The sequence below is a fragment of the Phoenix dactylifera genome, chromosome 9 (assembly GCF_051530095.1).
Source record: "Phoenix dactylifera cultivar Ajwa chromosome 9, Ajwa_hap1_PhDact_Kaust_v1.1, whole genome shotgun sequence".
Classification (NCBI taxonomy): Eukaryota; Viridiplantae; Streptophyta; class Magnoliopsida; order Arecales; family Arecaceae; genus Phoenix; species Phoenix dactylifera.
Genome location: NC_143198.1, coordinates 21,973,981 through 22,116,176, shown reverse-complemented (window position 1 = coordinate 22,116,176; position 142,196 = coordinate 21,973,981). Strand labels below are relative to the sequence as shown.

At 43.4% G+C, this 142,196-nt stretch overlaps 12 protein-coding genes, 1 long non-coding RNA gene and 1 pseudogene across 14 annotated transcripts in view; 4 read left to right on the top strand and 10 right to left on the bottom strand.

The window, feature by feature from the left end:
• The first annotated feature begins 4,942 nt into the window (after positions 1-4,942).
• On the top strand, positions 4,943-6,132 carry LOC149752878 (uncharacterized). Its single transcript, XR_016396462.1, has 2 exons — positions 4,943-5,048; positions 5,936-6,132. It is a non-coding gene; the product is annotated as an uncharacterized LOC149752878 (long non-coding RNA).
• A 3,206-nt stretch (positions 6,133-9,338) lies between these two features.
• LOC120107667 (S-adenosylmethionine synthase 1-like) lies at positions 9,339-10,083 on the top strand (annotated as a pseudogene).
• Positions 10,084-11,606: 1,523 nt separating this feature from the next.
• On the bottom strand, positions 11,607-12,685 carry LOC103721422 (NDR1/HIN1-like protein 26). Its single transcript, XM_008811622.6, has one exon. It carries the CDS (start codon positions 12,463-12,465, stop codon positions 11,815-11,817), a length of 651 nt encoding a protein of 216 aa, XP_008809844.1. The 5' UTR covers positions 12,466-12,685; the 3' UTR covers positions 11,607-11,814.
• Positions 12,686-25,737: 13,052 nt separating this feature from the next.
• Positions 25,738-27,758, bottom strand: LOC120107665 (peroxidase 1-like). The gene is made up of 4 exons (XM_039121035.3): positions 27,501-27,758; positions 27,220-27,408; positions 26,939-27,101; positions 25,738-26,362 (listed from the first exon to the last, which is right to left on the bottom strand). The coding sequence occupies exons 1-4, from the start codon at positions 27,717-27,719 to the stop codon at positions 25,953-25,955; spliced, it is 981 nt and encodes a 326-aa protein (XP_038976963.3). The 5' UTR covers positions 27,720-27,758; the 3' UTR covers positions 25,738-25,952.
• A 15,632-nt stretch (positions 27,759-43,390) lies between these two features.
• Positions 43,391-45,566, bottom strand: LOC148700339 (uncharacterized). The gene is made up of 5 exons (XM_089925414.1): positions 44,863-45,566; positions 44,638-44,761; positions 44,227-44,550; positions 44,010-44,117; positions 43,391-43,903 (listed from the first exon to the last, which is right to left on the bottom strand). The coding sequence occupies exons 1-5, from the start codon at positions 45,207-45,209 to the stop codon at positions 43,541-43,543; spliced, it is 1,266 nt and encodes a 421-aa protein (XP_089781540.1). The 5' UTR covers positions 45,210-45,566; the 3' UTR covers positions 43,391-43,540.
• LOC149752877 (uncharacterized) lies at positions 45,390-49,071 on the bottom strand. Its single transcript, XM_089925651.1, has 5 exons — positions 46,778-49,071; positions 46,384-46,695; positions 46,199-46,298; positions 45,706-46,117; positions 45,390-45,562 (listed from the first exon to the last, which is right to left on the bottom strand). The coding sequence occupies exons 1-5, from the start codon at positions 49,069-49,071 to the stop codon at positions 45,390-45,392; spliced, it is 3,291 nt and encodes a 1,096-aa protein (XP_089781777.1).
• A 17,378-nt stretch (positions 49,072-66,449) lies between these two features.
• On the top strand, positions 66,450-70,577 carry LOC120107670 (uncharacterized). The gene is made up of 5 exons (XM_039121038.3): positions 66,450-66,668; positions 66,876-67,043; positions 67,225-67,318; positions 67,594-67,771; positions 70,036-70,577. Exons 1-5 carry the CDS (start codon positions 66,648-66,650, stop codon positions 70,115-70,117), a joined length of 543 nt encoding a protein of 180 aa, XP_038976966.3. The 5' UTR covers positions 66,450-66,647; the 3' UTR covers positions 70,118-70,577.
• Positions 70,578-73,336: 2,759 nt separating this feature from the next.
• Positions 73,337-74,980, bottom strand: LOC149752876 (uncharacterized). Its single transcript, XM_089925650.1, has one exon. The coding sequence runs from the start codon at positions 74,978-74,980 to the stop codon at positions 73,337-73,339; it is 1,644 nt and encodes a 547-aa protein (XP_089781776.1).
• Positions 74,981-81,134: 6,154 nt separating this feature from the next.
• Positions 81,135-82,201, bottom strand: LOC120107669 (folic acid binding / transferase). The gene is made up of 2 exons (XM_088704408.2): positions 81,811-82,201; positions 81,135-81,666 (listed from the first exon to the last, which is right to left on the bottom strand). Exons 1-2 carry the CDS (start codon positions 82,199-82,201, stop codon positions 81,155-81,157), a joined length of 903 nt encoding a protein of 300 aa, XP_088560534.2. The 3' UTR covers positions 81,135-81,154.
• LOC103721438 (uncharacterized) lies at positions 81,135-84,031 on the bottom strand. The gene is made up of 2 exons (XM_089925413.1): positions 81,811-84,031; positions 81,135-81,666 (listed from the first exon to the last, which is right to left on the bottom strand). Exon 1 carries the CDS (start codon positions 84,029-84,031, stop codon positions 83,597-83,599), a length of 435 nt encoding a protein of 144 aa, XP_089781539.1. The 3' UTR covers positions 81,135-81,666; positions 81,811-83,596.
• A 2,066-nt stretch (positions 84,032-86,097) lies between these two features.
• LOC103721439 (putative disease resistance protein RGA4) lies at positions 86,098-90,884 on the bottom strand. Its single transcript, XM_026810168.4, has 2 exons — positions 86,813-90,884; positions 86,098-86,311 (listed from the first exon to the last, which is right to left on the bottom strand). The coding sequence occupies exon 1, from the start codon at positions 90,695-90,697 to the stop codon at positions 86,846-86,848; it is 3,852 nt and encodes a 1,283-aa protein (XP_026665969.4). The 5' UTR covers positions 90,698-90,884; the 3' UTR covers positions 86,098-86,311; positions 86,813-86,845.
• Positions 90,885-100,023: 9,139 nt separating this feature from the next.
• Positions 100,024-116,790, bottom strand: LOC103721426 (gibberellin 2-beta-dioxygenase 8). The gene is made up of 5 exons (XM_008811625.6): positions 116,432-116,790; positions 105,500-105,820; positions 101,784-102,241; positions 100,803-101,124; positions 100,024-100,490 (listed from the first exon to the last, which is right to left on the bottom strand). Exons 2-5 carry the CDS (start codon positions 105,557-105,559, stop codon positions 100,251-100,253), a joined length of 1,080 nt encoding a protein of 359 aa, XP_008809847.5. The 5' UTR covers positions 105,560-105,820; positions 116,432-116,790; the 3' UTR covers positions 100,024-100,250.
• Positions 116,791-129,820: 13,030 nt separating this feature from the next.
• Positions 129,821-131,963, bottom strand: LOC103721427 (polyubiquitin 11). Its single transcript, XM_039119851.3, has 2 exons — positions 131,828-131,963; positions 129,821-130,736 (listed from the first exon to the last, which is right to left on the bottom strand). The coding sequence occupies exon 2, from the start codon at positions 130,734-130,736 to the stop codon at positions 130,047-130,049; it is 690 nt and encodes a 229-aa protein (XP_038975779.2). The 5' UTR covers positions 131,828-131,963; the 3' UTR covers positions 129,821-130,046.
• An 8,582-nt stretch (positions 131,964-140,545) lies between these two features.
• Positions 140,546-142,196, top strand: part of LOC103721428 (protein translation factor SUI1 homolog) — a 3,646-nt gene continuing 1,995 nt past the window's right edge. The window contains exons 1-2 of one of the 2 annotated variants that reach the window (XM_088704406.2): positions 140,550-140,695; positions 142,027-142,196. The exon at positions 142,027-142,196 is cut by the window's right edge and continues 484 nt beyond it. The gene's annotated coding sequence lies outside the window, so the exon portion shown is untranslated. Of the gene's footprint in view, positions 140,696-142,026 lie in introns of both variants that reach the window. The other variant, XM_008811628.5, reaches the window with a different exon arrangement.

The window sequence follows — 142,196 nt, the reverse complement described above, 5'->3', positions numbered from 1 at the left end:
AAAGAGCGGAGTCGACTCTCTCAGAGAATTCCAGAAGACATGTTTTTCGGAGTTATAACGACGGAGTCGTCCCCGAAGCAGCGGAGTCGTCCCCATGCAAAAAGCGCAGACAAGCCGAGACGTCCCCGTAAAGTGCAGAGACGACTCTCTCAGAAAAACAGAAAAACAAGGATTCAAACCATTCATCATCGGAGTCGCCCCCGTAAAGCGCCGAGTCGACCCCAAACAACGTCAAAAGTAAAATCTTGTAGCCGAGACGTCTCGCGTTGAAGCGGAGACGTCTCCGGAGCGCCTGGGACGCGACTGACAACTTTTTCAGGTTTGGTTTGAATTTCAAATCTCCTTTACTTTATCTCTAACGGCTATATTTGCTTTTTGGGCTATAAAAGGGAGCTCTTAAGTGCTTCTCAACAAACCCAAAAGCTAGATCATTTAAGAGAGAAGCAAGAGAGAGAAGTTCAAGGGAGTGAGTGCATTCAAGTGAAGAAATCAAGTGCTTTCAAGCTTCCCAAGTGATTTCAAGCTCAACCACTCTCTTCCGCTCGGGATTCAAAGCTCATACTCAAGCCTACGCAATCCACATCGGAAGAATCATTATTTCCCACGCTTCCAACGGCAAAAGGATTCTTCCGGGTTCTATTGTTTATCATTGTCATATTTGCTTATTTGGAGCTTTTCAATCCTTTGTAAAACCTTTCATTGTGGTGCTTGTTCCAGTCAAGGGACTTGGAACAAGGGAAAGGCGTCCCAAGCCTAAGTGAAATTGGGGGTTATAGGGTTTGTTGTTAGCCCAATGTAAAACAACGAGTTGGGTAGTAAACTCGCAAAACTACCGTACTGTAATCGTGGATTATAGTAGAAATTCCCAAAGGTGCTTTGAAGAGTGGATGTAGGAGCAGTGGAGGCTCCGAACCACTATAAAAGCTTGTGTTTGCGATTGTTTGTTTTCATAGCTTTATTTTAGCTTTAGCTCATACATTTGTGTGTTTTATTTTTTAATTAGACAAAAGTTTTAAAACACCCAATTCACCCCCCCTCTTGGGTGACCATCTCTGGGCAACAATATGGCCAACCAATGCTTCTACAAGATCACTACTCCTCGTCAACCTAGAAGTAAGGGTCCTGCCACTTCTAGTGCCTAGGCCAACATGGTGACATGTGGGGCTGACTCCTCTGAGACTGCTATCAGGTCTGTTTCCTTCATATCTGAAGTTAACATGACACAATTAGCACTTGACTGGTGGATTGATACCGGAGTTAGTATACATGTTTGTTCTGATCGCTCCTGGTTTTCATCTTATCATATCTCATGTAGAGGAACTGTGACCATGGGTAATAATGCTGTGGCGCGCGTGCTTGGAGTGGGACGAGTGGATCTGACATTTACCTCTGAGAAGATCCTTACTCTGCAAGGCATGCACCACGTTCCAGACATCCGTAGAAATCTAGTTAGTGGATCCTTGCTTGTCTAGCAAGGATACCGAATTATTTTTGAATCAAATAAAGTTGTAGTAACCCATGGTGTCTTTTTCATCGGAAAAGGTTTTCTTTGTGATGGATTGTTTAAACTCAATGTAATTATTCCATCTATGAATGAAAATTCTATTGTTCTTCATATTGATTCTCCTATTGTCTGGCATAGTAGGCTGGGACATGTAAACTATAGTTCAATTAAAAGATTAATGCACTTGAATTTAATCCCAAAATCAGAACTTAAGAATAATGATAAATGTGAGATATGTGTAGAGGCCAAATTACCTAAAAAATCCTTTCACTATGTAAGTAGAGATTCTGATCTCCTTGAACTCATACATAGTGATGTGTGTGACTCAGGGAGAACCTCAAGGGGTGGAAACAAATATTTTGTAACTTTCATAGATGACCTTTTTAGATACTGTCACCTCTATTTTATCAAAGCTAAAAATGAGGTCTTAAATAAATTCAAAGTCTATAAAGCAGAGGCTGAAAACCAACTAAATAAAAAGATTAAAATCTTAAGGTCTGATAGAGGAGGTGAATATACCTCATTTGAGCTGACCCGGTTCTGTAAAGGACATGGGATAATTCATGAAGTGACAGCTCCTTATTCACCCCAATCTAATGGAGTAGCTGAGAGAAAGAATAGAGCCTTAATGAATATGGTTAACTCTATGTTAATTAGTTCAGGAGCACCAAAAAATCTTTGGGGGGAAGCACTAGTAACTGCATCTTATATCTTGAATAGAATTCCATTCAAACATAATGATAAAAACTCCATATGAAATCTGGAAACATAGAAAACTTAACTTAAAATACTTAAAAGTGTGGGGGTGTTTAGCTAAAGTAAAAAATTTTAGAAAATAAAAGAAAGAAAATTGGACCCAAAACAGTAGATGCAATATTTATAGGATATGCAATTGAGAGTAATGCTAATAGATTTTTAGTGTTTAACTCTCAAATAAATGAAATTAATAACAACACCATAATGGAAGCAAGAGATGCAATCTACTTTGAAAGTATATTTTCCTTTAAAACAAGGATAAATGATCAAATAAATACCAATAATAATTTAGGGACTAATTCTAGCAGAACCAGATTTAGAGAAGAAGAAGAAGAAACTGAACCTAGAAGAAGTAAAAGAACTAGAGTTGAAAAGAACTTTGGAGAAGACTACTACACATTCCTAATAGAAGACTCTCCTACTTCTTTAGAGGATGCCTTGAAATCTCTAGATGCCCCCTTCTGGAAAGAAGCAATAGATAATAAAATGCAATCCATAATCCAAAACCACACTTGAAAATTGGCAGACCTACCCCTAGGAAGTAAACTCATAGGGTGTAAATTGATCTTTAAGAAGAAACTTAGGCTAGATGGAACTGTAGACAAATATAAGGCTAGGTTAGTAGCCAAAGGTTTTACTCAAAAATTTGGAATTGACTTCTTTGATGTTTATGCCTCTGTAGCTAGAATCACTACCATTAGGATTATTGTTGCCTTGGCTTCCATTCATAAGCTGGTTATACATCAAATGGATGTTAAAACTGCTTTTTTGAATGGGGACCTAGATGAAGAGATCTACATGAACCAACCCGAATGTTTTATTGTCCCAGGTCAAGAGAAAAAGGTATGTAGGTTGATTAGATCTCTTTATGGTCTAAAACAAGCCTCCAAACAATGGCACCTTAAATTTGATGAAATAATCCTAACTAATGGATTTAAAATTAATAACACAGATGAATGTGTATATTATAAAAAGAAGAATAATAAAATTATAATCTTATGTCTATATGTAGATGATATCCTAATTTTTGGAACAGACTTAGAAATTATTAATGAAGTAAAATAATTTTTATCTCTAAAATTTGACATGAAAGATTTAGGAGAAGTAGACCTAATCCTTAATATTAAAATCATGAGGAATGAAGATGAAATAACTTTGTCCCAAAGCCACTATGTGGAGAAGATTCTTAAAAAGTTTCACTACTCTGATTGTCATCTTGTATCTACTCCCTATAATCCATCTCTTCATCTAAAGAAGAACTTAGGTGATCCAGTCAATCTAAGCTTGTATGCCCAGATCATTGGTCCTTTAGGATTTCTTGCAAATTATACCAGACCTGATATTGCATACTCTGTGAACCGACTGAATAGATATACTCACAATCCTAATAATGATCATTGAACTGCTCTAGAAAGAATTCTCAGATACCTTAAGGATACCGTATGTAATACCCCATGAAAAAAAAAAAAGAGAAAAAAAAAAAAGGAAAGAGAGATGGGCCGGCCCGAAAAGACCGGGCCCATCCCTCTTTATACGATCGTGCCCTAGGCACGATCGTGGATGAAGAGAGGAGAAAGGGGAGGGGAGAGCGGCGGCGGCGTGAGCTGATCGCCGGAGGAGACGAGCGCCGGAGAGGATCCGGCCGGCCGTGGGGGAAGCTCCACAGCTTCCTTTCCTTCGGTGAAGACCATCCACAAACCGGGAGAAGAAAGAAGCCGAGCTCGATTCCTCCGATTCCTCGCCGGAAAGGCCGCCGGAACACCCATCGGACTGAGGTAAGCGTGGATCTTTCCCTTGCGTTTCATTTGCTAGGTTTTTTTCGGGTGGTGTTGTGGGGGTTTTGGTCGGAGAATCGTCGGAGAAGAGCCCGAAACAGGGGTACCCTGTTTCGGCCTCTCTCCTCCGGATTTTGCCACCGCCGGCCGTCGGGATTGGCCGGGATCCATGGTACTTGGGCGTTGATCAAGTTTGTATGGAGTTTGGTGAGGGACTGAAGGCTTGGATAGAGATGGGGGATGGCGGATCCGAGGCTTTCTTCCTCGTGATCCCGCCCCTTCCTCCTCTTCCTCGCGTCGGATGACCATCGCCGGCGGCAATGGCGGTCGGGGGACTGTTGGGTTGCCGTCGGGTGGGGTGGGAAAGGCCGAGCCACCATCACGGTGGCCTTTCCGTGGAAGAAATGGAGGAAGGGGGAGGGGTCAGTGTCGGTTGGAAAGAAGAAGAAGAAGAAGAAGAAGAAGAAGAAGAAGAAGAAAAAGAAGAAGAAGAGGAAGAGGAGACCCCTTCTCCTCTCTTTGTCTTGGCCGGCCACCATCGCCGGCGACTGCAGCAGGGGTGGCCGGCGATGGTTCGGCCAATGGTGGCCGAGGGTGGGGAAGGTGAGGGCATAGCCACCCTGGCTGTTGCCCTTGGACCAAAGAGGCGGAGGAAGAACCCTTCTCTCTCGTCCATCCTTTCTTTTGGTCTCTTCACCGGGACCGATTATCGTCGCGGCGTGGTTGCGGCTATGGCGGACGACGACATAGGCTGGTGGTACAAGAGTGGGAGTCGGGCCACCCCGACTGCCCTAGAATTGGAGGAATTGAGATGTTTGGGGATCTGGAGATGGACCCCATAGTAAATGTCAATTATGGTTTAGAATATTTAAATATTAAATGATTTAGTTTGTAAATTGTAATTGATGTTGTAGGGGAGGAGTCAGCGGTGCCAGGAGATTTTGACCAGGGGACTCAGCACCCCAGCTTGTAGCTTGTGATTCGGACCGTGTTTGAGTCAGTCGACAATTTCTGTAAGAATCCCTACATCTGAGCACTTCTATGCATATATTGACATTTTGGTTGGATTTATTTTACGGTTGTGTTGTTATTGCTTGTGAGCTGATATGACACATATGAGATGAATGTTTATCAACATATTTTCATTATTATGTTGTTATTGTTTATGTGTTGATGCGGCACCTATGAGGCGTGCATGTTGTTTTTAATGAATATATTGAGATATATTCATTTGGGAAGAAATAACATATTTTTGAAAATTTATGAAAATATGTGATGTGATGGGAATGTGATCGAACATGTAAAACTAGACATGTAATATGGGTTGGACTAACCTTGTCATGAGATAGCGGCCACGAGCTGATGCGTGGGATAGCCTACACAGGCTTACGGATAGCGGCCACGAGCTGATGCGTGGGATAGCCTCCACGGGCTTACGCGTGGGATAGCCTCCACGGGCTTACGGATAGCGGCCACGAGCTGATGCGTGGGATAGCCTCCACGGGCTTACGCGTGGGATAGCCTCCACGGGCTTACGGATAGCGGCCACGAGCTGATGCGTGGGATAGCCTCCACGGGCTTACGCGTGGGATAGCTGCCACGAGCTTATGCGTGGGATTTGTACAGTCTTGGACTGGGACATGATCTTGGTTAGTCCAACGCCAGAAATGAAAAGTTTGAAAACTTTGGAATTTGAGTAATACGGGAATGGATCACATAATGTGAAAAAGGATTTGTGTATATGTACTGATTACATATATTTGTTGTTTGTTGAGCTTTTGAAATGATGAAATGATATATATTTTTTGATACTTGATTATTTTATGATTTTGTTGTGTGTGGCTGTTGGGATTCTTACTGGGCTGGAAAAGCTCATACTACACTTTCATTTTTTTTTCAGAGGCACTGGATTCGTAGAATCTGTCGGATGGGACAAGAAGTGAGCTCGATCTGGAGTCAGACTGCTAGATAGTTAGAAGTCAATTTATCTTTTATTTATGGACATTTGAAATTATGTAATAAATCAGTACATTGTAGCTGGATTAGATTGAATTACATCAATCTTTGATTTTGGCATTTATGGAATTATTGGAATTATTGGAATTGTTGTTTATCTTAGGTCTTGCATGATCTTTAGGGCATTGCTCTAGGGCTCATGCGGCCGGTCGCGTGCCGGACCCGGGTGACGGGTTCGGGGGCGTGACACCGTACCTCTGGAATTACACTATTGTGGTTATCCTGCTGTTCTAGAAGATTATAGTGATGCCAACTAGATCAGTGATACAGTTGACACCAAATTCACTACTGGTTTTGTCTTTCTTTTAGGAGGTGCAATTGTATCATAGAAGTCTGCCAAACAAACTGTAGTGGCTAGGAGCACCATGGAATATGAAATGATTGCCCTAGATACTACTAGCATTGAGGCCGAGTGGCTTAGAGATCTACTGATAGATTTGCCTCTTGAGACTTCACTATTACCTTCTATATCTATTCATTGTGACTGTAGATCTGCTGTAGATAAATGCAATCAAGAAAATGCAAATGTGAAAATCAATAGGCACTTTAAAGTGCGTCATAAATCATTGAGATACAAATTAAAGAATAACTTGATTGCACTAAATTTTGTAAGATCCGAAAGAAATCTAGCTGATCAGCTTACTAAAGGATTATCTAGAACAGTGGTTCTAGAGTTGTCGAGGGGGATGGGGCTACGTCCATAGTAAAATCACCACGGTGGTAACCCAACCTGAAAAGGTTCAATAGGTAGAAACAAGCTAGATAGGTGACTAATGAGGAGCACTATTTGTTTTTTCCATCCCTAGGGCAATAGTGCTCATAAAAAGCAAGGGTTAGGTTGAGTTTACTCTTAATGAATCCGAAACCCATGAGGCAGGGTACCTACTTGCTCGTACCCTTTTTAGGATTCACATATATGCGTGTAGTCGTGAGGCCGCAACTGTGGAAACTGGGCTGCTCCCTAATAACACACATGAAGAGATACCTGCGCATGGCCGTAAAGTGCAAACCTGCTTCGAGCATGTTCACACTATATTATGTGTGCTGTTGATGAAATCTGAGCCATGGACCAAGGTTCAAGGCATAATCCACCTTGGCTCCACAAAGGTAATCAATTGTCACTAAGTGAAGGTTCAAACCGAAAGGTACATACACCTATTACATAATATAAGATACTCAGCATTTTATTTTGATTTTTTTTAAAAATTTTATTTTGATTTTAAATTTTTTAAATATTTAATTTATGTGGGGGATTGTTGAATTAAATTAAATATTTTAAAATTTTGAAAACTAAATTAGTCAACGGCCAAGTGGCAAGCATCCAGCGCAAGAGCAAATATGGAAAAATTTTCAAAGAAAGCAAACCATGACAAGTGGCATGCCGCATGCATCCAGCGCAAGAGCAAGCATGGAAAGGCCCCTCGAAGAAGGAAGGAAATGTGGACGGCCAAGATGCAATAAGCCGAAGGATCAAAGAAGCACAAAAAGACATGTCATCAATCCGCGGGAGAGGAATCTTCTTCTTTTGACGCACCTGAGCCTATATAAAGGGCTCTAGGGATCATTTCAAACCACAATCAAAATTTTCTCTTCTTCCTATTTCAAGAGTCTAGATAAAAAGAGCTCTAGGGATCATTGGGGAGAAAAGAAATAAAGAAAATTTTTCTTCTCCTCATAATTTTTCTAAGTTTCTTTTGAGGTATCTGCAAGCGTGAACGTGCTCTTCTTTCTTCTCTAGAGGCATACTGACGGGGAAGACGTAGTTCTGTATTAGGTCGTCGTATCTCTAGGAGATCTGTGCCAGCAGATCCGTGCGTGGGGGGCATAAACTTTCCTAGGACAACGCATCAGCATGCTTCGATCCACATGCCATCTTCTCTCTCTTTCTTCATTTTATTATTATATTGTCAAGTTAATTATTTGCTAGTTATTCTTCTTATTTATTGTTTTTGAATATTAGAAATATTTAATTTATCAATTATATTTGTGCATCTAGGCTAACAATATCTCCCTTGCATTATATTTTGTTGTCTAACTCTTTGGACTGTACTCACACCTATTGTGTGTGAGCTGCCGATTTATCCAAAAAAAAAAAAATAGTGGGTAAATAGTAAATGGAAGGATTAAAATGAGAGAGTTTTGAGTCCATGACTATAGAGGTCATTTTCGATAAGGTTGGAATATAGAAAGTGGGATTAGAGCATTTAAATATGTAGGGGGTTCGTTTGACTACAAAGTGGGTTCTCCCTGCCACATACGATCATTGATAGAATCAAGAATTACAATTCTAAATTGCATGTATCCAAAGGCTTTTGTGTGATTAATAGGTCTCTTTTAAATGTAGGGGGTTTGCGTTTATAGCATTATTCTTCTTTTAAGTACATCCTCTCAAACGAAAGTCACGCACGGCATGACACAAAAGAACCATTGTATGTAACTTGCAAAGAATAATGAATCATCGCTAGTGATACATGTTTGGAAAACGTTAGCAGTACTGCGTTAGCTCAGTGGTGCAACCTTTTGCTTTCCTGCGAGATGTCAAGAGGCTCGAGTTCGGAAGGGATCTCATCCATCGAGGTTTCAACCCCGCGCTTTCCAGGGAACTTGCCCGGAACACAAAATCCTGGTCCCATGAGCAGTAGATCTCGGATCATCCACGTACTTCTTAAGATAGTAGTGGGTTGGTACATTTCTTTTTTATTTTTATTTTTTTATTTATTTATTAATGAACCCTTCTTCCCAAGATTCCAGAGGAGAATAAAATCCTTGATTCATCTGGTCAAATATCAACCGTTGTAATGGGATAGCTGTCGTTAGTCTAAACTTTGGTTCCACATGGCTCAAAGAGTCCATGATAGCAGGCATCTCATCTCATGGTCTCTCAAATTATAGGAGTAAAGTAGATGTATGGAGATCCATACAGACATATGTTCAGCCTCATATTAACTATATATTCGATAGTACTTGACTACTACGATCAAAAATCTAAATAATATTTTTTGGCTATTTTTTTTGGATGAAGTATTCTAGATTATTACAAATGGTAAATCTCACCTATGTCCTATATATGTGAACTAAAAAGATTGCTTTAGGATAAGGATCACTAGTAATTTAAGATCATCTCGGTGATCTTATTTGGGTTACCAAACACCGATTTATAGTGTTTGTGAATGATTGGCATACTCCATGTTTTTTGGCAAAATTCTACACTTCATTTTTGACAACTAATAATGGTTTGGCATTCGTATTGGCAATAACACATTCAATTTTCATTTTATTCTATGCAGATGGACACCTTCCTCTACACTTAAGAATCTGTTAATGAGAGGGGCACCCTAACAAACTCTGGGACCAAGTGTCAGATGTCATACTTTATGCCTTCATATAGCAAGATCCTGAAAGCAAGGTAGCTTGTGAGACCTGCACCAAGATCAATATGGTCATGGTATTTGGTGAGATCACCACCAAAGGCCAGGGCCGACTGAGAAAATTGATAGCGATACATGCCGAGGTATTGGATTTGTCTCACCCGATGTTGGTCTTCATGCTCATGGCTGCAACGTTCGTCAGCATTGAGGAGCAGAGCCTCACAAAGCACACGGTGTTGATGTCACCTCATAAAGAAGCCTGAGGAGATTGGTTCTGGGGAACAAGGCCACATATTTGGCTATGACTCCCTCTCTGATGCCACTGACCCATGTTCTGGCAACAAAGCTTGGTGCGAGGGTCATATAGGCCCGGAAAAATGGGAAGAGTATCGAGTGTCAAAACAATGGTGGTGCGATGGTCCCAATTCGGGTTCACACTGTGCTTATCTCCATCCAACATGATGAGTCTGTCACCAACGAGCAAATTGCAGCTGACTTGAAAGAGCAAGTGATCCAATTAACGAGTGATCCCTTCCATGAACAGACCATCTTCCACCCGATCAAAACTTTGATTTCAGGCCTGGAATGGTCGCTATCAACCTTGACTTGAAGAGAGGTGGGAATTTCAGGTTCCAGAAGGCAGCAGCATGTGAGTCAAGGTTTTGAAGAGTTACCAAGCTTGATTCAGTCATTAAAGTGCTAGTCCGTAAGAGAGATGCTTCCATGAGATTTTTTTGTCCTCTTGGTTTTGCAGTCTATAACTATTCGGGGCTGCCTGCGGCCTTTTCTTGGTGCAAGTTTTTTCTGCCATTCATGTTGGTTGAGTGAAGTGTATCTTTAATTCCTGATCTCTCGATACCTTTACCTGTTCTTCATGTTATTGCTAATTACTAAAGATTGAGTGAAGTTGAAACACCTTGTCTGTCTATTTTGCATATCTTAATTTTTTAATTGGCTTTTGTATTACTTTATTTTGATTTTATTGTAATTCTGACTTCAGATCATCTTGATTTGGTTGGTTCTGGTTAAGCTGAACCATCTTATTTTATTCATAAAGCTTCGGTTCTGGAAAAAAGCACCTGCCTATAGAAAAGTGTCTTGATGACTATATGTCCATATGACGTCTACACAGCAGTTTGCACTCTGGATAATATGCACAATGATGGAAGTCAGATAAATCTAATCAAGCTCTCTTGTTTTAGGTTTGGTTATACTCTCTAGATAAATGGTTGTTGTGTTCCCTCTTTCATCGACTGCATGGTCTTTAACCACCACAAGTTTTCTACTGCTGTTTTATGAGCGCATATTGTAGCTAAAGAAGACTTTTGATTGCATTTCCTTTCAACCCAAAAAATGGGATGGAGTCTGACCTGCTCTTCTTGTTCCAATTCTGAAGGCAAATTATCTACATGCTCTATGGGAATGCCATGACTTCTCAGATTTTGTAACATGTGTCTTTGCTAGCTTAGTAAATATTTTCTTACTGTCATTGCCTGATATCCTCTCATGGACAAAACTAATAAAAGAACTAGAACTAATTTTGAAAGGGTTAAACAAATAATTATCAGAAAGATAAAAGGTCTGCATTTCTGTTTGACAATATCCAGTTCATGTAGCAAGCCTTGATGGGTACAAACGAATGGTCAAAACTACAATGTCGGAAAATAAGTAAATTATCACATATCTAGTTCAGAAGTGAATAGGAAAACTTGAAAACTAAGTGAACCAATGCCACTGATCTTCTGCCGCTCCTTTATCTAGTTGAATTGCTCAACAAGGAGCAAAATGACACCCCTTTTCCTTCTCTGAGCAAATATCACCCCTATTCTAAGTGCAAGCCTTATGAACAAGGCCGGACTCGTGTTCAACATAGGATTGATCTGGCGTTCAATTCTTAGTGCCCTCACCTTTCTTATTTTCCTCTCTTCCTTCATTTTCCCCTGTTTTCATCTTTTGTTTCAAGTGGGGGTTCTCTTCCCTTCATGGCCCGTGCCCACTTCAGTATTTCATAAAAATTTCTGGTGGATTCCTCCATATTTTTCTCTTTTTTTCATATAAAAGTTAATCCACTTTGTGCCTTTGTTTTTGTTGCATGCCATAGGCGGCTCTTCTTTGGATATGATTCATAGTTTTTTTTAAAAAAGAGAAAAATCCATTGCATCCATCTCTCTCTGAGAGAGAGAGCCGTGAAAATCAAATGAAATTTGGAGTCTCTTCAATGGATCACATGAAAAAAAAGAAGAAGAAAAAGTAAATAAAAAAAATCATCCATATACCAAGTATTCCATATTCTTGATACGACAAAGTTGTTGTTTACACATTCCCGAGCGAGAAGAAACGTGAGAGAGTGAAGTCAGGAGGGAAGGGATCACACGCAAGTTATTTAATGTCAACACTAGAAGTAGATGGAGCACTTCTCGTTCGTGTAGGCAGCCAGGAGGGTTCCGTCGGAACCCACCGCCAAGTCGCACTCGACGTGCAAGGTATGGTGGTGCGTGTCCCAGGTCTTCACCTTGAACCGGATGAGCGATTTCAAGTCGAGCCGGAACTCGACCCGGCCAGCCGCCGCCTCACCCGACAGCTGGGCCGCCAGCGCGTCCCCGGCCGCCGGCGCCGTCCCGGTGAGGTTCCCGGCGACCTGCGTCGTGTTCTTGGGCGGCTGGAAGAACGGGTTCAGGACCGGACCGGACGCGACCATCCTTTCCTTGTAGTAGACCGAGCCGTAGACGACGTCGTAGTAGATGCCAATCTTCCGGTTGGAGTTCCGGTCTGTGACGTTGAAGGAGATGGGCGAGTTGAGGAGGCCGGCCGACGGCTGGGCGACGGCGGGGGCGGAGAAGGAGGAGAGATAGAGGCGGGGGCGGTGGGGGCGGAGGCTGAGCCAGAGGATGAAGACGATGAGGCCGGCGAAGAAAAGGAGGGAGAGGAGAACGGAGCAGACGCACATGGCGAACCGGGTCAGCAAGCCCTCCCGGACAAGGTGCCGGGACCGGCGGGGGTTGGACCGGCTTTGGGTCTGGGGCGGTGACTGGAACGCGGACGACATAGCAGGCACTCTGGATGAGGGTGAGTTTCTACGTGAAGGGAGCGGTGACGGGACTCTTTTATAGAACTGGGAACAGGACGGAGATGGCGAGCTTTGGAAAGGGGTTAGGCGGTGGGAGAATATAGAGATCCTTCAGCTTTTCTCCTTCACTTTGCTGTTCGGGTTGAGGAAGAAAGGAATATTAACTAGCTGGACACTTTTGCTTCTTTCTGTTCTTGAACCGACCCAAAGCGGAGTTGGTCTAGTAATAATACCGGGGGCTGAACCAAATTAGTTTTAGGTCTAAGTTTGAGCAGCTTCAGGTTATCTTTGGTGTTATAACATGATTCCTCAGAAATTTCAGCTGGTTAAAATCATTGAACTAATCACATGGGTCCAAATTAAACTTGTTCGCGTTTGGTTTTAGCATGATGTTTTCCGCATGCAGTAGTTCTTAAAATATAAAATTATATTGAAATTTCCTCCATGATTCTAAGCCCTGTTAATACTAGAGCACTACACATACAACCTGCTCATCCAGGAGGCCACTAATCAATAAAAATCTAAATTTTTCCAAATCTTTCAATAAGGAAACAAGACAAAATCATTTTAAAATATACTTATTAGATGAGAGTCGCATTCATGCATAGTTTCTTTCTGTGATCACAATAATTCTACTTTCTTTTATATACATCATCTGAGCTTAGAACCAGTATATAAGCGGTTCACAAGTTTTGCGAAAGGTTGCGCTCAAAAGGACTATTCTTGAGTTGGTTTTATGTGGATTTGATTTAAATCCGGTCGATTTTATTTATTATGGGTTGGGTCGGTTGTGATCCAAACAGCTGAAGTACCAAGTATCCCTTCCTTGGGGCTGTGGCACAGTATGCTCCAAAGCACCAGAGACAAGACACGAGATCTGAAAAGCGAGCACTTCGACAGTTAACCAGCTTTTTTGTTTTCATAAAGGATAAAAAAAAGAAAACAAACCAAGGAGAGAATGAAGTGCCAGCTTAGGTTTGTAATGTTGTAAAGTACTTTTGATATAGCATCCTTGGGTGCTTTATAACCTTTTGATGTGACTGAGAATTTCTGCGAAACTTAGGCCTTGGGCAACTTGGGGAATCAAAAGTGGCAGGCTATGGACAGGACTTCTTCCCAACAGCGTCTGAAACTGAACTGAGAACAGTTCTCCGTCACTGGGATCAAATATCGACTGCCTCAGACTGCTTAAAATGCTCAAGTCACATTGGATAGGATACTTTTTGATTATATTCTGGTGCTTTAAAGAAATTAATCAATCCGTTCCCTTAAAAACATAGAAAGGAGAGGGAGATAAAGAGAGAGGTTCGAGTCATTGGATGACTAGATATTTGATAGGTCCTTTGTGCTCATATTTGTTTCCATCACTCATTTAATTTAAATTAGTATTCTTTCTTTTTTATTTGTTGCTTGGATATTATGTCAATCTATTTCATGATTCTTAGTTTTATTTAAATTCTATTAACGGCTATTTAAAATCTTATCCAGGATTATTTTGGCCAGTAAATTTAAAGGCAAAGACAATGCTGAAAAAGTTAAAGCCAAAATGCCAGAGCTTTAGCTAAGTTGTTTTGATTTTTCAATCTGTGATAAAAGCATCATAGGTCATTATGGTTGTAATGGCCCACGTCTTCATTTAAAAAACAAAAAAGCGCTAGCCAAAAAAATATTATTGGAGGTCATTGGCACTGTATAAGTATTCAAGAACTTTCTAGCACGTAATCTATATTGGACTAAACATATATCTATACAGTATTTATATACTCTCTTGTTTAAGTTTTCGGGTCATTGTTAAAGTCTATATCCTATTAAATTCAATCACAAATACCACAATCAGATCGTAGTTAGTCTCAAATTGGCCATACTGCAGTATCCCTCCTAGTCCATATGGATTACAGATCGTGTCTGCTCTGATACTAATTATAATAACTTACGATCTGGCTTAAAAAATAGCTGGAAAGTATCATTTGAATTCTTCATTTCCACATAAATACCTATCCCTGGCACACTACCGACCTGAGATTAAAGACACCCATACAGGTCCTCGCTATAGCATCATCCATCTAGTAGATTTTATTATTGTATATTTAATTCAATTGTACTTTTCGCTAAGTTCTTAGACCATGCAACAACATTGTTCTGTAAGCTTTCAATTTGTAAGTTATTATGCTAGTCACAATCATCACCTATACACCTACACACAATATAAAGCTCATATTAGAAAAATCTTGAAAGAAAACTTTGAAGATAATTTGATGACAGATTTGAAGTGAAGGAGAGTACTTAAAAAAATTATGCCTGGTGATGATATAATGGTGACAGAATCATTAATATTGAGATTCAATCATTAAAATTTCTGGTGTTATTGACCACAAAATATAAAATATAGAAAAGCAGAATTGCAGCTTGTTTCATTTTGCTTATGAAACCATCCATGCTGCATTGCAATAATAATGACGCATTAAACTTTCTAGGTTCCTGAACTTTTCGTGTTAATAATATTTTTAAGAAATAGTTATGCTCATAATTGAAAAAGAGTCCCCTTTGCATGCATGATTACCATCTATCATTAACATGGTATGGCTGATTCTGTTAATTTCTCCTTCCAACTTCAGGTGCTCATAGTGTTGGATTCTGTCACTGCACATTCTTCATCGATCGACTTTACAACTTCAGGGGTATTCATTAAATTATCCGCCGAATGAACCTAGCTTGCCCAAAACCCTAAAACAGAAATAACCTCCTCATGTTAACAGAAGTTGCTAACTCTAGATCCAACAGTCTCCATGAATCAAGTGGCCTCCACCCCTTTTACTCTAGACAACTCGTTTTATCTCTATGTGCTCAATAAGAAGGCAATTTTAAAGTTGGACCAAGATTTGGCTCTCACAATCTCACAAGTAGATTAGCTTCAAGATATGCGAATAATCAGAAATTTTTCAGGGGATACTTTTGAAAATTCATGATCAAACTTGGAAATGTGGGTGTACTAACAGGACAAAAAGGTGAGATCAGACTGTCAGAGTAAATAGTGACATGTCCAAGAAGTTGAGAAATTAATTGTATCCTCATAGTCTGTTTTATATTCTTTTTTCATCATCTCAGTTCAAGTCTCATATATTTATTATTGTTGTAACTTAATTCATTAATGATCTGAAGATAATAAGTAGAACCATGTGAGGTTCAGAATACATTGAGTAAAAAAGAGCTTCTATTCTTGTCACGCCCCGAACCCGAACTTAGGCCCGGGACGCGCCAGACGCCGCACACCCGCACGGCGGACCGCACGGGCGTGCAAGGCTGAATAATCAGACACTCAAGTCACAACATCAGATCACAATATCAATACTAAAAATCTATCATTTATGATAATCAAATCAATAATTCAATTTCAAATGTCTCAAATAAAGTTGGTAACATTTATTTACAAGATCAATTACTTATGACAAAATGAATCTAAATCTATCTATGTCCAATGTCATAAGTCCTCTCCTCCCGAATCCCCCATCAATCATCTCCTGCAATTATGTCAAAAACAGGTATGAGCTACAACAGCTCAGTAGGTAACAACATGCATAAAGTCACGATAACATGTATTAAAGCATATGCAATATAACTACAGGTCATGTGCACAAATAAATATGATTATCCGCAAACCAATCCGATACTCAAGTAATATATATATATATATACCATCTTAGTCTATCATATCACGCATAACATAATCCACATATCTACCGCATGACTACGGCCACATCACCCAGTGGCATGGTCACACCGAAGTGTCAACACTCTGCTCCAAATGGAGCCCTGCACCGCGGTGCTGCACCCTAGGGTGCCCCAATCTCTGCTCCTCAGAGCATGCTCCGCAGAGCCAAAACACCCCATAGTGCCGGAACTAGCTCCTCATACAAGTCGACAGGGCCAACGTTTCCACCCCATTGGCGGGAATCCTAGACAATAGTCACGCGGTCTCCAAAATCACATCCACAAATTCCAACAATCAAACTTAATATAAACATAAGTTTTCAAAACCAATATATATGCATAATAGATTTTCAGATGATCGATTTACAGTCAAAAACATGCTTCTAAATGATAATACTGCCAAGAATATAAAACATATCAATATGCTGGAAATAATCACACATATGCATAGTACATGTAAATCATACTTTAAGCAAGGTTACCTACCTGGGTTCGCTTAAAAATCCCTGCCACTAATATCACGAACCCCTGATTAAAACACAAACATTAATTATTTAATTAACTAAGAAACATAATTTAAACTATTCCCAATCCCTTAAATTTCTAAGTTCATGGATCTAAGAATGGGCCCCTAAGATCAAACATAGACCCAAAAATCAGGATCCTTTAAACCCAAGTCAATTGTGGCCCAAACAGATTAGGCCCAATTGAACCAAACCGGCTAACAGGTCCGAATCAGATTTCGGGCCCAACCCAAACCAGCCCACAGTTCCAATTTGGCCCGACTCAGCCCAACACAGACCCCCAACCCAACCCAGACCAGATCTGATCAGACCATAACAAAACCCATTCACTTAAACTCAGACCCAACCCAATTCAAGAAATGGGTGGAACCGGTTCACGGTCTGATCCACACTACCCAACTCAAGTTCAGGCTAAATCCCATGGTTCAATCGGATCAGGGTCTGTTTGTGTCTGGTTTGAGACCCAAACAGGCAACGGAAATCAAAGCAAGGTATACACCCAGGAAGAAGAAAGAAGAAAAGAAGAAGAAGAAGAAGAAGAAGAAGAAGAAGAAGAGGGGGGGGGTGTGCCTGGTGGTTCCGGTCGGCCCTCGGCGGCCGACTGTGGCCCTCGACGGCGGCGCTCGGTCAGCCGCCGTCGGCTACCCCACCTTCACAGGCGGCACCGAACGGGAAGAAGAAGAGAAGAAGGAGAGAGAGAGGAAGAAAAGGGAGGAAAGAGAGGGACCGGGGCTGGGAAGCCCGGCCCCTTGTTCGTCCACCTCCGGCCGAACCCGTTTCGGCCGGATTGACCCCGGCCGGCCACCGTCGGCCGGCCGAATCCCATCAAAAAAAAACATTTCCAAAACAGGGGATGAAAACCGGTTGCCATCCCTCATTTCTCTCCCCCTTAGATCCTTAAAAATAATGAATGGACTGTCTTTCTCACCTCCGGTCGTCGACGGGCGGATCCCCGGCGACGTTGGCGGCTCCGGTGGCGGCGGTGGCTCCGGCAAACCTCTCAAGAAAAGGGAAGAAGATGAGGGGAAAACTCAAAATTTTTTTTTTTTTTTTAGAGGGATGGGAAGAGGGATGGGCTCGGACGAGGCTCTCAGAGGAGAGAAAAGGCGAGAGAGAGAGAGAGAGGGAGAGAGGGATAGAGAGGGAGAGGGAAGAGGGGGGCTTGCGGAGATCTCGCTGGCCGTTCGGCCGGCGTGGTCTTCGTGGGCAAACCACGATGACCCAACTGAAGTCGGCACTCCTTGCCGACTTCAGTTCGGGTCTTCACACTCTAACCAACTAAAAAGAAATTTCGTCCTCGAAATTAAAAACATACCTCAATCCGAGAACAAGGCTGGATACTTCTCTCTCATCTCCTCCTCCAGCTCCCAGGTGGCTTCTCTCTCACTGTGATTGCTCCACTGCACCTTAACATAAGGAATAGTGCGTCTTCTCAAGACTTGGTCCTTCCTATCCACTATACGGACAGGCTGCTCCACATATGTAAGATCGGCGCGAAGCTGCAAAGGTGCCACATCAATCACATGATTTGGATCAGCAATATACTTCCTCAGCATGGAGATATGAAATACAGAATGAACTCCCGATAGTGCAGGTGGAAGTGCCAGTCTATAAGCAACAGATCCAACTCTCTCGAGAATCTCGAAGGGTCCCACATATCTCGGACTGAGCTTGCCTCGAACTCCAAACCGCATGATCCCTTTAGAAGGGGATACTCTGAGGAACACATGATCTCCGACCTGAAATTCCAATTCCCGCCTCCTGATATCTGCATAGCTTTTCTGTCTGCTCTGAGCTGCTCGGAGTCGTTCTCTGATCAACTAAATCTTTTCCACTTTTGGCTGCACCATCTCTGGACCCAAGATCTTCCTCTCCCCCACATCATCCCAACAGATAGGCGATCTGCACTTCCTACCATATAGAGCCTCATAAGGAGCCATCTGTATGCTTGCCTGATAGCTATTATTATAAGCAAACTCTACCAGTGACAAGTGATGATCCCAAGAGCCCCTCATATCAATAGAGTAAGCTCTCAGCATATCCTCTAGAATCTGGATGGTCCTCTCAGACTGTCCATCTGTCTGTGGATGAAAGGCTGTACTGAAGCTAAGGGTGGTCCCCAAAGCTCTGTGCAAGCTGCCCCAGAAATGTGCCACAAACCGGGAATCTCTGTCTGATACAATGGATACTGGAACTCCGTGCAGCCGTACTATCTGCTCGATATATAATTCTGCCAGCTTCTCCAGTGTCATTCCAGTCTTGATTGCCAGAAAATGAGCTGTTTTGGTCAGTCTGTCTACGATCACCCAGACTGAATCATGACCTCTAAGGGTACGAGGTAGTCCTGATACGAAATCCATAGTGATATGCTCCCATTTCCACTCTGGAATCGGCAGAGGCTGTAGCATACCTGCTGGTCTCTGATGCTCAATCTTAACTTGCTGACAAGTTAAGCATTGAGATACATGCTGGGCAATCTCCCTCTTCATGTTATTCCACCAAAACACCGCTTTCAGATCCTTGTACATCTTGGTACTGCCTGGGTGCACTGTATATTCCGTACTGTGAGCTTCATCCATGATTTCCTTCTTCAGACCAGGATTATCTGGAACACAGATTCTGTTAATAAACCTCAAAGAGCCATCTTCATGTATATGGAAATCTGACTGTGTACCAGACTCGATATCCCTCCTGATCTTCTGGAGTCGAGGGTCATCAACTTGCGCTGCCTTAATTCTATCAATAAGTATAGGCTGGACTCGCAAGTTTGCCAATTTCATAGTAGCCTCATGTAGATACACCTCTATCTCTGCTCTTCTCAGATCTTCCAGAATATCCTTCTGAGTAGTAATCAAGGCTGCAATATTCCCTGAAGATTTCCGGCTCAGTGCATCTGCTACTACATTTGCCTTTTCAGGGTGATAGTGGATAGTCAGATCATAATCTTTTAACAACTCCAACCACCTCCTCTGTCTCATGTTCAGCTCTTTTTGAGTAAAGAGATATTTCAGGCTTTTATGATCAGTATATACCTGACAAATCTCTCCATACAAATAGTGCCTCCATAACTTCAGAGCAAATACAACTGCTGCAAGCTCGAGATCATGTGTGAGATAGTTTTCTTCATAAAGCTTGAGCTGTCTAGAGGCGTAGGCAATAACTTTTCCATTCTGCATCAGCACACAGCCCAAACCCTTCTTGGAGGCATCACTGTAAATAGTATAATCAACACCCGTGACTGGCAGAGTCAAAATAGGTGCTAACACTAGCCGGCGCTTCAATTCCTCGAAGCTCTTCTCACACTGATCTGACCACTCGAATTTCACTCCTTTGCGAGTGAGTCGAGTCAAGGGCCCAGCAATACTAGAGAAGCCTTCTACAAATCTTCTGTAATAGCCGGCTAATCCAAGGAAACTGCGGATCTCTGATACATTTGTCGGTCTGCTCCAGTCAACTACAGCTTCGATCTTCTTCGGGTCAACCATAATTCCTTCTTTAGATACCACATGTCCCAAGAACATCACCTGATCCAGCCAGAACTGACATTTCTTCAGTTTCCCATACAATTGATTCTGTCTCAAAATTTTCAAAACAATTTTCAAGTGTTGCTCATGCTCAGTATGACTCTTGGAATAGATGAAGATGTCATCAATAAACACAATTACAAATTTGTCCAAGAAAGGTTTAAATACCCTGTTCATCAGATCCATAAATGCAGCTGGAGCATTTGTCAACCCGAAAGACATCACCAGATACTCATAATGGCCATATCTGGTGCGGAAGGCAGTCTTGGCTATATCAGACTCCTTTATCCTCAACTGATGATATCCAGATCGCAGATCAATCTTTGAAAACACCTGGGCACCCTGAAGCTGATCAAACAAGTCATCAATCCGGGGTAGGAGGTACCTGTTCTTGATAGTCACTTTGTTAATTTCCTGAAAATCAATGCATAGCCTCATACTGCCGTCCTTCTTCCTCACAAATAACACTGGTGCACCCCAAGGAGAGACACTGGGTCGAATGAAACCCAGATCCAATAGCTCCTGCAACTGTTCCTTCAGTTCTTTTAGTTCAGCCGGGGCCATTCTGTAAGGAGGTCTAGATATGGGTGCCGTACCAGGGTTTAGATCAATGGCAAATTCCACCTCTCTAACTGGTGGTAAACCAGGAAGCTCATCAGGAAAAACATCAGGGTATTCCCTGACCACGGGTATGTCTTCAATTTTCTGTTCCGACTGCTCAGAATCCATGACGGCTGCCATATACACAGAGCACCCCTTCCTGAGAGACTGAATACCCTGTAAGGCTGCCACTATCTGAGGGGAGACACACCCTCCATCACCCACAAAATAAAACTCTTCAATGTCAGGGATTCGGAAAGTCACCCGCTTCGAGAAGCAGTCAATGGTAGCGTGATATATAGCTAACCAATCCATACCCAGAATTAAATCAAATTCATGTAAGTCCATGACAATAAGGTCAGCTTTCAAGTCTCTACCCTCTACAATTACTGGGCAAGACTTGCATATCAGTGAGGTGATCATCTTACCCCCAGCTGGGGTACTCACACATAATTCCTTCTCCAAGGGTGAGCAAAATATATCATGCTTATGCACATATGTAGATGAAATAAAAGAGTGTGTGGCCCCTGAGTCGAATAGTGCATATGCATAAGTAGAATGTACTAATAAGGTACCTGTCACTGCCGTGTTGGATGCCTGAGCATCCTGCTGTGTCAGTGCATATACCCGTCCCTGGGTGCGAGACCCTCCTCCTGTCTGCTGTCTGGGAGCGGCTGGCTGAGAAATCTGTGCTGGATCAGGGGGAATCTGCCGCTGAGGAGCCCTAGCGCTCGGTGGCCTCTGCACAAATCCGGCCCGGGGACAACTAGAAATCCTGTGGCCCGGTTGACCACACCCATAACAGACAATAGTCCTAGACTGGGTCTGAGGACACTGAGCCATCTTGTGGCCCTGTTGGCCACATCTGTAACATGCTCCAACCCTGGGCAGTCTCCGGGGACAATCAATGGCCTTGTGTCCAATCTAACTGCAAAAATAACAGGTTCCTGATATCTCCCGGTGCTCTGGTGCAGTCCTCCCAGGTGGAGCTCGCTGTCCTGCTCCGTGACGGATCTGCACGGGTCGGCGTACATGCCGCTCATTATCCGAATCAGAATCTCTGGCCCTCTTCAGCTTCCCTTTATGTGCTTCCTGCGTCTCTTTCCAGATAATCTCCATATTCTTCGCTCTGTCTACAAGATCATCATAGTCGGTCCAATGGATAGCAGCCAAGCCTCGACGCAGGTGGGGTCTCAATCCCTCCTCAAATCTACTCATCCTGGCTACGGGGTCCTGGACGAGGGAGGGCGCAAAACGAGACAGTCTATCGAACTCTGCCTCGTAATCCTCAACTGACATACTCCCCTGAGAGAGACTCAGGAACTCTCTCTCCAACTCTCTGACACGGCTGGACGGAAAATATTTGGAATAAAAAGCCGTCCGAAATCCAGCCCAAGTCACAGTCCCGATATCCTGTATCATGGTCCGCTCCACTGACTCCCACCAGTGGTGTGCCCGGTCCTGGAGCATATAAGTAGCATATCTGACTCTCTCATCCTCGGTGCATCCCATGGCTCTGAAGGCCTTCTCCATCTCGTCAAGCCAGTGTTCGGCCTCCTGGGGATCTGTGGTTCCCTTGAAGGCCGGAGGAGCCAACTTCCGGAATTCTGCAATGCTCCTCCCCTGATCCGACGAGCTAGCAGAGGGATGCTGTGGCTGTGGGTCCCTCTGCTGTCTGACCAGCCCAATCACCTCCCTGACCAGTTCCAATACTGAGGTCGATCCTCCCGCCTGATCCTGTTCTGGTCGGTCTAAAACTGTCGGAACAATCTCCTCTTCCTGAACTCGCTCAGCTGGGCGAGGAGTCGCCGGATCATCTCCCATCGTCTCAATCAGACGACGAGGTGGTACACGAGCACGGCGGGGCGGCATCCTGATACAGACATAATACCACAAGTTAGGGTTAAGTCAAAAATCATCCTATGAGTTTACTACCCCACTCTCATTTCCTCACATGTGTCCCTATGCTCCTAGGGTTTTCATTAGTTATTGTTCTTTTGTTCTGATGTCCCTAGTGATCGTTAACCTAAGCTCTGATACCAATAAATCTGTCACGCCCCGAACCCGAACTTAGGCCCGGGACGCGTCAGACGCCGCACACCCGCACGGCGGACCGCACGGGCGTGCAAGGCTGAATAATCAGACACTCAAGTCACAACATCAGATCACAATATCAATACTAAAAATCTATCATTTATGATAATCAAATCAATAATTCAATTTCAAATGTCTCAAATAAAGTTGGTAACATTTATTTACAAGATCAATTACTTATGACAAAATGAATCTAAATCTATCTATGTCCAATGTCATAAGTCCTCTCCTCCCGAATCCCCCATCAATCATCTCCTGCAATTATGTCAAAAACAGGTATGAGCTACAACAGCTCAGTAGGTAACAACATGCATAAAGTCACGATAACATGTATTAAAGCATATGCAATATAACTACAGGTCATGTGCACAAATAAATATGATGATCCGCAAACCAATCCGATACTCAAGTAATATATATATATATATACCATCTTAGTCTATCATATCACGTATAACATAATCCACATATCTACCGCATGACTACGGCCACATCACCCAGTGGCATGGTCACACCGAAGTGTCAACACTCTGCTCCAAATGGAGCCCTGCACCGCAGTGCTGCACCCCAGGGTGCCCCAATCTCTGCTCCTCAGAGCATGCTCCGCAGAGCCAAAACACCCCATAGTGCCGGAACTAGCTCCTCATACAAGTCGACAGGGCCAACGTTTCCACCCCATTGGCGGGAATCCTAGACAATAGTCACGCGGTCTCCAAAATCACATCCACAAATTCCAACAATCAAACTTAATATAAACATAAGTTTTCAAAACCAATATATATGCATAATAGATTTTCAGATGATCGATTTACAGTCAAAAACATGCTTCTAAATGATAATACTGCCAAGAATATAAAACATATCAATATGCTGGAAATAATCACACATATGCATAGTACATGTAAATCATACTTTAAGCAAGGTTACCTACCTGGGTTCGCTTAAAAATCCCTGCCACTAATATCACGAACCCCTGATTAAAACACAAACATTAATTATTTAATTAACTAAGAAACATAATTTAAACTATTCCCAATCCCTTAAATTTCTAAGTTCATGGATCTAAGAATGGGCCCCTAAGATCAAACATAGACCCAAAAATCAGGATCCTTTAAACCCAAGTCAATTGTGGCCCAAACAGATTAGGCCCAATTGAACCAAACTGGCTAACAGGTCCGAATCAGATTTCGGGCCCAACCCAAACCAGCCCACAGTTCCAATTTGGCCCGACTCAGCCCAACACAGACCCCCAACCCAACCCAGACCAGATCTGATCAGACCATAACAAAACCCATTCACTTAAACTCAGACCCAACCCAATTCAAGAAATGGGTGGAACCGGTTCACGGTCTGATCCACACTACCCAACTCAAGTTCAGGCTAAATCCCATGGTTCAATCGGATCAGGGTCTGTTTGTGTCTGGTTTGAGACCCAAACAGGCAACGAAAATCAAAGCAAGGTATACACCCAGGAAGAAGAAAGAAGAAAAGAAGAAGAAGAAGAAGAAGAAGAAGAAGAAGAAGAGGGGGGGGGGGGGTGTGCCTGGTGGTTCCGGTCGGCCCTCGGCGGCCGACTGTGGCCCTCGACGGCGGCGCTCGGTCAGCCGCCGTCGGCTACCCCACCTTCACAGGCGGCACCGAACGGGAAGAAGAAGAGAAGAAGGAGAGAGAGAGGAAGAAAAGGGAGGAAAGAGAGGGACCGGGGCTGGGAAGCCCGGCCCCTTGTTCGCCCACCTCCGGCCGAACCCGTTTCGGCCGGATTGACCCCGGCCGGCCACCGTCGGCCGGCCGAATCCCATCAAAAAAAACATTTCCAAAACAGGGGATGAAAACCGGTTGCCATCCCTCATTTCTCTCCCCCTTAGATCCATAAAAATAATGAATGGACTGTCTTTCTCACCTCCGGTCGTCGACGGGCGGATCTCCGGCGACGTTGGCGGCTCCGGTGGCGGCGGTGGCTCCGGCAAACCTCTCAAGAAAAGGGAAGAAGATGAGGGGAAAACTCAAAATTTTTTTTTTTTTTTTTTAGAGGGATGGGAAGAGGGATGGGCTCGGACGAGGCTCTCAGAGGAGAGAAAAGGCGAGAGAGAGAGAGAGAGGGAGAGAGGGATAGAGAGGGAGAGGGAAGAGGGGGGCTTGCGGAGATCTCGCTGGCCGTTCGGCCGGCGTGGTCTTCGTGGGCAAACCACGATGACCCAACTGAAGTCGGCACTCCTTGCCGACTTCAGTTCGGGTCTTCACAATTCTTGTACTGAAAGCTCCTAAGTATTATCACTGTGATAATAAGCCATCAATTCATTATTGTGGGTTTAGTTTGTCATGCTTGTAGGTTATCCTGCCACCATAATTTGTCTATGAGAAAATCATTAGCTCAAATTTTCAGTTGACTGACCTAACTGTGATGCATGTTACTTCTACCTATCTTCTATTCTCCCTTTTCCAAGAATTTATTGTGCTCTATCCTTCATTATATTGCATCCAAAAAACAGAACCATCGTTATGTTTAAATTATATATTTTCGAGGAAAAGGGAGGAATAGTTAAAAATATCACTGAGTAAATGGAGTCCAATAAAAGTTTTTTCCTTAATTTCAGAAGTCCCTCAATTAATCTTCTACCGATCTTTTATACAGTATGTTTTGAGAGGAAATATTATTTATAAGCCCGGTATAGATATGTGATTGCTGATTGGTTCCAAGTTAGAAGCCTCATAAGAGCATGTTTTAGTGCAATGGACAATGGTAAAGTTGTTCTATTATGATATGGACATCGAGGTGTTTATTTCTGTTCTTGGGACCATGGTAGAACAACTGTGGCATCTCAAACCTTTCATTACGATAACTCATTGAAAATTACTAGCAACTAAAAACATTATTACTCACCCGCTTAAGAATCAAAGAAATACAAATACACTCGAAACTCTCATCTTCACATCACTGGATCTCTTAAAGAAACATAACGCAGCAATCCCAATATCCTAATAATCTTCCGTAGGATCAAATAACAAGCCTGGCTAGCTAGTTAACAAAAGCACACGTCTTCCTGATCTCACCCTGCGTGCCTGTAAGGACTTGGATGCTACCCATGTTAATCATGGAGTCCCCGAAATCTTTGAAGAACTCCGTTCCAAAGGCACCACCAGCTTGACGCAGAACATAAGCCCTGGTCTGGCTGTTTTGAAGAAGAGCTGCATCAGACTCGAAGAGCCCTCTCCTCTTTGACACATCGGTGTAGTAGCTTGTGTCGAATGTTCTGAAGCTCCCTGGATCCATCTCCACAAGGGTCGTGTTATCATTGGGGGCGCACTTGGCCTTCAACTTTGGTATGTAGTTGCCATCAAGGTTGGGGTCTGTGTCACCCCTGCCGGTGTAGTTGTATATGCGGTTCGAAAAGGCTGTGCAGTGCGAGGTCCCCAGTGTGTGCCCACCTGGTTGGAAAGGAGCCCAGTTAGATTTATGATCCTTAGTTGTTCATATAAAACTTTCAAATCTAATCCAAAATGTTCTCACTACAAGGAAAATGGAAATTCTCGACTTTGATATGCTGAAACTAAATAGACGCGTTGGTAATTTGGTTCGTGCGCCAAAACTAGCGCCGCCAACTAGCAACTCCTTCAAAAAGTGCCGGCAAATTGATTTTTGAAGCTCACGTTGCCGACGTTTTTGCGACACTTTAGAAAGTGTTGGAAATAAAACTACCGACGTGGATAAGCGTCGGTATATACATTAAAAAGTGTCAGCAATGCCTGTTTTTTTTTGTAGTGTCTCCAACTCTTAGTTTTAGAGTAAATATAGGACTCCTTGAATTTTGGCATGTCAAAGAATCAGGATTTGATTGTGCATAACATCAAACGTAATTTTCCATGCTCTATTTGATATAGGTATCTGATGAATTGGCTTAAGTTGGCATACGTAAGTTATGCAAACAATGAGCACAACAGAGTTGTATGTTGTAGGTAAATCAAACTTTTGTTTTCTCAAAAAGTAAATCAAATTATATGCACCTGATAGAACTACTAGGTCTTTGACACTAAGACCCTTGGAGGCAAAAGATGATATCAGTGAAGAAATGGTGGAATTGGAAGGCGGAAGCTGCCTGGTCTCCTGGGCAATTGATACGCGGCCATCTCTTCGGCCTGTCGGTACTGGCCAGAATGGTCCTTTGGTCTGGAAGCAGATAATTTTTTTGGTTAGAAAGGCCCTTAATTTATCAATCAGATAAGCTGTAGAATTGAACTAATACATGGCATTTCTTTTTCATCAAAATATACATGGCATTTCTTACCAAGAACACTGCATCCCTCGCAACCAATGCAACGATGTCGGCACAGGAGACTGTCATAGGACAAGCTTTCTCCAATCTAGCCTTAACACGGTCGATCACCCCAAAACCTCGGAGGCTTTGATTTGGGGGTGCATCTTTCTCAGCTACATTGTTCTGAGTAGAGTTCAGAAGGACTGAGCCATCACATCCCTGCATGCCGATCATTTATATTAAGAACACATCTTCTTTCATCTCTTGAATGATGTGCAAGAATGTTTGGCATGACAGGTTTAATGACATACCCTTACAAAACAATCATGGAAATGCATCCTAAGTAGAGGACCAGCAAGACTTGGAGCAACCGAAATGACTCGAGTCATCTCCTGGCGAACGATGAGTTCGATATCAGGACATGTCTTGCTGTAGAACCCAACCTGCAGGCCTTGTGCTGCCGCTGTGCCCAAGCAGAGAAGCACAAGAGCCAAAGAGAGCAAGAACATGGAAAAGGTTCTTGAGGCCATCTTACAGAGCAAAGGTTATAGAACTCTAATGCTGAAGTTTACAGAACTTGAAGCACTTATATAGTGTCTGGTGATCATCAGACTTGTACTTTGAAATGCTCATCTTCTTTGCAGTTTCATTTGTTTCTCTTACTTCTTTAATGGTTTGAAGAGTCTTTTAGTATCAATAATCGAGGTACGATTTTATGAGAGGAGTTCGGTGAGGAAGAAAATTTAAACATTTCGGCGAGAGGGTTGACTTAGCTTATGTTAGAAGCAATCACGTAACCTCGAGGGCTCGTGCTTCCAACGTTTAAGTTGGTATTAAACATGGACGTCAACTTAGCGCAACTCATCCATGCACCGGGAAAGGTGGCGGGGGGTGAGGAACTTGAACATGAATATTGAAAAGGATGAGTTCATGTACTCAACCATCAAATTAAGTTATTTGATCGTGTGGAAATCGAGCTCGAAAGACATTTTAAAATTACAGATCCAACTAGCCATCATCACTTATTGGTGTGGAGATCGTGCTAGTTTCGTGCTGGTTTCATAACATAAAAATGAATCAAATTGCTTAAATAAAGCGGCTTATATTATCATGCCCTCGTACTTGATATTTAACTAGAAGGGTCGTGGATTGCAGTTATAATGACAAGCGGATCTTAGTGAATAAACTATTGGTAACAGTCGTGCTAGAGTTTAGAGCGCGATTCAACTTGGTTCAGCAGTTTATTTTGAAAGGTAGAATGAATGTTAGGGGTTTGCTTGGTGGATTTTTCCATAATTTTAGTTGTCTCTAAGCATTAAGAGCCTAAATTTCTATTTTTTTTTAAAGGAAATCTGTTGCTGGAAATTGGACTCGGGGGCGGCCGTCGGCTGAGGAGGTGGAGCTCCGGCGAACGCTGGCGGGTGGCGATCCGTCGGCGAGCGGCGTTCTCCGTAGGGGGCCTGCAAAAGAAAACCGGTGGCCGGGGTTTCCGGCGCCGGCCCTCCGATGCTCAAGTCAGAGGGGGGCTTAATTTTGGAGAAGGGCAGAGGAGGAAGATATATTATGCTGGGCCTTTTTTTCTCTTTCCCCCCTCTAAAAAGGAGGGGTCCTATTCTTATAGGGAGGGTCGGATTTCCTATGATGTGATGGGGCGAGGTCGCCGTACGACTTAGCACGTTGCTTGAGTCGGTGCGCGATCGGATGAATTAATATCTTGATGTCGGAGGTAAGGCCGGGATCATAGAGTTGTCACGGCTGACCGAACGCTGCTGAGCTGATTTGCCGTGGAGAGCTAACGATCCGTAGATAACCGGAGCCACGCGCATTAATTGTTGAGTGAATCGGAGATATGTATTAATTGTTGAGTGAATCGAAGATATGTATTAATTGTTGAGTGAGTAGGGGGTTTGCAGAGATCGTGCGCATTAAATGCTGGAGGCGGTGGCAGAGCATGGCCCTTGACCGGACTTCAGAAGGGCGCAACCGTGGTAGGTGGGCGACGAGGTCGGACTTCCGAGGTCGGGCGTTCTGAAGTCAGGCATCAAGTTCGGTCGCCTGAGATCGGCCGTCATCCTGCTCCGTATCGGCAAGGTTCTCATGTACTCGGGGGGACTTGCATTCCCTCAACACTACCCCCCGACTTCCGAGTTCGAGCTGCTCGCGAGCTCGGACGTGGGAAGTAGTGGTCTTTATTATGGTGGCAGGGATCGAGGAGAGTTGAATTATGCTGGCGCCCTCATGCGTCCCGAAACGTTTATAACGGAAGGGAGGCGGGGGGTTGCGCCTCTCGACCCTTCGTTGCCGTCTCGTATGGTGAGCTCATGACGGAGTCCTGGGACCTGGTGGGGCGGCGCCTTGATTCCGTATTCGAGGCGTCCTTCTTGAACAAGTACGCTGTCTCAATCTTCGAGGTGGACATGTGGTGTGATCTGGGCGGAGGATATTTATTGAGCCGGACGCCTTGGGGTCGGATGTTAGATCAGCCGTTCGGGGCCTAAAGCCAAGTCGGTCGTCCGGGGCTGAGAATTAGGCCAGTTGCTTGAAGTCGGACGCACTTAGTCTCGCATCGGCCGAATGGGGATTTGGGAGGCTACAATTATGTCGGCGCTCCGCGCGTCCCGGGGCTCCTTTAATAAGGGGAGCGGGGGCGGCACTTGCTCGCCTTTCGAGGTGATCCGGTGTAGCAGGTCCATGATGAGGCCGCGAGATCCGATGGGACAGTGCCCCGGTTCTGCACTCGAGGTATCAGCCCAGAATGAATGTGATGCTTTGACTTCCGAGGCCGACACGTGGCGTGATCCGGACAGGGGGTGGAAACCAGCCCTACCGATCTGGGCCGTTAGAAAGGTCTATATAAACCCCCCAATCTGGCCCTAGGAGAAGTCTTACTTAGTTGCTGTCTCCTTTCCGCCGTTTCTATCCTCGTCTTCTTTTTTTCAGTCACAACAGAACCTCCCCGGCGGTGCCCGGAGCGATTTCCGGTGGCTCTTCCCGTAGGTTTTCTCCTTGTGCTGGCTAGGGGGTCTTCCTTTTTCCTCCCTTTCCCCATCTCCTTCGTCTTTCGGTCATTATTCTTTCCTCTAAAATGGGTCTTGGTCCGGATGAGGCTGGATCTAGTTTGTCGGCGGAGAAACTAGAGTTGGTCCGTACCCGGTTCTTTTTCCGGCCTGGGTTTGGTCTCGAAACTGCGGGGCGGGAGGACAGGGTGACGCGGCCGCCCCCAGGTCGGATCAGGATTCATCTCGAGTCGCTCTGGGCCGGCTTGCGGTTCCCCCTTCACGAGTTCGTGAACAGCTTGCTGGTGGAGTACCAACTCGTCCCAGCACAGCTCGCCCCGAACTCATGGAGGACCATAGTCGGATTTTTGTCCCTTTGCCTTGCGCACGGGATTCCGACTTCGGTGAGAGTTTTCCGCCGGTGTTTCTTGTTGAAGACAAATCCGACGGATGGAGAGTGGCTATACTTCGCCTTTCGGGGCGGTATGTCACTTTTCCAAGGTGTCCCTTCCTCTATTTATAAGTGGAAGGGAAAATTCTTCTTTCTTGCATCCGAGGGGCCATGGGGATTCGACCTGAGGTGGGGGCACCCCCGGCTGAAGGCCCTTAACAGGCTCTCCGAGCCCTCGGCGAGCGATCAAAGGGTCCTTGACGCTCTGCGGGGCCTCGAGAAGGGTTTTAATCTGACCGACCTCCTAAAAGAGGATGCCTTGGCGAGCGTTGGCCTGAGTTCGGCGCATCCCGAGGGTAAGAACAGCCACATTGTTTTGTCTTCGCCTTATTCGTTTCTTTCTCTCATTCTTTTGATGTTGGTCTAACACTCAAAAGGATTTCTTTGTCTCAGACATTCCTCACATGCCGACCAGCAACACATCCCTCTTCTCTCGGTTGAAGAGGCGAGAGGCCGAGGCCGAGGCCGGCAGGGCTATTCCTCAGCCCCGGAAGAAGTCCAAGTCGGCTGCCACTTCTACTCCTGCCGGGATAGGAGGCCCGGAGGCGGGGACCTCGGCAGCCATTCAAAGGCGAGCGTCGGCCACCGGGGACGCGGGCTCGAGCTCCGCGAGGGCATCCGACTTGGCGGCCCCGCCCTGCCCTGCCCCTGTCTCCCAGCGGGAGGGGCGGACGACCATCCAGTTGCAGCGCTCGGAGCCCGAGCCGAGCAGGGCCCCGAGGCTCCAATTTCGGGCGGGCCGAGCACTTCGCGGGGCCCAAGGGGAGAGTCGGCCGAGCCGGGGTCCCCACTCCTCGAGGGGAGCTCGGCCTTTCATGACGCCAACGTTGCGCGCGCGGTGTTTCGGCGCGCCATGCTTCCGGCGGACCGGGCCGAGTTCCGGAACTTGTCACTGGAAGAAATTATCGACAGTACTTACTGCAATACTGTTCGGGTAAGCCATTCTCTTAATTTTCCTTCGGCTACTAGTGTATATATATCCTTTACTTATGATTGCTTTCTCTCTTCTTTTTTTTTTTTTTTGCAGCATGTTCACGAGGTCGACACCCTGGTATTCATTGCCCAAGGATGTCAGGAAAAGACTCGGCGACTTAGCCAGCAACTGGAGCCGGCAAAAAAGAGGGTCGCCGAGTTAGAGGCCGCGCTAGCAGAGGCCGAAGCATGGAGGGAGGCAACGGAGGCTGGGCGACTGGCCATTGTCGAGGAGCTCGAGGAGGAGAGGGCTGCTCACTCTCTGGCCAAGTCGGCCCTGCGCGCTTCGGAGGCGCGCCTGATGGAGGCTCGATCTGAAGTTGCGGGCCTAAAATATGAAGGCGAGGTCTTGTGCTTGAAGATCGAGCAGCTTGAGGCCCGAAAAAGGAGGGCGCTCGAGCGAGCCGAGCATGCCGTGGACTTCTTCAAGGACTCAGAAGAATTCCGCGACATGCTGGAGGAGGAGACCGTGGATGGGTTTCTCTGCGGCTTCGATAATTTTTGGAGGCAGATGGCTCGGTTTTGCCCCCAGCTCGATCTCTCAACGATCCGTCCGAGGATGAGGTTGGACGCCGACTCTGATGACGACGTTCCTGCAGCCCTTGCGTCCGAGGAGGAGTTTGCCGAGGCCGAGGCGGACGCCGCCGCGCCGGCGGTGATGGAGGCTCCCCGCGGTGGAATCACCGAAGACGCTCCCGAGGCACCCACCGAGGTCCCTGTTGCAGACCCCAAGCCCGCGTCCGCTGAAGGCCCTCAGGTCATCGCCATAGATGACCCCGAGAGTGACGTCGGCGCGACTGCCGCCCCTTAGGATTTAGATTCTTTTTCTCTTCTTCATTTGTTTTCTTTAGTTGTAAGTGAGGTCGGTGTTCAACTTATTGTTCTACCGACCCTAAATTTTGTATCCTAGCCTTTGGGCTGCTTATTAATGAAAACATGATTTGTGGCTTTGTGTTTTGCTTTTCTTTCCTCCGACTTGTTCAAGTATTCGAGTTCTGGTTATGCTGATTAGGGGGACTCCGAGCTCGGACTCTAGGAAGATTCACAAAGTCTTGGAGCTCGGATTTGAAGCTCGCAGGGGTCGCCGGGTTTGGCTTCTGGATTTCCAAGGCACCAGGCTCGGGCCTCGGACCCCCAAAAGGGGTATTGTTAGACTTGCATGGGTCTCTACTGGGGTATTTGGCCAAACTTTTGAGTTCGGCTTTTTCGAGCATAGGTCCATAAAAATGTTAGGGTTGATCCCAAAAAGGGGATCATGAACTGCCGTCGGGGCTTTCATGGTTGTTGGCCTCGGGCTCAGCCGAGGTTCTAGCGAGCAGAGTCGAAACCTATAGAGAGTGCCTTGGCCCTCTTGAGCTCGATCAGCGCACATGTGGTCGAGGTCGTTTCCGCGGGTTAACGTCGATATCTCAACGCATGGGGGCTGAATCGAGCCCTTATGCAGAAAGGTTTGTATGAATTGTCATGGGAATTATCAGTATGGAGCATACATGAGATCGGTGGAATCTTGGTCTTGGATCAATTCGGAGGGGCGACCCGGCCTTGGCTGGGATGAGGTCCCGATCTCAATCGGGATTTCGCTGGCAATACATAGGTAGATGAATATAACAAAGTGGGACGTACCTCTTGCACCTCCGAGATCGAGCGCTTCATAGTGGAGTAGGTCGTTTTGTTTCATGGCCGGCCTCCGGAGTCGCCCTTTAGCTTGGGGTCTGTTCCAGGAGTACCAATCGAACCAGGAGGCATTGCTGTTGTCGAAGGTTTTTGCGAACGTTGTTCCGTTGTTGCTGTCGAAGGTTTTCGCGAACGTTGTTCCGTTGTTGCTGTCGAAGGTTTTCGCGAACGTTGTTCCGTTGTCGCTGTCGAATGTTTCGGAGGACCATCAAGGCACTATCCCCGGTCTCATTAGGTTAAGAAAGTTTAAGCTCGCCATCGGCCTAGCGGTACTTTCCGAGGTCGAGGGAGTTTGGAACTCTACGGTCGACACACGGGGCATCCCGACCTTGGTCGAGGTATCGAGCGCGAAGTCGAGGGAGCTTGGGCTCGCTATCAACTTGGCGTCGCTTTCCGAGGTCGAGGGAGTTTGGATCTCTACGGTCGACACTCGGGGCATCTCAACCTTGGTTGAGGGATCATACACGAGATCGAGGGGTCTAGGACCGCACTGTCGACCCGCAACACTTTCCAAGGTCGAGGGAGTTTGGGACTCTACGGTCGACTCTCGGGGCATCCCGACCTCAGTTGAGGGATCATGCGCGAGGTCGAGGGGTCTGGGAACGCACCGTCGACCCGCGATGCTTCCCGAGGTCGAGAAAGTTTGGGACTCTACGGTCGACACACGGGGCATCCCGAACTTAGTCGGGGTCTCGAGCATAAGGCCGAGGGAGCTTGGGCTCATCGTCGACCTAGTGGCGCTTTCCGAGGTCGAGGGAGTTTGGGACTCTACGGTCGACACACGGGGCATCCCGAACTTAGTCGAGGTATCTGAGGATCACAAACATCCCAATATTAGGAGTGTCATAAAATAACCATTAAGAGGAGGTAAATCATTGTAAGGAGGAGACGGGATTCATGTTCCTAATCACCAGGGGCCCCTTAGGGTTTTATTGATAATACATCCGTAGGTTCTCGGAATTCCAGCTTCGTGGGATAGGGGTTCCTTCGAGAGACTCCAATTTGTACGCTCCGGATCGTTGTACTCGGGCGATTCGGTATGGTCCTTCCTAGTTTGGAGCGAGCTTTCCCTGCTCGGTAGGCTGAGAAGCTTCGGCTCTTCTGAGGACGAGGTCCCCTACCTTGAAGAGCTTGGGCTTGACTTTGGAGTTGTAGTATTGGGCCGTTTTCTGCTGGTACCTTGCTATGCGGATTCGGGCGACCTCTCGTGTTTCTTCAACGAGGTCCAAGTTATTTCTGAGCCAAGAAGAGTTGGAGTCGGCGTCGTAGTGCTCCACCCTCCAGGATGGGAGGCCGATTTCCAGCGGGATAACAGCCTCCGTCCCGTATGCCAGGTTGAAGGGAGTCTCGCTAGTGGGTAATCGGAACGTAGTCCGGTAAGCCCAGAGGACGTTGTACAGGTCCTCGACCCACTGTCCTTTGAACCGATCAAGCGTAGCCTTGAGCCCCTGCAAAATGGTATGATTTGTTATCTCAGTTTCTCCGTTTGTCTGGGGATGGGCGACCGAGGTGAAGCGGTGGTCAATGCCGAGTTCGGAGCAAAATTCTCTGAAGTGGATGTTGTCGAACTGACGGCCGTTGTCAGATATAAGGATACGGGGGAGTCCGAATCTGCTGATTATGGATTTCCAAACAAAGTCCCGCATCTTTTGCTCGGTGATCCGGGCTACAGGTTCGGCTTCGACCCATTTGGTAAAGTAGTCGATGGAGACGACCAGGAATCTTCTTTGCCCAGTGGCTAGGGGAAAGGGCCCCAGGATGTCAATCTCCCATTAGGCAAATGGCCAGGGGGCGATAATCGAGGTCAGCGGGGCCGAAGGTCGGCGCTGGATATTGGCATTCCGTTGACACCGATCACACCTCCGGACGAAGTCCGTTGCGTCTTTCTGAAGTGTGGGCCAAAAATAACCTTGGCGCAGGATCTTATGCGCGAGTGCTCGGCCTCCCAGGTGGTCTCCACAAATCTCTTCATGGACCTCTCGTAGAGCATAGTCTGCCTCCGAAGGGCGGAGACATTTAAGGAGGGGAGAAGTAAATGACCGGCGATAGAGCCAATCCTCATATAGCACGTACCGGGGAGCTTGACGCCTGATCCGGCGAGCCTCCAGCTCGTCGTGAGGGAGGGTCCCGTGCTGGAGGTAGTTGATGAACTCGTCGATCCAGCTTGGCTCGATGTTGATGCACATGGTCGATTTAGGTTCCTCTGTGCTGGGTGTTCGGAGGTATTCGAGCGCCGTTGCCTTGGAGAGCTCACTCATGCGGGAGGTTGCCAGCTTTGACAGTTGGTCCGCCCTGAGGTTCTCCGTTCTGGGGATATGCTGGATGCTGAAGGAGCCTAGGGCGGATGTAAGTTTCCGCACTTTTTGAAGATATTTCTGCATTGATGGCTCCTTTGCTTCGAAATCCCCCTGGACCTGGCTCACTATTAATTGGGAGTCACTGAAGGCCTTTAGGTTTTCTACCTTCAGCTCCTTTGCCAACTTGAGTCCGGCAATGAGCGCTTTGTACTCTGCCTCATTATTTGAGGCTGGAAACTCAAGGCGTAGGGCCTGCTCAGCCACCACCCCATCCGGGCTGGTGAGGATGAGTCCCGCTTCGCTACCCCTCGAGGTCGAGGAGCCATCCGCATGTAGGACCCATGGCAGCCTCGGGGTCTTCTCTGTGGGTGCGAGTGGCAGCTCGGGATCGTCTGGTAGGGTGCACTCCACGATGAAATCGGCGAGTACTTGGGCTTTAATAGCTGACCTGGGCCGATATTCAAGGTCGAACTCTCCGAGCTCAACCGCCCATTTGGCAATCCTTCCGGCACGATCCGACCTTTGCAGTATTTGCTTCATAGGCTGGTCGGTCAGTATGGCTATGGTATGTGCTTGAAAATAGGGCCGGAGTCTCCGAGCTGAAATAATCAGGGCAAAAATTGTCTTCTCAAGCTTAGAATATCGGGTCTCAGGATCCCTGAGAACCCGGCTAGTATAGTAAACTGGCTTCTGGAGCTTGTCCTCTTCCCGGACCAGGACCGAGCTTACTGCGACCGGGGAGACGGCCAGATACAAATAAAAAACCTCGCCCTGCCGAGGCTTAGTAAGCAGCGGGGGGGAGGCCAGGAGGCACCTGAGCTCTTCAAAGGCCCGCTGGCATTCCTCCGACCACAGGAAGTTCTTTGGCCGCTTTAGGATCTTGAAGAATGGAAGGCAGTGCTCGGCCGACCTGGAGACAAACCTCCCTAAGGCTGCGACCCGCCCAGTGAGCCGCTGGACCTCCTTAACCGTCCTTGGAGGTATCATCTCTTGCAGCGCTCGGATCTTCTCAGGGTTGGCTTCAACTCCACGCTGGGTCACTATGAAGCCCAGAAATTTATCCGAGGTGACTCCGAACGCGCACTTCGCCGGGTTGAGCTTCATTTGGTATTTCCTGAGCTTGGAGAATGTCTCATTGAGGTCAGCTACATGGTGCTCCGCCGCTCGGCTCTTTACCAGCATGTCATCCACGTAGACTTCCATATTTCGGCCGATCTGATCTCCAAAGATTTGGCTGACCAGCCTTTGGTATGTGGCTCCTACATTCTTCAGTCCGAATGGCATTACTTTGTAACAATAAGTGCCCTTGTTGGTGATGAAGGCCGTCTTCTCCTCATCTTCGAGCGCCATTCGGATCTGATTGTATCCTGAGAAGGCGTCCATGAAGGTCAGCAGCTGGTGTCCTGAGGTGGAGTCAACGAGTTGGTCGATGCTGGGGAGAGAAAAACTATCCTTCGGGCAGGCCTTGTTCAGGTCGGTGTAGTCTACACACATGCGCCATTTCCCGTTGGCCTTCTTCACGAGGACCACGTTGGCAAGCCAATCTGGGTAGGCGACCTCCCGGATGAAGCCGGCCTCAAGGAGCTTATCCACTTCCTCGGCTGCCGCTTGCTGCCGTTCCGGGGCAGAGCCCCGTTTCTTTTGTTTTACAGGCCTGCAAGTCGGCTTCACCTGGAGTCGGTGGATCATAACATCAGGATCGATTCCCGGCATGTCGGCGGGCGACCAGGCGAAGACGTCGATGTTGGCCCAGAGGAATTCGGTCAGGCGCCTTCTTTCGCAGGGGCTTAGGCCGGAGCCGATCTGCACAGTTAGCTCTGGGCAATTTTCTTGTAAAGGAATTTGATTAAGAAGCTCACCGGGCTCTACTTGCTTCTTCCAGAGGTCATCCCTTGCGTCCAAGGTCTCTATGGGCAGCATGCGGCCCATCGCTTGAGTTGGCGCCTCGGCTGATAGCTCTTGCCGACTCGACGCTTCAGTTGGTTGCTTTGCTTTGCGGGTCGCCATGTAGCACTGTTTAGCCATCAGTTGGTTTCTGCGGACCTCGCCTACCCCTTGGTTGGTGGGGAATCGCACGAGTAGGTGGCAGGTCGAGACCATGGCTCGGAGGGCATTTAGCCCTGGTCGTCCGAGGATAGCATTGTAGGCTGAGGGTAGGCGGACCACAAGAAAGTCCGTCCTCATAGTACTTTCTCGGGGGGCGAGGCCGACCGTAACAAGAAAGCTGACCTCGCCCTCGACCGGGACCGAGTCCCCGGTAAATCCAACGAGCGGGGCATTAATATTCCGAAGCTGGCTTCCCGTTGACCCCATTTTTTGGTAGGTGTGGTAGTACAGAATATTAGTTGAGCTTCCATTGTCAACTAAGACACGTTTTACATCAAATTTATTTATAATCATGGAGATGACCATAGCGTCATTGTGAGGGGTCTCAACCCCTTCTAAATCCTCATCCGAGAACGAGATGGCTTCAGAAGTGCGCAGGTGCTTTGGGGGGATTCCTTCTTGGGCTGAATCTCCAGCCGAGGTTCCTCTAATTACATTGATGGTGCCAGCGATAGGCCTGTTGTTATTCGGATTTTCGGACGGTGCGGCGTTTTACACTGGCCTTCTTTCCTCACATCGGTTCCTTACGAACTGATTGAGTACTCCGCGGCGAATAAGCGCCTCAATCTCGTCTCGGAGCTGAAAACAATCCTACGTGTCGTGCCCGTGGTCTCGATGGAAGCGGCAATACTTTCTGGGATTGCGGGGAACTCCTGTATCCCGCATAGGAGGCGGAGGTCGGAAAAAGTCCCGACCTTCAATCTCCATCAGAATCTCGGCTCGGGGCGCGTTGATAGGAGTGTAGTTTTCGTACCTCCCCGGGTACATCCGAGGTCGTAGTGGGGACCTTGGCTGAGGCGGGGACCTCTGTCGAAGCTGTCCCCGCTGTCGAGATGGGCTTCTCAGCCGGAGAAGGTTCTTCTCCCGGCAGGGGGACCGGCTTCTTTGACGGCCGCGCTCCTCGTGGTGTTTCTTCTGCTTCTTTGAAGCTTGTTCGGTTGTACCCCGCCTGGAGGCAATAGCCTCCTCGGCCTTAGCATACTTTCAAGCTCGGGCCAACATCTCGGTGAAGTCGACGAGGAAGTTCTTCTCGATAGAGAAGAGGAATCTGTAGGAACGAGCCCCAGTTTTTAGTGCCGACATGGCTATCGACTGGTCAAGCTCGTGAACTTCCCACGTGGCGGCGGTGAAGCGGTCAAGATACTCCTTAAGAGATTCCCCCTCCTTTTGCTTGATATCTAGGAGGGAGTTCGATGTCCGCCGCTGGCGCCGGCTGGCATCAAAGTTGGTGGCGAACTGCCTGCCGAGCTGCTCGAAAGAGGATACCGTGCTCGACTTTAGCCCGGAAAACCAAAGCCGAGCTGTCCCTCGGAGGGTCACTGGGAAGGCCTTGCATAGCATGGCCTCCGAGGACCCTTGCAGTGCCATAAGAGCTCGGTAGCTTTCCAAATGGTCAAAGGGATCGGTGGTTCCGCTGTAGGGCTCCACTTGAGGCACCTTGAACCTCAGGGGGACCGGCTCGTCCTCGATTTGGCGGGAAAAGGGGGACTTGGTGGTAAATTCAAAATCCCCCTCATGCCTTGCCTTCCTGCTGTGGAGCGCTTCAGGTTCTCGACTTTCCTGTCGAGCTCCCCAACCCGGAAAATTGTCACCGTAGTTTGCTCCGGCTCACGGCGGTCCGGGGCCGACTCGGCTTCGGAGAGCTGAGGTCTTCTGTCTAGACTTCCCCCCGGCAGCTCTCTCTGGGGGGACACTCGCTTTTCGTTGTTGGCCCTGGAAGAGCCATGAAGGTTCTGGCCTTGGAGAATCGAGCCGTTCGGAGGAAGCACCGACAGGATCTGGGCCTGCGGGGGGAGCGTAGGTAAGGCTTCCTCACGCCGCAGACCTTGGACGGCGGCGGCCAAGGCCTGGACTTGCTGCACCAGGGCGTTGAACTGTTCCGGCTGAACTTGAGGAACCGGATCAGCCGGAAAAAGCAAATTCTGGACAGAGTGTCCAGGGCTCTGCGGGAGACGCCGGGAAGCGTTGGAGGCTCCCTTACTTCTGAACTTCATGACCGCGACTCGGGGCCCTTCCTCTAGCGCCAACTGTTGCTGGAAATTGGACCCGGGGGCGGCCGTCGGCTGAGGAGGTGGAGCTCCGGCGAACGCTGGCGGGTGGCGATCCATCGGCGAGCGGCGTCCTCCGTAGGGGGCCTGCAAAAGAAAACCGGTGGCCGGGGTTTCTGGCGCCGGCCCTCCGATGCTCAAGTCAGAGGGGGGCTTAATCTTGGAGAAGGGGAGAGGAGGAAGATATATTATGCTGGGCCTTTTTTTCTCTCTCCCCCCCTCTGAAAAGGAGGGGTCCTATTCTTATAGGGGGGTCGGATTTCCTGTGATGTGATGGGGCGAGGTCGCCGTACGACTTAGCACGTTACTTGAGTCGGTGCGCGATCGGATGAATTGATGTCTTGATGTCGGAGGTAAGGCCGGGATCATAGAGTTGTCACGGCTGACCGAACGCTGCTGAGCTGATTTGCCGTGGAGAGCTAACGATCCGTAGATAACCAGAGCCACGCGCATTAATTGTTGAGTGAATCGGAGATATGTATTAATTGTTGAGTGAATCGGAGATATGTATTAATTGTTGAGTGAGTAGGGGGTTTGCAGAGATCGTGCGCATTAAATGCTGGAGGCGGTGGCAGGGCATGGCCCCTGACCGGACTTCGGAAGGGCGCAACCGTGGTAGGTGGGCGACGAGGTCGGACTTCCGAGGTCGGGCGTTCTGAAGTCGGGCATCAAGTTCGGTCGCCCGAGATCGGCCGTCATCCTGCTCCGTACCGGCAAGGTTCTCATGTACTCGGGGGGACTTGCATTCCCTCAACAAAACCAATCTTAAACTCGAATGAGAAACATAACGTTGATCAGTGCACTTTGCGTGGGTAAATATATGCTTATAGGTAACATCTGAAGTCATTAGTTCTTTCATTAGCTTGGTTGCCGTGGAATCAATCCTAGCCTACTCATAAAAAAAAGAAGCACTATGTTTGAATGTACTATGTTACCTTCGCTTGAAAGACTATCATGAAGAGTTCCTATATTTGCATACCTAGTGATCCTTTACGCTCGCATCCTCCCATTTAAGCGTAGCTTCTGGATAGTCTTAATTTCTAGCGAAGAAACATAATCATTTAAGCACTGGCATCCTTTCCAGACTAAGGATCGAAATCCACTCAAATATAATCATAAGCATAGGTTATGACCCAAATCTACTCTGATACTATTTATAACGACTCAAAACCTCATCTAAATAGGCTAGTTAGAATTAATGTATTATTTTAATTTTTTAATCTTATATATCTATCTAGTACGTAACTGATATGGGAATGAACACACCCCCATGGATCCTCACAGCTATCTACGAAGGCACCGCACTCTGTAGTATAAAAGCTGCACTATAGAGGATCCCGTTCATATGAACCTAATTGGATAGTTTATTCTTCTAAGCTCATGATCCACTATGGCTTTTTTAGCTTAGTTGAGTTGCGCCCCATTCCACCATATGTATGTCATGGGTGCGATCGTGCACTTTATAGCATGGAAGACACATCTCCTACATTTCTCGGATTAATCTATGTTCTTCTGGGTAGGTATGGTCAGCCTTGATTGAATTATACTTCACGGAGCTTATTAGTAAGTTCAGCACATGGGAGATCATCATTACTTCATAATCAAACTGTGCATTCACATATCATAGTAAATTTCTTTGTATTCTAAATCAATGTATAGACTATTAGAAGAATCTAACATGAGAGCTATTAATGATCGACGCGAACAAACTACTTACTCGGAGGATTTTATGCAACTATCAAGCTGCATGTGAGGTTAGGTTTAGTCTGCTTTTCATCCTTGAAGGCATCGTTCTTGTCACTACTCAAAGCCTTGTTGACAAAATCCCCTATGAGTTGTGCCCTGCTTTCAAATATTGTATATCACACGTTTCTCCTAAGTTTCATCAAGGGAAAGGTCATCTTCTCTGGTTGACATTGCTTTCCCTTAGTTTTTTTTCCCTTTTAATTCAAATAGTTAGGGTTGATACCCAATATCCAGCGAAGATAGGAAAACAAAACACTTTCTGACTCCCTTGCATGTGTGATCTCATATATACTCTGGGATACGATGCATGAAAGCATGCCTTCCGCTGGTAGAACAATAAATTGAGTAAGATTAATTGACTCAATTTCCGTAATGCATGAAATAGTTTAAATCTACTGCATTTCAGGATTTAAATTTATATGTCTTAATTAGTTTGGCTTCTCTATATGTATAACTGCCTCTTACTAGAGCTTGTTACTAATATGAGCTTCCAAGTAACATATAGTATTACCTGTGAAAGCAAATTAAGATTTGTATGGCATATAATCTAAAGACATTGTCAGTCATGGCTTGCATATCGTTGCATTCGAAATTATGATATGAAGAAAAGTAAGTAAAACTATCGGATTTGGTAATATTTAAATAGCCTTTAGATGTGAACTGTTAAAGAAGAGGTGCTGGTGCATCCAATAAAGAGTTCTATCTCCGGCCCAAAAATAAGATATCGGTGGCCAATTGCGGTCCTTCCAAACAACCGAGCATTAGCTGACCTCTCTTCAACATTTGTAAAAATAAAGCAGTTATGGTGCTCTGCAAACGTTGGTGGAAGGACTTACACAAAGCCTATGAGGAAGTGTTTAGAGAGAGGTGCTTCAATTCCTCTGGAGTGTGGATTGAATTAGAAGCGAGTTCTTTGGAAGACAACTTCCCCCTACTGAAGTGAAGGAACTTGCTTTAATTTCTGCTGCTAATGGACTAACTTTAGACCTACCAGGCTGGACAATGATTTAGTTGACCTGAGCACCTCTCCGAAGCTTGGTTATAAGCCCTTAAGTACATGTATCACGCATTTTTCTTATCCATTAATTAAAAAAAAAATAGCCGGATATCTACGTAGGGTGCTTGTGTGAGGACCCGTGCGGGCGTGTGTTTAGTCCCATATCAGTTATTCGCTGGGTAGATCTTGGGTACTTATACAGGATCAAGGAACCCAAATAATATCTTCCGGCTAGCCATTTTGGGTGAGGTCCTGCGTTGTTACAAATGGTATCAGAGTGGACCACTACCAGAAAACACGCGTATAGTGACGGAGATTCCCGTCACTATACCGTGTTTCCGGTTACTAATATGGAATTTGTGACCGGAGCTCCCGTCACTGACTTCGTTGCAAAAACACGCGTCGCTAAATTCTCCGTGACGGCGGCGATTTCCGTCACTAACCTCCGTGACAGAACCGCCGTCACTAAGCCGTTACAAATTCAAGAATTAAATATTTAAGAAATTATGTATTTTCCGTCACTATCGAATTGCGGAGTTAGTGACGAAGGCAACTTGGTCACTGATTTTGTCACAGAATGCGGTCACAAGTTTGGTCACTAATCTGTCACGACCTTTAGTGACAGATTTAGTCGTCACAGACATGGTCACATATTTTGTCACTACATTTGTCATTAATCCCGTCACTGACCTAGTGATAAGTTTACGGTCACTAATTGGTTACAAACGCGCTGAGCAAAATCAATTTTTATTGACCAAAATCCTGTCACTAAGTTTATGACTGCTCGTCACAATAGTTGGTAAACAATTTAGTAACCAAAATTTGGTCACCGATCACAATCTAATAACCTGGTACATTTGGTACATTGATTGGCACATAATAATAATAATCATTAATAGCAAAGGCATTCAACATTACGCAAAAGTCATTTTAAATGTCATTCAAAATTGGCATCAACATGTCCTGAATCCATCAAAATCAAAGTCTAAAAATATGTCATAAAGATCAACAGAGATTTCATTCCTCCTAGGAATGCAAAGACCTATCATCTAAGGCAAAAACAATTATAATGAAGCATGATCAGCAGAACCAGAATCACCATTACTCCCCCGATCTGCATGCCTTGGTCCAAAGCCAATCTCTTCTCTCATCTTTTGAAGAACCTCCTCTTGCCATTTTTTCTTTTCCTGCTCAAGAATACGTAGAAGGTCTTCATTAGTGTACAGCTCTGGAGCTTGACTTGTAGAGGTGGAAGCAGATGATGATTGCCCAATAATTCCAGTGAGATCCTCTAGGGGACTAAAGCCATAGACATGGCCATGAGTTGGGACACCAGTTGCCTCAAACCACAAGTCATAATCACGTGGAGGAGCATCTGAGGTGGAGGCATCACCATATTTTTTGGAGTATTCAGCTGAATACTTTGCCTGCCAGTTGATTTAAAAGAAGAGAAAAACATTATGGTGGATCAAACAAGAGATAAACATGAGCAAGCTCAATAATATTTATGAATCATAAAAAAATTATACTTACCATGACAGCTTCACTTCTCTTATCTACATATCCTCCCATGCCTTGCTTTGTCTTATGCGTCCGATTAAAAGATTCAACTATTGTTGGCTCCCTGCCTAACTTTAATTTCTACAAAAGAGAAAAGAAAAAATTCATTAACATATAATGGGCTAATTTAAGATGACTGAACAATAATATAAAAATTATTATAGAAATCTAATTGAATAAAGATATGTACCAATCGTTCGTCATGATTGACAAATGTGATTGATCCTCCACAGTGTTTAGAGATGCTACCGTTCTTCATGGTGTTTCTATTATTTTTGTTGGCTTCTGATTTCTTCTTCCATTTTGGGGAGATCCAAATATCAATTAGCTTATTCCAATTTTCTCTAGAGATCCAATTAGGGGGTTTATCACGGGCTTTGTTTAAATCTCCTTTTGCTTCCAGAAGCTTTTGGCTTCTGACCTTCCCTAATGAGGTTGTCAATCGTCGCTGACAATGCTTGTTCCAAACTTCATGCACATGATGCAATTGTCCTGGAAGAATTGTGTGTATCTCCTAACAATATATAGATCGCAAGTAATCAGACTTACTATTTGTTAAGGGCAAAAGTTAATGATAAGAAATATAAATTAATTACATCACCTCAAATTTGTTCCACATTCCAACTTTAGCATGTGTAGGGACCTCCCTCCATGACAACCACGGACCATTAAAAAATTGGCGCATGATAGCAACAGCTTTGTGACTGACCTCATAATCAAGAAACCTGCAATTTAAAAAATATTCATTAGAAAATAAATTAAATACTTTAAATGCAACAAACACATAAATTCAAATTAGTGATATAAGAAAGTGATATTTTCATACATTCCTCTTTTGCACCTAACAATCACTTTTCCATTTGCATCAACAGGGGCTTTAAGGGTTGGTTCTGGGCCATTGCTCTGTCTTGGATCAATTCCAAGTTCATCATTCATCTGATCCTCATTCATTGTATCCTCATAATTTTGCACTGCACCATTCATTTCTTCATCATTTATTTCTTCATTTGCATCCAACTCTTCAATCATGTCCCCATCAGGAATGTAATCATCATCATCATGACATTCCTCGACACGCTCAGGCAACCTAGGAGGTTGAGGAGGAACTTGAGTAGCAGCCAGTATTAAAGCTGCTTTTCCATTACCTATTGCTTTCCCTTTTTTCTTGGCCATAACTGCACAACAATAAAAAGTTATAGTTATTTCACAATGTAAATGTCAACAAATTCAATCAAAGTAAAGAACAATCAGTGGACCTGTTGCTTTCCCTTTGCTCTTTCTCATGTCTGCACAACTATAATTTATAAGTCTAAAATTAGTTATATTAGCATTCATAAATATGCATGTTGTATTTTAATCTTCCTCAGCCTCATGCTCCTCTTCCTCAGTTTGTTCATCTTCAAAATCTTCTTCTTCATCCTCAAGATCCTCTTCCATTTGGTTAGTTGTCAACTCAATTTCTGCTGCATCAATATCTTCTGCATCTCTATTAACACCAACCAAAATGTCTGGGTCATCAAGCTCATCTGTCATCGAGATTGGGGTAGGAATCCTGTAGTTTTCTTCTTGATAAAATCAGAAAAATTTTCTTCTGTCCCACTAGGAAGGAACCTACCTCTAGCTTTTGTCTTAATTACTGCCCACCACAATCTTCGATTCTTCTTCTTACCTGGGTAACCAGTATAGAACACCTGATGTGCTTGTTGAGCTAATACAAACGGATCATTGGTTGGAAGTCTTAGTTTGTAATTGATCTCAACGAGGCCATGTTGAGGATGCACTTTCATACCCTTATCTCTGTCATACCAGTCACATTTGAATAACACTACTTTATTACCAATCCCAAAATAGTCTAACTCGATAATGTCAACCAACATCCCATAATAGTCACTCTCAAAGTCATTGTAACTGCTTCCCTTAATGCACACACCACTGTTGAAGGTTCTTTTATCCTTTCCATATTCTTTGGTGTGAAATCTGTACCCATTCACAAAGTAGCCTTTATAACATTTAACTTTATTCCCAGGGCCATATGATAGGTCCTTTAAGCGCCCATCAACATGATTTTTACTGTCATTAACCTAGCATGATAAAAATAATATCGTAAGAATAAATCAAGTGAAAGTCTAATTTATTATTATATTTATGAATTTACAGCTCACATATGATCTAAACCAAGCCGGAAACTCCATTTCGCGTCGTCTTTCCAAATCAATTTGGCTTATATTTGGACAAGATTGACGGATATAATCATCAAAATACCTACAAGACAAAAGCTATAATCACATATATTGTACTCCATATGCATTTTTAAGCATGATTATAATTAAGTACTTGTGTAACTTACTTTCCAAAAGGTTGAACCTCTACACAATTAAGAAGAACATATAACTCAGCAGCATTAAACTCCTGAGTAGTCAAATGCCTTGCAGAAGGTTTTCCAAAAGGTCGACCTTGATGAGTAAAAATGGATAGACGATCCACGAGATCAAACTCCCCTTCATCTTCATTACGGGGAACTTGATTTAACCTCGTTTGTATAGAAGGCTCAAAATAATGCGAACAGAAAGTTGATATTTCTTCTATGATGTAAGCCTCGACAATAGAACCTTCAATCGATGCTCGATTCTTTACCTTCTGCTTTATATCATGCATAAGCCTATAAATAAGATTAATATGTTAATTTCTCAAATTTAATGGATACAAAGAAACTATATTAATGGATTTACAGAAATTGTTACCTTTCAAAGGGGTACATCCATCTGTACTGCACGGGCCCCCCAACCTTAGCTTCATAAGCTAGATGAACAGGTAAGTGCTCCATTGAGTCAAAAAATGCAGGAGGGAATATCTTCTCAAGTTTGCAGAGAGTTACCACAATATTTTTCTCAAGAACCTCCATATCTTGGACACGCAAAGTTGTGCTGCATAAATCTCTAAAGTAACAGCTTAATTCTGTCAATGCATCCCACACTGGTGCTGGCAATACTTCACGGAATGCAATTGGAAGCAATCTCAGCATGAAAACATGACAATCGTGACTTTTTAACCCGTAAAACTTATAATCATCCAGGTTAACACACTTCGATATGTTTGAAGCATATCCATCAGGCAGTCTTAACCCTTTCACCCACTCGCAGACCTCCATTGCTTGGTCTTTGGACAATACATAGGAAGCTGGAGGCTTAACTAGCTTTCCATTAACAAATTGAATCCTCAACTTAGGACGCTTGCAATACAACTCCAAATCTTGCCTTGCTTTCACATTATCTTTAGTCTTCCCTTTTACATCCATACAAGTGTAAAATATATTGAGAAACACATTCCGAACAATATGCATGACATCTAAATTATGTCGAATAAGTAGTGTATGCCAATAGGGCAACTCCCAAAATATGCTCCTTTTCACCCAATTATGATCTTTACCGAATCCAGGAATGGTGTGCTTAGGAGCTTTCAAACCAAAAGTTATATTAGGCAAAGCAGAGATCCTATTTTTCAACTCCTCACCAGACAGTCGACGAGGTGGGGGGTCTGTCTCTATTCTACCATTGAAGAAACTATCAACTTGGTATCTGTATGCATGGTCCATGGGCAAGAATTGACGATGGCAGTCAAAAAAAGAAGTCTTCCCACCATGTTGTAGTGTAAATATTTTTGAGTTCTCCATACAATACGGGCAGGCCAACTTTCCATGCGTACTCCATCCTGAAAGCATGCCATATGCAGGAAAATCATTGATAGTCCATAATAAAACTGCCTTCATTTGAAAATTCTCTTTTCTAAAGATGTCATAAGTGGTGACCCCTACTTCCCATAATATTTTAAGTTCATCAATCAAAGGCCTAAGCAAGACATCAATACTTTTGCCAGGGCTCTTAGGTCCAGAAATGACTAAACTTAGAAAAATGTAGGGTCGTTTCATACATATTGATGGTGGAAGATTGTAAACTGTTACGAAAACTGGCCAACAAGAATAAGGACGAGCTGATTGGCTAAAGGGGTTAAATCCATCCGTACATAACCCAAGTCTAACATTACGAGGCTCGGTAGAAAAGGATGGATGAATGCGGTCAAAGTGCTTCCAAGCCTCCCCACAAGCAGGATGCACCATCTCATCTGAATCACCTCCCTTCACATGCCATGACATGAGTTCTGCCGTTCTGCTTGACATAAAAAGCCTCTGAAGTCTTGGTGTTATTGGAAGATATCGCAACCTTCTATAAGGAACATCTTTTCTTCTACCACCACCATCATTTCTTCTGAGTTTATAACGAGGATGACCACAAATAGTACACTCAATCAAATTCTCTGTTTCCTTATAGAATAGCATACAATTATTCTCACAAACATCAATACTTGTATACTCCAACCCCAACTTCCGAAGCATCTTCTTTGATTGATAGAAATCAGAGGGCAGCTTCTCACTTTCCGGCAACATATTCTTCACTATTTTCATGATTCGATCATAGCAAGATATACTCATATTAAATTCAGACTTGCAATTTAATAATTGACTAATAGCAGATAACTTAGAGTGTTTTTTACACCCTTCCCACAAAGGTACTTCTGCATCTTTCAACAAAGAATAAAAATCTACAGCATCCTTATTTGGCTCTTCCTCATGATTAACTTCAAATGCACTTCTCAAATGAAGTTCCTCTTCTGGACCCATAGCTTCCATCACCATGGTTCTATATTGCTGACCATGTTCACAAGCAACATCCATTGATGTGGATGCTTCTACTGCACTTGTACTTACAGGAGCAACTGCACCAAGTAACTCCCCATGTGCAAACCATGTTGAATATCCCGGTGTAAACCCCTTTCTCAACAGATGAACATTGACCGTATCACGGTTAAGAAATTTCTGGTTGTCACATCTTATACAAGGGCATCTAATCTTATCACCACTACAATACTCTAACTGAGTAAATGCAAACTCAAGGAACCCTTTAACTCCATCATAGAACTCAGCTCTTATATAACCATTTTCACTAAGTCGGTGGTACATCCAATTACGATCAACTGACATAGTTCCTCTAAAAATCAAAAAAATAAAACAATATAAGAAAGCCTAGAAAATATTAGAGAGATGATAAAAAAAGAAAACAACATAAAGAAAAACCGAACCATTAAAAACACGAAAGGCAAGATCGTAAAAAATGTAAAAGAAACAAAAACTGGTATGATATTTATGAAGATGAGAAGTTATCATAAGCATGACAAAAATAAGTCATTCAATCTTGTCCCAGCATCATTGACATTAAGAAGGCATTCAATCTTTACAAAAAACTGAACATAAGGAATTAACCTTTACAAGTTATCTGTTCATTCATCTAATACCAGCAATATTCAAAAAGCATTTAATCTTTACAAAGACAAGGAATACAAGTCAAATCATCCAAATTTACATATGGAATACTATCTGCTTCACATAGAACAAATGTGAATATACATGATCGCCTCTAATGCTAGGAAAGCATGGTACTTCTTAGCAAGCTTTTTGACCAGCTTCTTGATTGCACACTGGAAATAACTCACAACCATGAAGCAACACCACTTTCCACCACTTTCCATTATTCCTTGCAGATGAACAATGATTGTAAAAATGAATAACATGACGAAAAAATTAAAATCCATGAACTTTACATAATCCCAACCCATCAACCCTCAAAATTACAACAATAATCAGTGAAGCAGTCTAAATATATGCAAACCATTGGTAGGACTAACAAATGTGTCAGAATAAAAATGCATAATATTAAGGAGCTCCTCAAGTACAACATTATTTTTGTCTATTTTAGCAACAGTAAATTCGACACAGTGCCCGTATCATGATTTATCCAACCAAGTGATGTGTCCAAGTATCATAATAAAAGCAGCTACTCAGATATATCATAGTTGCTTTCGTCTATTTTAGCAAAAAAAAAAAAATCCCTCCTCTCTTTCTCTGTCTATTTTTGTTTAGATGGCATGTTTATTTATTTATTATTTTCCCCCAAGACAAGTAGGGGCTAACACCCCACCTTTTCTACTCTATACAACCTTAGGGGCTCACTCTAACCAGAACCGAACTACCGACTTCTTGCGCAAATGGCAAGAGATGATGCTATCCGAGTAACTACTCGGCAGTACGATTGTTTAGTAATCGATCCTTCAAACTTGTGTCAGCTCTTCTTCTTACCATGCTATCCTCAAATTTTTTTAATGCTCCTTTGCATTGCTTATGCAGAAACTCTAACAATGTTTCTCTTAAATTATATACCCAACACTGCACACAGTTCATGTTATTCTACAATTTAACATCCATCCATTTCACATTTTTTCCATAAGAGATGCTCATCTTATTTCCTTTGGCTCTTTGTCCTGTGGTATAGGACATGAAGCATCATGTCATATTTTGGTTATGACCCTCCTGATCAAATATAATCTATTTTGTAGTGACTGTATCTAATATATGGGTAACCAAAAATTGAAACCATGATATATCAAACAGCCACTTAGCTAAATCAGTTGGCTATATATAGAACCTTTTATTTGACCACATGTTTATATCCTCTTATCTTTATTTCTGGAGTTTGCTGGTTCATTGTTCTGCTTAAACATCATAGAATATATGAGAAACTGGATCTTTATATTATCAAAATAAGTTTTTGTGATCACATCTTGTGTCTCAGCTACAGCTACTATAAAAGATTTGGGTTGGCTTCTAAAGCCAAAAATAGAGTAGTTTGAGCCAATACTTAAAAGAATTTAGTAGTGCTCAATTGCCTAGGAAAAAATTAGCAGCGCTTGATGCGTTAGGTTCTATTATATAATTTATTAAAAGGTCAAGCTGAAGCAAAAATTATGAAATGGATACAAGGGAAATAAGTTGTTTCTCTTATCTCTTGTCCATCTACGTTGTATAAGTCTTGCTAAATCTATGTCCTTCAAAAATGGGATCTTGTTTCTGAAAATTGTCCCAGAAGTAAAATGGCTTCCTCTTACAAATGGAATGCCTTGTCCAATCAACTTGAGATCTAATATGCAACTGAGCCCCTAGCTTCATGGCATCTATGTAACCATGTTAGGATGAATGGTGCATCTCATTATGTTCTAAGAAGAATACAAATTTTGCTACAGAATTGGACCCGCTAAGTAAAGATCCTGCAAGTTCATAAGAGAAGCAGAATAATCACATTATGTCCTCCCTAGAACAGCATGATCTGCAGGAATCATTAGATGGGGTTAAGATTAGAAAGCATTCATCTGTGACGTTTTGCCTAGAATATAATTGGCATTGCATCCTTTTCAATTCAATGTGTGGTTAAGATTAGAAGTTTCTCCACACCTCTCCCTCTCTCTCTCTCTTTCTCTCTCCGGGCTTGGGCAAAATCTACCGGGATCGAGCTTGAAGAGGAGGAGGAGGAGGAGAAAACTCTTACCGTCCGGGGAGGTTGTGAGTCGGTGACCGGAGCCGCGGAGGTTGCCGTCCGGGGGAGAAGGATGCGAAGAGCCGCCGGCCGGTCGTTGAAGAGGCGACGACACCGAGAGGAGGCGGCTATCAGGCTCTCAGCGAGGGAAAAGGGGGGGCGGGGGCGGCGGCGGCGGCGGCTCTCAGCGAAGGAGGGGGGCCGGCGGCGGCGGCTCTCAGCGAGGGAGCGGACGCAGCGGCGGCTCTCAGCGAGGGAGGGGGGGGTGCGGCGGCGGCTCTCAGCGAGGGGGTGCGGCGACGGCTCTCAGCGAGGGAGGGCGGCGACGGCTCTCAGCGAGGGAGGGGGGCCGGCGGCGGCGGCTCTCAGCGAGGGAGGGGAGGCAGCGGCGGCTCTCAGCGAGGGAGGGGGGGTGCGGCGGCGGCTCTCAGCGAGGGAGGGGGGGTGCGGCGGCGGCTCTCAGCGAGGGACGGGACGGGAAGGGAAGGGAAAGAAAGGTTAGGGTTTTTTATTTAAGTCGGTTTGCAAGCTGATTTGGGCTAAATCGTGATTTGGGCTAAATCGGTTTGCAAGCCAAATTTCATATCAATTTTTTTTTTTATTTATAAGGCTGATTGGATGGGACTTGCAAGGCAAAAATATTTTTGAACTATAAAGTATGGTAAAAAAATTCTATAAAGCAGGAAACTTGCAATAGGGGTGCAAATAGGTCATGGCCGACACCATGAGATTTTAAAATGAGAAGAAGAAATTTGAGTTTTATAGAGAGCGATTGGAATTTGGATTATCGAAGAAATTTGGGCGGAACGGCGGGCACACTTAGTTTCATTTTGGATATTCCTCCTTTTATTTTTTCTTTTAATTTAGGTTTACTCAAAAATAATATTTTTAATATTTTTGGAATTAAAAATTAAATTTGGTGACAGAAATTTTTGTCAATAATCTGTTACTGCCAAAAATAATCTTTTAAAAATTTATAAATACTAGGGTTACTATATTTGTGACGGCTGCATTTGTCACTGTCTGGTTGCAATTTTGGTTATCATATTGCTGACAGATACCCCGTCACTATGATGGTCACTAAGGTTTGGCGCCCATCCTACCCGCGCATTCTGTGACCGGTCTGTCACTAAACGGTCACTAAGTTTACACCACGGTGACCAAATTTCTGTCGGTCACTAATCCGTCACAAATAGTAACTGATAACGGTCCGTCACTAATTTCCCGTCACTATACGCGTGTTTTCTGGTAGTGGACCCGGCCCATAACCTATGTAGACTAGAGAATACTGCAGCACAGATCTATTGGAGCTGACCACGGGCTGATCGTGGTGTTTGTTATTAGATTCCAATGGATTTGAACTCTTAGTCTTACGAGGACGTCAGGACTTGAACGGAGGGAGTATGTGAGGACCCGTGCGGGCGTGTGTTTAGTTTCACATCGGTTATTCGCTGGGTAGATATTGGGTGCTTATACAGGATCAAGGAACCCAAATAATACCTTCCGGCTAGCCATTTTAGGTAAGGTCCTGGGTTGTTAATAGTATTTTGATTTTTTTTTTCTTACAAAAATATGTTTGGAAAAAAATTTTCCAAAAAAAAGAACTACGTTTGGGACGAGCTTCCCCTGGAATAAGATAGAAATGGTTTATCTTTAAATAATTAATTAATTTGGCTATATTTTTTCCATTCTGTACTGAGCTGGGCCATCACGCCAAAGAGGTTGGGCGCGAGACTTGTGGAATGGGCTTGCATGAGTCCAGTAAAGGTTGGGCCTCGTCCTTTGTTCCATTTGGTTGGGAATTGGCCATCAACAATATAATTAGGGCTTAGCCTCATGGTTCCAGTAAAAGTCTGCAAACTGGTTCAGTGGTTCTCTAAGTTAAGGGAGAGGATCAGATCTGCTCATTTATAAAAAGAAAGGTAATCGGCACATCCTCCATTTTGTTTATTCTTTTTCTTTACTTTGTGACTAACAGACCAAACTGATTCCCTGGTTTAAAATGTCATAAGTTACCTCTATGTTTTCCGGCCCTTAATGAATTAAATATTTGCGCCATAACTTAAATTCAATGCTTGATTAGTGATCTATTTGTCTGGCTAGCACAATAGAGACCACAGATTACATCCAAGAAAGAATCAGATGTAAAGCATACCACTTGGGTTCATCTTTTTGGAAGATCCTGGGGAGGATGTTGTTAAGAAGAGTCAAGGACTTGAGCTATGGAGGGACTCTCCTCTTGGAAATCTGTTAGGTGCTACCGTGTCATTGGGTGCTGCTTAGATGACCGTTGTAATGAGAGGCCAGTTAGGCTGGAATGAATAAATTGAGCCCTAATAGCTTCCTATCAAGAAGGCTAAGATAATGCGGCTCTGTCGTAGAAGATTGGCCTTAGTTGCATTATTAACAAACTGCCGATGCAAAATGAACAAGAACAGTCTTCACCGGGCCTTGTTTTGAAAGGCTAGTTTATTGATTAGTGGCGGTGGCCCATAAACTTTTATTGGGACGATTGCAGGTATATGTTTAGTTCTATAATAGCTATATTTTGAGTGGATCTTACATTCTTATCAAGATCAGAAAATCCAAATAACACGTTACGGCTAGCTTTTTTAAATAAAATCCTAGATTGTGATACATGCTAGTAAAGGGGACCAGTCCTATAATCCATATAGATGAGGTGATGCTGTACCATGGGCTAATTGTGATGTTTGTTTTTGGATATAGTACTTATAATTAAATTTGAATAGATCTAGCCCATAGCTTGACAAGGACGTTAGTGCTTAAATAGCAAACATGTAAGAATCCACATTGGCATATATTTAGTCCTGTTGTGGTTCAAATTTGGGCCGAAGGTGACCACGCCGGTGGAGTCGAGGGAGCCACTGGTTGTTGGAAGAAGAAGACGGGAACCACCTCCTGCGCGACGGAGGCGGACCTGCACAAAATTTCACCAGTGTTTCCGATGAGGACCCTCCAACGATCAAGTTAGAGTGGGATCAATTTGGTCCAGCCAAGAGTCCCTAGAAGTTACCTGATCGAGCTATTTATAATATCGGTGGAGAGGCCCAGGTGGCAGAGGCACTGTCAGCCCTCATCATGAGGGAGCGTGGCTCAAAGCCGAATGGCGCGCAGCTGAGGCTGGTTGGTGGCGTGTGGTGATGTCTGTTCTTGAGAACAGTATGGCGTTAACAATCACAGTAGAGTATGGCTGGAGTAGTCATGGTGCCGTCCTTTGACTATTGAGGGTCGGCTATGGGGCGTAGCACAGTGGTGTCATAACATACGGCTACGTAGGAGGGCGTAGGCACGCACGTAGATACGGTTGTTGGCGAGGCCGAGCTTGTTGAGAGGTTGCGTCGTGCGTCTGGTAAGATCGGCTAGACGGGTGCTGAGGGTAGCTCGGCTTCCCGAGTTTCAAGATGTGCTCGGTGGAGCGCCCCAAGCTCGAGGGTCGGGGCGTACTACTGAAGTAAGCGCCCCAAGCTTGGTCGGGGCAGGTCGGCGAACACTGGAGACACCCCGAGCTTGGTCTAGGCGGGTCGTCGAACACTGAAGACACTCGAGCTTGGTCTAGGAGGGTCGTCGAACACTGGAGACACCCCGAACTTGGTCGGGGGAGTCGGCGAATATCTGAAGTCGATGGAGCTTTTTTGGCGGAGTCCGAAGTCGAGCTGATTATAGGCCGAAGTGAGGATTCAACCGGTCGGCGTTGGCGTTTATTGGGCCAAAACTGGACGGCCTTTTAGCTGTGGGCTGGACGATCCATTTTGCCCCCCATCAAATCCTATATCCATCATTAGAACTTGGGTATTTATAAAAAGCGAAGAACCAAATAACACTTTTTCGCTAGCTTTGCAAGTATTAATCATCTATATCTTGACTAGGACCATGTATGTAAGCTTTCACTTTAAGCTTCCAACAAAAAGCTTCGTGTCTGAGCTCATAAATACTAATCTTTTCAAGATGATAAAGGGGTGAAGTTTACATGGGTGGGAAAAATTTAAGCAAGATAGGCCAAAAATTTGTTGAGGAACAAGATAAGTCAAAAGATTAAGCTTCTCTAAATACTCTTGATATACTAGTCATATGCTTAAAGAAAAAAAATACATCTTTTTTAAACACCAAAAGATATATATTAGATCCGATGATCCTCATCTTTCTATTTGATCTAAGATCTATGCCCAACAAAACAATTCACGTGATGAAGGCAACTGGGAGATCATAATCAATAAGTAGAAAACGACGTGCAAGAAAAAAGAAATCCCGTCTCAGTTGATCTTTCAACAACATATCTTATCAAAAAGAAAAAAAGATCCCTTGCAGCAAGAATACTCAAAGCACCCACTCCTCACCCCATCCACATCCTTCCTCTCTACGCAGCCCATTTCTTGGTGGAGTCAAAAGTGTTTGCCGTCCTCTTCAAGGCTAGAGACCCTGTATCCGTTACTCAAGGCAGCACGGGTTGGCATCTAAGTGGGTTTTCTTTCTCTTTCCCCAAGTCAACCCGTGACAAAAGCTGTGAAGAATAGCATGAAACATGCGAGGATGTCGAAGCCTGTGGCGGAGAACCTGAAAAGAGACCCCAGTTGCGCGCCTGCCCAAACATTTATAAAAATAACCTAAAATATACCACAAGATACCAAAGTAAAGCTATGAGGTTCTTTGGACAAGTTGCTCTATATGCTGCAGGTATGACATCCCACATATGTATCACAGGAGAAATTATATCGTGCATCATGTCCATCATATGGTGGTACACCACACCAATCATAACCATCTATTATTGTTGCAATGCACCGAGCTGAGCACTTGGTAAATAGGGTCCACAGAAACAAGCGGTTGTAATTAGTATGGTGCGCCGTCACGTGATGCAGGATATAATTTTTCACATTAAAGATATCTTGGCTATAAGGCATCGAGAAAAACTATTTGTACTGTATTGTCATATTAATATTTGAACTTTTAAGGTGCTTTGAAGTGAGAACAAGTGTTTTTTCTTGTATTCTACCTTCGCTTTCTTTGGATCACTGCTTACACTCTCAACTAAAATGAAATTCTGGGTTCAAGACTTCAATAATGAATTGTAAGATAAGTGGATATAAGGATTGCATTTTGGATGGATTCACTTTCTTTCCCTCAGTCAAATTGACCTCTTCAGATGTTTGATCTTGCAAATCTGATTTCTTAGCCAGTCTAAAGGGAAAGAACATCTTTAGGGTTGTATCTCATATGCCATGAATTTAACAATTTTACCATTCAAATGATAGAGAATAGTTATTTTGCACTCCCGCCAACTAGATAGCTATGACTAGCAACAAAACTAGTAATGTTTTCACATCTTGGATATATTATTTTGTTAAACACTGAATTTTATCATGTACCTGATTAGGATAGACTATATGTGAGGATCTGTGCGGATGTGTGTTAAACAAATTAGTTAGTCTTTTTAGATGAAGTCATGGATTGTAACAAATGGTATCAGAGCGAACTTAGCCCATAATCCATGTGGACTAGAGGATACTACAGTACGGATTCATAGAGATTGACCACAAACTGATCGTGGTACTTATGATTAGATTTGAATGAATTTGAACTCTTAACCCAACGAAGACGACTCTTAACACTATATTACATGAATGAAATAAAAATAGTACATCTCATTAGAACTCTATAGTTGAGCATATGCTTGAATTAGAGTAGAAATAAAATGGATGATCTTCAAAAATCCTCTCCCACCGAGAGCCAATATTTCATAGACTTGCTCTGCTGATAATACCTCATCTCTTTGCATGGTAACTTCTCTATGTGTATCCATGATCATTTGCGCCCCATGATTTTTTCCTCTATAGTCAAGAAAGAAGATCATACAATAAAAGAGAACAGTTATAAAGGTTATCTTCATTTTGTTGTCTTTATGCGCACCGCACTGATGAGATGCTTTCCATTATTTGAAAAGTATATAATACTATACAGTTCTTGGTGAATAAAACATGGAGCTAGCGGCTTGTAATGGTGGCACCCTAAAGGTTGTTTGGATATCTCTAGAAATATCCTGTAGTAATCAGGCTTTTCAGCTTATCCAACATGTATTCTTCTAAAAGCCCATTCTAGTTTTAGTCTAAATCTAATATGTGGGTCTGTAGGAAACAAAAATATATAGTGGTCCATGAGATTTAGGCTAATACTATTTGGTTGACAAGCCCTACCCAAGTAGATTACCCAATCTATGAATCCAATAGAAAATCCAACTTAATTCTGCTAGATTTTCTACAGAGGTTCTAAATTTGGTCATATAGCTACCATTTTTTTCGGGTATACTTATGTGGCGTACTAAATTGAAATCTTATACATTACCACATCTTATCACCAACCAAGAATGCCACCACAACATTTTCAAAAGGGTCAAGTCCAAAACCAAGTCTCGTATCAAAACTCACAGTTGTATTAGTGAGAAATACTCAGTAACACACAACAAAAAGACAAACAGCTAATATATAACGATTTCATTTCTTCTTTTGTATATAGCAAATTGTATTTCATTTTATTCAATAAATTGTCAACTAATTCATTATCTATCTAACAATAATATTATATATTGCATTATATTATTACTATTTATAATATAGAATTGTAAATTATATATTAATAATACATATATTATAGATTAATATTAATATTATGATATTTGTAATATCAAGATTACTAAATACTCTAATTATTACATTTGATTCAACTAAATTACTAAATTATTTTATCATGAAATAGATTTTATAATCATTGTAACCTAGCATTTATTTTATTATATTATTAATTATATCACCTATATATTTACATTATTTGAATCATAACATCAATAACATTAATTTTAGAACTCATATTAATTTTGATAATATTATATATGATATTATATCAACTTAAATAATATAAATCACTTAATAATTTAATTGAAATTTAAAATATTTCATAAGGTTAAGGAGATGCTCACCAAGCTAACCTTGCACACAGAACATCGGAATAAACTCAGGCTAAGGTAGGGCCCTACTCTTTTCCATCAAGAAAATAGCTCCATCCCTCAATCACCCTGCACGGGATAAAAGACAAAGTTCTATCCCCTCTTCTTTGTCGGTTGAGAAGCTCCACACCCTTCTTTTTTGATAGGGGAATCATTTGCAATGGAAAAACCAGCAAGAACAGCCCAAAAATGAGAGGAAGAGGCTATAATATGAATAATGTTACTATACTTATTTTGATATATTTTTATAGTTATTATTGAATTATATTGTTTTTACAATATTATGTATTGTATTATTACTAATTTATTATTATTCTAATTATTATAGTAATATTACTATTTGTACATTATAATATTTTGATCATATTAGTAAATAAAAATACTAATTTTCATATTACTATGTTAATAATATTAAAATTATTAAATGTCATTATATTCTATGTTATTATAATTATATATTTTGGTAATTATAGAATAAATAGTATTAGATATTATAGATATTACTTGGTATTTATATATGATGTTACTAATATTATTATGATATTATTATCATGTTAAACTATTTATTGTACTTACAAAAATAACAAATAATTCTACTATATTAATGTAAAAAATATATATTGATATTATATACTACTTGGTCACTTTTATTCCGTAGAGATTTACCTAAACTTACCTAAATACAGGAATTAAATTAATTGTCATCACCATTCTTGAGAAGTGGATCTTTCATGAATGGTTTTCCTGTTCGTTTTTTTCCAATTAATCCAATAAGCAAACATGGTCGTAAATCTTGTCCCAACCATTTTGACCATCTTTATATTAATAAATTAGCCAAAGATATAATTAAACAAGTTTTTCATTGCTAGAACTCTTTTTTGGCATTCAAAGTTTCATGAAACAACAATTAGTAGACTTGCACCAATAGGGCGTGCTCCAGAAGAAGAGCCCTTTGGGATTTAGGTGCCATGAGCACTGTTATCTGAGTACCTGAACAATTTGTTGTGGAAACAAAATCTATCTCATTGATCAGGAAGGATCCTTCGTCCGATCAGTGATCCTTCACAATCAGTTCTGTTCCGAATGGTAACTCCGTAGCTGGCTTTTGTCCATGGAAGCTCTGATAAAGGTTGAGAAAGAGGTCCCATTTTTGGTGCAGTGAGAGAGAAAGAAGTCCTTCAATTGGACGGTTCAGTTGGAAGATTTGGGCATTTGTTTAGTATGCATGATAAATAACAAAGCGACCCCCACACTCTCAGCCTCCAAGTATCATCTCGAGCCGGCAACTTCGTAAATTTTCGTCCAAGTACCTGTCAGAATACTTTCACAAGTTAATGTTGCTTGCAATTGCTAATCTTTCATCCATGACATTACGTTATGCCATAATTAATATCTGGCACATGCAATGCTTATGAAACAAAAATGGAGGGACACTTGCGAAGAGAGAAGAGGACAAAGGGAGTGCTCCAATTATATTGAAAGTAGATTCAAATGTCCGAGATAGAGTATAAACCCCATCATTCATATTTTAATAATAAAGATAATTTTGCTGTTGTTATTAGATTATTAGAGAATAGTTATTGCTGTTATGTGAATATTTTAATAATTAAACAGGAATACTATTCTAAAAGGATAATTAATTCAAACAAAATGTAATTATACATTTACGAAATATGCTACCACAAAGTTGAACTTAATTCTATTGAATCAAGATGAACCAAAGCCAAAGTCCGAGTATGGACCAAATCCAATATTTTAATTGCCCGAATTAGAAGCTAAGTGGATACTTTAGAAAACTTTCTCTGGTGATACTTTATGGATTGATTTTGCATCTGTTAATTTTTAATTCCATAATATTTTATTTTCTAATTTATAGAATGTATTTATATTAGGATAGTGGGATCCTACTGTTTTATCGAAAAAATAAAAAACTTTCAATAAGGAAGCCCTCAGCAAACAGATGTGGATTCAAAATCTTTTGGATTCGATCCTGGTCCAGTCAGCTTCTCCCAAATAATCTTCATTCCCATTCTTTCCTTTTTCCTTTTCTAGTCAAAATTCTCATTCATTCTTTATTCGCTATCTGCCACAAGAATGGTGGATTGCGAGCTATCCACATTGGATTCCCAGCAACTGCAAAAAGTACAGGAAATATCCACCCCAACGCACGTCAAGCAACATACCGTGACCACCTCAAACTCCACGCAGGTGGATCCGAGCTTGAGAGCAGTCCCTCTTCCGAGTCCATCGCCCCTGTTGCTCATCCCCTCACATGCCTCTTTGGCAATTCTACCTTTTCCCCGTCTTTAATTAAAGTTTCAATTTTTTTCCTTTCTTAAAGAAAGTTTACAATGAGAAGAAGAAAGCTTTAATCTACGCGAGTTTCATTCTGACTCGACGGCTTCCTTATCCTTGCAGCAGTGATAAATGGCGTGGCGGTAGCTGAAGAGTTCTTTTGTTATTATTCTATTCGCCTTTCCAAAGGAACGTTCCATGCTCCTCGTTGGCTCCATCATGGCTGCAGTTACAAAGCTATCTACTCTTTCAAAAGATTAATTTTAATATTTATATCGACTTAGGATAATAAGAATGGACCGAAATATCTAGGCAAGACATTTGTATCAGTCAAATATCTTATTTGGATCGGCTAAGATTTAGAATATATGTCTCCAATAAGATTGAAAATGTTGACTCGACGATAATATCCATGCGAGAATTAAGAAAAAAAACTATTTTTCTAAACGAGGATTCGAACAACTTCAGCCAAAATGACGGTGGACCTGTGGGGGAGCACTTTACTTTAAGGCGTGCCCCAGCATTAGCAGCATAATTAATGAATAGGCTTCAAGATGACGACCCTTTTCTTTCTTTTATCTATGCTAGTTTCCTATTTAGAATATTTTATAATTCTTTTATAAAAAGTTTGCTCTCTACTTTTTATTTTTTCATATTTTCATCCAGTTTTGTCTCCACTCTTCTTCTCAACATGCTTGTTCCGCCGGGTATAATATTTTCTCCTATTCTCCAACTTTCTGAAATACACTATAAAAATATAATAAGTTAGGAATACAATATTTTTTTAAAAAAACAAAATTAATTTTAGCTATTAATTATTTGATGTCATAATTGAAAATTTAGAATAATCGATGTCCTTAGGGTTATCCTCTCAGCTCAAGCTATCTTCTCAACTTCAAACCATCCTATAATCCCATCAGGGTAGTTCTAAATACACCACCCCTATTGCTCAGGACACCCCCCAAAAATTAAAAAAAAATACCCAAACTAACCTTTAGTGTAATTACCATATTGCCCTTGAAATTTTCTCAGTACACCCTCCTTCCTCCTCCTCCGTTTCGTGCTCCGTTCGGCACTGGATCGCCGAACAAAATCCTTCTGTTCGGCTGAACGGTGCCGAACAGAAGGCTTCTGTTCGGCGATCCAGTGCCGAACAGAAGGCTTCTGTTCGGCAACCCTCAACCGAACAGAATCCTTCTGTTCGGCGGAGGGAAGGGGAGGAGGGGTAGGAGGGTGGGGAGGAGGCGGCGGAGGGGGGAGGGGTAGGAGGGGTAGTTGGAGGAGGGGGAGGTGGAGGAGAAGGGGGAGGAGGGGTAGGAGGAGGAGGAGGAATGGGAGCAGGGAGGAATAGGGGGTGGAGGAGGAGGCAAAGAAGGGGGAGAAGGCAGAGGGGGATGCAGAGTAAGAGGGGATGGGGATGGGGGGCGGAGGTAGAGGGGTGGAGGAGTAGGAGGAGGGAGGAGGGAGGAGGAGGAGAAGGGTGAATAGGCGGAGGAGGAGGGGAGAGGGATGAGGGGGAGGCAGAGGTGGGCGGGAAGAGGGGGAGGGGGAGGAGGAGGAGGCAGAGGCGGGGCGGAGGAGGAGGGGAGAGGGATGAGGGGGAGGCAGAGGTGGGCGAGAAGAGGGGGAGGGGGAGGAGGAGGATGAGGAGGGGGGAGGAGGAGGAGGCAGAGGCGGGGGGTGGGGAGGTGGGGGGTGGGGAGGGTGGGGGTAATTTAGGAATTTTTAATTTTTTAGGGGTGTCCTTAGCAAATGGGGGGGTGTAGAGAGTATTTAATTTTTTTTTAATTTTTGGGGGGTGTCCTGAGCAATAGGAGGGGTGTATTTAGAACTACCCATCCCATCACCCACCACCCTTCCTCGTTTGACTTTTTCCATCTTGGAACCCCCGCCCCCCTGTACCACCGGCTGCCCCAGACTCGTTGGCCTATTTTCTTAAGTCCTTCTCCGCCGCGCCCCCGCGCCCCCTTTATCATCCTAGTTACAAAGCGAGGGAGAAAATATTAGATACCTCAACTTCAAACTTAATCTTTCTTTTTATCTCGTATGTAAACTAAAAAGAATTACCTCGGCCACAACCAAGCAACTGATCATCCAACATAAGCTTTTCGACTCTAGCCAAAGAACTGATCGACGAAGAAGTCATTGCCCAAGTAGGACAATTGGTACGAGTCAACAAGAACTCACAATCTTAATAACTGATAATTCTGATAATCCGTAGTCACGATGACATCATATCTTGTGCCCTACTAGTGCACTCTAGTGCCCACGTAGATTAGCACCCATACTGTGGTCGTACCACCGGTTACTACCTAGCCATCGTTGCACGCTATGTCAACCCAAATAACCGTAAACTAGTTTTTCTATATAAGAAAAGTAACCTAAAAGACCTCAGGTATGTAATATACGTGCAACCCTATTCACAAAGTGACCCTCTACTGAAACTCTCTTCCTTCCATACTGTTGCTTTATTGTTCTGACTTAGGCATCGGAGATTCCTCCACTGAAAACTCTCTAGTAAGTGGACTTCTTGCGTGCCACCTAGCAGAGCAAACCAGCACCCAACACCTCAACTAGCCTGTGCAGCTCGTCTCCAGTTGACCTCAAAGTCGTCCAACTGCACTCTCACCTCGGCCTGAATTCCGCGGCAACACGAAACACTCTAGCAAATCTTGTAAAAGAATAATGCTCCAAAAGCTAAAGAGCAACTCTTATTAGACCACAGAAAGTGGAGACATAGATGATACTATAAGGCAATATAGAAAACCAACATAGAGTATACACATACTACCAAGCCAAATGGTTTTTAATTCATTGCTTTCAATACTTTGCAAGCTATCTATTTTCAGATCAATTATGTAGATTACATAATTAATAAGATAGGACAGAGCACAAAAGCAAAATCTTAATAAGATATAATAAATACAAAATTTTAATAACCAAATTTTATTGCACATTAAGCAATAACTTTATGATTACCAAAAAAAAAATCTTCATGATTAATACTCATATCCACTTAGCAATCACTACATCAATATCAATATGATAGTCATCAATACCAGCATCTACATAGAAAACAAAGAAGTCTATCCAAGCTTAGCATTCCTATAGAAGCTCCTGCAAAAAATATTAACTCCGCATGATGCATAAGGCATGATTTTTTTTTCTTCTTTTTTAAAACTAATTTTAAAATTTAATATAATAAAGCAAAAAATAGTAAATAAAAAATTTTAATAAATAGATTTCTATTATATATTAAGAAACACATTTTAATGATGGTTGATTATATTAATATCATCATTAATATATATTATATCTTAAATAATAAATTTTAATAATACTTATTATATTAATATCAATATTATTAATACCGAAGTCCATGCGGCAACAAGAAAGTTTTGTATAATATCCAAGCTTTTGTTTTAGGTATATATAATTCTTTATTTTAGACATATAAAATAGATATGTAAAACAAAATTTTCAAGGTTGAGAAGATCATGACCACACCAAACAAAAACGAGGTTATGTAAGGCACACGCCATGGAAAAAAAGAAGAAGAAGAAAAAAAACGAGGTTGAAAGGGTCGTGGTGGGATGATGAGTCAGGGAGGAGATCAGAGGGATCCTCCAGATACCGGAGCAGGAGGGGATGCTTACCTACCTAGGGGTGCCTATCACTGGCCGGAGACTGCGGGTGGCAGAGTGCTCCGGGTTGGTGCAGCGAGTTCAGAGCAGACTGGAGGGATGGAGGGCGTCCTCATTATCCATGATGGGGAGAGTGACACTGGTCAGGGCAGTGCTGGGATCTCTACCGGTTTACCTCATGGCCAACACAGTGGTTCCCAAGACGATCCTGTTAAGGATCGAGCGCCTTCTTAGGGACTTCCTGTGGGGTCATACGGTGGAGGTCACGGAGTGCACCTGGTTGCCTGGGAGCAGGTTTGCCGCCCCACTAGTGAGGGCGGTCTGGGAGTACAGTCCCTTATTGAGAGGCGCGAGGCCTTCATTGCCCGGCATGCGGCTCGGTTCATCTTAGAGCCGCACGGCCTCTGGAGTCAGGTGATGGCAGCGAGATATGGCCGAGGGGCTTCAGGGATGGCACAGCGGGGTCGCCGAGCATCTTTCATGTGGCGTGAGATCGGGAGGCACCTGCCGACAGTATCAGCACATATCAGGGTTCTGATTGGTGACGGCCGGAGTATTGAGGTGGCTAGCGACTCATGGGTGGACTCCTTGGCCCTGAGCCGCTGGCCAACTATGTTTGACACAGAGGCAGTTGAGGGATTACGGGTGTGCGATCTCTTTGTACCAGGAGGGGCAGTATGGGATGAGGCCAGACTCAGGCCATTGTTCGGGGTACACCTAGCTGCGAGGATCCGATCCCTTCCATTACCAGGATGTGGGGGGCCGGACGTCAGGGTGTGGGGCACCTCGAGCCAGGCCAGTGTCAGGTTGAGAGACATCACGCGAGCCATGCAGTCAGGTCATGAGCCGGGGCCGGACTGTACCTGGATTTGGAGGTCCGGACTTCATCCGAGGGTTGCTCTCTTTCTATGGAAGGTGTTCTGGAACCGACTTCCTACGAGAGCAGAGCTGAGCAGGCGAGGTTGGGGGGTCCCTGCTGAGTGCGGGACGTGCGGCGTTGAGGAGTCAGCGGACCATGTGCTCTTCCAGTGTACATGGGCGCGGACGACATGGCAGTGGGCTGGGATCCCGCAGGGGGCCCGGAGTGAGCGGCTACAGTTTCTCAGGGTGACACGGCAGTGGTTAGCCAGTTCACGGACCCGTGAGGAGGGCATTAGAGCTACTTGCACAGCGCTTCAGATCTGGCTGGCAAGGAATGCCCGCACTCTCGGTGAGCGCAGGGTGTCACCGAGGTTTGTGGCAGAGCTTGCTAGAGCACAGGCCTTGGAGATCAGACCCGCCCTTTCTACAGATAGACCTTTGACAGCTCGGGACACCTGGGGTTCCCCCACTGCCTCGGCAGCTTCCCAGTTGGTGTATTTCACCTGGGAGCCCCCACCCCTGAGCTTCCTCAAGGTCAACTTCGATGGGTCGGTTCTGGATGGCGGCACGCGGGGCGGTGCTGGCTTTGTCATACGGGGCCCACACTCCAGGGTAGTGGCCGCAGGTGGGTGTCAGTTGTTTGATACATCGGTGCCAGGAGCAGAGTTGCACGCCGCCTGGGCAGGCCTTCGACATGCGAGGGCAGTACTGCGAGCCAGCTCGATTATTTTGGAGGGGGACTCGACCACTGTTGTCCGATGGATTCAGAGGGGATTGGGGGGTGAGACCATAGACCACCCCCTGATTCGCGATATTGTGATGATGAGTCAGGGAGGGGCCATTTTGGCCAAACATGTATTCAGGGAGGCCAATGGGGCAGCCGATTGGGTGGCTGGCCATGTGGCCCACCACTCGGGGTATGCCCTCTGGGCAGGGGAGGCGGAGTTGCCATTGGCACTCCGTGAGGTCTTGTATTTTGACTTTATTGGGTGTATTCGTACCCGCACTGTATGAAGCACCCGTTTTCAGCAAAAAAAAAAAAAAAAAAAAAAAAAAGGGTCGTGGTGGGTCCCTTACTGAAAAATAAAATTTTTACAATAACTATATTGGAATTCCCACGCGGCCCCTACCATGTCTTCCTATCCTTTCTCACGGTGTTGATATCCATAAGCGTCTCTCCACTCTCAAAACTTATTATAAAGAGATGTCTTCCTTGAAGAAGAGAGATGGATTGGAGAACTGGTCCTTTTTCCGCCTCAGAACATTTTCCCTTTGACAGACCGAATACGTGATCTTTTGCTAAATCCACTGACGTTTGAGGCCGCCTCCATCGCTCCGTAGCGCCCGAGAAAGAAAGAAGACTTCCAGGGAAGAACTCATGGCGGAATTTCCAAAACCAGTGAGTCTCTTCGCGATTGCTTTTCTGTTTTTTTTTTTTTTTTTGTATGGAAGATGGAGGAAGCAAGATGCTTCCCCCGATTTATTAAAGAAATTGATCCAACTGATTGAAGAGAGTGCTTACTTAACTTTTTAGTTGGGAGACTGTTCTATTGGAGTAGGTGGATAAAAACAAAACCTCTGTTCTGATTCTAGTTCGGTTTTTTAGGGTTTTGGAGAAGTGAAATCGAGCGCTCCAGCGATGAGTTTCGCCTATCAAGAAGGCGATGGGAGCAAGGCGGAGGCGTCCGACGGCTTCGTCGCCATCGATATCGGAGCCCTCTCGGCTCTCTCCGCCAACAACGATAAGGACTCCACTTCCAGCCCACGAGTCTCCGTAACTCTCTTTCCTCTCTTCCCCCCTCCTCTATACCTTGTTTTCCGCTTCTCTCGGATTGGGTATTTAATATTATTCATCATCTTCCTCTATTTTCTGTGTAAATTTTAGAACTAGAAAATAAATTCTAAGAAAGCACTCGTTCTATTTATTGATTGATTTTGTTGGGGTTTAAATTTAGATGGTGAAAAGCCTTTCGCGAAAAGGATCCCAGAGAAGCGGTGGAGGCTTAGAGCGGAAGGCGGCGGAGGGAGAGACCGCCAACTCGTTTCCTGGTGAGTTCCCCACCCCGAGTCCGATTCCTCTCCCAGTCACCGACTCGCCCGAGTCAGCGGCGACAATAAAATATTTGTTATAAGAAAAGAGGGATGTAACTTTGTTATAAGAATCGTGTCGTGACGTAATGCGGGAATTGACGTTTTCGTGATTTTAAACCACTAAACCGTAATTTTGTCTCGATTTGCGCGGACTCTTTCAACGGTGAAATCCTCGACGCGGTCGTCCCCTTTGGACGGGTCTGATGAATCGTCTGGGTCGTATACGTGTGCAGGTGGGCCCGGTGGGGGTGAGAAACCCGCAGCTTGGGTGCACGTGGCGGGTGAGAGGGAGGCCTCCGGATTGCAATCGGCGGCGACCCCAACGGCGGCTGGAGGGAGGAGCAGGAGACTCGGGAGGCGGCAGACCCCGTGGCTTGACCCGAGGAGGGTTCTAGTCTTCTTCGCCAGCTTGTAAGTTTCCATTATGACCAAAATGGCCTTATTTTTTTACGTTAATTACGAAATGCCAAGGAGTTCGTGATGTTGACGGACAAGTAATTTGGGCATTGAGTCTGGTTAAAAGCGTAATGGTGGGACGGCGTGCGCGTGGGACCTACGCGGTGGGTCCACCGATCGCACGGCCGTTGATGGTGATCGGTTGGTGGGCCCAGGGGAAGCCCGTGACGCCGTGGGCCACGTCTCGGAGAAGTCTTGGACGAAACGACACGCCCAAGTGTGGCCGTTTTGTGGTCATTGGGTCCATCAATTGCGACAGTCCGATGCCACGGTGGGCGACCGGGCACGTGGTGGACCGGTTCCACGGTGGTCGTCTTCCGACGCGGTTGAGAGTTGACACCTGGGACCAACGGGAACCCCCATTGGCGTTCTGGGATTTTTTTTTTTTTTGAAAAAAAAGTATAATTCGTGCAATGCAAATAAAATTATCAGGATCCAGACGGAGATTAAAAACAATGGCGTCGTCCTAGTGGAGTTCCATGCATCTACTATTATAAATATGTAGAGAAAATAGAATGCATGCATGATGAACTCAATTATAGAGAGGATGAGTGAAGTTTAATCTATGAGAATGGGACACTTTTAGAAGAAATTATTTTAGGAAGTTATGATAACAAACTGTGCAGGTAAAACAAAATGAATAACTTTCAGATTTCTCCCTTCTTTGTAGGTGATATTTCTTTTTGTATGATTTAGAGTTTTAAAATTAATAAGCTTGTTATTATAGTAATATTATATTTTATAATTGTTTGTTGATGCTTCTGTATTATCTTTAGGTATGGTAACATTGAATCAATTGGTTTTGCTAATAGTATGTGATTTGGGCTCTTTTTGTTTTTCATGTATTGTACATTGTATATCAATTTTATCAACTCCTCCAAATCCCTTCCCCATTATTCTAACATCATCAACTTAATTAGAGTTCCCATAATTTCACCTCCTCTCACCGTTCTCCTAATCACTTTAAAATTTATATATTTTTCTTTTTTATTATTTCTAAACTGGCATGCCATGTAGAAAGAAAGGCATGAGTATAATGTAATCTATAAACAAGGGATGATTTCAGCATAAATAATTATAAAGATGCTACAATCTTTCTAGAAACTCTTTTTTCTATGAAGGTGATATTTCTTTTGGAGGGTGGGTTTTTGAGAATTTTATTTCTCTTGAAGTTTGACATTATAACAATATTCCAATTACTCTTTGTCAATTGATGCCGTCGCGTAACCTTTGGTTAAGGTCAGTGCCTTGTTAGGTGGTGATATTGATGGTATGGTAGCAGATCCTTTAAATCTAAGTAGTGGAAGATTCTTACAATTAAAGTACATGACTAAATCCAGGCCAAACAAAGATTGTAGGCAAGATAGATAGGTATATATTTAAATCCAACCCCTGAAGATGCTTCCACTTTTTGGGATGTTCTTGTGCACAACACAATTAGAGACGCAAATGAAATAAATTTGTGCATGATATAGACTTTAGACTAGTAGTTTATGAATCTGCTAAGATTGGAGGGAAGGTAAATGATGAAACATTCAAGATTTCTCTCCAAGATCAGTTAATTTCACAATTTAGGGTGACATCAAAAATAGTACTTGTCTAATACTGATGCCCATAAAGAGAAGATTCCTTTGCTCTAGTGGGCCCCGTCGCTGTCAGTATATCATGACATAATTGTTTGTTTATTATATAGCTGCCGGGTTTATAGGTATATGACGTCTCTACTTTTGACCGTATGTGATTGAATTTCTTTCTGGCCATACAAGCCTGCCGACGATTATATTTCTACTGTATATCGTTCAAATCTTGCTATTTTGTTAAAAATATTCTATATTTCTTTACAAAGCAACAATATCAACTTGATGGTTGCAGAGTCCAATGATGGTGTTCTCGCAAGCGGCGATGAATAAATTTATGTTATATACGTCCATTACGTTTGCTTGGCCTCCACTTGATTCATTTCTTCATCATGTTAGGTTTTTTTATTTTTGGAGATGTATGGTACCCTAAATATGTGCGATATATCTATCTATTTGTCTATTTATATATTATATATGCCTGAAAATTTCTGTTTTCCGGATGGTCTGAGAGGGAGCTGGACAATGGATCGCATGTGCTCATGCATGCGATACCTGTAAAGCATTGCTCTACTAACCAGTGTTATACATCACAAGAAAGAACTTGAAGTAGGCTTACGTGGTATTTTTTTTTGGCTCTAGGTCCAGCATGGGAACGCAGATACTGCTGTACTTCACACTCTCTATGGGCAAGATGGCCGGCAGTGACTCCAACGCCCGGTGATGTGACCTCCACCGCTCCACGCTGTGTTCCACCTACTGCTCAACAAAAATATTTTCTTCAGCATGCTTGGAATTTTGCCATCCCACTCCACAGATACGATGGAGTTCAAAAGGAGATATGGAATATACGAAATGAACCCAAAAGGTGGAGACAAAGTAGAAGACTAACAGTGGGGGAAAAAAAAAGTAGTATACTTTGGCGAGAGTATTAGAAAGAGACGCAGCATGAGAAAGAGATGGGTAGGAGGAAAGGAGATGGAGAGATGGAAATGTCTTACAGTATGTTGTTGATAGTACTTTTTTTTTTTTTTTTTTTTGTGCCTGTCCCGACCGAGGTGCATGGTTCATCAGTTTCTTCCTTTCTTCGGTTTATAGTGGACTGGCTTGATGCAACTTCTCCACTTCTTCCTTCCTTTTTGTTTTGAATAATCTTGGGAGTACTTGGCGTGGGTGGCATGTCATAAGTGGGCTTTGTTTATTTGGGGCCATAGTGAGTAGTGACCTCTGCGCCTGCTTGCTTGAAAGGATAGTGGCTTTTGAGGCAAAGCCCAGAGGAATAAATAACTAAGATTAATGAAAAGCAAATTTCTTTGTACAGTAGTGTGGTGGTCTGAATATGGGTGTAAGCAGCAGGCCGAGCAAAGGTTCTGTCAGAGACTTTCTCAGGCCATATCCATGTCCCGTTAATGGTATTTTTTTTTTTTTTGGTAAAAACGGCAGTTCATATTACTCTAACTTGAGTACATCCAGCCATATCAAAAGAAAGTAAAGATAACAACGGAGTGGGACTATCAGCTGCTGAAGTCCAAAGAAACTCTCCGGAATGCCTAGCTACGTAAGAGGCGACCCAGTCAGCAGCTCTGTTCGCCTTCCGATACACATGTGTAACATGAAAATCACCCATCTCCTGAGCCAACCTCCTAGTCTCACGAATGAGTGGATGACCATCACCGAACCTATCCACACCCTGGATCCAATCGATCACCACCGAAGAATCACCCTCTAGATGCACCCGGGCGGCGCCGAGGATCCTCCTCGCATAAGATAAGCCCTCCCAAGCAGCTCTCAGCTCTGCTCCAACAATAGTAAGCCCTGGGATGCGACGACCACCGGCGGCTATCAGTCTGCCCCTCTCGTCTCTGATCACAAAACCCACACCTCCAGAGACACCATCCACCGAGCAACTACCATCAAAATTCACCTTGAAATGACCAAGGGGTGGGGGTACCCAAGAAACAAGAGCGAACCTGGGCGCTGTAGCAGCGGGAAGGATACCCCAGATGTCCCTAGCCATTCCAGAAGTGAACCACGCAGTAGTCGCAACCATCTCCCCTGCATGTAGCATTGCTCGATCCACCACCATCCTCGCAGACCACCTCCTGCCCTCAAATAGACCAGCGTTCCTATCCAACCATATATGATAAGTCAAGTGTGCCATCATAATACCCGCCTCAACAGAACAAGGCCTCCGCATAGAGGCTCTCAACACATGCATCAGGTCCTGGGCCGACTCTACTGAAAGGGGTAACATAACAGGAGACCTACTCCATATCTCTCTAGCCCTGGGGCACTGCAGCAAAACATGGTCAATGGTCTCCTCGATACCTGAACACCGCTCACAGCACTGAGAAATCTGCATGCCCCGTCCGGCTAGCATACCCCTGGTCGGTAAGCATCCCCATGCCACCTTCCAGAAGAAGAGCGCTACCCGCGGGTGACATCGTAGCCGCCATATCCATCTGCCCTCAATCTGCCTGTCTGACACCCTGCTCATCAAAGTGTGGAGATCCCTGGCTCGCACCTGCGCTCGACCCGTCGGCCACCAGACTAATCTATCTGGCATCTCCTGCAAAGGAATCGGAAGGTCCATGATCGTCACTGCCAACTCCTCCCCAAACACCTCCCGAATCAATCCCTCCCTCCAGCAGCCCCCCTCTCGGTAAATCAAATCACTAACCCTAAATCCAGCGATCCTCGCCGAATCCACCAAGGTCGGAATACGGCTGATCGGCTGCTCAGTCACCCACCTGTCCTCCAAAACATCTATAGACCGCCCATCACCAATGGCCCATCTCATCTCCGGAAGCACCAGCGCGGCCCTAGCACACATCTCCCTCCACACCGGCGAATGTAATCGGCCTCCGCGCACTCCAGGTATCAGAGCTCCATATTTGGCCCTCATCAACGAGGACCACATGCTATCAGGCTCTAGCACAAACCTCACTGCATGTCGAGCCGCTAAAGCCTCTCTCCTATCCATCAAAGACAACACCCCCAACCCACCGAACCTGATCGGCTGACACACCACCTCCCATGCCACCAGATGAACACCACCTCTGCCCCTATTCCCACCCCAGATAAAGTTTCTAAAAGTCCGCTCCAAGGTCCTCACAAGAGACACCGGAATAAAGGAATTGGACAATAAGTAGATGGGAATTGAAGAAAGAACTGACCGAACCAATGTGATCCTCCCCATCATGGAAAGAGTGTGCATCTGCCATCCCTCCAGTCTGTGTCTAATACTGAGCTCGAGTGAGAGGCAGTCCCTGCTCCGCAACCGCCGGCCAGAAATCGGAACCTCCAGATACCTCAGCATACCCTCCTGCTCACCCACCTCCAAAATCTCCAAGATAGAGGTCCTCTCTGCCGGCCTGATCCTCGGGCTAAAGCATACAGTAGACTTCCCCAAATTAACTCTCTGTCCCGATACCTCGCAGTAGTGGCATAGAATCCTTCGAAGAGCCTCCGCGGTCCGCCTCGTGGCCCGGGCAAGTAATAAGCAATCATCAGCAAAAAGAAGGTGAGACAATGGAGGAGCTCCCTCCGCCGGCCTGTAAACCTCTATCTCCTGAGTGACCATCGCCTGTCTGAGCGCTCTAGACAGCGCATCCGCACACATAATAAACAGTAGTGGTGAGAGGGGGCAACCCTGTCGCAGCCCTCCGGCCGGCTCAAAAAATCGGGATGGCGAGCCATTCACCAAGATGGCGAATGAGGGAGCCCTCACACATCCCATAACCCAGCTAATCCATATCTCGGGGAAGCCAAACCCCTGCATGGATTGCTGCAGAAAATCCCAGCACATCCTGTCGTAGGCCCTCTCCATATCGAGCTTAATCCCCATCAAGCTCCTCCTCATCGGGGCTCTATGCAGATCAAACATAAACTCCTAGGCAATCATCACATTATCTGAGATACTCCGCCCTCTCAAGAATGCACTCTACTCCGGACTGATCAACCTCGGTAGAATCTCCCTCAACCTAACAGCAAGAATCTTCGCCGTCGCCTTGTACAAGGTCGTGCACAGGCTAATCGGGCGAAAATGGCCCGGCTCCGAGGCGTCCTGCCGTTTCGGTATCAGTGTGATAAAGGTCCGCTGCCACTCAGTGGGCATCGCAGATACATCAAAGAACTGCTGTATGGCCGCCGTCACATCATGTCCGACTATCATCCAGTACCTCTGAAAAAATAACGGAGGAAAGCCATCTGGCCCCGGGGCCTTATCCCCCTCAAGAGACCAGATCGCCTCCCTAACCTCCCTCTCCAATACCGGCCTGATCAATGCTACAGTCTCCTCCTCCGTCACCCCAGCTAAAGGCGCCGGTATGTCCTCTGTGCTCCCACCCCCTAACTGCTCAGTCCATCGCGCTCTGAAAAAACTCTCCACAATCCGACTAATCTGAACAGGATCCTCCGTCATCTGCCCATCCTCACCCCTGATGGCTCTGACCCTATTCTGGTGCCTTCTGATAACTGTCGCCTGATGAAAGTATCTGGTGTTCCGATCTCCCTCCAATATCCACTGTATCCTTGACTTCTGTCTCCAAAATACCTCCTGCTGTCTGAGTAAAGAATTATGCAGTGCCAAGTGAGATCTAAGCTCCCCCACCTCCTCCTCCGATAAACCTCCTCCCTGGGCCTCCTGAAACTGTAACCTGGCAATCGCCCCCTCTAGATCCTCCACCCTCCTAAAAATATTCCCCACCTCCTCACGGTTCCACCTCCGAAGCCGTCTCCTCGTCATCTCCAGTCTACGAGATACTCGGTACATAGCATCTCCCCTAACAGGTACCCTCCAAGCCTCCCGCACCATCTCCCAGGATCTAGGATAACTGAGCCAAATCTTCTCGAACCTGAAAGGAGGGCGAACTAGTACAGGTGCATCAGTGCTCACCAATAGTGGACAGTGGTTCGAAGCAATCCTCGGCAAATGACTGACCTGGTAGTCCGGAAAACACTGGACCCACCCCGCAGTAGCACAGGCTCTGTCTAGCCGCTCCCATACTCTGGCCTGTCCCTGCTGATTATTACACCATGTGAACTTTGGGCCAGAAAAACCCAAGTCAACCAAACCATTCATCATGAGAAAGTCCTGAAACTCTTTAACCTTCCTATCACAAGAAAAAGGCTTCCCACCTCTCTTCTCCTGAGGATCCACAATGCAATTAAAGTCACCTGCCATTAACATTGGATATCCCTGACTGATCAACTGAGTGGCCTCCACCCACAAGTTCCGCCTCACCCTATACTCTGTACTTGCATACACCGCTGCCAAAACCCACGGGCTTCTACCCCCTTCCGAGATAACCATGATTACCTCTTGATTGCAGACATTGAATATATCCATTTGACAACACCCCTGAGCCCAAGTGACAATGATACCGCCAGAAAGCCCCTGAGATTCGACAGCATAGAATCCCCATCCTCTCGGAATTGCCCTCCTTGCCTTCTCAAGACTCCTCCCAGATAATCGGGTCTCGAGGAGGACACAAATATCAGGCCTGTATTGGTACATCAACCTACGAGATGCCGGGGTAAAGGACGGCTTCCCCGCTCCACGACAATTCCAAAAGAGATTCTTCATAGATCACCCGACAGATTGGCGTGGCTTACTTCCCCGAAGCCACTACTACATGCTGCCTCATCTTCCAACTTCTCTTTCCTCATAGAACCCTTGGGGCTCACCCCCTTGATAGAGGCCATCAATTGGACCACAGCCTGCTTATGCTTCCCCTTGGTGTCTGTCTGAGCCGTAGTCACAAGGCCATACTCATTGCCATCTCCCAACAAGCCTCCAGCACCCAGGGAACCGCCATCATGCTTGAACTCCCCCCCCTGAAAGAGATTAGCCACCAGGTTCGGGTCACTGTTGGCCCGTGCCAAATGGCACGGTCTGTCAATAGTGTCTTCCCCGAAACCCCCTACAGCCGCTCCAACCAGACCGTCACCAGGACCAGTCTCCTTCCCACGATCCCCTTCTGTCTGCTCCGAGGGTGCACCGATCGTCACCGCCGGCTCCAGCTCCGCCGATTCCATCGTCGCACCCGTATTTGTCCGCGTCGGCTTCCGCCCGAGCGTCGTCCCACCTCCAACACGCATCACTCCCCCGCTACCCGAAGCTCCTGGTCCACCCTGGGGGGTCGGTTGCGCACCGCTGACTGAGGCGGGGGTGAACTCCGGCTCCGCCACCGTCGGAAGCCCTCCGTCCTCCTCAAAAGCCCCGATGATGGCCGCTGCTGCCCCCCACCAACCTGGGCCCGGCCTCCCACAGGGGCTCTCGCCCGCTTCAAAAGGCTTGGGCCCGGTCCTCCAGCCTTCTCCCGCTTGGGCCCTTCAGCCTGGCCCGTTGAGGAACTGGCCCCACTCGAGCCCAATTTGCTCCCCGACTCGGTTCGCGGCTCAGAGCTATGACCGAGTTGACTCGGTCCCTCCCCAGTTGCCCCCGCTCCGGCAGCCGCGATGTCCTTCTCAAGCGTTCGCCGCCGGGCGACCTTGGAAGGCTTCTGCCATCCCTCGAGATCAATCGGAGATGTAGAGGTAGAAGCCGGCGTATCACCGGTGGCCTTCGGGGTAGCTTGCCCGGGCGACGACACCGAATCCGACCTCCCCTTCTGCTTGGCTGCCTCCTTCCCCCACCTGGATTCATTAGCCGGCCGCTGAAAGTGGAGGCGGTTCGTGACTAGCCAGGGGCCAAAGACGCCCTGCTCTCCCGCATCATCTCCTTCCCCAACCGCCTTCGCCGGAACCTCCGAACGGCTCTCCCCAGCCGTTTCCTTCCCGGTGCTTGAGCTTCCTTCCACACCTCCCCCCCATCGCCGGTGACATGGGAACACACTCCTGCATTTGATGCCCAATCCTACCACATTTAGAACAGGGAGCCGGCAGGTTTTCATATAGAAAACCTTGCCAAAACTTATCCTCAGCCCTCTCCGAGCTCCCCTTCAAAAAGATCCCCGGCTTCAGCGGGGCGGAGCAGTCCAGCGCTATTTTAACCCTTGCAAAACCAAATCGGCCCCCTCCCCCTCCGTGAAGCTGTCCATTGCCAAGGGTTCACCGGCCCTCGCCGCAATCCGGAACAGGGTAGACCCTTTCCAGTAATCCAGAGGGAGCCCCGGAAGACGTAGCCACACAACCACTCGGCCTAACCCAGCAGCTCCCGGGACAAAGTTGGGCCGCCACCGTTCCATGGCGAGCAGCTGCCCGGCGACCACCCATGGACCATTCAATAGAGCAGCCTCCCGGTCTTCTTCGTTGGCAAACCTCACTGTAATGAAGCCATCCACCAACGGAAAACACTCAACATCATACTTCAGCTTGCCCACCCGACGGATCTCCTTCGCTACCCAGTCTGCCGGAACACTCCTCCCCATACTCCGGACTATAACTGTGGTGTTCCGCCACTCCGACCTCGTCCCCTCCAACTCCTCTGCCGGAACCTCCAATACCTCCGGATACTTGCTCTGCATCGCCTGTAACTCCCTTGGAGAAATCCGATGAGTCGTCCACACCGGCTGCCTGGGAGCTCCCTTCGCCACCTCTGACCAAGTGGGAACCTTCACCTCCTCCCCAGGGACAGGGAGACGAACCCCACCTGTCTTCCCCGGCGTCGGCGTAGCCGCTGCACCACCTCCGGGCTCCGCCATGTCGCACACCCACCGACCGTTCGGCAAAAGGTCCCTGTGACTCCGAAACGGTTCGCAAATCTTAAAGCTCCACCCGCTCACACCCGCTCACCCTCAGAAAAAAAACTACCAAGCCTTTTGTCAATGGTATTTCCCTACCCATTTGCAAGACCTGGTTTTCGTTTTGCAGGACAGGATTTCCCCGTTGTAGCTTTAAAAGTTAGAACATGCAATATGTTCTTTGAGAATGTAATTAGCATCTTATGGCTTCTAAAGCAAAATAGATGTTCGTTGAAATAAAGGAATAAAGATAAAATACACGAAGATGAATGAGTAGAGAGAGGATCTCTACATTCAAAACTCATTTGATTATCGGTTCATGTTCATCAAATTCAAATAAAACAGCATGACTCATAAGGTAACCACCTTGTGAATTAAATAATGACAAATACAATAAAAGATTATAAGAAATGTTGAAAAAGAAGAATAGGAAAAGAGAATTGTATTTTTGTCTGTTAATTACAATGTACAGAAGCAGCTTTTATATAGAATTAGAAGGCTGACGAAGTTTGGTAAGACCGACTAAGTTGGCACAATTAACCACAAATTCATGGATTCTAACAAGAAAGATGCAAGTGACAAGGTCATACGCAATATGTTGTTTTCATAATTTTTTTTGACAGCAAAAGTTGAAAAAAAAGAGAAGAAGAAAGTGCATCAATATATTCATAATATCAAGGAAAATCAACCTCCACATCTAAAGAATATATTCATGTTCTCTGAGGCATGCATATTTAAGACCTAGCTACAAATATTTGCACACACATTCTAGTATCGTTTGGAAATGCGTCGCATTGAGCAGCGCTTCTGCCCGCCATGCTATATCCTTACCGCAGCTGCTGCAATTTCTTCTATTGCTTTTCCAGTTACCTCTGCATTTAAAAAGAGCGATCATGACAAGGACTGAAAACCAACAGAATAAGCCACCAACCTCATCAGTTCTTACGAACCATGAAGTAATCATGCAGAATCCTACTTACCAATGACCGGCCAAACAGAATTTTGCTTGAAAATTCCGTTGGTATACTCCAACTCTTCTCTTAACTGGCCCATCTCTGGATAATTGCTCCTCATTTCACTGCCAAACCCTTAGACTCTTCGCCCTTGCCTTTCTAATGGACTGCAGAACAACTGGATTTACTGTCCATCCAAACACCTTCTCTTGATTGATTTCAGAAAGGGTGAGATTTTTGTTTTCCCCTATAGATTTTGGACCGGCCTACTCCAAAGCTATTGCTAGGCACATATGAATATAGACCTAGGCCCTGTTTGGGGGAGCTGTTGGCAGTAGAGCTGTTAGAAGTAGAGCTGTTGGAAGTAGAGCTGTCTGAAGTAGAGCTGTTATAAAAAGCTGTTTGCTGTTTGGTAACTATATTCGTAAAGTGCTGTTGTACTTTATTTTGTGTTTGGTAAACAAACTGAGAAAGTACTTTTGTATGACAAAATTACCATAAAGGACATTGCATAGTATTATACAACAGAACATAATAAAACATAACATAAATTAATACATAAATATACAATATAGTATAATATTATTGTAATATAAAATAATATTATGTTAATATAGCATAATAGTAATATAATTATTAGAGTAAATTAATATTTGGTAATATAACATAATATTAAATTATTTAACATAACATATTAATGTATTATGATATAATATAATATATATTATATTTATAGTATAATACAATAATAAAAGTATAAAATATTATAATTATTAGTATAAATTAATTTCTCATAATATAACATAATATTAAATTATTTAAAATAACATATTAATGTATTATAATGTAATGTAATATAATACAATATTTATAGTATAATACAATAATAAAGGTATAAAATATTATAATTATTATTATAAATTAATTTTCCATAATATAACATAATATTAAATTATTTAAAATAACATATTAATGTATTATAATGTAATGTAATATAATATAATATTCATAGTATAATACAATAATAAAGTTATAAAATATTATAATTATTAGTATAAATTAATTTTCCATAATATAACATAATATTAAATTATTTAACATAACATATTAATGTATTATGATATAATATAATATGATATTATATTTATAGTATAATACAAAAATAAAGGTATAAAATATTATAATTATTAGTATAAATTAATTTTCCATAATATAACATAATATTAAATTATTTAACATAACATATTAATGTATTATGATATAATATAATATGATATTATATTTATAGTATAACACAAAAATAAAGGTATAAAATATTATAATTATTAGTATAAAATAATTTCCCATAATTTTCCATAAAATAATTTTCCGCGGTCCAGGGGCTCTTCTTCGTAGTCCACGCTCGAGGAGGACCTCAGCGTGGGCCGCAAGGTTGATGATAAAAAAAAAAAAAAATAGATTGATTTTGGAAGGTATGGAAAAGGATTAAAAAATTTTTCTTCTAAAATGTGGTTCAAGAGATGCATACAAAAATTGAAAAGAAAAATACCTTTTCTTATGGAAGGGAGTCTGACGGCTAAAGTTCTTGGTTCCAGCAGATTTTTAGGTTTATAAAGGGACAAACTATGTAATTATGTTATTTTAATATGGGCATTTTTGTCAAAAATACAGCTTTCCGAAAAAGCTGAAACAGCTTCCTCTCAAAAGCTCCAAATTGGAGCTTCCTCCCAAAAGCTGTTTTCAGCTTCCCGCAAAAGCTGAAACAGCTTTTTGAAAAATTTACCAAACACAGTTTTTCATCTAAAAGTACTTTTGGAGGGCCAGAAAGTGCTTTCTGGCCCTCCAAAAGCTCCCCCAAACAGGGCCCTAGTCCAATCAGTAATCCTATGGTTTGCTCGTCGTAGTGGCCCAATCTACAAATGCAATAAGATTTTCAGCCCAATCCTCTTTAGGAATTGGGACTGTTTGCCTGCTCCATCTGTTTTCTTCTAAAGGCCCGTCCCACATTCGGCCTGTTTCCCATCTATGGCCTTGTTGAACTGCAGGCTAAAGGAAAAACCAATGGAGTTTTTTTTTTTTCTTAGGTTGATATCGGTTTTACTTAAATAGACGATGCAATCCACGAACCTATGAAAAATCCAGCCTAATTCTTTTGGATTTTTCTATCCTTTTTTTTAGCTAAATATACTGACAAGGGTGTCTTCCAGGTGCGTGAAACGCCAAAAAGGATGACGGGCGCAGCACACTGTGCTCCATCATCCTGTTTGATGGTGAAATCAATGGCTCTCAGTACGTCGGAAGTCCCTTGGAGCCTTTCTGCCTGGTGTACCTTGGGGCATCCCAGAGAGCGGAATACCAGGATGGGAAGCAACAGCGTCAGTGGTCCGTCATACTATGTCAATGAATGGAATGCGCCCGAGTTTGCAGGCCTATTCTGCAGTCATGGCCATGGGAGGAGCTGCAAGGGTGTGGACAAGCACAGCACCTTCCATTGCAGCTTATTTTATTAGCTCCATCAGTATATCCACATCTTCAAACTGAGGAAGATCAGCCACATGAAATTGTCGAATTAAGTTGATTGTGATCATACATGCTTTGTGCTAGGAAACGAAATTACAATGCAGGGAAGATAAAAGATACAGGTAAAGGGGGGGAAAAAATCTGAAACCATGCCTTATTGTTCCTTAAGCATTCTCTCGATGTCAAAATTTGTCTATCTTAATTGCCAAAACACTTTTTCCTGGGTTGTATCTTCATTGACAAAATACAGGATGTAAAAATTGGTCATTTGCTCAGGAGACCCTTCATACTATTGAAAAAGTAACATTGTGTGAGTTCAAACAGTTTGAACTATTTTTGTCTGATCAAACTAGGTCCATCCAAGTTCATCAAAGTCGTGCTCAATTCTTAAAGAACCATACAAGAGGCCTGGTCTTGGGAATAATGCTTCGAGTTCTAGACTTGACTTTTGGGTGCTGGTTTAGGTCTGACTTCGGCAGATTTGCAGCCTATACAGAGAATTATGCATCAACACGCACAGAACTAAGCATAATGTAGTCAAAACAAATTATTCTAGAACTATAAGATGATGACCACAATCAACTTGTTTGCTAAGAAGCAATTTTAATCAGATGCAATGGATCTCATGTACATTTCAACAATCTTTTCTTGTGAAAAATCGGTAAAATAACCTTGGCCTGCAGTCAATCCCTCCTCTGAAGCGAGCCGCTGGACTTCGATCTGTACCTGATCAGCTCCAACTTTACTTGGATCCAGCAAATTACATGCCACCTCTGTCATTGCCTCACCATGGGCTAGCCCCATAGCCTGCACCGATTTAAGCCCACCGCCTCGCTCGCTCAGCCTCCTTGCAATCCTTTGAGCAGCTTTGATGTCAGTAGACTGGATGGGTACATTGTAGTTATCCACCCACCTGGTTGCCCCAATGGCCACAACACCTTTGGCTGGCGCTGATTGGAGGGGGCCTGCATCAGGCTTCAGACACAATACCTCTGATCTAAGCCCTCCTGCCCATAGATTGCCAGCTGAATTTGGTTTGAAATAGCCTAGCTCTCTTCTTATAGAATCAAGAGTCCTACCTCCCTCATGAGCTGCTCCATAGAGAAAGGTGGGGACTGCATTGTATTATGCCAATATGATCAAGTTAGCATGGTAACATCCAAAAAACCGCAGAGATCATAGCAAACCACAAGTTTAAATTTCTTCCAGCCAATATAGAACTAGAAAAAGAACTTCTATCATGAGTAAAAAGTGCCTACCTTGGAGCTTTCGGCCAATATCAGCTGCCACAGACTTTGCGATCCCTGCAGCCTTGTCCAACGAACCGTGAACTAGAGGGTGGAAGCAGATGTGGTCGACAACTCCAAGCCGAGGATGAGTTCCAGAGTGTAACTCAAGATTAATGGTTTCAAAAGCTGCTTTAACCATGCTAAGCACTGCATTCTTCAAGGGGGCAACATCAGGCGATGAGGTGGTATCAAAGCATGAGACAAGTGTATAGCCAACTCTGTTGTAGGCCTCATCCTTGAATTTGTTGATGACAACAGCTTCCGGGTATAATTTTGCAGCTAGCTCAATCGATTCCAGCGCAAGAGAGTTACGGCTTTCAGATATATAGAGCTTGCAGCAAGCAAGCATTGATTTCAGCATTTTTTGTTTCTCTCGCCCTGCTTCAAAAAGGTGCATGATAAAATATAGAACTAAACAAAAATATCCTCATCTTATCTATAAGAACTTTTGTGGCCAGGATTTTTCAACACATAGACAGGATTGATTGGCGATAGAAATGGACATGAATGGGCAATCTCCACAGCAGAAAGGGAGAAAAACATGAGGTAGAACAAATGCCATCAAATTAACAATTCATTGAGTGCTGGAGGAGTTGGGGGAGGGCAGTTACTGCAAAATGTCTTGAGTTGTTCGTCAAGACAAATCTTAAAAAATGTTCATTCTCAAACTCAACATGGAACCATAGGTATCCACCGGTTTTTCTTTCCTACCTACACCCTACCCTTACCCAGACAAAAAGAGAAAGGGATAAATCAAAAGCGGTAAAAAGAAAATGAAACAGAACTAAACAATAAGAAAGCACATAAGAAATATCTAATTCCAAATTTCAAACCAATTAAACATGGGAAAGAGAATTAATGATTAAGTATATGTGGCTTACAAAACAAATCCTGCGACACCCTTCCCAGTTGTTCATGCCTGCAATATAGTTTCACTCCGTTTGCCATGTAGTAATTTTGATGATTAAAAAAAATGAATTAGAACTAAAAACTAATAAAAATGGGTATCAATAAACATTTTGATGAGTATCAAGTATCCACATATTCTGTACCTCTTAAACTGACAAAAAAAAATCCAATCTAATCAATTTTAAATCACTAACATCAGACTTCAACTTCTTAGTCACTGTCGTTACCGAAAAAGAAATGCATACTTCCGAGCATGACAGAGAACAGTAAAACCCAGAGGATGCATACAACCATTGTGAATTACAATGCAATCAGCCATATTACCAGTTAGTACAAACAAGTTCAGAAGCACATCAAAGGCAACTAAAAGTCATCATTCATTAATAAATCTCAGTATCCGTCGTTGAAGGCAGATCTCAAACTCCCCAGAAAACGATACCGCAATTTTAAAGCCTTGGTTAAATTTACATGCTACCCTTTCACCGAACAACAAGGAAATAAAATTTTGCAAGCAAAAATTAACAAAAACCGAAGATGAGACAACACATTGTTCTTCTAAACATCATGAGAGACTTCACTCCATAACTGAGAATATAATTGCCTGATTCTCCGACTTAAGCTACAAACATGTTAAGATACATTAGAATAGCAATCATATTATGACACCATGATTCTTATTCTTCAATAAATATTAAATTCCATTACTTCCGCCTGAGAGAATAGCAAAAGCAAATGAGTCTTCTTAGCTAAAACTAAAATCGCCAAACTCCTTGAAGAAGAAAAGGAAGAAGAAAACAGAAAGGACAAGCCCAGCAAGATGACAAACTATGGAGCAAGTCCTTGGAAATTAAAAATCCACCACATCTGTTTCCGATGATTTTGGGTAGCCTTCATACTCCAACCTCACCCCCAACATCGCCGAAATAACCCTAAATTTTAGCCTCATGGTGTTCATCATCTCTTGAACCTGCTCATTCTCTGGCTCTGACAGGGGATACTTATCCACCAGCTCTCCCAGTTGTTCAATGCTCTTTCGAAGCCGAGCTGAGAACGCCCCTGGGTCGACCCGAATCGCTGAGCTCCACACATCGACGCAGCCCCGATAGAAGCCCAGCTCCTCCCCAACTTGAAATCCCAGCTTCAAGCCCACTTCTCTGCCCTCCTCCTTTCCCAAGCCCAAGCCATCATTATACCCGTCTTTGAATCCCTCCTCATACTGTGCTTCGTCCAGAAGCACCGTGGATTCAAGGAAGTCATCGGTATCGCTAGCCTTTGGCTCCATGCTTCCAAGGAGAGAGATCCTAAAATTTGGGTACAATTTTCTTAATCGAACCTTAGGAATGTAGTGAAACCTAAAATAAATCACAAATAACGGTTTTTCCCGAGATATATCAAGCTAAAAGAATCCAAAAGCGGGAGGAAAAACGAAGAAGATCAAAAGGAAAAGAACCCACCAGATGGACTCGGCAACGATCTGTTTCTTCTTCTTTTTTTCTTTTCCCTCAAACTCCAACGCCGCCTCCTTCTCGTTTGCCTGCCGCTATGTAATCCGAGCGATGCAGGGTTCGGACCGGCGATCCGGCCGGACGGTGATGGCGCAGACGGCGGTAGGGACGGTGGTCGGCGGGGGAACGACGGGCCGGAGGTGGATGAGAGGGAGTAAGGGAAGAAAGCTTCGTTCGATTCGCCAGAAGACCGATAGGAAAGGGTCGAGAAGGAAAAGAGGCGTTTGGTTTCTCTAGGGGCACGCAGGAAAGCCACTCGTTTTGAAGCATTATGCCGATTATGGCAAAATTTGGAGCAATTTTACATAAAGCCCCTTAATGCAATAATAATTCTGTACAAGGGGATGCATGCAATAATGCTTCATTTGTATCTTTATATAACCCTTAGCTAATCAACCACTACAAAAGAGTTGCTATGATGATTCACGTTCATTTTTACACAAAAGAAAAAACACTTACAAAGGATTCATGCAATAATCTTGCCCATCTAGTTTTGCATATGATGGCCTAAATAGTGTAAATATTATGAAAGGGTCTTGTATGTTGGGTTTAAATAGTGGGGGTCGCTTTGCCCAATCGGCAATCTTGGAGATCCTAAGAGATAGTGTAGTCCGACCTGAACTGGCGGCCGGTGGCGGTGGTCGGCAAACCAAGGAAGAGGAAGAGAAACAGGGACTATCATATTTCATGTGATATGGTGGCTCGCCGACCTTAGATCAAGCGGTGGCAACGGTCATGGAACCAGAAAACTAGGAGGAAGAAGAGGCTTGACTCATTACCTCTCTGCCTGCAAAGTTCCGGCAGTTTTTTCCGGCGATAATCCAAGAAAGAAATTCAGAATTAGAACTTGAAATCGGTGGCTAGATTTCAATCATTATCTATAGAGCCAGAAGGAGAAGGAGGATTAAATAGAGGAGGTTCCCGAGTTCTAGAAGAACTCAGATTTGCTCTGGCAGTCTCTAATTTCTGTCGGAATTAGAGGAGGAAGAAGACTTCTATCTGAGTTGATAGGAATCTTCTTCTTTGCCTGCATCATGAGACATGAAGAGGCCAGCCCACAAGGACAAAGAAAGCTGGGCTGCTACAATATCATCTTCTAGATATTATACAATCTGCAAGTTGTTCGCATATTAGGTGCACAGGTGCTATGTAAAGCCTCCCAAAGTTTAAATGGAGCACAATCAAGTAGAGGATAAAAACACCAATCAACAAACTACACCAATCTTACCATCTTACGCTCCAGATCTTGAGCATAAATGGTAAAAACCCACATTATTAGATATACATATTTGGTACAAAGGTGCTAAGTAAAAGCCTTCCAAATTTCATGAAGCACAATCGAGTAGATGAGAAACATACCATCTAATCTTTAGGTCCAGACCTTAAGTATCAATTATAAGGGCATTATCAGTGTAGGAAAAACCTTCCCCAGTCTCCTGAGCTCCTGCAACAAATAATGATACCTCATTGAACTTGAGATGAGAACATGCATTACTAAACAGACAGACACATGGACTCTGCGATAATGGTGCGGTACATGCGCTCTTCGATACTTTTGTACGAAATTATCATTACGATACAAAGAGTTCCCAATTTGCAAGTCATCATAGATCCCCAACTGATACCAGAAGAATATTGATGATTATCCACAAACCATACAGCATAGAGGGGAATGCATGGTCACTAAATCTCCTCAAGTTAATACACAAACTGAAAGTGATTCATGCAACAAAAGATGATGATAATATAGTTCAATCACCTTGAAACATTGATATACATGCCAGACCTTCATGTAAAGCCCTTAGAAAAGCACGTTGAAATGACATAACTGGAGCAGAAAAGATGAAGAAGATGAAACATATTCCAAACATCTTTAGATCTAATTTGTACAGGCAGGTAACCAGGTAACAAATTTCAAAACACAAGCTTTGTGACATAACTAAGACCACCATATTCCTTCCCATGAATGTAAAAAAACTGCCATCCTCCACAAGGAAAGTACTTTCAATCACCCGAGCTAACATTTCAAGCAGCAGTAAATTCATTCTCCCAATTACCTGAGGAAATTGCAACAACATCGATAAAACCACTTAGAATGATTGAAATCCCCTATTCATGAATATAAAAGTGCAAATCATATTGAATCAATGCTGTTATTCTCTAGAAATTAAGTAGAGCATTGATAAAGGTCGCTTGTATAGCCCATATTGGCCATATTTATTCAGTAATTACGATCTCCCTTTCATGCAAAATAATAGCAAAGTTCATAAAAATGGCATAATCTTAGAAATTTAAAATAGAAATAGAGTTGAGAACTATTGGGACTTGGATACGAGGCTAGCCCCTTATTACGAGGTTAAAAATGACATGCCATGGGCCTTCAGATCAGAATTCAACTAGCAAGAATCAATCGGTCAGGCCTTGCTATAATTTCATTTTTAAGACATTACCAAACACCTTTCAAAAGTGATTAAGTTGTCAGCAAAGTGAGATCAATAGAGGAGAGGAGAGGAGTGAGAATCATATTCATACCACCATGAAAAAAGCAATTGCTTTACCTTTCTTCTCGAGCTCTTTACCTTCTTCCTTGCTCAATAAATAGATTTGTAAGGAATTTGTTTGACCCAATCAGGAGCTCCTTCATGTTGCCATTGTGCTATCAATGCCGGATTACATCCCCAAATGTCCAACTTTTTCAATGAGGTAGGCAAGCCAATAGGCAAAGCTCGTATCATAGGACAATATGTTATGGCCAACTTCTCCAGAGAGGGAAGTTCATGAAGCTCCACAGGAAGGAACATGAGATTCTTACAATTGGAGATGCATAGCTCCTCGAGTGAGGTGAGGCCTTTAAACCACTCTTTCTGCTCGGTGGTGAAGGATGTGAGTTTGGAGCAACGGTCAATTTTCAACTCTCTGAGGGAGGTGAGGTATCTCATGAGGATTGGTCCTGTGGGCAGGGGTGTTTCAATGATGCTCAGAGAGATGAGTGATGACCTTCCAGCTTCATCTTTCTCCTCAACCAACCAGGACGAGAGATCTGAACATCCATCAACCTCCAACTGTTTTAGGTACTGCATTACCTCCCCTGGGAAGTATGTTAGCTTTGGTGCTGACATCTTTAGTGAGGAAAGAGAAGTGAGGACCTTCAAACATTCAGGCAGCTCACTTTCAAGATCAGGACACGTTTTCACCTCAAGCTCTTCTAGTGATGAAAGCATGGAAAGTGGGGGTAATCCTTTCACCTTACGGCAATTCAGAGCTTTTAACCTTCGAAGGTGGTGAAAAAACTTGCGACCTTGGTCTTCAAATGAGATGCCCTCAAACAAGACCGACATGTCAACCAACCATAGCTCCTTCAAGGATGGAAACATCTCAACGACCGCATCACCTCCATCAACTACCACATCCATATTTTCCATGTGGAGAACCTCAAGAACAGGCAGCTGCCCAAGAGGCAGGAGGCGCCGCCACCTTTCACAGCCTCTTAGATGAATAGACTGCAACGACCGGAGAGATTGTGCTGCTAGCCAACTCGGAGACTGGGCACCTCTGAACCAGTGGAGCTCCAGCTCTTTGACAAGAGGTGGTGGTTGGAGGCACTCAAGTATCTCCTGCGCATCAGTCCTGACCTTCTTCCGCATCCACCGGCTCCATTTCAGTTGCAACTTTTCAATATGGATTTTGTCTTTCAAGTTAGCCTCAATCGCCTCTTCCTTGCTTCCCACATCTTCGAGACTCTGAATGCAAAGCTGGCCTCTAAGCTCCCTCATGTTCTTCAACTGTCCGATGTCATGTCCTCTGACAATTCTGACATGAAATTCCTTCAATTCCTGAAGGCAAGTGAGCCTCCCAATTCCAGCTATCCAAGAAACTGCTTCATCACTTGCGCTGAGATGCCGCAAGTTGATCAGACTGGTCAACCCTTTAGGTAATCTGCGACATGTATTTGGTACTATCAGTGACTGTAGATGGTAGAGCCTACACAGTGATTCAGGTAAACTGTAAATATTATTGCCTGAAAGGTCCAGGTATCGAAGATGTATCAGATGACTGACAGCATCCGGCAGCTGCCTCATGTAGCTGTAAGATATATCTAGCACCCGGATGCTTCTCAGTGCTCCAAAATCTATGCCATGCATGGAGTTAACCATGAGGGTTCGCAAGCTCTCCCATTCAGAAAGGAAATCAGGTCCAGCCCAATGAGATACAGATAAGTGGCGAATTGTCTTTGGCATGATTCCTAACTCCTTACCTTCATATATGAGGCATTCATCCAAACAAACAGATACTGCCAATTCATGCATCAAATCATGCATCACATGGTATCTTCCTTGCCAGTAAGATTTCCTATAGTTGGGGATTTCGAAATGAGACCTGGATACCAAGTCACTGAGGTACTCTCGTCCTACATCCTCCGGTCCCTTGTTCGTGTTCTTTGATTGAATTAATCCCTGGGCGATCCATATGTTGACCAACTTGTCGACATCAAATGGGTAACCTCTGGGAAATGCTGAACAATAGGCAAAGCACCATTGGAGATGAGAAGGTAGGTATTGATAACTTAATCTCAGAGATGGCATAATGTCATGGGGGTCCTTTCCTAACTCCCATAAGTCGCTTCCTAAAATGTTTGTCCAGTGGCCAGCATCCATATCAACTTGCAACAGCCCTCCCACCACCTTTGCTGCCAACGGCGAGCCCTTCAGCTTTTCAGCTACTTCCTTCCCAATCCTCTGCAACTCTAGGTGTTTATCCGGGTCTTCATCACCAAATGCACATTTCTTGAAGAGTAACCAAAAATCATCCCCTTTTAAACCTCCCAAAACAATTTTGCTCCTCTTAACTTCCTCATCTACCACTTCTTCCCTTCTCGCTGTCATCACAATCTTGCTACCCCTTTGACCAGATTTTATAGCAGCAAAGCGCGTTGTCCACTCGATGTTCTCAACATCATCGAGCACAAGCAAGAACCTCTTTCCTTTCAGCTCCTCCTTTAGAATCCCTTCCAGGAAGTCTAGTTTTTCAAGTTGAGAGACTTCATTGGCTCTAGAAGTGGGAGAAGGCCCCAAAACCACTCCTGCAATCCTCATCACATTAATATCATCGGAGGCACAAATCCACAAACTTGAATGGAAATATTTCTCGACTCGTTTATCGCTATACACATACTGAGCAAGAGTTGTCTTGCCCACACCCCCCGCACCAAATATCGGAATGACAGGTACATTCTCGCCACAATCTCCCGAATCCAACAACATCCTTACCAACTGCTCTCTCTCACCATCGCGACCATATACCTCCCCTTGCTTAACGGTTGAGGTAATCCTACAGCCGTTCGACTTCTCAGGTGGTCCTCTAAGATCACTATCCATTCCTGGAATGTTCAAGGCATCCTTCCATTGACTAGAAATAAGGTCTAGTTGCCCTGTAATTTTCTCTATCCTTTTTGCAATGACTTTTTCATAAGAAATTTCTGGTAGCTTAGAATCGGTTACCTGGTCGGTGGTACCTTCATCATCCTTGTGCGTCGAATCTGAGGAGCCATTTGCCTCCTTCATGGCATCACCATCAGCCTGCAAATTGGCATTGTTTTGAGTAGAACTTGGATCATCCTTTCCCTGGTTGAAGCGGTTCTTGTTGGCATCATCTCGCAAAGTAGCAGGGGATCCAACTTTCTGGTTCATAGCATCATCACCAACTTGATGGCGGACAACTTCCTTGCGCCTCCACTTGAAAATTTTACGAATCGATTTGCTTGACCGTTTGTCAGCATGCTCTCCAGCTTGAATAGAATTAGAGGATGCACCGACTGTTCGATCTGTGAGACCATCTCTACCATGAAAGCAGCTGCATAGAGTTGACAAGGATCCACTGATTCTCTTATGCGAGCCGTGTTTGCCGGTTGCACGATTTGTTTGGTTTCCTTCACCTTCGCCGCCAGTGCCGGTGCCGGTACCGTCGGATACCGGCGCCAAGGATCCGCCGCCAGCCTGGTTAACGGCAGAGCCACCAGACGCGGTGACCGAGGATTCCCCACTAGCCTGGCTTGGGATTACAGGCTGATACACGGCGTCTTCTTCGCCGGTTTGGAAGCCTTTGAATACAGAGAGATTGAGGCCACCAGGTGTTTGGTCGGCTGAAGCTTTGGCCATCTCCTCCACTCGTTGTTGCAATGCTCTGTACTCGAGCTCGTCAACCAAGTCGTCGGCAGCGTAGGCAGCGTCTCTGAGTTGGCTCATGAGGTCGGGCGAACACGGGGTTTTGGTTGGAATCGTCTCCGTGGCGCGGAGCAAAGCGCAGTGCAGCGTTTGGAGTGGTTGCTCGAGGCCGGAGGACGAGGGGGGAAGGGTGTTTAGGTGGGAGGCCAAGCGGTCGAGGGTGGAGTGGAGGATGGGAGGTGCGAAGAGCCCAGGGAGCGGTGGCATTGCGGGCGAAGCCATGGCGAAGGTGGCACTCTTCTTGGGCGGATTAAGAGGGAGAAATGGGGGCTTGGAGGGAGGAAAGAGAACTGGGAGGTTGCTTCGGGCAGAGATTATACCTTTCTTTTTCTAACAGAAAGGGAGAGATGCTGGGATTCTACATTAGCGTCTCAGAAGGAAGGAGAGATGCTGGCCTTGGCCTGATGCTGTGCCTCGATGCCTTCAAGAGCTGACCGTATTGCTTTCTTCTTCTTCTTCTTCTTCTTCTTCTTCTTCTTCTTTTTTTTTTTTTTTTTTTTCTTTTTTTTTTTTTTTTCTTTTTTAATACGGCAGTTTACATAGCTCTAACTTGAGTACCCAGTCATGAGAAAGTAAAGAGTACAAGGAGAGGGAATCTTTCCTGCAAATGTCCATAAGAAATCTCCGGAGTGCCTAGCGACGAAGGAGGCGACCCAGTCTGCTGCCCCGTTTGCCTTCCAAAACACATGAACAGCCAACCCACCCATTTCCATAACCATCCTGCGAGTCTCTCCGATAAGAGGATGGCCATCCTCGTATCTATCCACAACTCGGATCCAGTCAATCACCACAGAAAAGTCCCCCTCGAGATATACCCTTTCGGCTCCAAGAGTCCTCCTCGCATATGTCAGCCCCTCCCTTGCAGCCTGGAGCTCTGCCCCAACAACAGTAATCCTAGAAATGCGCCGTCCTCCGGCTGCTACTAGTCTACTAAAAGAATCTCTGATCACGAATTCGATACCTCCAACTACACCATCCACCAACATACCACCATCGAAATTCACTTTGAGATGACCAAGAGGTGGGGGTACCCAAGAAACAAGGACGAACCTGGGCGCTATAATAGCGGAAAGAGTACCCCAGATGCCTCTGGCATCTAAAATATCTAAACAAAATATAATATCTAAAATATAATATCTAAACAAAATAAGATACCAAGAAAGCAGGATTTTCAATCCCACTTGTTTCTGAAAACCTTTGGACAGGAGAGCGAGGGGTGGGACATCTGCGGCAGGAAAAAGGAAGATTTCAAAGTTTGGTGTCGTTTTGTGGAATGTTGTTATTTTTTCGATTTTTTATAAATAATTTTCCAAAAATTTAAAATTTTTAAATATTTTTTAAAAAATTATATTTATTTTTTATTCTCATAAAATATTATTTTTTATAAATATTTCTAATATAATGATTCTTCTAACACCATTTCTAAAAATCATATTTATTTTAATTAAAAATAAAATAAATTTTTGAAATTACTTTTTTTTCCATTGCGGTAGACTTATAAAATTTTTTTTTGCGCATCTATCGATTAAGATTATTTTGTCATTTTAATTTGAAACCGTTAATTTTAAAAAAACGTTAGATGGTATGCGTACATATGCAAAAACTAAGTAAAAAAATGATAAAATAACAAAACAAGTGTTTTACGAAGGTATACATGCAAATATCAATTTTGAGAGGGTATTCATGCATCATTTGATATTTAAGAGGATATTCATATATATTTTTTTTCCAGAAATGTTGTTATATCTTTATCACTCATAATTCATAGTAAGTATTTTTAATTATCTCTACTCTTCCTTAGCTGTAAGTATAATTTTGTTAACTGATATTAAATATTTGTATAGATAAATATTTTTTAATTTGATCTTATTGTAGACATGCTTCCGAGCATAAAAAAATGAGGAAATCGTCAGCTTTCCCATCAATACAATGCAAAAGTTTTTATGCGAATAAATAAAAAAGTGCACAATTGCGAGCTCACAAGAGAATCAAATTCCTCTAAAAATAGTTTACATTATAATGCTTTGTGTCCATCTGAGTTGCATGCTATATGTGTTATGGAGCAAAACTTAACCGTTTCTAAACCTAGACTAAACAGGATAAATGTAATGATCTCTTATAATTAAGGCGATGCCAGCGATTGTTTATACATAAACGATAGTGCAAATATTCTATAACTTTTCCTAAAAGATTAAGCATTCTTTTAATATGGTAGAGTTTAGACCAAGATTTTTTTTTTTTTATCGTCCGCTGATTGATCCAAATTTAAAATTTACAAAAATTCATCATATCTTGTTATGAATGGCCACTTCATAACTTGAGAAATTAAAGGGTATTTTAGCAACAAAGAAGGCCTTCTGTATATACTATTAACTTGGCTATTAGAGTTGTGTATGAATTCATCAATTCTTAGAGACCATACACATTAGGATTTCAAGGCATTAGGATATTTTAGGCTCAATAAGCCCTCCGGCTTCCTCTGCTTTCTAGTCTCTTGGATACCCGCATCTCTTAATGTGGAGAACTTTGATGGCTAATAGCATGGGAACAGCACTGCACGCGGGTTTGACCATAATAAAAGAAGAATATTTGAAATATTATCAAACTTACATGGACAATAATTTCATTGGGGGTGTAGTTTCTTCACTTGTACTGGAAAAAAAAATGTTGGATTAAAATATTATACAGTTATTATTATCTGGTAATGGAATAGAAATAGTGAATGGAATAGAAGGAAAAACAACACTTAAAAGTTACCTAGTATGTGGTTTTTTTTGCAGGTGGTATTGTTTGCCACTCTCTATGCTCGCTATGCATTGTTATATTAGTTTTTTTTTTCTTTTTGCATAGGAAATAATTTGGAAAGAAGTTAATAGTAAAAGTACATTACCGAGTTGTGCTTGGTGACATTTTTGTAAGAGTGTTTTTCTGAAAAAATTCTGAATGAAGGGATGTACACTGCAAGAGGAAAAAAATTATTAAAAAACAAAATAATATGCATTATATATGATTAAAAGTTTTTCTCAACAAAAATGAAAGAAAATTTTTTTCCTCTCCCGCACCCCCTCCTCCCAAAAAAAAAAAAAAGCAAAGTTCCAATGAACTATATATATATATTGGCTATATAGATCACATGAAAAAATATGCCCTTCTTCTCTAAACCCATACTCGTTTTTGGGTTTAAATGGGTCGGGTCGGATCGGGTACTTGATAAATCAGCTAAAATTGCCATCCTTATCTGCAGCCAGATTATTTTCTCCTCCATTGCTCGGTGGGTTAATGGTCTGAATGTTGGGGAAAGGGAGGAGGGGGAAGGGGTAGGGCCAGGTCCAGGTTTGGGCTTCGGGGCAGGGTCGGGCTAGGCCTAGCATCGTCCCTGGTCCAAAATTGCTTCAGATCTTATTGTTAGGCGAAAGTCCTACACAAACTAACTCGTCTCTAGGCCATGACCCCGATCAGAAGCCACCCGGGCCTGGCCCCATTTCCGGCCCAACTCGTCCTTGAAAGCTCCCTTCATTTCCTGGTATATCTTCATTCTTCTCTGACCTTACCAAGAAACCACCTTCGTTGGCAAGGTATGGTACCTATATCTTGCTCTAATCCTTTATTTCCGTTGAGGAATATAAGATCTTTTTCTGTTCCTATTCACCTTTCCCCTCCCTTTAGCATATATAATTCCAGATTTTAATATTAGTGGATTTGAATTTGAAAGTCTTATGAAAGCTAGTAGCAGTTAGGTATCCAAGAACTTGAACAGGGGAAGAGCTGAAAGGAAACTTATTATTGAATGAGATGTAAATTAGCTTAAAGTTTTGAATTTATCATGTCTTATGATCCAGTTTACTGCAACATAGAATGATTTTTATGATTTGTTGATAACTAAAATTCTAAGTATATGTGCGAAAATTGTGCTACCTGCTGCTGATGGCTATTTAATATTTGTTATTTTTATGGTTATTGCTTGCTTTTATTGTGCTATGAAAATGGAGGTTTTGTTGGCTCCATGGAATTCCTGATCATGATGAAATCCTTGTGTCCTCAAAGAGGGAAAAAATTATATGTGAAAGAGAGTTAAGAGTAGCTGCAGTGTTATGCTTTCCTTGTCTTTGAGAACACATTTTCTGAACTTTTTTATCATCTGAATTTGAATTGATCTTGTACATGATCAGCAGGATACAATATCTAGATCATCCTTTAAATATGAAATAACCCTTGAGATACACATAACCTGAGCTGAGAAACAAGGAAATGCAATGCATGATCGATGGTGCCCCTTAAAAATCTCTTGGCCCTAAAGATAATGCACCATTGGGCTCTATTAGGATTGTAAATAGATGTACTCAAATAAACCTACAAGATTGGCTGTGCTAGATCTTTTATAACTTATTGCATTCATTAGTTATCAATGCTAGACTGTCCTAGTTGCTCATTAGGTTCACATTGTTCGTCTTCAACCAATTACTAGATTCATCAATATTAGGCAATCCTCCCTGGCCACTAACTTGCCTTCTAAATTTCCTGTTAGATTTGTCTCTTAGTAACTTTCTAGAAATTGAGCATCAATTTTCAGAGAATTTATGTTGACATCTAATCATCGCAATTTGCTTAGACTTGCATGGAGTCTTCATGACTTGAAGTTACATTCCATTTCTCTCCTCTTTTTATGGGTGCTTAGATGGTGATCATGATAAGGATAAATAGTAGTTAGACCTCTTTCTTTCTCAGAAAATGTAATTATTAGTGCTCTTAAGTGTCCTTTATGGATTGAAACAAGTCCTCTTTCAGTTCTTCCTTTATGTAAGAGCGAACTCTTTAATCTTTATTTATTTACTAGTTTGAGCAAACATGGTCATACAAACTCTTACACCGCGACTTTGGATCTCGTCTCAACCTATAAAGATACTTTAGTGACCACGTATATTTGACTCTTGATCGTGAGAATCCATTCTTCTGGCAAGATCACATTGATGTATGTCCTTTGTCATATCTTGGTTTTCAAAAGAATTTTTTCTCTCTAGCTGATATATTATCTTTTTGTAAATGGTTATGTCCATGATCATCACTCTGTTTTCAATTCATTGAGGAGCACATCTTAAATTAATCTTGCAAATCTAATTGCTTCCCTTGGACTACAGCATGGTCTGATCGAGTGGATGTTATTTTGAAATACACACGCACGGGCATACACATATATATGTTGTTGGGGGGAAAAATGGACCACCCACAAATTAAAGCACCCAAATCTGACAGTAAGGCCGAGCTCATGCAAACCGAGCTCAGAAGGCCGAGCTCAAAAGGTTGCCGAGACCAGAAGGCTGCCGAGCTCAGAAGGCCGAGACCAGAAGGCTGCCGAGCTCAGAAGGCCGAGACCAGAATGCTGTCGAGCTCAGAAGACCGAGAACAGAAGGCTGCCGAGCTCAGAAGGCCGAGAACAGAAGGCTGCCGAGCTCAGAAGGCCGAGACCAGAAGGCTGCCGAGACCAGAAGGCTGCCGAGCTCAGAAGGCCGAGACCAGAATACTGCCGAGCTCAGAAGGCCGAGACCAGAAGGCTGCCGAGCTCCGAAGGCCGAGACCAGAATGCTGCCGAGCTCATAAGGCCGAGAACAGAATGCTGCCGAGCTCAGAAGGCCGAGCTCAAAAGGCTGTCGAGCTCAGAAGGTCGAGACCAGAATGCTGCCGAGCTCAGAAGGCCGAGACCAGAATGCTGCCGAGCTCAGAAGGCCGAGACCAGAATGCTACCGAGCTCAGAAGGCCGAGCTGACATCAAAAGGCCGACCTCGTCGTCCACCTGCTGCAGCCATGCCCTGCAACAGCCTCACCGCACCATACTTTACTTGCCGGCCACGCCACGACATATCAACTAGGGACCATACCCTGCTACGACTGCAACGTCTCACCATTCCCAAGAATGTACTGCACTGCGCGCCACAAGTAAGCTCTGGCTGCACGCCATCTTCTTCCATGATGGGAACGGACCATCCACGGCAACTCATTATTTCCACGCCCACGTCGAATCGTGATGGTAACCCATTAATTCGCCCAGTCATATCACAGGTAACCCTGGCACTTCCTCTATAAAAAGGGAGCTTCTCCTTCTAAAAAAGGGGCTTCTTCCTTCCAAGGGAGGGCTTCGGACTTCGAAATACAGTCCCTCTCCTTCTCCAAAATTAAGCCCCCCTCTGACTTAAGCATCGAAGGGCCGGCGCCGGAAACCCCGGCCACCGGCATTTTTGTAGGTCTTCCGGAGGACGCCGCCCGTCGACGGACCACCACCCGCCATTCTCGCGCCGGAGCTCCTCCTCCTCAGCCGACGGCCGCCCCCGGGTCTAATTTCCAGCAACAGTTGGCGCTAGAGGAAGGGACCGAGTTGCGGCCATGAAACTAAGGAGCAGAGGAGTCTTTAACGCCTCTCAGCATCATGTTCCAAGTCCCAAACGCTCAGTTCAGAATTCACCACCAAGATCTCCGGTAGATCAAGTTCTACAAGTCCAACTCGAGCACTTCGATGCGCTAGTGCAGCAAGTCCAAGCGCTAGCCATTGCAGCCCAAAGCCTGCAACAAGTGGAGGCCCCTCCTGTGCCGCCTCCATCAACTAATCGAGCTCGGCTCGATCTCCATCAACTAATCGAGCTCGGCTCGATCTCCGTCAACTAATCGAGCTCGGCTCGATCTCCATCAACTAATCGAGCTCGGCTCGATCTCCATCAACTATCGAGCTCGGCTCGATCTCCATCAACTAATCGAGCTCGGCTCGATCTCCATCAACTATCGAGCTCGGCTCGATCGCCAACAGACAAGGCCAAAGAAGGCCGCTGAGTCGACCTGAAGCACTTAACTCCAACTGCATAAGAGGTACACCCTATTTAGCATGCACATCTCCATAGATATTTAGCTATATTACAAGATGATAGACGACTGGACTACTTCCTTCGCCCGAGCCAAAAAGCAGCTCGAACTCGGAAATCGGAGGGTAGTGTTGGGGGGAAAAATGGACCACCCACAAATTAAAGCACCCAAATCCGACAGCAAGGCCGAGCTCATCCAGGCCAAGCTCAGAAGGCCGAGCTCAAAAGGCTGCCGAGCTCAGAAGGCCGAGACCAGAAGATTGCCGAGCTCAGAAGGCCGAGACCAGAAGGCTGCCGAGCTCAGAAGGTCGAGACCAAAATGCTGCCGAGCTCAGAAGGCCGAGACCAGAAGGCTGCTGAGCTCAGAAGGCCGAGCTGACCTCAGAAGGCCGACCTCGTCGTCCACCTGCTGCAGCCATGCCGTGCAGCAGCCTCACCGCACCATACTTTACTTGCCGGCCACGTTAAAAGACATATCAACCAGGGACCATACCCTGCTACGACTGTCAACGTCTCACCATTCCCAAGAATGTACTGCACTGCGCGCCACAAGTAAGCTCTGGCTGCACGCCATCTTCTCCCATGATGGGAACGGACCATCCACGGCAACTCATTATTTCCACGCCCACGTCGAATCATGACGGTAACCCATTAATTCGCCCAGTCACATCACAGGTAACCGTGTCACTTTTCCTATAAAAAGGGAGCTTCTCCCTCTAAAAAAGGAGCTTCTTCCTCCCAAGGGAGGGTTTCGGACTTCGAAATACAGTCCCTCTCCTTCTCCAAAATTAAGCCCCCCTCTGACTTAAGCATCGGAGGGCTGGCACCGGAAACCCCGGCCACCGGCATTTTTGCAGGTCTCCCGGAGGACGCCACCCGTCGACGGACCGCCACCCGCCATTCTCGCGCCGGAGCTCCTCCTCCTCAGCCGACAGCCGCCCCCGGGTCTAATTTCTAGCAACATATGTATATATGATATTTCATCTGAATGATTGAGTCTATAAAAAATTAATTACTTTGACACTCAACAGAATAGAGTTCATCCTATCTTTGGTGCCATTTCATTTTATTTCACTTCCATTATGATTTAGAATTCAAGAAGAAACGTTAAAATAGATTCTAAGGTGATAAGGTGATCTAAATTTGAATCAAATTTAGTAATCAAAATTGGGATGTCAATACTTTTTCATGTGCAAGCGCACCCATTGCTGTTCAGTTTCAAAAGCTTTCCCTTACGGTTCGGAAAATGGTCAATTTCTGAAACTTAATTCAAGCTTTAAAACACAAATCATCAATTCACTTAATTCAGATTCCAGCCAATTACAATTTACAAGTTCACATCCTGTTACTGCTTGTATGCTTTATAATTTTCATCAAGCTGCACGATATTGCTAAGGCCACTTAAGCTGTATGTTGCACCTGTGGCTAAGCCTGTGATAGCCTACAGTCTGGCCTTAGCAACATAGCTTTTCCAAATTATTCATTTATGTTTGAGTAATTTTTAATTTTGGACTCTTAATCCACCAATTGAAAGCAAACTCAATTTGTTGCTCTTCTTCCAATAGAACAAACAGTTAGAGCTGAATGCAGGAAAAGATAAGATTTAGTAATGCCTACTCTGTTTTTCTAAATGCTTCGTATATTGGCTGAGAGGAGCTTCCTTCTTTTTCGCTTGTTCTTTCAATGTTGTTAACCAAATTACCATGTCCAAAAAAGTTAACCGGTGCCCTACGTCCTTTTTTTTTGGTAAGAATGGAGGTTGCCAGGAGCAGCCCCAGAATTTATTCAGATCAGAAAGTATTCACATAGTGAGAAGAAAAAGAATTTATAAGGGAGAGAAGAGCAAGAATGCTGTTGCACACAAGATGCCAAAGTTATCACACTCTTCCAAAGATTCTCATGCTGCTTCTCAGTGTTCTGGTTACAGAGGCACTCCCAACTGTGAAATTTAGTTGAAGTCTTCTGGAGAGTTGCATGTATTGAGTGAGGCCTTCTCAGAGAAATCTGCGAGTTCCGTTCTCTCCAGATTTCTGAACAGATGGTTGCTAGAAGCTGATTCCCTGCCCTTCCATTCACCAGATACCTGTTCTTTCTTCTCAATTGTCCAAAGATCATGAAGATTTGTCAGCCAACCCTTCAACTTCAATTGCGTTTTCTTGATGGCAGACCAGATGCTTTTTGAAAATGGACATCTTATAAACAAATGGCTACCTTCCTATGTTGCTTGGATCTACTTGTTTTCTTTTACTTGTTGCTTGATTACTGGCTCTATACATGAGGATGATATATATATTGCAACCCTTTTATCACTTGATGAGTATTTGCGAGAGATGATTTACCCTGTGATTTATTTATCACCAGTCAATAACTTCTGACTGCATTGCTTTGAAAGATAAATAAGTTGCAGAAACTGCTTTCATAGATGATACTTATAACCTAGTCCACCTGAGCATAAGGAGACTATTATTGTTAATTTGATTATGACTTCCCTAAACAGAAGGTAAAGATTCTTGAGAAGCTAAACAAATGCTTATTGGGATCTGCCATATTTTGTTAAGGTTAATGCATGAAATATGACAGTTGGAAGAACGTTTTAAAAATGATTATACATAGCACAGAAACACACCCTTTCTTGATGAGCAAACCAAACACTAGACTTAATTTCACCAAGCAAAATCGCTTGCATTGGTGGTTAACAACCACTTACATAACTTTTATTTCCTTTCTGTAATTTTTAAGATGCCATCTCAAATGCTGTAAACCTGTTTTGATTACAATATTTGCTGCTTCTTTTTCTGTATGAAATATTAAAATCTGGCCTTTTGGCCTAAAAACGGGAAATAGGAGAACCTGCAAGAAGTGAGGGGGTCTGAAAGAAAGAAAAAAGCTCTTGCCATTTTATCTTCTTATGAGTACTGGCCCTTCTATGGTCATGTGTTTTGAGCAAGGAACCTTGCAAGCCCAACCTTGCGACCTGTCCCTCTAACATCCTCTTGGACTTGCTGTCTGTACTCCCCAAAGCTAAACTTTCTATAGATCGCAGGCTCTGCAAGGCTCCGTATCACAGTGTCATAGGAGGGGCAGAGGAAGTATGCCACTGAGAACCTCTCCTGTTGGGGGTTGGACATAACTCTATGTTCCACACTCTTGTACACTCCATTACTCCATGCCTGCATGTGTTCAAAAATCAAAATGAACGACAAACCATAGTGATTAAAATCAACTTTAACCATTTCTTCAGTGGGAATCTAATCGTTTAAAACAAGCTATGTCGGTACTGCAAAAATCCTACAAGATGCCGTACTTAAACAAGATCGTGTTAAAGCATGGTTCCTCCTCTAAATTTTACTCCTTGAGTCATGCCACCTTATGTTTTACCAATATAATTGTCCTCAGTAACTCTTATTTTTAAAGCAGAATCTCCACAGTTCTCTTAGGAGATCACCATAGTAGAAAGCTATGGCATTTGAAGGTTTATATACCTGGAACAGGTCACCAATGTTGACAATTAATGCATCAGCATTGGGTTTAACAGTGATCCATCTCCCATCCTTCATCAATTGCAGCCCACCTACTTGATCTTGGCGTACTATGGTCAGGAAACTAGTATCAGTGTGAGGGACCAAACCAAAGACTCGATCTTTTACTGGGCAGGGAGGATAGCGATTCAGCCGTAAATAACTAGAATCGCACGTGCAATTCTCCGTTATATACGTGCCATCATGGCCCATTCCTTCAGCTAAAATCCCCGCTAGTAGATGTGCCAACCACGACATTGCCGTTGAGAACTCCTCCATTATGTGCCTGTATCAAACGAAAAAGATCCGAACAAAGGAAGCAGGGAAGCAATTGCAGACAGAAAAAGATCTGAACAAAACAAAGTACAAGAGATCTAGGATTAAAGAAGCAGGGAAGAGATCAGAATTAGAAGCGTAAGAGATTTTAGAGATAAAAATATGACTCCAGTAGGAGAATGAAGCATGGACTCTTTCATGGCACCGAGGATAGAGGTGCCAGACTGCAGGTTAACATTGCCTCAATGTCGGAGGTAGTATGTTCTTATCCTGCTCTTGTATCAATCCATATATGATTTTAAGACGCGCTCAAGAATAGACTAAGCACCTTCGGTTAGAAAAAAAGAATAAGTACCTGGTGCTGGTTTCAGCTAGAGTAATGTAATATTTATAGCATAATACAATATTATAGATATAAATTATTATTATTATTATTATATATTAATATTTTATTAATATAATATTTTTAGAAATTAATTTTTGATTTTTTTTTATTTTTTTGAATATTTTCTGTAATTATAATATTTTATCATGAATATTTTGGAAAAAAAATTATAAATCAAAATAATTTTTCGATGTACACTAAAAGTGCATTTTTTAAAAAAAGCCCTATTTGTTCAGCCAAAATACCTCAGCCTAGGAAAAAAAAGTAAAAATAAAAATAAGTACCTGGTGCTGGTTTTGGTGACAGAGGTGGCCGGCGTGAGAGGGATATGATACGCCTCGGACCATGATAATTGCCTGAGGGAGATAGGCCTCGGCGTCCCCCAGCGGTAATTCTCGGGCGACAAGTCCATTACCTTCTCGCTGGCCTTCTTCTCGAACGGGAGCCGGAACACGTTAGCCTGCAGCTCGCGTATCCTGTCCAGGAGACTACTGGAGACGCCATGGTTCCCCAGCTGAAAGAAGCCCCACTCGGAAGCAGCAGCCATGATGTCTCTCTTGCACTGCTCCGCCTCGGACTCGCCATTTAGACGGCTGAGATCGATAAGGGGGAGCTCACACTCCTCGGCTTCCGCCGCTTGATCAGTATCGGACGACTCTGGTTGGCTGTCGAAGAGCGCTTTGTATGTTTTGAGGAATGGTGGATCGGGGTCCATTAGCACAGTACCCTGGTCTTCGACACTCTGGAAGACAATGAGAATGAGACGAGGTTACTTCTTAGTAGACGTCACCAATACTAGCTAGGTGCCTAGGTGTCGGGTTGTACACTAAGGGCTCGTTTGGTTCGCAGGAAAAGGAGGGGGGAAAGTGTGGTCAACGGGAAAGTAATGAAATGCCTCTTGTTTGGTTGGAGTTTTCAAAGGAGAGAGATGGGAAAGTTGTATTCCCATGAGAATATGATTCCCACATTTCATGGGAAAGTCTTTCCCATGAGAAACATGGGAAAGTTACTTTCCCATGAGGTGGGAATCACTTCTTTTTTATTTTTTCCCAAAAAGACCCTTCAGCATTAAAGAAGCATTAAAGAGGCATTAAAGACCTAATTTTTATTAAGGGCATAATAGGAATTATACACAACTTTCCCAGGAAAATGGATGGTTAACCAAACATAAGCACTTTGGAAATTTGTCACTTTCCCATGGTTAACCAAACATGCCAAAAGTACTTTCCTAGGTATCCTCTTCCTAGGAATCTGATTCCCAGGAATCATATTCCTAGGAGGGAAAATACTTCCCGCGAACCAAACGAGCCCTAAGGATTTGGGATCCTGTCACCCGCAGAGGTGACTGGGTAGGCTTACCTCATGGGGGCATAATTAACTTACAAGTGGGCTGGATGGTACGCGCGGCTAGATCCGCCCTTTTCAACTAGACATTACTTGGCACGAACCGACCATGAGCTGCTTATTTTAAAATTTATGCTATCAAATAAATAAAATGGTTTAGAGATTTTTAAGATCTGCGCAATGGATGATCCAACCGTAGTTTCGTGCCAAAAAAAGATGAATTTTTTTTTTGTGCGAAGGATACAACCAGATCTCTTTATCTGGATCCAATTAAAACCTGATCCAAATTAGTTCCAACGTATCGCTAATTACTAATCGAAATTTAGGATCTAGGACCTTTATGGGTTGCGAGGTTAACATGAACTCTTGTATATGAATGTTAAGACAATGTCACAAGCAATCACTATTTCATTGCTATGTTGCCAACAATCAAGTAAGAACTATGAATGGAGTAGTATAACAATTTTGCATGTGCACTAAATCTGCTTCTATTATTGCCTAATCCTTGTACCTTTGTCGTTTTTGTAAAGCAAGATACCATATAAAAAACAAATGGGATGGATTTTTTATAAACAATAATAATTACAAATTTAGGATTGATGTATAATTATTTTGTTAATATCTATTTTTAGAAGGATGTTCTTTCTAAACTTACCAAGTGCTTGCTGGCAGAGCAAACGCAATCCAACATCATCTAATCCTAGTATTTGATGAGCTACATCCAAGTCTAGCTTTCAAAATTTTTAATAATCAATTTAAGAGAAAAAAATAAAAAGTCTTCGACAACAAATTTTGCAACGTAAATTCCACTGAATCAAGGCAAATAGAATTTGATAGAAACATGGAAAATATTCGGATGCGTATTAATTTAGGAACTCAAAAATCTCTATGGTGTATGATTTGCACTGCAGAGTGCTATGCAACACTGAATAACTGCCATCAGGAGATGGATGGCTACCAAACACAGCACCCTAAAGGACTGATGCTCTAATTTAGGATAAGAATCTTGGAGCAAGTCACCTCCTCACACGCGGTGATTAGATCTGAATTTGGAGACAAAAGATGGAACAGGAGGGAATAAGCGAGGACATTTGGATTTTGAGGCGAATACAAGAGGCTTTTCCTGTGTCATTTTCGATAGGAGCAGAGCCGCATGAACGTCTCCGGATTTAGGGGGCGGGCCGGGCGTGTCTTGGGCGAACGCGCCGTCCCGGCGGAGTATTTTCTACTCAGGTTTTTGCCATCTTCCTCGGGTGGTGGAATGGTGATGGTAATTTTTAAATACGGCTGGCTAGACCTGACGGAAAAGAACATGGTGACCATAGCGATTATCTAATGACAGCCACTACTGTTAAGTCCTCGAGATGAACACTATTTATATTTTGGGGGTGAGTGATGCCATGGGCTCCAATCGTTGCATCAAAATCGGCCCCATGGCATGCAATTTAAATATTGGTGCGCTCCCTATTTAGATTTTTTACCAATGGAGCTTTTCAAGCCTGGCAAAATGAGGAAATTGAGGTTCATTGATGGTTACTTTATATTGAGTTATTATTGACGGAAAGTATTATGCTTTTATGATTGATTTCAATAATTGTTGACCGGTAATTTGGCATCAAACAATGAGCAAATAAAACATAACAAAATTTAGATATAGCTGGTGTCTAACAGGAAACCGCAAATATACAACCCTGGTGAATAACTTTTATGTGCGTAATTACTCTTTGGAGTCCCCTATATTGCCGCTTTTTATTCATTTTACACAGCCAAGAAGTCTTCATTTTACACATATTGCAAATTGATGTATCCTCATCACAAATTTAGTAATAATGGCTAAATTAAGAAACTCCTACATCGAATGATTTTGGAATTTAGGGTACATTTGGTTGCAGAATAAAACTTGAAAGGATGAATAGAACTTATGCAGATATTATTAGAGGGATAGGACCCATTCCATGGGTCAGGGTTTTTTCAGATATTTGATTGGAGAGATAGGTGAAAGGAATAAGTGCACGCATCTAATCTACATTGAGTTTCACAATGATTTAAATTTTATCACAGCGATGAAATTGCTCTCCTACTCTTTATATATTTTAGAAAATGATCGAAGGCGAAAAGAGTAATTATGGGGATAGCTTTCTCTATTTCTATGATGTAAGTCTTCTTCTTTTTTTTTTTGATGAAAACCTTAGCTGAGATGACGGCAAAAAAACTATTTGAAAAACACTAGCAAACAATTGAGAGAAAGCATGATATTCGATAATATGAATATTTTTGGCATAGTTTTAAAGTTATATAACTAACATTTCGATTAATCTTGATTTCCCGACTCCCCGAAATCCTTGGTTCATGTTATTGATTTATGCTTTTAAAATATATTTTAATATTTATCCAGTTAAAAATGTTCAAGAGCAAAAAGTTAGCATGTCCGATAAAAGGCCAAATTTTATTTAAAGGAAAGAAAAAAAAAAGGATAAAGACAAACTCACAAATAAAATACGCTTAAAAATGTATCAAAGATCTTTTCCCATCATATGTACACATTCTCCTGTATGATAACAACAGTATTTGCCTTGCACCATATCACGTAGCAGACATGTAATTATTTCACAGTTTTAAATTAAGATAAAGGAAACAAAAACAGAGTTTTCGGTACCTGAGACGGCAATGCTTCTGAAGTCTTTCCCAACTCCTCCATCAATTCCTCCCTTGACATGTTCTTCACCCCTTGCAGTGGTAGTATCAAAGAGCTTAACAATTTATAGATTTATGGCAGTGATAGAATTAATCCTCCACGCGTAATATGTGTGGCAAAACCCCTGAGAGCTGTCTCTCCTCTGTCACCCCCTCACTCATGAGCGAGGCGCCGAGGTCACGTCGCCTGAGACTTAATTTCCACACGCTTAGACCACGGCTTCGCCGCTGCGTCCAAAGGAGCACTGCTGGTTTTATAGTGGCGCCAATGGGCAGATGGAGCCTAGGAGAATTAGTGAAACAATAAAAGCCATTAACTTGTGGCCAATTTGGTGCTTACGACTTCCTAAAGTAGATGATGGGTATGCTTGCAGTGACTTGCAAATCCATAAATGCTGTACCCTTAGATAAAATTTTGTGGCCAGATGCCAGACAACCCAAGAACTAGTCAAAAGCTACTCTTTTTATCTGGACAAAATAGAGGTGATGGAACCACTAACAGTGACAGTCCAACATTTTCTTTTCCAAATTTCTGAAGCAAAGGTGGGCAAACGCATCACTTCATTTGACTGTTCGACAAATTGACCATGGCAGCTTCTCTACCACTTCTACTTCATCTCAAGGAGAGTGGATTATCAAAGTCCCTGTTAAGGGTACGTAAGCCTTGAATTCGGATTTAGTTTTAAAAATTAGTTCATTGGATCTTTCTTACTATTATAGATTACCAACTTTATCTTTTCTTCCAAATATCTTGATGCCTTTCCATCCTTGTATAATAACCATAGTGGTGCTTTTTTCCATTACTTTCCATTTTGCTTTTCTTCGATCTCATCAATCTTGAGAATATGATCATGTTATACGACTAGAAATATGTATCAGAGCAGACATCAACTGACGCCTGCCAATAGTCCTCCATATTTCCACCTTGTCCCTGCTCACCGTCTCTAATATCTCTCATTTTGTTTCCATTAAATTGGATAACCACAGCTATCTTTTTCGGCAGTTCTGTTTCTTCCAGTCCTCTGATCCCACAAGTCTTTGGGATTCATTGATTGCACATTCCTATGTCCGGAGGAATATGTTAGAAGCTCCAATGGAAAACTTGATGAAAATCTGAAGTATAAAGAGTGGAAAGCAAGATTAACTCCTCTTGGTTTAATGCAACACTGGTCACGTAGTTTGGCTTGCATTTGAGCAACAATGCTTATCCCTCTCAGCCTCTCACGTTATCCAACTAAAATATGATCTACAAGGAACAGAGAAGAAGATATACTCTCTGACTGCCTATCTCCAGCGTATCAAGCACCTTGCTGATTGTCTTGCCGCCATAGGCAAACCAATTTGATAACATCAACTTAATTTTCCACAATTTGAATAGCTTACATGGTGAGTGCGAGTTTGTTTCACTCTTTTTATCAAAAGCAGATGGAAGAGGAGGATGAATGCCTTGAGCTCGAAGGATTTTGATTAGTAGAATGTTACCTATACTACTGAAAATTAAAAGATAACAAAGAGGAAATAAAAATATTGAATATCAGAAATAAAGATTCATTCATAATGATATTCGAAAAGAAGCCTTTGTTCTTTACAATTTATGATCTTTATACTCTCCTCTCCACATTCTACCATTAACTGCTAGGAGGCATCTGAATTCCCATCTTCGCCATGTGTCATGGTTGGTTACATTACTATTTTATTTCTCTTGTCAGTTATGAGCTTTAATTTCAAATTCGAAATCTCTCTTTGACTCTTCATTAACTGCCTATGTTCACTTGCAGCATGATGACACATAAACCAATTTCAGCCCTTTGTAACTTCATCAATTTGTATAAGATTGGATTTTGGTGATACAACTATTCATCCTTCTTTATCCTAATGGTACAACACTTTCTTTTGGATTATTTATACCTTAACCTTTTATAGCCAGAATCCATCGTCCTACCTTTATTAACATTACCTATCAGCCAATTTTACTAATATTACTCATCAATGCCTCTTGATGTGCCAAATGGTATTGTTTATTGTATGATCTATAGGGTAAACAAGGTCATTTATGTCACGCCCCCGCCTCTGCGAGGTACGTGAGGCACCTAGTGCCCATGTGGGGGCCACATGAGGGGGGAACACGAGGCTCCCATGCCAGATATTGTCCGGTTCTGGGGCTTCATGCAAGCGTCCTTCATCCCTCCCCGATTTTGTTTTCCACCCAAAATATGTCTGCAGGATTTGGAGACACCCGCCTCATATGCCCAGGCTCTGAAACAAGTCTTTCCGATGTGGGACTATTGGGCCTCACACCCTTCCCACCATCGGACAAGAGCCGTCCTCGGCTCTGATACCAAATGTCATGCCCCCGCCTCTGCGAGGCACGTGAGGCACCTAGTGCCCACGTGGGGGCTACATGAGGGGGGAACACGGGGCTCCCCTGCCAGATATTGTCCGGTTCTGGGACTTCACGCAAGCGTCCTTCACCTCTTCCCGGTTTTATTTTCCACCCAAAATGCGTCTGCAAGATGTGGAGACACCCGCCTCATATGCCCAGGCTCTGGAACGAGTCTTTCCGATGTGGGACTATTGGGCCTCACACCCTTCCCACCATCGGACAAGAGCCATCCTCGGCTCTGATATCAAATATCACGCCCCCGCCTCTGCGAGGCACGTGAGGCACCTAGTGCCCACGTGGGGGCCACATGAGGGGGGAACACGGGGCTCCCCTGCCAGATATTGTCCGGTTCTGGGACTTCACGCAAGCGTCCTTCACCTCTTCCCGGTTTTATTTTCCACCCAAAATGCGTCTGCAGGATTTGGAGACACCCGCCTCATATGCCCAGGCTCTGGAACGAGTCTTTCCAATGTGGGACTATTGGGCCTCACACCCTTCCCACCATCGGACAAGAGTCGTCCTCGGCTCTGATACCAAATGTCACGCCCCCGCCTCTCTGAGGCACGTGAGGCACCTAGTGCCCACGTGGGGGCCACATGAGGGGGGAACACGGGGCTCCCCTGCCAGATATTGTCCGGTTCTGGGGCTTCACGTAAGCGTCCTTCACCCCTCCCCGGTTTTATTTTCCACCCAAAACGCGTCTGCAGGATTTGGAGACACCCGCCTCATATGCCCAAACTCTGGAACGAGTCTTTCCGATGTGGGACTATTGGGCCTCACACCGTGGGCACTAGGTGCCTCACGTCCCTCGCAGAGGCGGGGGCGTGACATTTGGTATCAGAGCCGAGAACGGCTCTTGTTCGATGGTGGAAAGGGTGTGAGGCCCAATAGTCCCACATTGGAAAGACTCGTTTCAGAGCCTGGGCATATGAGGCGGGTGTCTCCAAATCCTGCAGACGTGTTTTGGGAGAAAAATAAAACCGGGGAGGGGTGAAGGACGCTTGCGTGAAGCCCCGGAACCGGACAATATCTGGCAGGGGAGCCCCGGTGGTCCCCCCTCATGTAGCCCCCACGTGGGCACTAGATGCCTCACGTGCCCCGCAGAGGCGGGGGCGTGACATTTGGTATCAGAGCCGAGGACGGCTCTTGTCCGATGGTGGGAAGGGTGTGAGGCCCAATAGTCCCACATCGAAAAGACTCGTTCCAGAGCCTGGGCATATGAGGCGGGTGTCTCCAAATCCTGCAGACGCGTTTTGGGTGGAAAACAAAACCGGGGAGGGGTGAAGGACGCTTGCGTGAAGCCCCAGAACCGGACAATATCTGGCAGGGGAGCCCCGTGTTCCCCCCTCATGTGGCCCCCACGTGGGCACTAGATGCCTCACGTGCCTCGCAGAGGCGGGGGCGTGACATTTGATATTAGAGCCGAGGACGGCTCTTGTCCGATGGTGGAAAGGGTGTGAGGCTCAATAGTCCCACATCAGAAAGACTTCTTCTAGAGCCTGGGCATATGAGGCGGGTATCTCCAAATCCTGCAGATGCGTTTTGGGTGGAAAACAAAACCGGGGAGGGGTGAAGGATGCTTGCGTGAAGCCCCAGAACTGGACAATATCTGGCAGGGGAGCCCCGTGTTCCCCCTCATGTGGCCCCCACGTGGGCACTAGGTGCCTCACGTGCTTCGCAGAGGCGGGAGCGTGACATTTGGTATCAGAGCCGAGGACGGCTCTTGTCCGATGGTGGGAAGGGTGTGAGGCCCAATAGTCCCACATCGGAAAGACTCGTTCCAGAGCCTGGGCATATGAGGCGGGTGTCTCCAAATCCTGCAGACGCGTTTTGGGTGGAAAACAAAACCGGGGAGGGGTGAAGGACGCTTGCGTGAAGCCCTAGAGCCGAACAATATCTGGCAGGGGAGCCCCGTGTTCCCCCCTCATGTGGCCCCCACGTGGGCACTAGGTGCCTCACGTGCCTCGCAGAGGCGGAGGCGTGACAATTTAAAGCTGCTATTCACTCGCAATCGACCTGTTTCAATTGAAGGATTATTTAAACAAAGTGCTGCTACTATTTTATCAGATGATGTTTCTAGATATCATATCCTTTTCACCGATAAGTCGGGATATTCTTGGTTGTTTCCTTTATGTGCCAAATCTGATGTCTTCTCTATTTTTATAGACTCAAAGCTAAAGTTGAGAATCAACTTAAACCAAAACTAAAACTTTGCAATTAGACTGCCGGAAAGAGTTTTTCAGTAATCCTTTTCGGTCATTTCTTTCTTGACATGGTATTAGCCATCAATTATTGTGTCTTCACATTCAAGCTAAATGTAAACATAGGCATCATGTTGCAACTGATCTTGCTCTATTATCTCATTCTTGTATTCCCTTGTTCTATTGCGTTAATGTCTTTAGTTCAGTGGTTTATCTCATCAATCATTTGACTCCATGTAACCTTGGATTGAAATCTCCATGGGAATTACTATTCCATTGCACTCCAAACTACACCTCCCTTCGTTTCTTTGGCTGTGCCTACATTCCTTGGCTAAGGCCACATAATAATCATAAGTTGGAGTTCGGTCTCGTCTGTGTGTCTTTATTGGTTACAATTTGAATCATAAAGTCTATTGCTTCCTTGATCCCACCACTAGTTGCATTTATATTTCATGTCACATTATCTTTGATGAGTATTTCTTTACCTTCCAGAAGTCTACTACTGAACCTCTCAATGAAAACTCAATCACCAACTTGATGTCATCGCAGTATGATTGCTGGATCGAGTTAATGTACTTCTCCCATATCTCTTGCCCTCCTTAGGCACTCTATTTCTAGCCAAGGTACCATTCCTCCTATTCCCTCAGAATAGCTGCAAACCCCGTTCCTAAGTCCACTCCCCATGATTACGATAATCCCAATAGCAGACCAAAAGTCACAATTGCATCACTCTCATGCTACCAATGCAAATCCCATGATCACTCACTCCAAGTATGGCATTAGTAAGAAGAAAGTCTTCTCGACAAAACATCCATTACCTTCTGCTATACAAGCCACTACAAATTTGGTTAAACCCATCTACTTCTCTACAATTAACATGAATTCAGAATAGCGCTCTACTATGATAGAAGAATTCAATGCTTTGCAATGAAATAGTAGTTAGTCACTTGTGTTCTACTTGCCAGATATAGCTTAGTAGGATGTAAATGGGTGTATCGCCTTAAATGGCGAGAAAAAAGATACTTTAATATGGTACAAGGTTAGACTTGTTGTGAAGGCTGTAATCAATAATATGGTTAGACTACTCCGAAACTTTCAGCCTATAAACCTTTTACGATTCGAGTGGTACATGCTTTGGTTGTTCAATTTGGCTAGACAATTCATCAAGTTGATGTTAATAATACTTTTCTTAATGTCATTCTTCACAGCCACCAGGATTTGTTGACTCCAATATCCTAATTATATCTGCAATCTTCACAAAGCCCTCTATGATCTCAAGCACATGCCATAAGCTTGGTATGACTGTCTCACAAATTTTATTCTTGAACATGGTTTCTCTGATACTCATGTTGATCAATTCTTTTTGCTCGGTGGCACGATCAGACAACACTATTTAATTAATCTATTTTATGATATTATGACCATGGGGGATGATGGGTCTTACATCACCCATCTAATTGGTCAACTTGGCTCTCAATTTTTCATAAAGGATATTGGTCCTCTACACTATTTTCAGGGGACTGAAATCACACCAATGGTTGATGGACTATTTTATCTCAAACAAAATATGCAGCTCTGGATCTTCTCCACTGAGCCACTATAGATAATTTCAAATCATATAGCTCTACCATGGTGCTTCTCACAAATTATGCTCTTTGTTTGGTGATCCACTATCGGATTCTTTTAATATTGAAGTATCATTGGTGCATTGAAGTAAATTAAGTTTGCTAGTCCATGCATGCCTCAATATGCGATCATCTTGTTGTTGTAAAGAGAATCTTGCATTTTTTGAAAGGCATTGTTATTCATGGCATTAACTTTTCTTGGCGTACCTTGGATCTTCAACCTTTTGTGATGTCGATTGGGCTAGTGACTTGGATACCCAATGCTTATGGCTAGTGTATTTCCATTACTATCTTATAGACTGCTAAGAGACAACCAACAATAGCCCATTCTTCTATTGAAGGCGAATATCACACTCTAGCTCATAGTACTACTAAATTATTTTGGATTATTCAGTTTCTTAAAAAATTGCATATATTTATATCATCAGCTCCTATTTTTTGGTCTGAATATGTGTCATATCTCTTGCCTCCATTTCTATTTTTCATGTGTACACTAAATACATCGAAATAGATTGTCATGTTGAGAGAGATAGTTTGGAAGGATATTGATGTGCAATATGTTCCTAATTAAGATCAGCCTACAGATATCTTTACTCCGCACTTCAAACTTCTCAAACGGCTCATCAATTTGTGGAACTGTGGTATACTGGTATTTGACTTTGCATTTGAATATAAATTTTAAGAATTAGTTTATTGGATCTTCCCTATTATTCTGGAATCCACTCTGCGCCTCTGCAAATCCCAACCAAAATCCAAAAGGAAGATCATTCGTCATCGTCCCTCAAAACCTAGCTTCGCCGACGATAGGGTGGTCGGGACTCCTCTTCACCACTTCGCCAAGCTTGCACGGTCGACGACGACGATTGGCGAGTGGCGACCGGCGAAACCCTAGCTCCACGCCTCGTCGCCTCCACCGCTCGTCCGCTCTACCTCTGGCCCTCTGCGCCTCTGCAAATCCCTCGGCAAACTGGGTTTAGGCGCGATTCGGGCCATTCGGCAATCAGTAGACAGCCAGACACATTGGGCTCGGTCACCGCGATTCGGGCTGGGACGGGCCCGGGCCGGGCCAATGAAATACCTGAGCCCGACCCGAAATAGAAATGGGCTTAATCATTCAGCCCAAGCCTGGCCCGAAATGCATTGGGCCTAGCCCATAGCCCGGCCCGCGGCGGCCCGACCCGAGCCCACTTCCAGCCCTAACTACTGTAGTATGGAACAGCATGAAAGGAATCTCCACGTACTGGTTCTTATTTGTTTTTCCAAATATTTTGGTATATTCTAATCTTTGTATGAGAACCATAACTATGCTTTCTTCCATTTCTATATAATAGCCATAGCTGTATATTACTTTAAATTTTATTTTTATTCAATCCCATATATCAATCTTTGAACTATGATCTTGATGTGTGATTATAATTATACAAATCATTGAAAGGTTCTGTGTGAACCTCTTATGCACCGCACTTTTCATTAATATTCTATCTACAAAATACCATGGCCAACATCCTCGCAGATTTTTTATGCAAAATATTCTTAAGATTGATGTAAAAGATTCTATTGAGATTAGGTTGTGGTAGACCTGACCACGGTTCAGTTCTAACCGAGAAACCGGATCGAAACCAAACCGGAAAGAACCGGACCGGAACCGGAACCGGAACCGTGTCTCACGATTCTTAATCGAACCGGAACCTTGAGGAATATGGTTCGGTTAAGGTTCCAGGTTTGATGGAACCGGAATCGAAACCGAACCGGAACAGGAACCAGAACCGAAACCGAACCGGAACCGGAACTGGAACCGGCGGTTCAGTTCTGGTTCGAACCGAAAAAAACGACTATTTTATCCCTCCTAACAACTAAAAAATGGCTAATTTGAGGGGCATTTTGGGAAATGACTATTTTACCCCTTCTAACAACTAAAAAATGGCTAGTTTGAGGGGCATTTTGGGAAATAAAAATTATCCCCAATACGATATACCTCTCCAAATCAATTTTTTCACCACACCACTCAATCTTTCAATCTCTCTCTCTCAATTTTTCACTCTCTCAATTATTCAATCTATTCCAATTCTTTACACATTCCATAACCTTCCCATATTTTCATTTTTTCTAATCCAATTATCAAAAATGTCTTCCTCCTGCTCAAATAAAGACAAGAAAATATATGTTCCAAACCTAAATTCTTGGGATCCAAATTACCGACCCCCCTCTATTGATGAGTAAATAATAAAATGAGGTATAAATTATCATTTTGTATTAATTACACAATCTATTTGTATTTAATTTTTTTCCAAATTAATTACACAATCTATTTTTTTTCAAAATTTTATAACCGGAACCGGAACCATTTAGAACCGGAACCGCCTAGAACCGAAACCGGAACCGGCGGTTCTAGAACCGGAACCGAACCGACTATTTTCGGTTCCGATTAAGGTTCTAGATTTTTGTGGAACCGAAACCAGCGGTTCCGGAACCGTGATCAAATCTAGGTTGTGGCGGAATTATTATATGAATCTTATCTCCTGCACAGAATATTCTATTGGCATGTTACCTCCGTTTCCTATTCCCACGGTTCGACGAGGCTAAACGAACACTCAAAGGAAGGCCAAAGGATGATTGCTGTGTACTCGCAAGACAGCTTGTCCTTAAATATTACTGGATTAATTAAGAAATTTTTTTATTTCGCTTCTAAAATTTTGAAAATTTTTAATTAGCCTCTGAAAAATAGTTTTCTATATCAATATGGTCCAGTTGGGGGTATCAAATGATAAAAAAATACTTAATACTGTTTGTAAAAAAGAAATAGTAAAAAATATGGGGGGTCATGATATTGATAAAAACCCCTCCACCAAACTCGGTAATTCAATTGCCGTCTCAAATGACTTAATTGACCCCATCATCGACTTCCAACTCCGGGAGCTCGTCCACTGCCAATCCCGGCTCCTCCATTGTAGCGACTCTAGAGCTCTCTCACGACTTCTCCGACTTCTCCAGCTTCAACTCCAACATCTCCAGTGACCTATATAGCACCATGGCTGTGGCTCCCTCATACCAACAGCTCCCAACAACCCCACTAGATTCTCGCTGGTGGTGGTGACACTGAGGATCATTGGTCTTAGGACTCGGGTTCTTGGCGTATCACCTATCAAACTTCTGAACTTTGATTGGGTCCTTGGGGCCGATCCTGGCTCCAATCCCCCACCTCGGGAGCATCGACCCAATGGTGCAGGAGAACATGTCCATCGCCATGTTCGACCTCTCACTAGAGGACTCAAATCGAGCGGCAATGAAAGCAAAACGGGATATGGCACCGAAGCTTCAACTTCTGGCATGGATGGAATCATAGAACTTCCAGGGTTTGTTTGACGACTCGAACCAGGTGGCTATCGAGGTGAAGTAGGACATGAGAATGAAGCTCCACCCTCTTGGCACAACACTAGTCGGACTTCCAGGCTTTGATCAGGTCAAAGCCAGATCGAGGACTCGAACCGGGTGGCGATCGCAGTGGTTGCCAAAGTGAAGTAGCTGGTTTACATGCCGTTAATGGGAATAGCAATGATGAAGAAGGTCAAGAAAAAAAAAACTTTCTTTCGCATGCTCGAAAGGTTGATTGGAGAAGAGAATCACTTGATTTACATATGTTCCTTTACACAGAAATGAAAGCCAGGGGCATTGCAGAGAGGCAGGCAGGGTTATCAAGTTATCATGCGATGATCACGTGATAACTTTTCTTAATAGGAGATGGGCGGCTGGACCATATTGATACAAAAAAAAGGGTATAAATTAGTTGAAAATTTTTTAACTCTTAGAATTGAAATGTTTTCTGTCCGAAGTTGAAGGATATTACTGCATTTTTCCCGTGTATTAATTGTCCATTTTATTGAGTCGTAATCACTTGTCCAGGGAGAAGAACCAACGAGCCATAGGAATATAATGGTAAAGAGCTATAACTCCTAGCTAGGGGTGTCATGACTTAGCCAACCTAGATCGCACGCTCTCATAGCTGGCCAAGAGAAAGTTATTAAAAATTATTAAGCTTGAATAGAACATTTTGGCCTACATTTAAGGCCTGAGCCTTGAATAAAACCATGTTAAAACAATGGCCTTTCAGATCAATTAGCTAAAACGAGCATAACTATAATTACAGGATGAAAATTATATCTATATGTAACATAGATTATGTTTTCGTATGTATTAAATTAACATCATTATAGAAAGTTTCATAAACCTATTCTTCTTCTTTTTCTTTTTTCAGAAATAAGATGGTAAAATGCCACCACCCAAGATTGAGCTCGATCTGGACCTGTCCTCAAGAGAGGGTGTCAATCAGCCTGTTGGCATAACTATAACTTCAATCAACTTTGATATTCCAACTAAGTGGGTTTTAGTGGTCTAAGTCTTCAAACAAAGTTTATATTATATAAAATCAGACTTTAGCAAGATAATATCATGCATGTGGGGCCAAGCTAATCACAAATCACTTGAAAACTAACAGACTAGCTATATATATATATATATATATATATGCTCTCATGTAATGGTTGATGCATCAAGCAAAAATGTACACATGCATATTCAAGCAAATAAACATATCACGGAACCTTATTTATCTAAACTTAAAGATAGAATAAGAGCTCTTACGCAAGTTAAAACCAAAAAGGCAGCATGAAGTGATTGGAAGAACTTACTAATTGGAGAAGAGAGGAGGGAGCACACAGTGGGAGCAGGAGTGGGAAGAACCAACGTGGAGCTAGAATATTTATATAGATGGCCGACCAAGCATTGGCCAATTGCTTGTTTCTGGCTGTTGAGAAGAACACGTTTCCGGACGGAGTATCAAAGGAAATGGAGGTTAAATTTTTGCTACAGTGATTAGATAGATACTGGGAGGAGATAAAGAGAAAAAATGAGAGGGCGCCAAGGAATGATGCACGGTGGGGGGTGGGGAAGGGATAGAGTTGAAGGGGAGATTGCAGAATATCTCTTTCTTCTCTCTCCACTGCCATCAAGCCACATGACGGATTCATACGCCTTCACTGTTCTCATTGCACAACCCCCTTCCCCTCTCTCCCTCCCCCGGCCCCCCTCGGCCTCAATCTCTTACTCTCACACACTCACAGTCTCTTTCTCTCACTGGCCATGTCGGTATCGTAGGACGACTCGTGTGCCAACTTTCGCTACGGAGAAACGTGGGCATCGCTGGAGCCGTGTGCCCTTTGGAGGACGGCGGAACCCATGCAACACGGGCTACAAGGAATCCACGGAGGAGCGGACACGTAGCCATGACGGTGTAGGTGACGTCAGCAAAGAGGGCAGGGCTTGGTCTTCTAGAGTTCACCTATGAATACTCCTGCGAGAAGATGACAAGATCATAATCTAAAGGCAACGTGCCGTTTTGGCTACCATTACGCTTGTGGCTATTGTCTGCATTATGCCCATGCAGCATCATGAGAGTTCTGCAAGGCTTTAGATGAGATGAGAGGCTTCGAGATGAACAAAAATTATATGGGAAGGCCATCACAGAATAAAATATAATATGGATTTTCTATTTTGCTATGTTTATCCTAGCATCCATCTTTAAAAAAAAAAAAAAAAAGTTAGAAACTTTATTAATGAAGTCCTCATTATCGTAAATAAAAAAATAAAAAAACAACTTGCATGTGGCATTCTCTTTCTTTCTTATTTTTATAATATATTTTTTACGAATACAGACTACATGGTCAAGTGATATGCACTGAACAAATTAATCATTCGGCAAGCTAATACATACATCTAAATAAATCAATGCATAATTTTTAGAAAATGATATTCACAAGTACATAATATATAGCTAAGTGATATATACTAAATAATTAGTCGTCTAGCAACTCAATACGCACCTCCAAGTAAATTGATAAACAGTTTCGGAACATTATATTACTAGTATATATTATATGGCTAGGTGATATGCACTCATTGACTTCCTAAGGTATATTATAAGCTTCTTTGATACACATATAACAGTGATCCAAAACACACCTCTAAATAAATCGATTCATAATTTTCAGAACATACTTTTTACTAATACACACTATATGGCCAGGTGATATATACCAAATAAATTAATCGTCTACTAAGCCAATACACACTTCTAGGTAAATCAATGTACTATTTCCAAAGTATGGTGTTCATCCATACTATTAGATAGTACATTATTTTTTAGCTTTGTTTAACATAAAAAATTATATACATACCATTTTTTAGAATTTATGAACTTTTCAGTATAAAGATTTTGAAAAAAGAAGAGAAATTTGGAGGAGAAAAGAACTTGAAAAAAAAAAAACTCATCAACGGGAGAGATGGCTTGACGAGAAGAGGAGTACGGATAGTGAGACTTGATGAGAAAGAAAAAGGATGCCGAGCATGATTTTTTTTTTTTTTTTTTGGTGAAAAAATAGGAGGGGAGGGGGAGGGACCAGCCCACCCGCGTAGCAGCCCCATTACTGGGCCCCCCTTCTACCAAGGAATGTTCGATACAGGTCGCAGGTTTTCGCGTGCCTTCCCCGACCCGTGGGCTCACCCCACTGGGTTCACCGCCTCACGTGTGGGTACGTCACCCCAGCGCCACCTTGGTACAAGTGGAAGGAAAGCATAACCGCCAACAAGCCAGCCGGGCGTGGGGCATCCGGTCCCCTAATTTAATCGACGCCCGCGCGTTTTGAACCCGGGCAACTTGGGCGAAATTATCGCCCCCTTACCACCAGGCTACTACCTTGGTGGCGAGCATGATTTTCTTTTCTTCTTAGTTTTTGGGACACATGACCAAGTCCCTAGACTTTTGGATTTCTTCACTAGGGGACACATGGAAAAATAGGAAGTCCACTCTATATTTTCTTCTCCCATGCTCATCCCATATCATTTCTGTTCGAGATAATCCAAATATCTAGGACATGGATAGATCTAACCACGTAATGGTTAATTACGTGGTAAAAGACAGCAAAGGAATCACTGAAGCCACCTTCCGGCAAAAAGTTTCTTTGAATCTAAAAGGCAAATATGAGCATATTCATCTAACGCATGCTGTATTTCTTGTTGGGCTATCAATCAGGATAAAACCACCTTTTGTTCGTAAATTATGATTGGTACGCACCCAATTGGGTTGCTTATTATCTGATCTTGATACTCCTCGATGCTGCAACTTGACTTAAAGCAGTCGTACGGAGAGAGAGCGATGCTATGGTAACTGAGGAATATCACTCAACAAAATTACTCAAGTGCTCTGCACCACTCACGGTGGTTCATTATACGGTACATTTCACGATGCCGATTCAAGGGATCCAGCGAGAATACATCACACGTGATGTTTTGAGTTACTTGAGTATTTTTGAAGGGGATATTGTAGGTTCACTAAGGCTGCAAATGGGCCGGATTAACCTATAATCCGATTCGACTCGACCCTTTAGACCTAATCTGACCTAATTTAAAGGATCCATGGGGCTGAGTCGGGTTCTAAACTTAGACCGGTTTTATTTTTCGAGTTAGATTTCAGTTACTAAATACTCATCCTATCTGTTTTATTTTTGGTGCAATTTTGGGTTTTCTATCTTACGACTCGACCCGAGCCTGATATACTGCTAGAGCCTGCTGGGGTGCTTAACGGTCTCTAACTCTCTATTCCTTTAATTTCTTCTTGTGTTTGAGAATGAGAGGAATGGAAGAGACTATTTTTGTATACTATCGAATGACATGAAGTTTACATTAAGGGCTCGTTTGGTTCGTAGGAAGCATTTTTCCTTATAAAAATATGATTTCTAGAAAGTAGATTCCTACGAAGAGGATACCTGAAAAAGTACTTTTGGCATGTTTGGTTGGCCATGGAAAAGTGACAGATTTCCAGAGTACTTATGTTTGGTTGATCATCCACTTTCTTGGAAAAGTTATATGTAATTCCTATTATACCCTTAATAAAAATTAGATCTTTAATATTTTGGATGAAATAAGGATAGCTGAAGGGTCTTTTTGGAAAAAAAAATAAAAATATTTCGATTTCCGGCTTACGGAAAAGTAAGCTCTCATGTTTCTCATAGAAAAGACTTTTTTCATAAAATGTGGGAATCATATTCCCACGGGAATACAAGTTTTGCATTTCTCTTATTTGAAAACTCCAACCAAATAAGAGACATCTCATTACTTTTTCGTTGACCACACTTTTTTCCCTTCTTTTCTCGCGAACCAAACGAGCCCCAAGGCTTAGGTTGATTACATTAAATGGAAACACTATTTCCTATGAAGAAAGTTCAGACTAATGAAGACAAAATAGAGTATAATTTTGCTATGTAGAAGAAGATGAATTCATGATGAGTCCTTTATAGCAATTGAACTTTGACATATGTTATTATCAAAACTACTTTCTTCATCTTGGCCTATATATAATTTTCTTGCAATATGTTTAGAAAAAATAGTAGTATATGCATTCTAAAAAATTCATGGAATATCATTGCTGCGTAAAAAGGATTAACATACATGCAATTCTTTTCTACTAAAAAAAAAATTTGCATATATTAACAAAAAATTTTTTTCATAGCTAATAAGGTTGAGCCTATTATTATTAGGTTAGTTTGTAATGGCATCAATTCTCGATACTTAGAAACTTTCACTTTTATAGTCCTGCATAACCTGTTCTCTATAATTTTCAGTCATTGCAAAAGAAACAAATATAGGGATCCACCTAGACTCGATTCGGATCTAATCTAAATTCGATCCAAATCCGATTTTTTTTGAGTTGGGACTGAGTTATACATGGACCCAATCCGACCCGAATAACCCATTGGATCAAAAATTTTAGCCAGAGTTGATCCGATCTTCTATTGGATTAGACTTGGGCCAACATTAGGACTCAAATAAAAAATTGGGTTGGGCCAAGGTCACTTGTAACCTGGTCCAACCGGACCCATTTGGCCCTTGAAATGATCAGGAAAAACGTGCTTCTCGTCCACTCATTAAACAGGGTCCCACTTGATGCTTCTGAAAAAATCCCATCAGGCGCGGCAGCTTCAGGGCCTTTAAAATCTCCAACAATTTTAAGGGGTCCCACTTCATCGCGTTGGGTTGTGGGTTTGGATTCCACGTGGTGGACCTCACTTTGTTCCTCATCCGGAATTAAGTGCCCAAAGCTTTTTTTTTTTCCGTGGCTCGGTCTCAGCGAGACCAGTCAAACCGATCACGTGACTCCTGACGGATCTTTTACAGAGCCAAGGAATCCCGGAGCCACACCCGGATCATGAGTGGTGTGTAAGGGTGAAGATAATGTCGGATCAGGTCGGGTCTATAGCCTGACCTGATTCCCTATTAGAATTCTAATGTTAGACCAAAATCTAATTTTGCAGAATATCGGATCAGATCAGGTTGGGACTGTAGCCTAAATTGGACCCAAGAGGTCATTTGGGTCTAGTTGGGTTCAGGTATAACCTAGTCCCAACTAAAAAAATTCAATTCAGGTCAGATCTAAATAGGGTATGGGTTGGACTTGTTTCTATACAACAAACAAAATGTAATTATTATGTTATCAGTTCATGAGTTATAAGTCTTGCAAATGCTAATGCATCAGAAGAGAGAAAACCTATCATTCTTATAGCTTTTGGGTTGCACTGAAAAAGTTTCACCGTTCAATAGAAAAAGAATTAGAGACTAAAAACCACAAAAGCTAATTTTTGATCTTGGACAACTCAAGCATGACATCAAAAATCATATGCCAACTCAATGCCTAAGGCTTCAAGGCTAGGCTTTTAATGATGGATTAGGGCTTACAAATCTCTAGGGATTACACAACAGTTAGGAGTATGGTGCAAATAAGTGGATTGCAATTTGCTATACTTCTATCACTACTAAAAGATGAAGTGTTAGGGTTTTTCGATTTACAATTTCCTTGAGGTTGCTTTGCTTCTATCTAAAGGAGAACGAAGGAAGATGGAGAAGTGCAAGGTAGGCCTTCATCTTATATAATACTCGGAAGATCATTGTGGAGGGTAGGATCTAGGGTTTGAAGCATGCCAGCATGGTGGAGGAGAGGGATCCGCCATGAGAGAGGCTAAACCTTGACTGGTGGAAGCATGCCGAGTAGTGGAAGAGGGGGATAACTCGGGAATTGTCATGAAAGCTCGAACCAGTAGATATCGTCCAACAGTAAGATCGATCGATTTCCATAGTGGAAGGGGATATTGGGTGGTGGAAGAGGCTCTGGGATTTGGGGTTAAGGGAATTGGAAGAGTTAAGATCGACTTAACATCTCCCCTTCCCTTCGAGTTAACGGGTATACCGGGTTCATGTCAAGTAATAGATCAGATGACCCAAATTAGGCCCAAATAACAATTATGTATAGAGTATGGTCATAATTCAATAAACCAGACTATGATTGGAATGCAAAATGGGTATAGATTTGGAATTTGACCCGGCCCTACGGATCTTTAGATTGGTCTATGTAGAGTTTTAAGTAGATTAGGTTGGATCAGGTTATGGATCAACCTAACCCATTTACAGCCTTAGGAAAAATATTTAATCAGTATTTTTATGAAAAAGGGGTGGATTCTGTGCTACATCCCAACTCCCATGTCCTACGCACTCTTTCTGCTTTTACTTTGTCATTTTCGCCTATCCCTCTCCTATCTTCTCGGATCTCTACCGTATCTACGCCAATAATCCGTTGTTATTTTCGCCAATCCCTCTCCTATTTTTTTGGATCTCTACTGTATCTCCGCCAATCTACGCTTTCTTTCATCCTTCATCATCTTCTTTATTTCCAGTGAGAATTGTCTGGGCATCGTGAGATGCAGCAACAGAGTATCTTGATTCAATCTCATTTCCTATGTTTATAAAAAATAAGCATTTTTTTTCATGTCTTTGAGAAGATTTCGGGTAAAAATTGTTTTGTTCTGTTCTAACGGGGGAAAGATTATTTTTAACGAAAGAGGTCACCAGAATAGAGAGAGAGAGAGCGGGTTAGAGAGAGAGAGAGCGGGTGCATCAATATTCGCGTTCTCTGAGGGGGTCTTTGGGGTATTCTGTCGAATAGGTGGGGGTGTGTGGGGATGAATGATTCGGGGGGTGGATCGGCGGCGCCGGAAGCTGAGATGCCGAAGGGCTTAGGCTCAGGGGCTGCGGAGAAGGGCCGCTCATGGGCAGATGTGGCCAAGGGAGAACCGCGGAGGCAATATGGGCCCTCCTATCGTCCCTCCCCAAGGGTGTTGGAACTGCTGTAGAGAAGGTTCGCTGAGGTGGTGGACGTCCCGGAGGAGGAGCTGGAGGGAAGTCGTTCGGAGTGGCGGAACTCTACGATCTTGGTGAGAAGTCTTGGGAGGTATGTTCCGGCGGACTGGGTGGCGAAGGAAATCAAAAGGGTGGGGCGCCTGGGATACGAGGTGGAGTGTTTCTTGTTGACGGACGGGTTCTTCGCTGTCCGATTTGAGAACGAGGCTGATCGGGAAGCTGCTCTGGCGAGCGGTCCTTGGATGGTGGCCGGTCAGCTTCTTGCAATGGACCGGTGGCGTCCTAACTTCATTCCGGGCGACGAGGGACTCAGTCGGGTGGTCGTTTGGCTCCGCATGCCTCGGTTGCCTTTGGATTACTGGAAGAAGGCGACCATCATGCGGATTGCTGCCTCGGCTGGTACTCCTCTGGCCTTGGATGGGGTCACAGAGCAGGGGAGGCGCTGTGGATTTGCCAGAGTGAAGGTTGCTGTGGATTGCTCAGCTCCTCTCAAACCGGGCACTCTAGTGAGGGGGTCATCGATGGGGGTTGCGGAGGTTTTCTGGCAGGATTTCATCTATGAAAACCTGCCAGCTCCCTGCTCCAGATGCGGGCGGATCGGGCATCCGATGGCGAACTGTGCATTTTCCATCCCGGAGGTCGAGGTGGCGGAAGAAGGGGAGACTCATGGTGATGGGATGGAACCCCCGAGGCCGTCGGCTCAGGTGAATGGGGGCGGTGGTGAACCGGGGGATCCACCGCTGTTCGGCCCATGGATGGTTATGGGGCATGTACGGGCGCCGTGGGCGGCTAAGGGGTCGGCACGGAGGAAGATGACGGCCAAGCCAGGGGGTGGTCCGAGTGCGGCACCTACCTCTCCCCGTTCCGGTCAGAAGCCAGGCGTGAACAGGGATGGTGCGGGATCTTCCCCGATCGACCTTGATGGGTGGCAAAAGCCCACCAAGGTTGCTCGCCGAAGGACGCCGGAGAAGGACGTCTCGGAAGCCGGCGGAGGTGTCAACAAGGGCGGCCCGAGTTGCCCCAGCCAGGCCGAAGGTGCGGCAGCTGTGTCGGATCCAGGTCTGAGCTCGGGTGGAATCGACTCAGTGCCGACTCGGACTGTGGGTGACGCGGGACCCAATCTTGTTCGGGATGGGGTCGAGTCTGATGATGTGGGCGAGGTGGGATTCATTCTCGGGGTCAAGAATGATACCAATGAACTCGGCGGAACGGGTCGGAGCCCGATGAAACGAAGCAGAAGCCCTGTTAGTTCTAAGGGGTTGCTTCGCTCGGCCTCCCCCGGGGGAGGGATTGGTTCTTTGAGGAAGGAGAGGTCGGGGGGTAGCCGCCGCTGGAGGAGCAAGAGCTCCCCTCCGCCCCTCTCGGCGGTGCTTGGTCGGCCTCCTAGGGCGGAGCGGGAGTCCAAAGGCGGTGGTCCCTCTCGGCGGGTGGTGATGGGGGCGACTGGGAAGACCCTGGTCCGGTCCCTCTCTGTGACGGCGTTGGCCCCGGAGCTGGCAGTTGATCAGGCGGCACGGCTGGCAAGGAAGAAGGTAGGGCCGTGTCCTTTGGTGGGGATGGGGGGTGCGGTTGGGCCGCTCGACCAACCTCCGTCTGCGGTGGCCACAGCGGTACAGGTGGATCGGGGTAAGCTCCCTGTGCTGCCGGATATGGGAGAGTCCTCCAGACCCTGTGGTGTGGGGGGTGGCCAGAGCGAGGACTCAGGTAGCAGACTGCATAGAGGGCCGGTGCTTCCTGCACCAGAGCGAGGAATGGCGTTGGGCCAGGAGGTTCAGCCGGAGGCTGGTGGTGCTCATCTCCGAGCCTTGGACCAACTGAAGACCGCTGTGGAGAGGGTGCATACAGGAGTATCGGCATCGGCTTGTGACGGACCTGGGAATGAGGTGGTGGTTCGTGTAGGGTGTCCCGTGCCGGAGACCAGTGATGTTCCCCTCTGTGCCTTGGATCAATTGAAGGGTGTGGTGAGGAAGGTGAACAGAGGAGGATTGGTTAGTGAGGGAGCTGAGAATGAGGTGGAGTTTCATGAGTGCAACCCCGGGATGGTGGGTTGTGATATTACCATGGGTGAACAATGAAGGTCCTCCTATGGAATTGTCGAGGTGTGGGGAAGCCCTCTTTTGCCCCGGCGTTCCGGAGGTTTGTGCTACAGAACAGACCGGAAATTTGTATTCTATTTGAGACCCGTTTATCGGGTAGGAGCCTTCAGAAGGCAAGGAGAGTGCTCCCTCGGTCATGGGGATTCTATGCAGTGGAGTCCCGTGGATTGTCGGGCGGGATAATTGTCACGTGGAGGCTGGAGTCGTGTAGATTGGATCCGTTTCATGTTTGTGGCCAAGAGGTGATCCTGGTGATCTCGGAGGGCACAGACGATCCCTGGGTTCTTGCGGCGGTGTATGCGAGTACTGACTTCAGGGAGAGGCGACGGTTGTGGGAGGAGGCATCGCAGTTGGTTGCTCAGGGCTTCCCTTTTCTGATGGCGGGTGATTTTAATTGTATTGTCGACCCTCAGGAGAAGATGGGGGGTAAGCCTTTCTCCCACGAGAGGAAGGTTAAGGAATTCGAGGATTTTTTGACTACAAATGGGTTGATTGACTTGGGATTTACAGGTCCAAGGTTTACATGGTGCAATAATCAACAGGGTCCGGCCAGGGTTTGGGAGAGACTTGATAGAGCTTGTGCGACAGCTGGATGGGTCCAGAGGTTCCCGGATCATCGCGTTTCTCACTTACCCAGGATTGCATCTGATCACTGTCCCTTGTTGATGAGCACTGATGCCTTTGTTCCGGTGCACCCCCCATTCAGGTTCGAGAAGATATGGCTCTCTTACCCTCGTTCATGGGAGATGGTCAGGGAGGCGTGGAGCACTCCAGTGAGGGGTGATGCCATGTACCGGGTGTCCAGGAGGTTGGAGTTGGCGAGGAGGAGGCTGAGGAGATGGAATCGAGAGGAGGTGGGAGACATTTTTAGGAGGATTGAGGAGTCAGAGGAGGCCATTGTTAGGTTACAGGATCAGGAGGCTCGCGGAGGGGGTCTGTCAGATGAGGATGTGGGGGAGCTTAGATCCTTACTTGCTCTGCATGATGGTCTACTTAGACAGCAGGAGATTTTTTGGAGACAGAAGGCAAGGGTTCAGTGGATCATGGAGGGGGACAGGAATACCAGGTATTTTCACCAGGCGACAGTGATTAGGAGGAATCAGAACAGGATCAGATTTATTAGGGATGAGGAGGGGCAGCAGTCGGAGGAGCCGGAGGTGATACAGAGGATTCTGGTGAGCTTCTTTAGGAGCAGATGGACAGAGCAGACTGGTGTAGCGAGCCTAGCAGATATTCCTCCGCCAGGGGAGTTGGTCACAGAGGTGGAGAACTCTGATTTGATTAGACCGGTATCAGAGAGGGAGATCAGGGAGGCGGTGTGGTCCCTCGGAGGGGACAAGGCGCCGGGGCCGGATGGGTTCCCACCGGTGTTTTTTCAGCGATATTGGATGATAGTAGGACGGGATGTGACGGCAGCTATACAGCAGTTCTTCAGTACAGCAGTGATGGCGGCTGAGTGGCAGAGGACCTTCATTGCCCTGATTCCGAAACGACAGGATGCTACGGAGCCGAGTCATTTTCGTCCGATCAGCCTTTGTACGACCTTGTACAAGGTGACGACGAAAATTCTCGCTATCAGATTGAGGGGGGTGCTCCCCAGGCTTATATCCCCGGAGCAGGGGGCTTTTTTGGAGGGGCGGAGTATATCGGACAATGTACTTATTGCTCAGGAGTTTATGTTTGATCTTAGCAGAGCTCCGATGAGGAGAAGCTTGATGGGGGTCAAGCTTGATATGGAGAGGGCTTATGACAGGATGAGGTGGGACTTTGTGCAGCAGTCCTTGCGGTTGTTTGGGGTGCATGAGACATGGATCAGGTGGGCGATGAGCTGCATCAGTGGGCCCTCTTTTGCTCTTTTGGTGAACGGTTCGCCCTCCCGTTTCTTTTCGTCGTCTGGGGGTTTGCGTCAGGGTTGTCCCCTTTCTCCATTGCTGTTTATTATTTGTGCGGATGCATTGTCTAGATTCTTGCGGCAGGCAGTGATGAGTCAGGAGCTGGAGGCTTACAGACCGGTGGAGGGAGCAGTGGCGATCTCCCATCTGTTATTTGCTGATGATTGTATGCTTTTAGCCAGGTCCACGAGACAGTCGGCTCGAGTTATAGATCAGATTCTTCGGGATTACTGTGCTCTGTCTGGGCAGCAGGTCAATTTGGACAAGTCCGCTGTTATCTTTAGTCCGAAGACGCGCGGGGCGCTGAAGCGTTCTATACTGGAGGTTCTAGGAGTAGGAGAACAGGGGGGCATGATGTCTTATTTGGGGGTACCTTTATGTGGTCGTCGTCTGAGGATTAGGGACTGTGTGTCCCTTGTGACTAGCGTCAGAAGGAGACTGGAGGGCTGGCAGTCCCATTCATTGTCTATGATGGGGAGGATCGTACTGGTACGCTCTGTACTTTCATCTGTTCCTATTTATCTTCTATCCCATGTCGATATTCCGGTGTCAGTCTTGAGGTCCCTTGAGCAGTTGTTCAGGGAGTTTATCTGGGGGAGGAGGAGTGGCAGAGGCGGGATCCACTTGGTGGCCTGGGAGAGTGTTTGCCAGCCGACCAGTGCCGGGGGGCTGGGAGTGCAGTCTTTGATGACGAGACGGGAGGTGTTAGCGGCGAGGCATGTTGCCCGATTTGTGCTTGAGCCAGAGAGTATGTGGTCCTCATTGATGAGGGCCAAATATGGTGTCTTGGTGCCTGGGGGGCGGATGGAGCGTCACCTCTCTCCTACATGGCGAGTGATGTGTGCCAGGGCTATGGTGGTGCTTCCGGAGATCAGATGGGTGATTGGTGACGGGCACTCGATAGATGTGCTGGAGGATAGCTGGGTGACTGATTGGCCGATTTGTCGTCTGCCGACCATGGTGGACTCTGCGAGACTAGCCGGGTGTAGGGTCAGGGATCTGCTGGATTCTGAGGGGAGTCATTGGAGGGTGGGGCTGATCAGGGAGGTGTTTGGTGAGCAGTTGGCGGAGATGATTTTGGCCTTGCCTATTCCCTCTGGAGGGGTGTCGGATAGGCTGCTTTGGACTCCGACGGGGCGGTCGCGGGTGAGGGCCAGGGATCTTTGTGCATTGTTCTGCAGGACGCCAGCGCGACAGATTGAGGGAGGATGGATTTGGAGATTACGGATTCACCCACGGGTGGCACTATTCATCTGGAAAGTGGCGTGGGGATGTCTCCCGACGAGGAGTTTGCTTGTTCGGCGTGGTATGGGGGTATCTCAGTTTTGTGAGACGTGCGGTGATATCGTAGAGACTATTGAGCATGTTCTCTTATTGTGCCCTAGAGCTCGACAGATTTGGCAGTGCTCTTCGGTTCCCCTGATTGATGCGGTAGTCTCGACACAGGATCTGCTGCGGATGCTGAGAGATTCCATGTCTAGACCCAGGTTGGCAGCAGAGGGGATATTGAGGGCGTACCTGTCTTACCACATTTGGTTGGATAGGAACGCAGGCATATTTGAGGGGAGGCGGGGGCTTCCGAGGATGGTGGTGGACAGGGCGGCGCGACATGCGAGGGAGGTTATGGTGGCTGCCACTGAGTTTTCTTCTGGGATGGCCAGGGACATCTGGGGTTCTCCTTTCGCTGTTTCAGCGCCCCTGTTTGTTACTGTCTCTTGGGTTCCCCCACCCCTTGGCTATCTCAAAGTAAACTTCGATGGCAGTAGGTCATTAGACGGGTTGACTGGAGGGGTCGGCTTTGTGATCAGGGATCACGGTGGTAGATTGGTGGCTGCAGGTGGGCGTCGGACACCTGGGATTACAGTTGTTGGTGCGGAGCTACGGGCTGCTTGGGAGGGGTTATCCTATGCCAGGCAGGTTCTTAGCGTCGAGAGGGTGTTCCTCGAGGGAGACTCTGCGGTGGTGATTGATTGGATCCGGGGGGCGGACAGGTACGGCGACGGTCACCCCCTCATTTGGGAGACTCGGAGGATGGCTCAGACGATGGTCGGTTTCCAGATTGGTCATGTGTTTAGAGAGGCGAACAGGGCCGCAGATTGGGTCACCTCTTTTGTGGCCCGGCATTCCGGGGATGTTTTGTGGACGTCTACTGTAGACGCTCCTTCTTCTCTGTTGTCTTTTATTTCTACGGACATGGCAGGCTGTACTTATGTTAGATCTATATGATTGAGTAGCCGTTTTTTACCAAAAAAAAAAAAAAAAAGATTATTTTTATATTAAATTTTTTTTTAAAATTTTTTGAAGCCATGATAAATTATTTATGTGAAAGATCGTTATCAGTATTTGATAATCGGTGTTCTCATACGGCCCGTGCTTTATTGAAAAGGAGATGATGTTTACTTATACGAAAGAATTTTATTACATAAAAGAGACATGCCTACCTGAATTTTTTTGATACCGCCTTTCTTGCTGTCTACCTGCATTCCACAAACGGATCTGCTTTGCAAAGTTGTGACTTCAAATTTGATATAAAACTTGCTTTATAGATTAGTCTTTTTTTGCTGGATTCAATTCGGCTAAAGAGCTCATATCTTTTCCTTCATATTTTCATGATTGGTAACATTTTATGTGATTTTCATTTTTTCTATGCTTCAAGGTGGCCATCCCCAAGAAGCTAAAGCCAGGCTAAGATATTGGGCCCAAGCAGTTGCATGCAGCTGATGGAGCATCCTTGATTTAGTTTTTTGATCAAGAGAAACAGATTTTCATATGATTAAGCCTTGGCCTGACACACTGTGGATCCTAAACAAAAATACTGATACTAAACTTAAAATAACGCAAGAAAAGATTATAGATACTAGACGGTCACATTTTTATTATCAAACTTAGGCGCACATAACTATTGAAGAAGCAAACGAACGAGGAGACGGTCGAAGGCACGACCACATTAAGCCGGCACACGACAATCACTTAAAACGGGACACATATTAGACGACGCTTAAAACGGACGGACACCGACACAATGGACCGACACAACGACAATGACGAGAACCACGAGATCAACAGCCGACGATTCACATCCCACCGCGGAGGCGGAGCACCAGATGGAGGGTGGACTCCTTCTGAATATTGTAGTCGGCGAGCGTCCTGCCGTCCTCAAGCTGCTTCCCGGCGAAGATCAGCCTCTGCTGGTCCGGCGGAATCCCCTCCTTGTCCTGGATCTTCGCCTTCACATTATCAATGGTATCCGAACTCTCCACTTCGAGGGTGATCGTCTTTCCCGTAAGGGTCTTCACAAATATTTGCATCCCTCCACGAAGGCGGAGAACCAGGTGGAGAGTGGACTCCTTTTGGATGTTATAATCGGCGAGGGTGCGGCCGTCCTCGAGTTGCTTGCCGGCGAAGATCAGGCGCTGCTGGTCCGGGGGGATGCCTTCCTTATCCTGGATCTTGGCCTTGACGTTGTCGATCGTGTCCGAGCTCTCGACCTCCAAGGTGATCGTCTTGCCGGTGAGGGTCTTGACGAAGATTTGCATGCCTCCACGGAGACGGAGGACAAGGTGGAGGGTGGACTCCTTCTGAATGTTATAGTCGGCGAGGGTGCGGCCGTCCTCGAGCTGCTTGCCGGCGAAGATCAGACGCTGCTGGTCCGGAGGGATGCCCTCTTTGTCCTGGATCTTAGCCTTGACGTTGTCGATTGTGTCCGAGGACTCGACCTCCAAAGTGATGGTCTTGCCTGTGAGGGTCTTGACGAAGATCTGCATCTGTTGCAGGAGGGAAGGAAAAAAAATTAAAGTATCAGAGGATGTCCTAACAACAACAAAGAAGAAGGAGCCAATAGATCGGCAGATGGTTGAGCCGATGAGTAGATCGGTCCATAGAGAAGGGGATCAAGTGAAGAACGAAGGATCGAAAGAGAACAAATCAAAAAACCGAGAGTTATGAAGAGAACCAGATCATATAGTCTCGATTTCTTTCAGATCTACTCAAAAAGCTAGAAAGATCTGCATCTGTGGCAGGAGAGAAGGAAAAAAAATTCAGCATCAGAGGATGTTCTAACAACAACAAAGAAGAAGGGGCCAAGAGATCGGCTGATGGTTGAGCCGATGTGTAGGTCGGTCCATAGGGCAAGGGGATCAAGTAAAGAACGAAAGATCGGAACAGAACAAATAAAAAAAACCGAGAGTTATGAAGAGAACCAGATCATATAGTCTGAAATTTCTTCAGATCTAATCAAAAACCAAGAAAGATCTGCATCTGTTGCAGGAGGGAAGGAAAATAAATGAAGCATCAGAGGATATTCTAACAACAACAAAGAAGAAGGGTCCAATAGATCGGTTGATGGTTGAGCCGATGTGTAGATCGGTCCATAGGGCAATGGGATCAAGTAAATAACGAAGGATCGAAACAGAACAAATCAAAAAAACCGAGAGTTATGAAGAGAACCAGATCATATAGTCTGGAATTTCTTCAGATATAATCAAAAACCAAGAAAGATCTGCATCTGTTGCAGGAGGGAAGGAAAAAAATTGAAGCATCAGAGGATATTCTAACAACAACAAAGAAGAAGGGGCCAATAGATCGGCAGATGGTTGAGCCGATGAGTAGATCGGTCCATAGGACAAGGGGATCAAGTGAAGAACGAAGGAACGAAAGAGAACAAATCAAAAAACCGAGAGTTATCAAGAAAGCCAGATCATATAGTCCGGAATTTTTTCAGATCTAATAAAAAACGTAGAAAGAAATAGATTCCGCTGATAGAACTATCAGATCTGGAGGAAACAAACCAAGAAAAAAAAACCTTCATCTAAAAAAAAAATAAAGAGAAAAGATGGAGAAAAGATGAAGGATATACCTTGGGAGATTAGCCTAGGACTCTTTCCTTTCGGTCTAGAGAAATTGGATGCAAGGGGAAGCGGAGGAGGGGCCATATTTATAGCTGAGATTGCCGACTAGGTTCAACGAATTGGGACGGCCGACGAAACCACCAAGAAAAGTAATACCAATTAGTCGAACACGGACGCGCTCAAAGCTGTAAAGACGTGACCTGCACGAAAGAGGTTAATTATTATTTTTTTCCTCTTTATTTTGTTTGGATTGTTTGGACGCGCCGAGAGATACTGACGAGATTAGCTGTGAGTAGGTCACCAATAGTGTTAACAGCCGTTTAGAGGCTGTATTTTAATTTAGCAATTTACACAAGAGAGGCACGTGACCAGAAGGAACTTGATGAACGGCTGTGATATGGCAATCAGTATGATCGTTATAAGCATCGAACGGTACACTGACACCAAAAGGATGACAGCATAAAAATTAAATCGAGTAATGCTTATTAAAATTTTATTCAAAATAGTTTATACTTAAGCGTGATTCGGGCCAAACCTGAGTCCACGAGATCAGGCCCAGCCCACGACCCTAAACTTGTGCCCAGTGTATAGTCTGTACCGTTACTAGCTAGGCCTGAGAACAAGACGAAGTAGGGGCCACTCGTCCCCGGACCTGATTTCCACAGCAGGATCGTAGTCCTTCGTTCATCTCCTTGCGCTTTGGCCACTCGCAAGGTATGCCCTTTTCTCTTCTTGTCTTGTTTTTTGATCTCTTATTTGTGGTAACAATTCCTCTATTCAGTGGCCTAGTTCCTCTCCTTGTGCTCTGGCCAGTCGCCAGGGATGCCATTTTCTCTTCTTATCACATTCTCCGAACTCTTTTTGTGACAACCATTCCTCTATTCAATGGCCCGAGGCTTCGCTTGGCTTTACTTGATCTCACATTTGGCGTATCATGAGCCTTTTCGTGGTCCATCAATTGTTTGACAATTGCGTGAACGAGTATGATTTTTCCATTTTGATTAAAAATCTGCATTAGTGTTGCTAGGTTATAATTTTTAAGGATTTTTTTTGGCATAAATACCCTTCTAAAAATTTAAATTTGCGTGAATACCCTCTTTAAATTTATATTTATTTCTGTGCCCTCATAAAATACTATTTTTGAACAAATACTCTTAATATAACGGTTCTTCTAACACCATTAATAAAAACTATATTTATTTTAATTAAAAATAAAATAGATTGCGAAATTATTTTTTTGTTTTCCATCACGATCGCCTTATAAATATTTCTTTTTGCACATCTACTCATTAAAGATATTTTAGTCATTTTAATTTAAAATCATTAATTTTTTAATGACATTAAATGGCGTGGATACAAATGTAAAAATAAGGATAAAAATGGACAGAATAGCAAAATAAATATTTTACGAAGGTATACATGAAAATATCAATTTTTAGGAGGGTATTCATGCAAAATTCGATATTTAGGAGGGTATTCATACAAAAAATTCTAATTTTTATAAATCAATGATGCAGCAAGATGTTTTACTTCTAGTCCCCGTGTTCCCTAGCTATTAGGTTAACATTTCTCATGTGACACCGAGCTGATTCAGTTGTTTATCTTCTTTAGGCGCATTGGTCAGTTATATAAAGCTTGGTGTATAATAATTGAATTTGACCTCTTAGTCCACTCTTTCGTTAAATTTTAATACTGAGATTATTCTATGTTTAATGGCTAACTCTGACATACATGCACACATATGTGTATGATGGCTACATCAATATAGTGTCTTTGTGTACCGGATTCGAATTCAGGTCAATTTTTTTGGAACCTAATAGGATTGCAAATTTAATATCCTCGAGACATTTTTAAAATATCTAGTTGGATACAGTTGCCGTTGAAATCCAGCCCAATTTTGATGCTGACTAAACTGGACAGTTGTGGAAGATACATAGTTACCTGTTTGGGCCAGCAAGATCGGCCCGAGCTTGTTGCTGATCTATGAAATAAAAGAGATGGATGATCGTTGTTGCACTTGGATAGAGGCTTCTGTGCAGGATCAAATATGTGACAGCAAAAATATGAAAGTCCATTTGTCGGAGAGTGTACGACGAAGAATCCTCCAATGCCTAAGGCCCTGTTTGGGGGAGCTTTTGGAGGGCCAGAAAGCACTTTCTGGCCCTCCAAAAGTACTTTTAGATGAAAAACTGTGTTTGGTAAATTTTTCAAAAAGCTGTTTCAGCTTTTGCGGGAAGCTGAAAACAGCTTTTGGGAGGAAACTCCAATTTGGAGCTTTTGGGAGAAAGCTGTTTCAGCTTTTTCGGAAAGCTGTATTTTTGACAAAAATGCTCATATTAAAATAACATAATTATATAGTTTGTCCCTTTATAAATCTAAAAATCTGCTGGAGCCAAGAACCCTAGCCATCAGACTCCCTTTTATAAGAAAAGGTATTTTTCTTTTCAATTTTTGTATGCATCTCTTGAACCATATTTTAGAAAAAAAAAATTTAATCCTTCTTCATACCTTCCAAAATCAATCTATTGTTTTTTTTTTTTATCATCAACCTCGCGGCCCATGCTGAGGTCCTTCTCGAGCGTGGACCACGAAAAAGAGCCCCTGAACCGCGGAAAATTATTTTATGTGAAATTATGAAAAATTATTTTATACTAATAATTATAATATTTTATACCTTTATTTTTGTATTATACTATAAATATAATATCATATTATCTTATATCATAATACATTAATATGTTATGTTAAATAATTTAATAATGAAAAATTAATTTATACTAATAATTATAATATTTTATACCTTTATTTTTGTATTATACTATAAATATAATATCATATTATATTATATCATAATACATTAATATGTTATGTTAAATAATTTAATATTATGTTATATTATGAAAAATTAATTTACACTAATAATTATAATATTTTATACCTTTATTATTGTATTATACTATAAATATTATATTATATTATATTACATTATAATACATTAATATGTTATTTTAAATAATTTAATATTATGTTATATTATGGAAAATTAATTTATAATAATAATTATAATATTTTATACCTTTATTATTGTATTATACTATAAATATTATATTATATTACATTACATTATAATACATTAATATGTTATTTTAAATATTTTAATATTATATTATATTATGAGAAATTAATTTATACTAATAATTATAATATTTTATACTTTTATTATTGTATTATACTATAAATATAATATATATTACATTATATCATAATACATTAATATGTTATGTTAAATAATTTAATATTATGTTATATTACCAAATATTAATTTACTCTAATAATTATATTACTATTATGCTATATTAACATAATATTATTTTATATTACAATAATATTATACTATATCGTATATTTATGTATTAATTTATGTCATGTTTTATTATGTTCTGTTGTATAATACTATGCAATGTCCTTTATAGTAATTTTGTCATACAAAAGTACTTTCTGAGTTTGTTTACCAAACACAAAACAAAGTATCACAGCACTTTACGAATGTAGTTACCAAACAGCAAACAGCTTTTTATAACAGCTCTACTTCAGACAGCTCTACTTCCAACAGCTCTACTTCCAACAGTTCCCCCAAACAGTTTTGGAGGGTCAAAAAGCACTTTCTGGCCCTCCAAAAGTACTTTTAGACAAAAAAGGGTGTTTGGTAAAATTTCTGAAAAACTGTTTCAGCTTTTGCGGGAAGCTGAAAATAGCTTTTGGGAGGAAGCTCCAATCCTCCCAAAAGCTGTTTTCAGCTTTGTCGGAAAGCTGTTATTTTACCAAAAGTACCCCCATTTAAAAATCCTTTTTTCCTCCCAAAGTGGCCCATCCACCGCCTCTTCCTCTTCGGAAAGGAGGAAGAAGAAAGAAGAGAAGGAAAAAAAAAAAGAAAAAGAAGAAAAGGAAATGAAAAAAAATAGAGAAGATAAAATAAATAAATAAATAAATAAAAATATTAGTAATTGTTTAACCAATTTTATTATCTAGCTAGAAAATTTGTTAGGGAGATAAATAGTCATCAGAAGAGTAAAAATTAATTTATGCTAATAATTAAAATTTTTTATATTTTTATTATTATATTATACTATAAATATAATATAATATTGTATCATAATACATTAATATGTTATGTTAAATAATTTAATATTATATTATATTATGAAAAATTAATTTATGTTAATAATTATACTATTTTATACCTTTATTATGTATTATACTATAAATATAATATTATATTACATTATATCATAATATATTAATATATTATGTTAAATAATTTAATATTATGTTATATTATGAAAAATTAATTTATGCTCATATTTTTGATGATCTTGGAAATCGTGGGGTGCCCTTTTGGGCGGCGGCGGCCGCCCACGTGCGTCCACCTTGGCTCTCTTCCGTCGAGACTGCTGCTGGCTAACTGCAAATGGTCATCAGAAGGATGAAAAATGAATTTACACGAATAATTATAATATTTTATACATTTATTATTGATTATACTATAAATATAATATTATATTACATTATAGCATAATAAATTAATATGTTATGTTAAATAATTTAATATTATATTAAATTATTATTCTATAGTACACAGTGTTATAGTACTATATTATAATAATATTATATTATATTATATTAATATTATACTATATCATATTTTTATGTATTAATACATATTATATTTTATTATGCTTTGTTTTATAATACTAGTAATGTTCTTTATGGTCATTTTGTCACACAAAAGTACGTTTTTAGTTTGTTTACCAAACACATGTTAAAGTGCCACAGCACTTTAGAAATGTAGTTACCAAACAGTAAACAACTTTTTTATAACAGCTCTACTTCAGACAGCTCTACTTCCAACAGCTTTACTGCCAACAGCTCCTCCAAACAGGGCTTAAGTCAAGCACTGATCTCATAGTAGAGCTTTAGAGATAGTAGAATGGCAGCATGATAATGAAGTTTAGGGAACTTACCCAAGGGTCTCCCGAGGTGTGTTTTATGTAGTCGAAGATCGGCATCCGTCGATCAGCAAATCATGCGTGTGCATTGGCCATTTTAGTAACAGCCTGCATATCTCGCCCGAGCATCATGCTCGTGCATCGCATGTTACAGATGTAAGGAAATCACATGCAATCGCGGTCCAAGTTGTCAATAACTAGAGAAGAGTTTAAATGGCTCTGCATGCACTTTTGTGGCTAGCTATGTGGTTAATTTTTATTGGTCGGTCTGCCATGTTAGTTGTAGTAGATTTTGTGGTGCATCAAAAATGTCGTTTCTATTTTTGCTGTTGCTAGTATATTTAGATTTGGGCAATTTTAACATGATCCTTTAAACGCTGCAACAGACTCAGAGCAGGGCTCAAAGACCAAAATATACACGTAAACCTAATAACAAGAGAGCAAATTTGTTAATGTTCGTTAATATGTTATGAACCAACATCGATATCTGCAGCACATTGTCATACAAAAACCAACAGCTGTTTTGGAAAAGCAGTGTTGTGGTTCAAATCTGGCCCGAGGGTGCCCACACCGGAGGAGTCGAGGGAGTTGCCGGTGAGTAAAATAAGAAGACGAGCGCCGCCTCCCGCGCGGCGGCGGACTTGCACAAAGCCTCACTGGTGGGGTTCCGATGAGGGCCCTCCGACGCTCAAGTTAGAGTGTGGTATATTTGGTCTAGCCAAGAAAAGGTCCCTCTTATGTTACCTTATGGGACTATTTATAGTTCCTGTAGAGGTATCCAGGTGGCGGAGATATGGTCCGTTCCCATCATGGGAAGAGATGGCGCGCAGTCAGAGCTTGTTTGTGGCGTGCAGTCCGTTCTTAAGAACGGTGAGTCGTTGACAGTCGTTGCAGGGTATGGTTCTTGGTTGATATGTCGTGGCGTGTTCGGTAAGCAAAACATGGTGTGGTGAGGTAGCTGCAGGGCATGGCTACAGCATGTGAATGACGAGGTCGGCCTTCTAAGGTCGGCCTCCTGGGCTCGGCCTTCTGGAGTCGGCCTCCTGAGCTCGGTCTTCTGAGCTCAGCTTTCTGAGGTGGACCTTCTCAGCTCGGCCTTCTGAGTTTGGCCTTCTGAGCTCGACCTTCTGAGGTGGGCCTTCTGAGTTCGGCCTTCTGAGCTCGACCTTCTGAGGTGGGCTTGGCCAAAATTGGATGACTTATGCCAAAAAATAGGACGATCCATTTTGCCCCCCATCAAGCATAATAGCAGATCTGCCGGGGAAAAGAATTAACATAATTAACATATATTCTTTAGTTGTTTCATTTATTTTTTTTAAAGAAAAATTGAAATTTTTTAGTTTTTTAATTTTACGATCCATCCGCCTTAGAAAATAAAATAAAATAAAATAAAAACCTTTCTTGTTGGGTGCAAAGGTGTTTGCAGCCAGGCCAATGTTGGTTGGTCCCCCAAAGCAGCCATTTTCTTCCTCGTCAGCCTGTTGTTCTGTATCATTGTGTTTTATAGCATTAACTGATTATAACCTTGATATGCGCATGTCCTTTCACTGTGGAAGTGAAAAAGAAAAAAAATAATAAACTTATTTATTTGATCCTGCAAGAATTATTGTACCAGGAAATGATCTCTTCCTTTTAAAAGAGTACTTGATTTGTTCAGTCGTGCACTTGGATTTTTCGAAAGAGTTTGTCAATTTTGTCCCAAATAGTTGTTCATGTTTTAATGTGAAATTTAGCGGCAGCAATACCAAATAAACTGATCTGTAGTCGCATACATAACTGATCCATTGGTACTGCCATTAAAAACCTGAAAAAGAATAAAAAAACGATAATTGCAAACCTAACATCAATGAAAGGAAGTTTGTAGATGATTCCCATCCATAAACTTAGGTTTAATTTCTTAGTTCTTCAATTGCTGCTTTGGATTTGGCACGCTATAGTTTGAACTTGAGGCTTGATGTTACTTAGGGGAGTAGTTTACATTCTGATGGAAACTTAATTAATTCTGTCATGATAAATATCACTAATTTAGTAAATGAGAAGTATTAACATAACTACTTAGAAAGAAAGTTTTTTTTGACATACACTCTATAATATTATATCAAGTCGTATAAGTGCTGCTTCCTTGAACTTCACAAAAGCTTGTAACAAGTGTCTTGATTGAGAATGCAGAAGCGATGTAAAATATCTAGTCAGGACATTTCGGTAGATTAGAAAATCTGAAAAATTGGACAAGCTAAGTTATGATAACTAAATACTGATTATCAAACATTTATCTTTTTTTGAGTAAAGAACAATAAAAATATTAAATAAGGAGAAAAACTGGACGATTGAACTAACCTACATTATATTTCCTTTTTTGTATGGGCATTTGGTGGCAGATGCAATTTGTTGAAAATAGTATTCAGTACCTACAATAACATTATTATCGTAATATATGAAAATTTTAGGGCATGAAATTTTTATACTAGAAACTGCTATACTTTGAACTGTTCTATGCTGGCAAGACGAATCGGCTAATAAAAGCTTGCCACCTATCTACAAGCTGACCATTCAAAGTTTACTACGCGACCCATCCAAAAGGCATGCTAGTAGTAACTCGTCCATATCCCTACCTCTTTTCTAACAAATACGGTACTCGAGCAAATCCCGTCACCGAAAATTGCAGGAGAGATCTACAAGCGAGATAAGTGGTTTGTTTCCTTATTAACCAGCGTATAGCCTCCAAATTACTCGATGATGAATTTTGGCCTCGGCCTATATACTGCGAGCCTTCCAGGTAAGTTCTAAGTTTTCTTTTGACTCTTTTGTGCTGCTGTTGTGCCCTTCTCAAATCTTCTCTTGTTCTTTATGTCTGACTTAAATATCGGAGAGTTTCTAGTGGAACACACTCTTCCAGATGGGTTACGATCTACAACAACCACCACCAAGTTGGTGTCTAGATTGGATCGATAGTGGCAATGGAAACCATCTTCATTTATATGTGAGATTTAAAGATTTAAGATTCATCTGCATTTCATTATCTTTAATGTCTCTTTAATGTCTCCTCCTCCTAATCGTAGGAAAAAGCGTGTATGACATGAATAGCTCTAATTCAAAATTGTGAGAATCTAACGGGAGGAATAATATTATCTCTGTCTTGACGTGAACACCGAATCCGACTGGAAATGCGTAGCTGACTCGTGTCTATATTTTTTGGCTGTTGTGTGTTATGGACCGTCCATTTGATCCGCATTCCAACGTGGACGCCGCCCTACTCGATCCGGAAACAGCGTCGCTCCAACGCCAAGCCGTGGGCCCGGCGAATATGATTCGTACACGTGATGCATCCACGAAACCGCCTCACCTTCCGCATGTGAAAGCAGTCCCCCAAGAATCACAGCCGTCCGCTCCTCTCCACGCACCGCCATCGGAAGTCAAGTAACCGACAGCGTCTAAAAGATCATTCCCGAAGAAAAAGAACGCGCTAATCCTCCCCTGTCGTCCGCATACGTATTCGTGTGCGCTTACATTCAGATTGGCCACGCCCTATCTTTAGAGAACATTGGCCGTAGATCAGTCCTCCTATAGGAATTTCTATGCAGAACTTTGGATGGGTATCATGAATTTAACCAAAGATGAAATCTTTGTGGTTAGAAAGAGAGAGAAAAAGGAAACCCAGCGAATTAAGTAATTTTACCTAATTTCCCGTCTCTATAAATAGGGAACCAAGGTTGAACGGAAGAGCTCGTAAGGGGGAGCTAGTCTGGGGATTTCTTTGGCTCTCGTCGCCTTCCCTCTTCCTCTTCTGTTCGAAATCTTTCGTGCGTGCGAGCTATTTAGGGTTCGAGTTCGATCTCATCTACGCGAGGTCGGATCTTTTGCTCCACCGAGGTAAGAAAGGTCCATCTTCCATGTATTAGCTCTTGTGTTTGTTTTCCGTTTTTCCTTTTTGTTCTTTTTCTCCTCGTTTGTGGATGATCGAAGTGTTTTCTGGTGGGTCTTTTTTATTTTGGTTAGGGAGGGCGTTCTCGATCATTTAGGTTAATTATTTGGCTTTTGGTTCTGTTCTTGGTTTTTGATATCTGAGATCTAGTTCTTGATGTTCTCTGTGTGGATTCCTGGTATGGAGTTCTTAAAAGTTGGGGTTTTTTTATGTGGCGCAACCAACAGCAACTAAGCCGCCTTCGCTTGGAAAGTCAACTATTTTCTTAGCATAGGCGGGGCTTTTGTAAAACTTTTCCTTGTTTATCAAGATCTCTCCTTTTTCTTTCCCTCAGTTTTTTTCTGCTGTGTCCATGTTCTTGCAGGACTTTCTTGAAAAGAAAACGGTTTTTTTTTTCTTTTTTGGTTTATATTGAGAAATTGATTGGTTTTGTTTTGTTTTTCTTTTAAAATTATGTCCCGTGTTATTAATTCTCCATCATAGCTTGATCGGTTTGCGTTCTAAATCATCAGGGAGAACAATAATTGTGGTTTGATTGAACAAGTAAAGAGCCTGGCTTAATATCCGGTTTGATGGTGGTTTTCTTTCATCTTCTGGAAGTGTATGCTGGGCTTTGTTCCTTTTTAGGGCGTTCTGGGCAGTAGAAATCCTGTGCTATACACCTACTTTTTATTCGAGAGGGTTGTTTGCATCTGGCCGTACCTGCTTTTTTTTCTTCGAGACGGGTGCAAAGGGAAGATGAGGCCTGTCTTGCAATATGTGTTGGTCTAATATCTATGATAATTAATGGTGTTAATCGGATCTAGTGGAATCAACTTTGATCAAAATTTAGATAGATGGGTATTAGTGTGAAGCTCATGGTGGGACATAATTTAACATGATACACTAGATGTGATAAGGTTGTGGAGGTCAAAAGTTGATGGGGGCCAGTTCATACCTGCGACTGGAAATGAAAGTGTTAATGTCTTTAATAATTAATCTGGTTGAGTCTTGTCTGTTCAATCACAGTCAATTGGGTGACAAGATCTAAACTTGGTCTAGCACAATGCAAGGAGCTTAACCCTTCAGATTAGGAAAAAGGGTTGGTTGTCCTTCACCAATTCTGATGCATCATTCCCGATGAATGAATTTTGATTAGATGTTACATCTTCTAGGTTAGGCTGCTAAATAGTGCAGTGGATTATACGGTTCTTTAACATGATAAACTTCAATACATTTTTGACCCTTTTGAGTGATCAAACTAAGAGATTATTTTCTTCTCTTTGTGTCATTGGTACAGGTATGGTTTTGCATTTGTTTAGTCCCAATGTCAGTTATCATGGAGCCATGCTGTTGATTCTGGATGTATGATCCATTTTTATTTTATGCTTCATATTTCATTGTGCCCTTCCAGAGAAAATATGGAGACTGTTCAGTGTATTTTAGAAGATATATGAAGAACATATAGTA

Coding starts and splice junctions, on each gene's coding strand:
- LOC103721422 (XM_008811622.6), bottom strand. CDS start 12,465: ATGTCGTCCGCGTTCCAGTCACCGCCCCAGACCCAAAGCCGGTCCAAC.
- LOC120107665 (XM_039121035.3), bottom strand. CDS start 27,719: ATGGCCTCAAGAACCTTTTCCATGTTCTTGCTCTCTTTGGCTCTTGTG. Junction 27,409..27,500: donor TCCATGATTGTTTTGTAAGG/GTATGTCATTAA, acceptor ATCGGCATGCAG/GGATGTGATGGCTCAGTCCT. Junction 27,102..27,219: donor CGAGGGATGCAGTGTTCTTG/GTAAGAAATGCC, acceptor ATCTGCTTCCAG/ACCAAAGGACCATTCTGGCC.
- LOC148700339 (XM_089925414.1), bottom strand. CDS start 45,209: ATGGCCAAGAAAAAAGGGAAAGCAATAGGTAATGGAAAAGCAGCTTTA. Junction 44,551..44,637: donor GAATGTGGAACAAATTTGAG/GTGATGTAATTA, acceptor ATATATTGTTAG/GAGATACACACAATTCTTCC. Junction 43,904..44,009: donor AGAGAAGTGAAGCTGTCATG/GTAAGTATAATT, acceptor ATCAACTGGCAG/GCAAAGTATTCAGCTGAATA.
- LOC149752877 (XM_089925651.1), bottom strand. CDS start 49,071: ATGTCAGTTGATCGTAATTGGATGTACCACCGACTTAGTGAAAATGGT. Junction 46,118..46,198: donor CGGCTTGGTTTAGATCATAT/GTGAGCTGTAAA, acceptor TTATCATGCTAG/GTTAATGACAGTAAAAATCA. Junction 45,563..45,705: donor GTTCTATACTGGTTACCCAG/GTAAGAAGAAGA, acceptor TCTCGATGACAG/ATGAGCTTGATGACCCAGAC.
- LOC120107670 (XM_039121038.3), top strand. CDS start 66,648: ATGGCGGAATTTCCAAAACCA. Junction 67,044..67,224: donor CTTCCAGCCCACGAGTCTCC/GTAACTCTCTTT, acceptor GTTTAAATTTAG/ATGGTGAAAAGCCTTTCGCG. Junction 67,772..70,035: donor CTAGTCTTCTTCGCCAGCTT/GTAAGTTTCCAT, acceptor TTTTGGCTCTAG/GTCCAGCATGGGAACGCAGA.
- LOC149752876 (XM_089925650.1), bottom strand. CDS start 74,980: ATGAAGAATCTCTTTTGGAATTGTCGTGGAGCGGGGAAGCCGTCCTTT.
- LOC120107669 (XM_088704408.2), bottom strand. CDS start 82,201: ATGCTGAAATCAATGCTTGCTTGCTGCAAGCTCTATATATCTGAAAGC. Junction 81,667..81,810: donor TATTGGCCGAAAGCTCCAAG/GTAGGCACTTTT, acceptor AATACAATGCAG/TCCCCACCTTTCTCTATGGA.
- LOC103721438 (XM_089925413.1), bottom strand. CDS start 84,031: ATGGAGCCAAAGGCTAGCGATACCGATGACTTCCTTGAATCCACGGTG.
- LOC103721439 (XM_026810168.4), bottom strand. CDS start 90,697: ATGGCTTCGCCCGCAATGCCACCGCTCCCTGGGCTCTTCGCACCTCCC.
- LOC103721426 (XM_008811625.6), bottom strand. CDS start 105,559: ATGTCAAGGGAGGAATTGATGGAGGAGTTGGGAAAGACTTCAGAAGCA. Junction 102,242..105,499: donor CAGAAGCATTGCCGTCTCAG/GTACCGAAAACT, acceptor ATTGTCTTCCAG/AGTGTCGAAGACCAGGGTAC. Junction 101,125..101,783: donor GTCACCAAAACCAGCACCAG/GTACTTATTTTT, acceptor CGTTTGATACAG/GCACATAATGGAGGAGTTCT.
- LOC103721427 (XM_039119851.3), bottom strand. CDS start 130,736: ATGCAGATCTTCGTCAAGACCCTCACAGGCAAGACCATCACTTTGGAG.